At 41.8% G+C, this 117,210-nt stretch overlaps 6 protein-coding genes across 14 annotated transcripts in view; 2 read left to right on the top strand and 4 right to left on the bottom strand.

The window, feature by feature from the left end:
- Positions 1–1,890: 1,890 nt before the first annotated feature.
- Positions 1,891–29,426, bottom strand: LOC119735789 (ubiquitin conjugation factor E4 A-like). Of its 4 annotated transcripts, XM_038209721.1 has the most exons (18): positions 29,356–29,426; positions 23,744–24,133; positions 22,870–22,991; positions 22,031–22,198; positions 19,933–20,077; positions 18,367–18,569; positions 17,979–18,161; positions 17,303–17,420; positions 15,515–15,736; positions 14,547–14,837; positions 13,101–13,527; positions 10,762–10,954; positions 9,910–10,023; positions 8,594–8,768; positions 7,388–7,464; positions 5,824–6,075; positions 4,245–4,402; positions 1,891–2,335 (listed from the first exon to the last, which is right to left on the bottom strand). In XM_038209721.1, exons 2-18 carry the CDS (start codon positions 23,979–23,981, stop codon positions 2,221–2,223), a joined length of 3,201 nt encoding a protein of 1,066 aa, XP_038065649.1. In that variant the 5' UTR covers positions 23,982–24,133; positions 29,356–29,426; the 3' UTR covers positions 1,891–2,220. The 4 variants fall into 4 exon arrangements, with proteins under 4 accessions (XP_038065649.1, XP_038065652.1, XP_038065650.1 ...); XM_038209724.1 differs by lacking the exons at positions 22,031–22,198; positions 22,870–22,991; positions 23,744–24,133; positions 29,356–29,426 and adding an exon at positions 21,448–21,543; XM_038209722.1 differs by lacking the exons at positions 22,031–22,198; positions 22,870–22,991; positions 23,744–24,133; positions 29,356–29,426 and adding an exon at positions 21,321–21,407.
- A 6,688-nt stretch (positions 29,427–36,114) lies between these two features.
- On the bottom strand, positions 36,115–83,246 carry LOC119735788 (ammonium transporter Rh type B-like). Of its 5 annotated transcripts, none has more exons than XM_038209716.1 (13): positions 82,958–83,246; positions 80,695–80,765; positions 77,749–77,948; positions 67,149–67,335; positions 50,577–50,727; positions 49,811–49,955; positions 49,069–49,232; positions 46,523–46,660; positions 44,367–44,500; positions 42,643–42,827; positions 41,717–41,799; positions 39,883–39,894; positions 36,115–36,402 (listed from the first exon to the last, which is right to left on the bottom strand). In XM_038209716.1, the coding sequence occupies exons 1-13, from the start codon at positions 82,964–82,966 to the stop codon at positions 36,328–36,330; spliced, it is 1,554 nt and encodes a 517-aa protein (XP_038065644.1). In that variant the 5' UTR covers positions 82,967–83,246; the 3' UTR covers positions 36,115–36,327. The 5 variants fall into 5 exon arrangements, with proteins under 5 accessions (XP_038065644.1, XP_038065645.1, XP_038065646.1 ...); XM_038209717.1 differs by having other exon boundaries at positions 41,726–41,799; positions 82,958–83,245; XM_038209718.1 differs by lacking the exon at positions 39,883–39,894 and having other exon boundaries at positions 82,958–83,245.
- Positions 83,247–87,375: 4,129 nt separating this feature from the next.
- LOC119736104 lies at positions 87,376–94,837 on the top strand. The gene is made up of 6 exons (XM_038210115.1): positions 87,376–87,514; positions 88,938–89,171; positions 91,518–91,683; positions 92,433–92,551; positions 93,331–93,544; positions 94,358–94,837. The coding sequence occupies exons 1-6, from the start codon at positions 87,506–87,508 to the stop codon at positions 94,477–94,479; spliced, it is 864 nt and encodes a 287-aa protein (XP_038066043.1). The 5' UTR covers positions 87,376–87,505; the 3' UTR covers positions 94,480–94,837.
- A 9,933-nt stretch (positions 94,838–104,770) lies between these two features.
- Positions 104,771–117,210, bottom strand: part of LOC119735554 — a 12,801-nt gene continuing 361 nt past the window's right edge. The window contains exons 1-3 of one of the 2 annotated variants that reach the window (XM_038209289.1): positions 106,757–107,124; positions 105,552–106,298; positions 104,771–105,185 (exon numbers count right to left, since the gene is read on the bottom strand). In XM_038209289.1, the coding sequence (XP_038065217.1) occupies positions 105,552–106,298; positions 106,757–106,813 (804 nt within the window). In that variant the 5' untranslated portion in view covers positions 106,814–107,124 and the 3' untranslated portion in view covers positions 104,771–105,185. Of the gene's footprint in view, positions 105,186–105,551; positions 106,299–106,756; positions 107,125–117,210 lie in introns of those variants that run through there. The other variant, XM_038209290.1, reaches the window with a different exon arrangement.
- Positions 110,308–114,012, bottom strand: LOC119735552. The gene is made up of 2 exons (XM_038209286.1): positions 113,559–114,012; positions 110,308–112,605 (listed from the first exon to the last, which is right to left on the bottom strand). Exons 1-2 carry the CDS (start codon positions 113,680–113,682, stop codon positions 110,480–110,482), a joined length of 2,250 nt encoding a protein of 749 aa, XP_038065214.1. The 5' UTR covers positions 113,683–114,012; the 3' UTR covers positions 110,308–110,479.
- The window catches only part of LOC119735553 (radial spoke head 1 homolog), a 10,760-nt gene continuing 10,271 nt past the window's right edge, over positions 116,722–117,210 (top strand). The window contains exon 1 of the mRNA XM_038209287.1: positions 116,722–116,934. Within this exon, the coding sequence (XP_038065215.1) occupies positions 116,881–116,934 (54 nt within the window). The 5' untranslated portion in view covers positions 116,722–116,880. The remainder of the gene's footprint in view (positions 116,935–117,210) is intronic.

The raw sequence follows: 117,210 nt of genomic DNA, 5'->3' as shown, positions 1-117,210 counted from the left end.
AACATTTTTCTGGATGTCATCTTTGGTGCTTAGGTAGGTCTAGGTCTACTCTATCTACCATGGGGATAACAGTTATTAAACCTTTTCAGTAAGGTAATTACAGCTCAAGGAAACTCAAAAGCACATCAAAAATGTAACGTGAGTAACCGTGGAATTGCCCATATGACTATTTTGTACTTGATTCTAATCCCCTTTATTCCCTTGACCCTACAACTTAGGCCAAGTTCGCGCAAGGACTATAGTTGACCAACGGTTAACTAACGTTTGCCCGAACTCTGTCTAGTCGACGATGGTTGACTACGCTAGTCGACTATTTGGAACCAGCCTACTGGGGTTGGTTGTTTCGCCGTTAACCAATAGCCGCGCGCATTCATAACGCAAGCAGAGAGCCAGGATCCAGAAGTTTTGCGACAACATTTTGACCAGCGTTTGACTAGAGACGTTCGCATGTTGCTATCAGTGCGCAGGCGTAAGGTACGTCATAAATCAACCACTGGTCGACTAATGGTCCTTGCCCGCACTTCGCTTTTATTGTCGATAATAAGAAAAAAGGGAGCTCCCTCTAGCATCCCCCACCCCTCCTTGTGATTGACATGCGATGAATTGTGATAACCTGAGCAACAATGCTCCTTGTGGAAGACGTTACATGAAGTCCCTCTCTTAATCATTTAATTAGTTCAAATTATTTTTAAAATCTTTCCCATATACATCATACAGTATACAACACAATTATAAACCCAAAACATTATATAATAAATAACTTCTGTACATGATCATATACCTTTCAAATATCACATTGTGAGTGCAGGTTTCAAAGAAAAGAGTTTTTACAGTAAAAAAAAAATAGCAGGGGCAATTCACGGTGAGTACATGTACATAGTTGTGGGGCATTGAAATAGCAACAGGGATCATGCAACAGCAGATACCACATAATTGAGGGTTTTTTTCAGTTTTTGAAACCTGAAACTTCAAGTGTAAGTTTTATTCGTTTATTTATAGTCACTAGCAAAACACATCTTTATTGGTAGGCAGTATAACATAAATGAATATCTAACAGCGAAAAATTTCCACTTTGGTAAAAAACTCGTTCAGTGCATTGGTCGTAATGAAGCATGATCACTTCAGAATTTTCAATTGTATTTGCACCATATCGAACTTAAGTGACTTGAGTTGCTCTTTTCATTTTTTTTTTGTATTTTGCCACCAGAGTTATTTGCTCCGAGTGAAGTAAAGCACCCTCATTTTGAGTGGAATGCTGTGGCCTCATGGTTAAGGGCATTGGATTCGTGGTCTGCGGGTAAAGCTTCAGGTTGTGCGTTCAAGTCCAGTCTGGCGTCATGGTGCTTGTGCCCTTGGGCAAGGCACTTTGTCACTCATTGCTTCTCTCCACCCAGGAGTAAATGGGTACCTGTGAGGGCAGAGATGGTTATTGTGATTGATTGTAACTGCTTTGCGCCGAAATGGCAGCATGGAGCTGTATACTCCCCAGGGAGCTGAGATTATCTTTGGAATGTTTCATTGGCCCAATGAGCTGCGTAATAATGATGTAGCGCCTTGAGCACCAGTCCTGGTGGATACGTGCACTTTATAAATACCCACTATTATTATTTTTTGTTTTTATATGTAGAGCACTCAAAAGAGTTCTTCACATCACCAATAGTGCAAAGCACACTAGCAATACAGAGATGTAATCACGTCATCGTTACACATACCAAGTTTCAAGTCCAGTCACAAGCTAATCAATCAAACCATGGCAAATAATAAATTGGGAGGCTAATCATCCTGACTCGCAGCCGGTATGCTGAATTGCAAAGGACGCCGCTACAACGTGGTCGGGCCGCTGGCACGTAAAGGCGCCTATGGCTGCCGGCCACATCGACCCATATATGACCACGGAGCACAGCCTGAGATCGAAAGTGTTTGATTTTTCCGGAGGGAGGAAAACCGGAGGGCCCGGAGAACAACCCTCGTGGCACAGGAGAGAACCAAGGCACAACTCTACTCACATGTGATCCCCGGCCAGGCCAGAATCCGAGGCCAGGATCTGCGGCCAGGATTCGAACCGTGGTCACCTTGGTGAGAGGCGAGCGCTTTACGCACAAGCCATCCATGCTACCCCTAAGGTTTTCCCTTGTCACAGTTCACCCCTAACTCTTGTGACGTACTTGTGACTTGCCTTGAGATCGATGTGATTACAACTCTTCTGCTTCTAGTTTTACTTCATTTCTTTTTGGAGTTTTCCTGCTTCCAGGCTTCTATCTTTTTACGCAGTTCGTCATTGGTCACCACTTCATCCATGGTCAATGGCGACCGGTTGAACGGATCCGTGTGGTCACTGAAATATCAGAAACATATCAAAAATCTCACAATTTGATAAAATTTGAAAAAATTTTACAGGAATATTTCAGAGAGATTTGAGAGAGCTGAACCAATCTTTGCCCTGTCTGCAATGACTTAAGAACTTTGAAATTCTGACTTTGCATGCACATGTCAAGATTTCACAAATGTGACCTGCCATAGCATAATGAGGAATAACCCCCACCTTTGACTTTTCAAGTTATATACATCATGTTAAAGGGCAAATCATTCAGGCATGCAACTGGGAAATCACAAAAATAGAGAAAATTCAAATTTTTCCTAGACTTTGTACAGTGTTTTTCTATTTTCAATGGCACACATGGGAAGTAACAAAAGAAGAAATCAGCTGATCCGAGGAAAAGTTGCATGCCTGATCATTGGCTTCCCAATGAAACCAAATTTATTTCTGTAGCTGAATTTATTCCAAAGATATGTCGCAGGAACTTCGACAGTGTCCCGCCAATCTTCGCCAACCTAATTTTGAGAAAAACAGCTTTGAAAAAAAAAAGATATGCATTGCGCCGCCAATGGCAGTGATAAACGGTTTTCAGTTTTTCCACTTTTGGGGGTACTTTTTCCTTAACAAAAAATGTATAGTGTAAATCTTGGATACCTTGACTACTCAAAAATACAAAACAACCAATATCAATTTCGACATGATTTTTCTGCTATATCCGACTTCAGGCGTCGATTACCCAAAGCAAGGTTTTGGGAGACATTCCTCATTTGGCCACAGTAGATCACAAATGTTTGTGTTCAAGACATAAGATTCTGACCACATATGTCGTCACTGTTTTCACGAAGGTACAATTTTTTTTTCATTTTTATTTCGAATGTCAAAATTTAACTTTTTTAAGTCTCAAGGTGTTTTCTTCTAAAAACCATTCTGCCTTGCTTTGACACAGAATTGCACAGAAGAGTGTAAAAGTAGGTCGCCTGGAATTTCGCTTTTTCACGAAAAGACGGCCATCTTTTGGCCAATTCACCACAGTTTCATAATTTATTATTGGGTTCACTAAACAGGTAAGCTCTTAAAGAATCATGTGGGAATTATCACTTCATGGAGTAGATGGACTGTGGTACATTTGGCAATTTTACAATCAAATAACTTCTCTTGCGTTTATCTCCAAACTTGTTTTTCTTCCGAATTGACACGCCCCACCCTTTTTGAAACCCTCAACAATATGTGCAAAATCATAGCAGGTACTGATGAAAGTACAGTAAACTCCTGCTAAACCGACATCGTACAACTCGTCAAATCGCTCACGTCGGCCGTCTGACTAGAGTCCCGATTTATAAGTCGCCATTTCGCTCAAGTCGTCGTGTTACTCTCGGTCCCCTTTCCGTATAAAGCATTACAAAATCCTTTGTGTAAGTCGGCATTCAACAAATCACGCATTGGCATCGACTTCCTGTACTGCAGTTGGCAAAGTGTCGAGTGAAAAGTGGTTTCGCACGGCCCGTGATCGCTGCATGCATCGGTGACGAAAAAGGGTGTCCTACTGCATACATCGCATATGTATCGTGAACGTATCAATACCAGTGCCCCTCTAGGCTGTACACATGCGCTCTGTCCATTTTGAATGACTAGTGCTGCATTTAATTCGTTACTGTGCACCTACATATGTATCGTGGTCTCCACTATCAATACCCCAAACGTGATGATACAATTCGAGGATTGATTTGCTGGATTCAACTCAAGCATTAAGGAGATAATCCTGGGTAAATCAAAGCCAATTAGTGCAATGAATCATGTGTGCAAAAGACCATTCATGTAAGTCAGCAAAATGACGACTCACAGCAGATATAGGCATTCGCGTAAGTTGTCACAAATTCTCGGGTCCCGAGAGTGCCGACTTAGCCGGAGTTTACTGTATCCTTCTCACCTGAGCAAATGCCTGGCTATGACAGCTCGGTCCATCACCGTCCGGGAGGAGGGCAGGGTCACGGGGTCACTCATGAGGGTAAAGGTCAAAGGGTCAATGAACTCATCAGGGGCATCAGCGAACGTCTCTTCCTCCTCTTCTTGTTTGGCTGCCATGGCCTGCAACAAGAAAAAGAAAGATATTCTGGGTCCTGCATAATAAATCCAATTGTTGTTTTTTGTTTTAGTTTTCTTCAACTGCTGATAATACCAATTATAAAAGATACTTATAATAAGGGAATAAATGTGTGCTCGAGAGGTTTTTATCACTCTGTTTAATACCGCTTAGAGTCTGGGTGCTGATAATTACCAGAGCCGGAGGCGAGGGTAATTATCAGCACCCAGACTCTAAGCGGTATTAAACAGAGTGATAAATACCGACCGAGCACATATTTATTCCCATTCATAAATACCTTATCCGTAAAAAAATATCAAATAATTCGTTCAAAAATCCCGATTTTGTTCAACAAGTTCACTTAATGCTTTTTGAAACATCCCTCTAGCAAAATAATGGAGTGTTCAGCTGGAGAGTAAGATGTAAACAACCCTTTTATGGAGATTGACGCGCGCCTAGCATGTTCTGCGCGATGTCACGCAGAACGCACCTGGGGCGTTGCGTTTTGAATTTAGAGCTATAAAATTCTGACTCGTATGTAGTGTTGCGCATGCCTACGTGAGGATTGTGAACGTTCAACCAATGAAACGGTAAGAGGCACTGGATTTTTAGGAGTCCACATTTTATTGTGACACTGGAAAAGTGTTTAAGACCAGCTAGCCATGTCTTTATCATCCGTTTAAGACCGGCCACGTGACGGGCTCTCGACCAATAGGAATAGCTAAACTGTCTGAGGTATTTATGAATGCACTTTTAACTAAAGTTCAGTACATTATTATTACCCCTGATCATCAGGCCAATGGGGGGAAAGGGAACAATTCGGGTGGTTCACAATGCAGTGTGCCACCAAGAGTTTACTATGGAGAGTTCATTCTCCCAGTGCATTGTGGGAGATGGTCGATAAATTCGCAGCGCATGACATTTCAAATTGTTAGTTTTTCCGGTCGGTAGTTTTGTAAGTGTATGATTCGAGTACATGTTTGTCCATTTCTTTTCTTTTTTTCAACATGGTGGGTTTTTTTGCAGGTCGGCAGAACATTATGCCCCAATCTATAACAAATTAGCTCAACTTGTCTACTGACACTCATTCAAATGGGCCGTGTTTTGTTCGACCATAAACTTGAAAAATGGACTCTCAATGGCAAACTCTTGGTGGCGCATCGCATTGTGAATCGCCCGAATTGTTCCCTTTCCCCCCATTGGCCTGATGATCAGGGGTAATAATAATGTACTGAACTTTAGTTAAAAGTGCATTATGAGTATCTTTTATTATTGGTATTATCAGCAGTTGAAGAAAACTAAGACAAACAAAATAATTTGATTTATTAGGTCAACCACAAATGGTCCTTGACAAAGTTGTCGTTTAAGTCTGTTCTGAGGATTTTTGAATCGCAAAACAAAAATATCTCTCTCCATAAATTCCTACCCTGACTCGATCTTCAAAGGCTGTCATCTCCTCGATCATCTCAATGGGGGCGATGATCTTCTTCAGGACGCGGTCCGCCCGTACAAACAGGGACGAAGAATAGGAGCGTCCGTCCCGCGAAACGGCCGCGCAGAATTCTGCGTTGTCGCCGAGATTCAGGTAGACCTGGCAAATGTGCTTGACCAGGCTGCCCGGCTTGAACTCAAACTCGTCAAAATTCTTGACCTTCAACGCACCCATCTTCGGACCAACCTAGGTTAAAAACATCTTAAATTCGTGAAGTGATCTTTCAAAAACAGACAGTTACAGGCAGAGCTTGAAATGGAGGTTTGACAATAAAATTACGTTGGGTGATTTTTTTTCCCCCTTTATTTTGCACACTTTCATTCTTAATTTCTTACTTTTGCACATTTTCAATTTTGTATTTGTCTGAAGTGTACTGCTAAGTTTCAGGTCGTAATTTTGTCTCCAAAAGGTGATTTGTTTGGAGGATTTGTAGAGGATTTGGCGATCATGTGTATTATGGGCCCGGTTCACTCAGAGAACAAAATCCACTTTTTAATTTATTTGACTGACCAAACTAGTTGGCAACATTAAGAACACGCAGGTATGTCATACCGGTAGATAGAGGAAAGGGTTTTGAAGTTTTGAGGGAAGTTTGGGGTTAAAATGACGATGTCAATAACAATAAGCAACACGAAAATAAAGATGGCGATCACACGGCACCAACCATAAAACCGCGTACAAAAACCGTAATTTCTACCCCAAAAAATCTGTTCAAAATTACAAAAAAACGTGTTATTTGAACTGAGAGAAGTCTGCTTTAGGTTGAAAAGGTAATTTTTTGAATGATAAAAAAAGACCCTTGACTCTAACTTGATCGAAACTAAAGAGGGGCCCAACACTACACGATGGCCGATATAAATAGTCACATTTGTTTTAGCCGCCCTCCTTGCCCCTTCTGCAGATATTATTTGGCCTTTATAGTGCCCTACCTACTGGCCTTGGTGCCCTCTATAATGTTGCTTCGTTCAAGGCCAAAGTGGCCTTGCCCTAAAAATTACCAAATTCAAGGCCTGCCAGCAAGTGTTTCATCAGCGGTTTAAAACCACCAACGTGATATGACGGGCTCTCAACTAATAGGAATGGGTAAACTGTCTTAGGCCACCCAAAAAAAGTCTCCAGTTTCTGGTATGGAGCTTGCCCAAAAAGTGGTGCGGCGACGCGGCTTCTTTTTTTTTTTTACCTGATTTTTTTGCTTCAAATGACGGCTGATGACTGCAAATGGTGCCCGACTAAACTTAGTGCAAATATATGGGAGTCCAGAGAGGCCACATAAAGCTTATTCTCGACCATAACCCAATCTAAAAACACGTTAAAATTGTGCAGCAGCAGGATTCCAGTCAAACCAGTGAGTTTGGCGGTTTTGAGACATCATCTTTCATTGAAAAAAAAACTTTTTTATTTTGCAGACGCGCATGGCTACAGCGACGCGCCCGCATACCAGAAACCAGAGACTTTGTTTTTTGGCCTTAGGTATATACGAATACAATCTTAAACTTACCAACTTGAGTAGAAAGTCATTAAACATGGCTGCCACTCGATCCACCATGACAGGATGCACAAAGATGGTCTTGATCTCTGGAATACAAGAACAGTGGGTCATACAGGAATAATAAACTAGACTCGACCAGGCAAATCATGGACTACATTCACTGCAGTATCCAAGAAAACCAAGTCCGGAATGCACACAAATTTTATTCAATTTAGCCCAATTTAGCCTGTGTTTTTAATCAGACTTATAATAGATGATGCTTTTTAAATCGCGATGTTAACGTGTGTGTTTATACCCCTCGTACATATAAGTTCCAACCCTTTCCCTGTTTCCTTTCTCCCCGCTCATATCCCCCTGGCTTTCTTATATCCCCCCCCCCTCCCCTGGCTTGTCATTGTTCCCTTCCCATTTTTTTGTGCAACAGGCTTTTGTCATTATACATATAGCTCTATCAATCCAGATATTTTATTTATTTAGTTATTTAATTAGGCTAAATTTGTTGTTCTATTTCTGGTTACGTGTACTCGTGTTAGTTTTTTCATATTGTTACGTCTATTTGTACATATATACATGTATATGTTTTTATGTTTTTAATTTGAAGTTTTTTTAATGTGTATACGACTATACGTGTGCAGAACGAGGAGACAAGTTTCATGTTTTTACATGATGAGAATAAATAAATTGAATTGAATTGAATTGAATTACTAGCATTTTGGGTAAACCTATACAATAGCACTGCCCGGCCTTACCTGTTTTACCGTAGAGGGGGTACTTGTGCAAGGAGCCCATAGGCACAACAAGCAGACTAGGCTGGCACCAGCAACCATGCATCAATTCATAATACAGTGAAATTTTCAACTTTTGAGGTGAACTTCCTATCTTTCTGTAGTGAATTGTTGTTCTTCGCTGTTAGCAGCATGTGATATCATACACACACGACTTGGGGCAAAATTACCAGGTTTTTGTGAACAAAAATGAAAATCAAGGGTTCCTCCTCCTTCTCCAAATCACAAATGTATGTTAATTATTTACATAATGGAAAATAAAATCTCATCTCAGTAAAAAATTCCCTGAGTAATGTCATAACTCAATATTGCTCAATAACTCAATACATACAGTTTTGTTTTTTGCCTCTTTCCTCCACCACCACCTCCCCCCCCCCCCAAAAAAAAAAAACAAGAGAAAAAAATAGTTGGATTTCAATAGTCTACTCACCACTGGTGATGAAGTTGAGGATGTTCATGGACTCGTTGGACATGACGTTGAAGAAGCGTGCAATGCTGCCGTTGGTGCGCAGCGTGCTCTCCCGCTGCTGCAGGTCCTGGGGCCGCAGACTGCGCCACTCGCCGCTGTCACGCTGGTGCTGCATCTCCTTGATCTGCTTCAGGTTCTACAAAGGGCAGATCATTGTGGATCAAATATCCGGTCTGTTCACCAGTACCCCCTCACCGGCAAAGAGAGTACAGTTGGGGGTGACCGACCGACGCCATCTTGCCTGACTGCAATTCATTTGCCGCGAAGCGCGGCCACTGCGTGTACATAGTACAAATCCCCTGGTGTACGTGCGTCACACACAAGGAACGGTGCACGTCAACCAGCGAAATGTCCCGCCCATGGGACATCATTGTTAGGTAAAAGGGCGCCCTCTTTCGTCGGCGCATGGAGCCCATAGAGCATGCATGAGTTGCCAGTCCATGTTCACATATTATGTCTTGGTACCAAACACTGACTAGTTTTTCACAGGCTCCCGTGTTTGAATTCACCCAATTGCTATCCGTTGATCGATTGAACGGAAGTTGAGGTCAACATTTTTATTATTATAATAGTATACAAATATTGAGTGGCTCAGCGTGGAATGGGAGGAATATTATCGCAAAGTAAAATCTGGACTTTTCCATTTCACGAGGCGAAGCCAAGTGAACTAGAAAAGTCCAGATTTTACCGAGCGATAATATTCCTCCCCATTTCACAATTTAAAGCCACTCATTATTTGTTTTATATAACTAACATATAGATCCTTGTCATTTGATATATTTGAACTTTTTTTCAATACAAAACTGGAGGAAAATGTATTTCTCTCTTCCAAACCACCCTTTCACGAAAATGTTTGAACCCAACGCTGTAGCACTGGCTCTTTGGAACAATACGCGCTACGCGCAACGCTGAACGCGCACACGCGTACCAGCATGCATTTGCACACAAATACTGCGTCATGATCCTAACTGTTGAATAGTATTTCCCATTCCCCATGGGCGGATAGTACTTTTTGAGCCGCGGCATGAATGGGAGCAATAACAAATGTCACGTGATGTGAGTTCCACCAATCAAATGACAAGGATCTGTATGTCGGTTATATAATCATTAATTCCCAATGTTTTCAAAATGTTGTACAATGGAATGCATTTCTTTTGAAATACCCCAAGTTAAAATCGATCAGGTGACAGGTTTTAACAGTGTTGTAATTTATACGTGGGCATCGGGAATAATTGTCTCGTCTGTGAACCAGACTACAGATCCAAGCGGGTACTCACATCCATCGCCTCGTCCAGCATAAAGATGGCGTCGTTGATGAGAAGATTGATGAAGCGAAGGAACAGGGGCGCAGTGGCAGCCTCCATGGACAGCAAAGCCTCTGCAGCTATTTCCTGGGTTTCAAAAAAGGGCGGGAAAAAGAACATCAATCGTCTTGGGCAACTCCAACCTTTTTTTAATTCGTCACCGACACCACGAAGTAACACTCCACATTTTTTTTTGATTTTCAGTTTTTTACATTTTTAAACATTATTCATCAAGGCCTACCATTGCACGAAGTTTCAAAGCTTCAAGAGCTTTACTTGAATAATTACGCTGATTATCCACGGCAACTTTTGCACAAAAGTGGCAATTTTCGTTTTCACGAAGTAACACTCTAGTTCCATTTACCATTGCAATGCATGGCGCGCACTCTGCTCAAAACGTGTGTGTTCTTTCAGCAAAACGAAAACAATTCACACACATCCTTATGTGATTTATTTTTGTTTTGCTGAAAGAACACGGAACTTTTTTGTGATCCGTGGACAGAACCTTAAAACGGCGGTTGTGTTTAAAATTCCGTAACTTGAAAAGTACAAGAGTGATTTGAATGATTCTTGTACTAAAAGAAAGCTTATGAATTGGGCTTTCAAATCCTAGATTTTGAGAGTGCTACATGCAGAACTTCACTAAAACAATGGTCCCGAAATTTGGGTATCGTTGTTTTTTACTCACCCTGTATTACAGATTCGGAAAAACAATATGAAAACTTGACTGTGTTGGAAAAGGAAATAATGATAATAGGTGCTTAGAGGATGCTAGGCAGGTCCTCTGTAACCACCAAAAGATCAAAAGGAAAGAAATGTTCGAACCTTCATGGACTGTCTGTGTTTCTCCAAGCTCCAGAGGTACTTGAGGATGTGGTACATGGGCCGTCGGTAGTTGAACTTCTGCTCAAAGGCGTGGTCATCGCCCGAGAACTCAATGTCCACGTAGATGCTCAGCAAGGAACGCGAGACCAGAGGGAGGAGGGGATGTTCCTGGAACACTTTCTCCCGATGGAATCTAGGAAGAACATATGACGAGAGAGGGTAGACTTAAAGGTACAGTCCATCATTTGTAATTTGTGCATTTTGTTCGTTTGAAGCAACAAAAGTGCTCAAAATCTAAAGAAGGGTGCTGAACAACTAACCTGATGAAGTTTCAGCTCAGCTTCAGCTGTGTATTTCGAGAAAAACAACATTCTAGGATCTCGATTTCAAATCAAAAGTTGCTGAATCATGTTTTGAATTGGGCCTGAATTCAGCGTCCGAGACACGTTCTCACTGAGCCGATTGCAGCTACGCGATGTCGCGCACTGATCCCACGAATTATAGCAACTGCGCACGCGTGTGCGTCGTGTCAACGCTTGCGCGCGCTTCGCCGAATAAAAAAACGAACTACTTACGGAAATTTCCAACGGTGCTTCTTAAGACGCACCGTTGGAAAGGCCTTCTTTCGTTGATTTCTTCAAAGTGACAGCTTGCCAGAAAGAATAATTTCACAGGGAATTTTGTCCCCTTACTATCTTTCAACCAAGTATGTTTTTCAACAATAATTACGCCAGTTACTTTTGGGATAGCTGCAAATGATGGACTCTGGCTTTAAAGGCATATAGGATCATTTGATGCTTACGCATTATGTTTGTTTACAATAATAACACCACTCTAAATCCAAAGAAGAATGTTCAAAACCTAACCTGTTGAAGTTTCAGCGCAGTGGATATTACAAGTTTGGAGAAAACAGTGACAAACCATGCACACCGTTTTGTTCACGGCCAATGCCATTTCGTCTATGGAACTCTATTTCCAAAAATCAGTCAAGTAACTGATTGTTGGATATCACTTTACATTTCCTGATTTCTTCCAAATGACAGCAAGCCAGACGAAATAATTTCACGAGGTGTTTAGTACCAGTACGATCTGCAAGTAATTTTTTTGGTAATTATTTTGGTAGGTTAGGCCAAAAAAAAAAAATATTCGGTCTCTGGTCAGACCAAAGTTCCGGAATTGACGCGGCCATGCGGCTTTTTTTTTTTTTTTTTTTTTTTTTTTTCTTCAAGCTCGGATTGTACAGACAAGGTAGGTACTATTTTGCTTGTTTGGTGTCCTCAAGTACATTGGTGTCCTCCATAATTTGCCTTGGTGCTTTCGATCATTTGCCTTGGTGCAATTTCCCATTCCTTGGTGCTCTTTCGTAAAAAAAATTGAGGAGGTGCGGAAATAGAGGGCGCTGTTGGAGCTACCGCGGAACATTTTGGAAAAAAAAAGATCGACGCGCATGATTAAAATCGACGCGCGCGCTGACCAGAGACCGACTTATTTTTTTTTTTGGCCTTACTTTGGTATTTTTAAACACATTCATAAAATTATGTTTGCATTTACAAGTTTTCAGGTTGACAATTATAGATTCATAACTTTCAACAGTAAATTCATGTTACTGTACTACTTTCATTAGTCTGGAAATTTACTAATTTTTCATACAATGTACGAACTAGCAGCTTTGTTGAGGGTAAGGATTGTTAAAGAGACTCTCTCACACACAAAAAAACCTGGATGCATTTAAAGAGTATATTTCAAAAATGTGATATATCCAATTGAAAAAGTGAAAGATTTCCACAATTATGAAACTTTCAAGAAAAAGCAATATCACAGCTGTTTCTAATCTTCATTTTTCGCTTTACTGTATTCTTAAATTGAGTTTAACTATGGTCCAAGTTGACTTTGGGCAGCCGGGACAGAGCGGGAGTCTACAAAGGTATTAACAAAATGACCTTTCTTGCATTTTGAAATAAGCTGTGGAGTGCTGTGGCCTCGTGGTTATGGGCATTGAATTCGTGGTCTGCGGGTAACTCTGCAGGTTGTGGGTTTGAGTCCAGCCTGGGGTCATGGTGCGTGTGCCCTTGGGCAAGGCACTTTGTCACTCATTGCTTCTCTCCACCCAGGAGTAAATGGGTACCTATGAGGGCAGAGATGGTTATTGTGATTGAATTAGCTTCCTTGCGCCTAACAGGCAGCATCGAGCTGTATACTCCCCAGGGAGCTGAGATGGTATTTGGAATGTTTAATTAGCCCACTGATCAGGGGTAATAATAATGTAAAGCGCTTTGATCTTAGTTAAAAGCGCTATATAAGTACCCGTTATTATTATTAATAAGCTCTGCATTTCTTACGATGTCACGATAGATTTTGACTGCTCCTTGGGCGGGATGAGACCCTCCAACACCTCGGCCAGCTTGGCTCGCAGATGGGGGTTGTTCATCCGACCTTTGCTCCCCATAAAGGTCACGATAAAGGTCATGAGGTGACCCAGTGACTCGGCCCCGTCCTCGAACTTCTGCTCGGCGAATCGGCGCAGGAACTGCAGAAAGTTGGTCAGATTCTCGGCTAGGAACTCGGGCACGTAGGCCAGGCAGGGGGGAGCCGAGCCCCCGTCCTCCCCCGGGGGTAAGGGGTATGAGGGGGTCCGGAGGGTGGTCCGGTCGTCGGTGGTGGCCAGCTGGATTAGGAGGCGGGCCGTGGCTAGGTGGAGGTTCCAACTGTGCTGGATTAGCTGGGGCTCTAGGAGGGCCGTCTTTAGAGATAGAAACAGGGCCATGGCTAGGGGAAAAGAACATTACTTGTGAACTGGCAGTTAGGATAGAATTTTTACATCATGACAGTAAATGTTGATATGGACACTGTGTATGAATGGTAAAGTAGTATTGTTGATGTACCCTAACGTGGCGCGGCCCCTAACGTGGCGCACTTTGATTTTTCGCCTGTAGTGCCTAGCTAGAGCAAAAGTTTTAACTGAAATTTCACAGAAAGTGAAATTTCATCAAGCTCTAAACACTCCCGTTCATAAATCGCGAGTTTATTTACCAGTTACAAAGTTAAAAGAAAAAATTCTTTTGGCGTGATTTTCCGATTTTATTTTCAAGTGCAAAGTGAACCCTTTGAAAATGCCCCGAAAAATAAGAAAATAATTTTCTGACAAACATCTGGCTGGGTTTGTAAGTAAAGATAGTAATGATTTATCAGAATTTGTCAAGTTTACAGAAATTCTTAAATGTTAATTTGGAATTTTTTGAGATTTATTCAAGTGCACCACGTTAGGGAACACTCCGCCAATTTGTGCCCAATTTCCGGACGCGACCGTTTTTGCATTTCGGATTAAATTTTATGAAACCGAAACTGTTCACAGAGGTTAAATAGCAAGCATTAAAAAGGTAAAAGTACCAGCATTTCACTGCATGAATTTGAGGTTTATCAACAAAGAGGTTTGGCAACACTACACGAGGAAAGTTGGGTAAGCTTCGAAGTGCGCCACGTTAGGGAACACGACTATACTTCATCTATATCTCAATAGCATGTTTTTAAAATATTTGAAAAAAAAGTGAGCCGTTTCTTCCCCCCCCCAAAAAAAAAATTCATTAATGTCCATCTCTTCCCCAAGCCTCTCATTTTATACCGACTTGTTTTCCGCGTTTCCGTCATCGCCCTTCTTAGTCAATCAGCGCCAATTCCACTGAGCACTCACCGATGTCCATCTGTTCCCTTAGCCTCTCATTTTATACCGACTTGTTTTCCGTGTTTCCGTCATTGCCCTATCAGCACTAATTCCACTGAGCACTCACCGATGTCCATCTGTTCCCTTAGCCTCTCCACGGCCGGGTTGCTTCCTCCCGCCGCCCCCAATCGCTGCATCTCCTGATAGACCTCCTGGATGCGGTGCAGCTCCCGGTTGAGGCGGTTGAAGCGCTCCAGCACGCTGTGGTAGCCCAGGTTCAGGCAGCGCTGGGCCAGGAAGAAGACCTCCGTGGTGAACTTGTACGGCGGGTTGGTGGGGAGGGCGGGAGAGGCAGTGGGATTCCTCCCGCCTTCTGTGTCGTCGGCTAACTTGATGAGGCAAGTCTCTTTGGGGAGTCCTTGGGATCAAGAAGACAAGAGAGTGTCGCAATTTGTCTTATTTTTGCTTGTGCCAGGGCGTTACATCTTTAGTAAAGGCCAAGTTTGATCAAGAACGGGTTAACTAGTGGTTGGTTCTTGACGTAACTGGCGCATGCGCACTGAAGGTGAAGTGCGAATGACTCTAGTCAAACTATTGTCATGTCAACGACCGTCAAAAAATGGCAGTCAACACTTGATGTTTCTGTTTATTCACACAAATAATACTGATTGTGTAATTTACTGACACCTTACATAATCGCCATAACTGTTGTGCAATGGTGACAAAAGTGACAAAATTGTAAACTAACAGGGAAAAGCTATGCAATGAAAATGAAATTTAGCACTCACAGTTTAATTTTTCCGCCATTTTTGTTGACAGTTGGTCGCCTCTGCGCTTTGCTATGAAAATAGCTATTGATAGCCAGCTATAAATCGTTGCGTGGCCAGCCGCGGTAGGCTGGTCCTGAATAGTTGACTAGACTAGTCCAACCAATGTCGACTAGCGCGAGTTCGATCAGAGTTAGTCGAACTATGGTAAACTGTAGTCCTTGATCGAACTTGCCCATTGACAAAGGTCATCCTCACGTCATACTTAAGGTCACTCTTGGGTCATATCAGGGTCATTACAAGGTCATTCCTAGGTGCTGTCCATTACCTCTGAGATGCACTCCTTTGTCGTTCATCTCCTCCTCCCCAGCGGTACTGCTCAGCTCCAGCCGGCTGTAGCTGAGGTCCACGCTGAGAATCTTGCTGGAGTCCGGCGCAGTGAACGGGGCGCAGAATCGCACCATGACCGCACCTAGGTTCATAAAGAAAGCGTCGCTTGCGTAGACCTGGCCGAAATTCTGCATCTCCCTTGACCAAAGTTTACCCCGACCTGCAGAAGAGAGATTTGTTCAAAACGGCCGAGAAAACCCAATCATGCTGTGTCGCCTTACCCTTGCACTACTGGACCCTCCGATAAGCTGCAACCTCTGTCTTTGTTCAAATGTGTACATTACCACAAGGATGAGTGGCTACATGCTCCAAGGAATGCAAAGTTAAAGGGAAGATACAACATTTGCAGACATCAAAAAATGAAACGATCGAATTATCACGAAATACCTTACTGAATTGTTAGGGACTGAGAGTCTAATTAAATCATCCTTTAAAATCATGGCTCCTGGTGTGCTGACAGTTTCAAGAAAAACTGTATTTTTCCAACGCTGGTCGGCCGACCAGAGTTGGAGAAAACTGGCTTTTTTCAAAAACTGTTCCTGAGTTGTCATATTTAGTTATTCTGACTTTTCTTTGCAATTGATTACACAACTGTGAACTGAGCTTACAATTCTCTGAGCTTACAATTCCCCAAGTGTATTAATTGCTCTGTTTCATTTTCAGTGGGGTCAGGGAACCAGACTACAAAAACATGATAGGTTTTCTTGGTTTTTTCCAGCATCTACAAGCCCAAAACGTGAAACAAGTCAGTTTAACAATATTTTCTATAACATATTAATCCTCCAGATCCATTTATTTCTGAAAATTACAGCAAAAGCAAATGTACGTTCCCTTTGACATTCCGTCAAGGCAAAGAACCCTCTTATGGGCTCCGTGTGCTATCACGAGAAGGTGCTTTCTTACCACTTTTGAGATCCCCTTGGACAAGACACACTGCGTGCACATATTGGTTCATGCATGTATGGTGCAAACTACCCACCATACGACTTGTTTTATTCCGAATGTGCGCAAAGCCATAGTGTCTTTGCATTAGGGTCAGGTGTCGACGGCAATGTATTTGAATGCCTTTCTTACCCTTGAGGGCGTAATTGTGCACGGAGCCTATAAGGTAAGCAATTGCCCAAACACGGTGCTGGCTTGAGTAATGAATATGCTGATTATCTCGGCGCGAACGCAAGCGAGAATTTGTGATGTCAGGCAGTGTTTCCCCTAGCTAATGAAATGAGCGAGGTGGTAAAAATCCAAATTGATGATTGAAACAAAATTGACGCAGTTTGCAAACTCAAAAAGATGCTGCCCTTACAACTAAATGCGAGATGATTCCATTTACACATCTGAATTGTGAGTTCTTGAAACATAGAGGTCAAGGAAAACGCTCATAAATTACACAAAAGGAAAATTGTTCGACTAGTATTTCCTTTATTGCAAATCTTCACAGCGAGGTGGTGATATTGGCAAAAATTGAGCGAGGTGGTCACTGAAAGTAGCGAGGTGGCCCGCCTCACGTTTAAATGGGCAGGGGAAACACTGATGTCAGGGCAAGTTTTCGCGCTGCAAATTCGCAAAAGTTTAACACATTTCAACTTTGGCGAGTTTCGCAGCGAACGCTTCGTGACGTCAAATTGGCATCGCATTTGCATGATATATGAACCGGCCTTTAGGAGGATTATTAACACCAACCAGGACTCACTAGATCATAACTATGTATGAGGAATAGTGTCCATACCTGCATTTGCATGTAGACAGTTGCCCAGCCAGGACAGTAGTCTGTTCTTATTAGCCGTCGAAGACTTGAAGATCCCTTTGAAAACTTCATACATCCTGTCATTCAGTAGGGCCATTGGCTGCGAAACATGCAAACCATCAAAAGGTATGACAAAAATTGAATGAAATTATCTGAGCAGGACTCGATATCTGAATTTAAATTCTACGCTGTGTTTACAGTGTTTTAAGGTTGAGAATTTTACGTTGTAGTAACATTGCAGTTTGAAAATTCCACATACGCATGTACACACCAGCCATAAGAATTCCGGTCTTACGTTGTAAATATGACCCGTAGGTTGTGTTGCATACACATTGTGTTAAGGTTTCAAACTTAACATTGCACTAACGTTGCAATTTGAAAATCTCACATATAAATGCCCGCCATAAGAATTCCTGTCTTACGTTGTAAATATGACCTGTAGGTTGTGTTCATGCAAACATTAAGATAAAGACGCAAACATTAGGTTGCAGTCACGTCAAATTTTGAACATAAACCCACCTGCCGTAAGAATTCCTGTTTTACATGTACGTTGCATTTTATCTTATCTGATATGACCCGTAGGTTGTGTTGCATACACTTGGTGTTAAGGTTGCAAACTTTAGGTTGCAGTTACGTTGAATTTTGAACACAAACCCACCTGCCATAAAAATTCCTGTGTTGCACTGTGCTCCCTCTGCGTTGCCCTGGATGGTTTGGTGAAGAACTCAGTCGGCTGTTGATGCCTGGGCACGCACGACAGAGACAGTGGGATGCCTAGGACTGTCTGCTCATAACTCTTGGCTTTTTTATGGTCCTTGGGCGTGACGTGATCCATTAGAATCTAAATGAGGGGGGGACAAAATTCACATCTTAGAGGCTGCTTCATACCTTATATGGAAGCAAAATGCAAAGCAGAGTTGACAACACGATACATTTGTTGACACCACAATACATCATGGATACTGCGTTCCATGTAAATGAACCTCATATACACTATACTCCATAGATGTATTCAGGACATTTTTGATGAAAACTGACAGGCTTACGTTTGCTAAGCTTGTCCGTCTCGTGAACAGCTCCAGCACAGCACAGAAGGCGGCATTCCTGGCGTCCGACAGCGACGGATTTTCCGTCATCTGTTTGTACAGGAGGTCTAGCAACGGAACGAACGCGTCGGCCAATTGTAGGTCTTCGTCCAACAAGACTGCATCAACCACTTCCAGCAGAAAGTTGAAGACGTGGTCGATTTCTGAGAGGGAAAAAAAGTCAAGAGTGGTAGGAGCAGCTTCTCAATGACTAGCGAAATGTAATTCTGCATTAGCCAGATATTACATGCTATCCAATAATGGGTTTTGCCCTTCAATGGTATAATTTTGCATTTCAAAAATATCACAAGTTTGCTTTGGAATACACAGGCTCCTGCTTACTAATGCACATATCTTAACCCTACCCATAGTAAATGCAACAGAAAGCAAATAGTGGTAAAAAGTTGTTGCATTCCGTTGCATTCAGCAGTCAACTCAAGTCACTGTGCTTGGTAGCATGTTGTTGCATTAAGCTGGCTAACTGCCCTAAGTTCCAAGGCTAATACAACAGAAACCACTGTTGCATGTTGTTGCATATCAGGCATCAACTCAAGTCCCCATGCTTTGTTGCATCTTGTTGCATTAAGCAGGCTAACTGCCCATAGTGCCAAAGCTAATACAACAGAATCCATTGTTGCATGTTGTTGCATATCAGGCATCAACTCAAGTCCCCATGCTTCGTTGCATCTTGTTGCATTAAGCAGGCTAACTGCCCATAGTGCCAAAGCTAATACAACAGAATCCACTGTTGCATGTTGTTGCATATCAGGCATCAACTCAAGTCCCCATGCTTCGTTGCATCTTGTTGCATTAAGCAGGCTAACTGCCCATAGTGCCAAAGCTAATACAACAGAATCCACTGTTGCATGTTGTTGCATATCAGGAGTCAACTCAAGTCCCCATGCTTCGTCGCATCTTGTTGCATTAAGCAGGGAAACTGCTCATGGTGCCAAGGCTGATAAAGCAGAATTCACTCTTACATTTGGTTGTATTTAGCAGGGTTAACTTTGTAATGCCAGGGCTGGTTTGGACCGAGTTCACTGCACAATGCAACTGAATACACTGTTGCATTTTGTTTCACTTTCTTGCATTTAGCGTGGTTCTCATTTCAACTATGTTGGATTTTGTTGGATTTAGCATGGAACCTGAAGAAAATCTGACGGGGGTTGGGGTTGTTTACATAGCGCAAAATGAAACCTTCATTTACTGACAGTGCACTTTAGATTTGGGCATATTATCAGGTTTGTGTACAAACTTTGAAGCGCCCAGCTGGCTACATTGTGTACGGTGAGTGCCCTCTGGTAAATCTAATATAGGCCAATACGGGAACGATATGACTTCTTTCATGGAGGCCCCCTTCAATGGCAAAAGCATTGTGCTAGCTACTGGTCAGATAATCAGTCACGAGGCAGTTGCTTTGTGTAATAGTGTGCACAATGGTTTTTCTCCATTGAAGGGGGCCTTGTATTAATGCAGAGTGATCATGTGTCAGGATTCCTCCATAGTTGTATGGTCATCACACCATACCTCCACTTGCAAACATCTGCAGGAGTGTAGTCATGGTCTGTGCATGCAGGTCTTGCCCATTAAACAGCTCCGGGGTCAACAAGCTTGTCACTGCATTGGAGATGACGACTCGCCGACAGCACTCTGCATATTCATGGAGGTCACCCTGAGATAAAAGGTCAGAGTTCAATTGGCAATTCAAAACAATTGGTTTGTTAACACTTCACGTGATCCACATGTATCAATTGGCTGTGAAGTCAGAAACCTGGCACAGCAACAAACATTATTATTTGCAACACCACCTGGAGAGGGGTGCAGTACAGTTCGTGTGCTAAACATTTCTAGCGTTGCTTTAATGCTACTTTTGGAGAATAAACATCGGAATTACGTTTTTAAAAGGTAATATTTTGGGGGTACAAAAATATGTGTCCCGCTATTTACAATTCATTAGCGTCAAGTCTGAGTTATGATGGTCGAGTTCGAGTCTGAGTACGAGTCTTTGCCGACGTGACTCAAGTAGAGTCTGAGTTTAATACCGAAATTGCAACTCGAGATGGAGTCCCAAGTCCTGGACAGCTGGACTCAATTCCTACAACACTGCATAGTTGTGCACTATTCTAGTCACCAGTCAATATGTTTGTACGAGTGACCTCACCTTGTTTGCCCTGGATCATTTTACACTCCTCCTGTGGAAAGCTTGCAAGTATTGCATCACCTTAAGGTGCATAGTTGTGCACTAGTGACCTGACAGCCAGTCAATATGTTTGTAACACTGACCTCACCTTGTATGTATGTGTGTCTTGAATTGTTGTATACTCCTCCTGTTAAAAAGGATTGCATCACATAGGGGTGCATAGTCCTGTACTAGTGACCTCACAGCCAGTCAATATGTTTGTATTAGTAACCTTGCCTTGGATTGTTGTACACTCCTCCTGTAGCAAGCCAGCAGGTATTAAATCACCTTGGGGTGCACATTCATGCACTAGTCACCTCACAGCCAGTCAACATGTTTGTGCTTGTGCCCTCACCTTGTCTGCCTTGGATTGTTGTACACTCCTCCTGTAGCAAGCCAGCAGGTATTAAATCACCTTGGGGTGCACATTCATGCACTAGTCACCTCACAGCCAGTCAACATGTTTGTGCTTGTGCCCTCACCTTGTCTGCCTTGGATTGTTGTACACTCCTCCTGTAGCAAGCCAGCAGGTATTAAATCACCTTGGGGTGCATATTCATGCACTAGTCACCTCACAGCCAGTCAATATGTTAGTGCTTGTACCCTCACCTTGTTTGCCTTGGATTGTTGCACACTCCTCCTGTGGCAAGCCAGCAGGTATTCCATCACCTTGGGGTGCATATTCATGCACTAGTCACCTCACAGCCAGTCAATATGTTTGTGCTTGTGCCCTCACCTTGTTTGCCTTGGATTGTTGGACACTCCTCCTGTAGCAAGCCAGCAGGTATTCCATCACCTTGGGGTGCATATTCATGCACTAGTCACCTCACAGCCAGTCAATATGTTAGCGCTTGTGCCCTCACCTTGTTTGCCTTGGATTGTTGTACACTCCTCCTGTAGCAAGCCAGCAGGTATTAAATCACCTTGGGGTGCATATTCATGCACTAGTCACCTCACAGCCAGTCAATATGTTTGTGCTTGTGCCTTCACCTTGTTTGCCTTGGATTGTTGTACACTCCTCCTGTGGCAAGCCAGCAGGTATTAAATCACCTTGGGGTGCATATTTATGCACTAGTCACCTCACAGCCAGTCAATATGTTTGTGCTTGTGCCCTCACCTTGTTTGCCTTGGATTGTTGGACACTCCTCCTGTGGCAAGCCAGCAGGTATTAAATCACCTTGGGGTGCACATTCATGCACTAGTGACCTCAACAGCCAGTCAATATGTACGTGAACTATATACACCCGAGGACAGACAGACAAAGGGAGAACAACAGATTCTTTGTTGTCCTCGAGAGTTCATCTTTTGTTGAAATCGGTCCTCGGTCGTGCGTTTGTGTGCTTAGTCTATGGGAGAGTGTTAAATTACAGGGACAAAGGAAAAGACAAAGCATTGTCCTCGAGAGTATAGTAAAACATGACTGTGTGTTTGTGCTTGTGCCCTCACCTTGTTTGCCTTGGATTGTTGGACACTCCTCCTGTAGCAAGCCAGCAGGTATCGCATCACTTCCTTCTCTCCTGCCTCTTGCTCCTCCACCGTACAGCTCAGGGAGGCAGAGCTCATGTTGATGACATGGAAGGCAGGGTCCTCAAGAAGTATCCTCTCAAAGATGGCCTGAAACAGCGATAAAAACTTTGGTCTTAGGACGGGAATCTAGGTTCCATTAGGTAAACATTTAGCAAAACCAACACTGCATTTTTAGTCAAAAATCAGCCTGTTTTGTGTGTAAACCACACGTTCAGCCAAGAACTGGTCCATTAACATCATCACAACGTTAAATAGCGCCACCTGGGACCTTAGATCTCCGAGTCATTTTTCTTCGTCTCGTCAACTTTCCAATAATATAACCCTTATTGTGATTGGTTGAGGTTTAGGCTCGCGTGTATTCACTTACTAAAGAATTGTACATCTAAACTCCAATAACATTTGCCGTTGCTCATGGCTCAGCGCGCAGGGTCTGTTTATTGTACACGTGCTAGGCCGTGCTAGTGTATACACAGAGCCCGGGAGCTCTTATCTCTATGTCCAAGGTCATCTGGCTGTGCGCTTTTCGCCGGTTTACATGGGGTCCTTTTGACCACAAAGGATTTGATATGAGTTGAAAGATGTACCGTGCCAATTTTCGCAGTGTGTCTTTACATTGTGTAAATGCAGAGGAAGTCTGACTATTTGAAACATGTTTACGGAGCCAGGCAGCAGGTGCTACGTTCAATGCTTTGTACAATGGAATTTTGCATCCGGATTCCGGAAAAGCTGCCAAATCCATCAACCAAAAGAAAACCCACCCGATCAATGACATCCCAGCCCAGCCAGTTCCACGTCCCGCCATTTTCTTCCTTCAGGGCGTCGGCCGTTTCCACCAGGTACACGCAGCGAGGCGGCATACCTCGGTCACTTGTCTCGTTCTCTGAAGAAAAAAAGATGTCAAAGGAAAAATACTTTGAATCATATTTAAAAACAGTTTCGAAATTCCAACGCCAATTTGAGACTTAGACCACATTGAACAAAAAAGTTTCTCGCAAGAGCTTTTAGAAAAAGGGCAGCCCATTTTTTTTTTTCCCAAGATGGCGGATTTTCTAAGATGGCGCACGGATCCTGCCCTTTTCTCCACTCTTTTGTTGATACTTTTGTGTCTAAAAGAGCTGTTACCCTTTTCAACAAAATTTTGAACTTGCATGGCTGCAATTTTTTTTGGAAAACAAGTAAAAAGACCCATTATGGGAGGAATTCAATACATGGACATCACTAATTTTTCCCTGCAGTGACCTATCAGCCATTAGAAAGCAATAACATGACCTAAAAAGTCAAGTTTAACAGGGAAAATATTTAAGCATTTACTGAGAAAACACTTGGAATTTTCAGACCAGTCTCATAGGATTTGTGCACAGGGTCACGGTGTCAAGTGATGTTCCGAAATGATACTGCAAATATATGATAAGCGGAAAAAGAAGTAGCTGGCGGGGATGATAAACTTCTTTTTTTTTTTACTTGGCCTTGCACACATGGTGATTTTAGCCCATACGCTCTGCAAACAACTTTTGGATAAAGAAACATGCGAGACTGTATTAACGACTAGTCCTCCAAGTTGATTATGAGGACCAAAAACGTGTACCTGTAAAGATATTTACAACAACAACAAAAATTAATATTTTATTTTACCGTGATCAACGGTGACCAGAAAAACTGTCTGTATCATCCGGTCCACTGCCTGAACCTTCTGTGCCTCTGACGCCGCACTCTCGTCTTTCACCTCTGACCCTGGATTCTTGTCCTCCTTGCTTTCATCAGCTGCGCTGATTGCCGGCACGACCTCTGAACTTTGACCTTTCATGACCTCTGGGGTCTCTTCTGTGGCGGACTGCAGCAGGGCGAAGGGGTTGACCATATCTGGTTCCATATTGGAACTCGCTGGGATGCTTTTGTGTCAAGTTCTTTTGAAAATTTGAAGTTCTTCTTTCGCAACTGTTTGGGACAGAGATGAAGTTCAGTCCCCTGTTTGATCCAACTTTGGGAACAACATTTACATGGGTGATTGTGTAGTTACAGGCCCTGTTCATATAAGAGAACAAACTTCAAACTGTAGGTTATGGGACTCACCCAAGTAGTCAGCGATGTTTCAAGTCAACAGGGATGTTGTTGATAGAGGGCAGGATTTTGATTACAGTGGAACGTCGCTATACCGAACACCGCCATACCGAACATTCGGCTATACCGAACATCGTCCTTGGCTCCAGATTTTTGTGTACAAAACCAACCGAACATTGTTGTTGAAAACTGATGAATAACAGATGAGCGACAAGTGGCTATTAATTCCCCAAGGCATAGAAGATGTACATGTATGATGTAGGTAGCAACTTAGCAAGTTCAAAACTGTAATTACATAATGCATTAGTCGGCACGTGTTCGAAGTCATCTTTCAGTAACTACCAGGGCATGTATGGTGAAGTTATGAAGGTCGCTATTTATTGAAAAGGGAGTACCGAGCACCGGCAGCTTAAAATCGCTATGCCGAACGATCGCTATTACAAACATTATCTGTGGATCCCGCGACGTTCGTTATAGCGGCGTTCCACTGTATTTTTAAATTAAATATGGCCATGACCTTGAGGCAATGTGAGTGTGCAAAACCGTGTTGATTCACTTCAACTGCAAAATGCATATGAAAGTTACATTTTCTCCCAAGAGATGCTGTTCAAAATTGCAACAACAAAAAACAGAATTAAAAGAAGAGTGCTTTGGGTTGCAGCCACATTTTATGGGGCTAGGCCTAGTTTAGCCCCGGCCATAAATGTCATGATTTTTTAATGTGGCTGAAACTACTGGACCTCTTCCGTATTGTTTGTGCAAGCCACACAGTGGCCAAATGTCAGGAAACCTAGTGGATTTTGAGGAAATTGAAATCAGGACTGCTTGTTTTTTACTTGATATTTACCATGGAAGATTCTTGGTAAAATATGTTGCAAACTGACGCCACTTCAGCGGTTGTGTACAAAGTCTTTGGAGACTCAGGACATTTTTAAAGTATTTCCTAACAAAATTGGAAATGTTTCTCAGTGCCAGATTCATGTCTTATCTTTTTTGCAATGACTGACCTTCATTGAGAAGATATTTGAAGAAAAAAGTGGCGTCAGGTTGTAACATTTTTTCCGATACTTTGAAAGAATGTACATTGTAGTATCCAGACGCCACTTCTTTTTGTACAAAGGCTATGGCGAGTCAAAACTTTCAAAATACCTTCTAACAAAACTGGAAATGTTTCTCAGTCCCAGATTCACGTCTTTTCAACATTTTTGCAATGACTGACCTTCATTGAGATTATGATGATAAAAGTGGCATCTGAATGGATGCAACATTCTTTCCAGATAGGTAGGCCTACTGGTAAATGGCCAGGAAAAGTTGAATTCTGTTTCTGTAGAGTAACTTGCTAGGCGTCTTGTAGCTTGAGTAACTCCAGCTGACATGCTCATTAGGAATTCACATGTAATGCTGGAGACAAAACTACATTGTAAATGTGAGATTGTACGAGACCCTAAAAAAACGGTCTCCACAAAATGGTCATTTTTCCCCTCTATCCTAGCCCCATAAATGTGGCCCATTTACTGGACTACCTCCGTAAATAAAGGTCACACTTCCTCCATGTACAAAAACATGTAGAACTTAGTCAAATTTGGATTTTCACATTTAAGCTTAGTTTGTAGTTTATTTTTGCTTAAGAAGCATACTCACCCTCTTTATAGGCTAATCAAAAAGTGCTGCCTTTTTCAGATGTCTACTTTTCGTGAAATTTCATGTTGAAATTTTGATACGTAAACCTGTGCAAACGAAGTTGGAAATTTCACAGAAAAATCTGAAAAAGGCTGCACTTTCTGATTAGCCTATAAAGAGGGTGAGTATGCTTCTAAAGCAAAAATAAACTACAAACTAAGCCTAAATGTCAAATCAAAATTTGACAAAGTTCGACATGTTTTTGTACATGGTGGAAGTGTGGCCTTTATTTACGGAGGTAGTCCAGTAAATTGGCCACATTTATGGGGCTACCTCTATCCCAACCCAGATTCCATTAAACATAGGCAGTGGATATTTTGCCGGAGACGGCAAACCTTTAGTAAACGTTAGCTTGCGGGATATACACTCTTATAATTCAGCCCTATCATAGAGAGTACAGCGCCCTCTGTTGATATGGATTGCCGACGGCAAACCTTTAGTAAACGTTAGCTTGCCGGCATTACCTCCGGCAATATCCACTATCTTAAACATACCTCATACCATAGTCATTCCTGAAGCTAATGATCGACTTGAATAATCCAGGAATAATCTGATTGGCTGATCGGCACAAGCACACAATAACCACAACAAAGCCATGACAGTGTGGCACTGGACAGTTTTTGTGAAGAAGCCACCGAAATCATCAATATTTTTCATATTTTAGTTAAAAAAAGTAAACTAAAGACAATTAGGCCCCCCAAAAAAGTCTCCGGTTTCTGGTATGCGTGCATCACTGTAGCCATGCGTGTCAACAAAATGAAAATGAAAGTTTTTTTCAATGAAAGATGATGTCTCATTAAATGTCAAAACCCCCAAGCTCACTGGTTTGACTGGAATCCTGCTGCTGCACAATTTACTCGTAGAACTATGAGGCTCCACGTAGTGGAGCCTCATAGATCAAGAAGCCCGCAAAATTGCCTGCAGCACCAAACACTAATAAAGTACAAAAACGTCCATCAAAATGGAGACATTTCACACAGAACCGCTGCACAGTTTGCCCCGTATACTCCGTACTTTATCTCTTGACATACTCGCATATCATGCGCAGAACTAACATAGGTGGATTCTGTCGGTTTTTAGGCCACAATGATGAAAATATGCCCTTTCCGCACTGAGCCAACCTGACACTTGAAACGTGCACGCATATGATCGAGCGAATGATTTTCGGTTCGCTCGGAGCGCGCCGCGGGGGGTACGGTACATGCACTTGTACGCATGCGCATACTATCATTTCGCTTGTACCGTACCCCCCCCCCCCCCCCCCCCCCCCCCGCGCTCCGAGCGAACCGAAAATCATCGTTTTATCAATGACTGTTTCGTGTAATAATACGTGCTCCTTGGGTGTGTTCAAAGCCCATACTGTCGTACGGCGCGGCGCGGATCGGAGCACGTATTATTACACGAAACAGTCGTTGATAAAGCGCGACTTGTTTTTCTTCGCGATCGAGCAAGGACGGTGACGTCACGTCAGACGCCCTCATTCGACAAGTCGATTCAAGAACTGAGCCTCCCTGCAAACACGTTGAGCTGTAAGTTTTCAGACTATTTTGCCGGTGTTTTTTTTTTCAAATTTTTCGCTGTTTGGGAACAATATAATGGAATATCAAGAATATATAGATCAATCCAGGATAACTGTCCCTCTCATTTGTATTCTCTTTACCGTTTTTTGGGGGGTCTTTTTGTCCTCGCGTGGCTTTGTGACTATGCTACTGTGACGGTGTCACCAAAGTATGGCAAATCGGTGGAGCGTTGGTATGGAGGCTGGGGTACCCGTAATTCAACGCTCCACTCAGTAGAGCTACACTACGTGTAGACCCGTGAATGTGGCTTGTAAACTACAACGCCACGTTCACGGGTCTACACTATGAGGAGCCGGAATAATTGCAGAATACCCCACCACTTGGAATTACACCCCTAAAATCTCTGGCTACGCGGTTGGAATCACTGGAAAAGAAACAATTCAAGTCCATGCCAGCTACGCGGATACTGAGTGGGGGTCCATTATTTGAGAACGAAGCAACACAAAATGAATGGGAGTTGCTGAAAAAAATTCTAAGTCCAAACCAACTACCCTGTTGGCGGCTAGGCGGTCACGAAGTGGGAGTGCAATGGAGCATGACGCATAGTACATACAAGTAGCACTGAGAATGTTTATTGAGGTCAATCAACCGTGACCTCATAGCCGGCTACGAGGTGGATAGATCGAGTGGCGGGGTACATGTATTCTGCAATTGTGCCGAGGAGCCTCATAGTTCTAGGACTATGCACAATTTGGGTTACGAATAAATACGATCGAGAATATGCTTTATTTTGGCCTCTCTCTCTTGACTCCCATATAGGCCTATTGGTAATCCTTACTTTTAGGACACCTCTATTTTTAACAAGTTCTGTTCAAAACTGACTTTTTTGAAGATGACTGTCCAGTACCAAAGTGACTTTTGCAGTCTAAAGCAGTCTTTTTTCTTCATATAAACTCATGTAAGTTGTAATTTTGAAAGCACTTTCGAATAAAATGTGACTTTCCTACCTTTTTTCGCAGTCAGACGTGCATGTTGTAGTTCTCACACGCGTGAAAGCCCTACATAATGAAAGCCCGATGCTGATTGGCTGCTAAAAAAATTAATGAGTCTGGTTCCCAGACCAAAAGATTCTGACTACTCCTGAATCTTTTGGTCTGGGAACCAGACTAAAAATAAATAAATCTAAAATTAATGTGGCCTGACGTTGCGAACTTAGCAAGTTCTTCTTCAGAGGCTAAAACAGAAAAATAAATAAGTTAGTCTGGTTCTCAGACCAAAAGATTCTGACTTTTCCTGAATCATTTGGTCTGGGAACCAGACTAAAAATAAATAAGATGTTTATTTTTTATCAGCCAATCAGCATCAAGCTTTCATCGCATCAAGCTTTCAGGTTTGCCATCTTGGTTTTTGAGTCTGTTTTCTGGTTGTCATCGTCGTCTTTTACCCCTGAATTTCCCTCATAAATCAAAGCCCTGCCCTCTTTCCACAAAATTAAACCTGCTGATATTCAAGAAGGTGTCATTGCCAATTGTTCAGATGTGCCAAGAAGTATCAGAATGTCAATTTTGAGTGTCATTCAGTCAACTGTTTTGGTGAGTCTTTCCCTTCCTATATAGGAACGGGGTCCTAAAAGTAAGGATTACCCTAGACCCGTGAACGTGGCTTGTATACAACGCCACGTTCACGGGTCTAGGATTACCCATATATTTGCATTCAGTCGGGCACTATCTCCAGTCATCAGCCGATATTTGAAGAAGAAAAAACGGTAAGAAAAGCCGCTTCGCCGCACCACTTTTTGGGCAAGCTCCATACCAGAAACCGGAGACTTTTTGGGAGGGGCCTTATGCAGTTGATCATCAATGCAGGCATACGTCCGGAAACTGGGCACAATTTATTTAACTTACTGTAGTTCACAACTTCCGAATTATAATACGTACACAATAGGTTAACTCAACACTTGTTTCTATTTCACAGCGTAGAACTTACTCTGAGATCAAATTTAATCCCTTCCGTGCAAAATCAGATGGTTTTACTATGCCACAAATCTCGGACTCGAAGTCAAACATCGACGAGTTATACGTGGACGTATTACGCAACAGCGCCCTCAATTGATCTGCTGTCGACTAGTCCTGCTTGGTCACCGATATGATTTAGCCCCACCCAACACATTGGCTCAATATTCGGTGATTTACTCAAGAAAATATCATTTTATGATACGAGTGTAAGTGGTATTGGGTGCACCTAATTTGACCCAGTATGGCAGATCCCCGTTCAGCCGCTGACTTAAGTTAGCATGTCCCCTGAACCCCATTCCTTCGACGTACCTTTACTCTACCCCCCCCCCCACCCGTTTCCAGAAAGCTATAGATCCGCCCTGCCAACCGACTGAGACAACTTGGCCTCGCTCAAAATGAGGGATATTCGCCGTCTCCATTACCCTGTGAATTACTCCGCCAGAAATGGTTTCGATCGAAAGAAAACAACCATTGAAGGCGGTTTCAAAATAGCTTGGCACTTTTTTTTACGTGAGTAAGCATTGGCATCGAGTGACGAGCCTCACCCCCTAAAAAATTGTGTGTAATATAATATTATGCTTTCTCAGTTTTCACTATAATAGCCACCACTGAGCCAAAACTTCTGCAATTTACTTGTTATGCACCCTATAGTTATACGTTATAAAGGATTTGACTTTTCTTTTTCTCAAAACGAAAGAGAAAAATGTATAAAGAACAAAATAATGATCTTATGTATCCGGGCCTACACCTGCCATTAACTGACCATTTTGGGGGTTTCTTAATACTGAACTTGGGATCGATCATCACCCAATTAAACTCAAAAGAACTAAGTTGGCATAGAACAGTACTCTTCGAAAAAGTCTGTCTAAAATATTCCAAGGCACCCACCCCTCCCCCACCCCCGTTTTCGAATTTCCCGAGCTGCTGGTCCCCTATTTTGACGGGTATGTTTCGATATGTAACATGATAAAAAAAACTTCGCGGACCGACAGGTACCGAGACAAAGATCTTAGGCCCTAACGTTGTTGAGACAATCAAGTCTGAGAAACTAATGCGATTTGAGTTCCGAGACAATCGGAGGACTAAAGAGTTGTTTCAACTGCACGTTTTGGATTCAGGATTTGAGAATGATGATGAGTTAATGCCCAGAGGTACAAGTAGTTTAGTCGGAAAAGGGGGTATCGTGCACCCTCGGAAATCAATTTGTAATCAACGTTTCTAGGTCCGAAAAAAATGCGTAGAATACGATTTGCTATGTTAAAAAATTCAAAAAATGTCCCACGTATTGTTTTTATGCAAATTAGTGCCGCCATTACCGAAAAATCTAGGTGTCTAAACCCATGTTTTCTAGGTCAGAGATCACAATAAAACTATTCTGGAAGTGACCACATGTGTCTGTGGCATAGAAATATGCAAATTAGTGCCGCTAATACCGGAAAATCATGTTTTTGGCATATCTCGGTCAATATAGCACATAACTACACCAGTATGGTGTCTAAACCCATGTTTTGAGGGTCAAGTATCATTAGAAGACCATTCACGAAATAACTATGTGTGTCTTTGGCATGAAAATATGTAAATTATAAAGTGTCAGTTTATCAGATATTTGATTTTTAGCCAAAATCTCGGCCAATATTGCTCTTAACTACACAAGTAAGGTGTCTAAACCCATATTTTGAGGGTCAGGTATCATTAGAAGACCATTCACGAAGTAACTATGTGTGTCTTTGGCATGAAAATATGTAAATTCTAAATTGCCGGTTTATCAAGAAAATGATTTTCAGCCAAATTATATTCAATTTTAGCCAATATTACAGTTTATTTTGAATATGATGGCTTAAAATATACTTTGATAATTATTGCTTATCAGAAACCCTTCTGTCAACATTAGCTGCAATATTGGCCGAGATATTGGCTAAAAATCAAATTTCTGATAAATCGACACTTTAGAATTTACATATTTACCTGCCAAGGACACACATAGTTACTTCGTGAATGGTCTTCTAATGATACCTGACCCTCAAAGCATGGGTTTAGACACCTTACTTGTGTAGTTATGTGCAATATTGGCCGAGATATTGGCTAAAAATCAAATATCTGATAAACCGACACTTTATAATTTACATATTTTCATGCCAAAGACACACATAGTTACTTCGTGAATGGTCTGCTATTGATACTTGACCCTCAAAACATGGGTTTAGACACCATACTGGTGTAGTTATGTGCTATATTGGCCGAGATATGCCAAAAACATGATTTTCCGGTATTAGCGGCACTAATTTGCATATTTCTATGCCACAGACACATGTGGTCACTTCCAGAATAGTTTTATTGTGATCTCTGACCTAGAAAACATGGGTTGAGACACCTAGTTCGTTCAGTTATCTGCAATATTGGCTGAGATATAGTTACAAATAGATTTTTCGGTAATGGCGGCACTAATTTGCATAAAAACAATACGTGGGACATTTTTTGAATTTTTTAACATAGCAAATCGTATTCTACGCATTTTTTCTGACCTAGAAACGTTAATTAGAAATGGATTTCCGAGGGTGCACGATACCCCCCTTTTCCGACTGTACTAAAGTGGCGCAACCAGGATTTGGCTTTGGGGGCTCAACAAATTTTTATTTTATTTTTCAAATTTTGAGTTAAATTTTTGTTCAAAAAAATTTTCTCAAAATGTTTGGCTGCAAAACTTGGGGGGGGGGGGACTATTTTGACGTTGGTGGCGCCACTTACACCCCTATTATACTACTCGAAAATAGGCCACATACATATCACCAAGGTCAAATTGTGGGACTATAAAAAAAAATTTAAAAAGACAACCTCTTGGGGGGGACTGCGCAATAGTCGTAGCCTTGTTGCCATTTTGTGATTGGTCAATCGTTATGATACAGTTGCGCAACCAGGGGGGGGGGGGCTCTGAGGGCTCAAGCCCCCGAGGGCCCCCCCCCCCCCCCCCCCCCCCCCCTCTTTGGTGCGCCACTGCAGCGGTACACTGCAGCGGTACATGGGTCAGGGAACGATCATAGTTGGTATGATGTAGGAGGGAAATCATGTAGGGCCAAGTAACAAAAAAATATACTTGTCCCCGTTCGCCTCCTTTTTTCCAACCGCTTTTTTTTAATTTTTATACGTTTGCAATATGCTTTGCAAATATAGTGTCAATATAGTGTCGTTTTTATTGTTTCCAACAAGATTGTAGCTATGTAGAAAGCGTTATGGCTCCTTTGGACCCAATTTTGTATCAGCAGAATAGTCGAAAAAATGGAAGACTCCATCCGCCATCTTGAAAAATCCGCCTTATGTATTTGTTTCCATGTATAAATAACAGAATACACAAGTGTTAACTAGCGAATTTCATGAAAGAATCCTTAGTATACAAATATTGAATGCATCGAGTGGTGTAGTAAAACTAGCCTCCCGAGGTGATCCATGGACCATTCTATTTTCCCGAGGCGCTCTCTTTGGAATAATACGCGCTACGCACAACGCGCAATGCGCACACCAGCATGCATTTGCACCACTGATCTCTATATAAAGACTGGATAGCGGATATGCATACAACATTCACACAGTAGACTTTGCATATTGACCAATTCGCCCCCGGTCTCACGAAGATGGCCGCGTATAATACGAACGTTCTACGCGTAAATACGCGCGCGTTGTATCAACAGTTGACGCGCATTTTGGTCACGTACACATATTATGATGTTCTAAAAGGGACACATTTCCGTAGTGATAATTATTTCAAAACGCCGAAAAAGTTATATTTGCGGCATTTTAGTAACCACGACGTTAGAAAAATTGTAGTTAACCTTGGTCAGTGGTGGTGGTCAAAATATAAGTCAAGTGAACCGCGACGTTACAAAAGAAATCATGCTGTCTATAAAAACGGCAACTTGTCCTTTGTAGATCACCAGCCGGTCTCACCAATATGGCGTCAAATTCGTACATTGTGCGGCTCTGTATTAGCTATCCAGTCTTTATATAGAGATCAGTGATTTGCACACACATACCGCGCCGTGGAAATAGTACTTTGGTTGCTAATGGTATAGTACTTTGGTTGCATGCCGTGCGCATAGTACTTTTGGCCGTGCACAGAAAGATAGCAAAATTAGAAAGTAACATGTGACTCGCTCTCGGCCAATCAAGACACGGAATCTGTGGGTGAGGTGTTATAAATAAGAATATCATATACGCAGGTAATATTTTGTCCACTTCAAAATCTGGTTAAAATGTAGATATGTAATAATAATAATAGACAGAGAATAAGGTAATGCTGAAAAAGGTACAATAGTACGAGGATAATGGGAATGCATATAAATTCAGTACAATTTTATAATGTTAAGACACCATTTGGTTATATTGTTCAGGTTATATTATTATCATACCTTAATATTTCTGTAACATCAATCCCACAATTGTACATCGAAATCGAATGTATTGAATACTTCAATGATGGAAGTGCAGGTAAACATGTAAATATAGTATCGATCAATACGGCCCCCTTCAATGGCGAAAGCATTGTGCTAGCTATTGTTTAGATAATCCGTCAAGGACAGTTGCTTTGTACGATAGCTAGCACAATGGTTTCTCCATGGAAGAGGGCCTTACGAGTGTATAGTGGTCACATGCCCGGTGGTGGATCCAAAAATAACCCGTATAATATTACAGTGCTCCGCAAGGACACATAATGCCTTTTGCAAAATAATGAATCTTCAATTCGGCACTTTTGGAATTATTAGAGCTTTACAAGTCCCACAGCTGCTAAAGGCCAAGTCAGGCTACCCAAAATTTGTCCATTTATCAACTACCTACCCTTTTTAACAAATTGGTTCCTTCCAAATGTTGGTGTAATTGAACCATAATTTGGGGCGATTTCGTCGGGTAGATAACATTGCCCAACATTTTTCCTACACCTTTTTTTTTAATCGTACATTCACCCATTGTAATAATAGTGTACTTACTGTAAGTCCCGTGAGTTCTCCCGTAAGAGGCACTATTCTACACCTTCAATAAAAGTTGTGCGTTTTAGCGTTCAAACAAACACTCCTCGAACATTCCTCGAAAACTCGCTACTTTACCAAGCATAGCCTTTCGCCAAGGCCATCGTGGTATTAGAGCGGCGGAGCTGCGAAAAAAACGAAGCTACTGGAGCAAAGAATAAGTCAGCACGCACCAGTGGCGAAGCCACGAGGCCTTTACGAACTTGATTTTGCGTTTTTGCGGTGTTGAATGCTGACTCCGTCGTTTCCGATTGCTTGGAATTTTGCTACCCTTTTGGGGTAGCAAAAATCGAGATTATAAAGAAAAACATAAGAAATTCTTGACAAGTTGGAAAAGACCTCGTGGCTTCGCCACTTGCATGTGTGGTCTCCTGCTCCAGTCGCTTTGTCTTATGCTGGCAAGTTAAGCCACGATGGCCTTGGCGAAAGGCTATACCAAGCACTACAAATATAGACAGATTTCGAACTAAATCGCATACAACACTCATGTGGGCTGAGCAAATCTTCCTACTTTCTAACTACCATACTAACTGTCAACTACTGAAGCCTGTATATAGTTGTACACATAATTACATTAACTTGTAACGAACACACTCCAAAGCAGGGAAAGAATTTGTAATTCAGAATCTTTCGTGATAACTGTACTCTCCAAGAGGTGATAGCTGATCCGTGAAAGCAGGGAAATAATCAGCCTTGTCGAGAAAAGGTTGGCACATTATAAACGTCCTCATATGCCGTGAGTTTTACAGTCACATGACCTAAATAACGCATAGGAGTGCGTTATCTGATTTTCGTAAATGTGGGCCGGTATTATGCTTTGTGCGTATCTCACTGACTAATTTAATATAGCCTTATATGGTATTAATACAAAATAATATATTCAAACCAAATACCGCCATCCTATGCAAGCGAAGGACAACTCGCTGGTCACCGTACTCTATTCACCATTTGTGTAATCCACGTTTACCAGCAGCGTGCGTGAGGCAAAATGGCCCTTCTTATCGATTATCTTTCTTAGTCTCACCGTTGAGGGGGTGCTTGAGCACGAAATCCATATTTACGATTAATGTACGTGAAAACATAACAATACATGTATTACTAAACTACCGCCGACTAAATTGTTAAAATGCCGCTGAATCATTCCATTTGAACTACTTTAAAATAAAATCTAAACATGGCTACTTTAAATTAGATACAAAAAAAATCTACAAGTCTGGATTAGTATATTTCCATAAAACAAACACCGAATTCTGACAAATGCTAGCAATATTTCCCAATAGGTTGGACTCATGACAAATGATCAATGAAACTGTTAAAAACAGTAAATACCCTGGATGTTCTTCATTCTTATCTTCATTATAGAACGTCTTCATTGTGTCGTCAGTATTACAAGTCACATGGCCTATCATAATCAGAATCATAATCATAATCATCATATCATCATCGTCATTTCCAAATCAACACAATCACCGGCACCATCATCATCATCATCATCGCTGTCGCCATTAAAATCATTTTAATTACTTTGTTGTCTTTTAATGTTTAAAATTCAGATCATTTTGTTTATTTTCAAAGTACCTCTGTTTACCCCCAAAAAAACATGTTAATAAAAAGGCTTTTCGTTGTTAAAGAATAGAATACAATTTGTACCGGTTTTTTTAATTTAGGGTTGGTCTGAACTCCCACCCCCCCCCACCCACCCCCACCCACCCCACCCCCTGCTACGGCCTGTATTTAAAAAGAGTAAAACATTCGAATTCCTGGATCCGAAATGGTGTTTATATAATTGATTTATGAATCTAAGTAAACAATTCACGTTAAATTACACCCTGCAAGGCACGTGATGTTTGCATATTAATGAAGGCTTTTGCGGTCACATGTCCAAGGCAAGGCGATGTGATTGGTCGTTGGTGCTTCTTAGTTGGTAATCAAACTCCTGATTGCCCAACGGTCTTCATTGGGATCGCGGTGTCTCTGGTTTCCACTTCATGGTATTCAACCTCCTGCAGTGAAACACGTACATGCACTTGGTTTATGAACAAAAAAATCTGACTTCACAGTAACATCATGCAGCCGCCTCATTATAAAGAAATGATTCAGCAAAGCGGGCGCGGAGCCGCGGACATCAGGAATCTTTTAGGCACTGCAGGAGCTTCTACATGTCACCTGATGGTCGGTCGGTCGGTCTGTCATTCCTCCATGGTCTGTCTGTCCCGGAAAATTTACCAAAAAGTATGGTGTTCCATAATTATGTGCCTTCGGTGTAGCATTTTTCGGCGTCGCATTTTTCAGCTCTGGCAGGGATCATTTTGATTGATTTCATGCAAGACTTCTTGCAAGGGAAAAATTCCATACTCGATCGTCAATTTATCTGCTGCCAAACATATTAATTGTCACCTCACATTGTGATTTCAACCAAGAGGAATCCAGGAAGATGTGTTAAGGTGAAAAAAAATTAGGACAAATTTGTTTTTAGAACACATTTTTGGATGCACACGTCGTGCAGAACCAAGTTGAAGCAGCCGGTCAAAACCGTGTCAGGAACAGCGGTACGTTATGCGCATGACATCGATAACCACGACGTCGCATGAGCCGGCAAATGATAGTGCAATACGTCATTATGAATATTTATTTTCTCATGAATATTTAGTTCATTTCAATGGATACTTCAAATACGTCCAAAGATTGATTATTGCAACAGCGATCGTGCGCGGCCTAGCGGTTAAGAGTCTCGTATCAAGCGAGCGTCCGAGGTTCGAATCTCGATGAAGTAAGTGACTGATTGATAAATAGAAATTGAGGAGGGAAAGTGGAGGGAATAACCATAAAAGATGTAACTTTTGGCGCTAGAAAATTAATTGAAAAAAGTGGCGATGGAGTATGGAATTTTTTCCCTATTTTCTTCCAGCAGGGGTTCCTGACAACTATCATTTTGATCGATTTCATGCAAGGCTTTTGCAACACGGCCAGATTATCTTTTGCACTCACACTTGCACTGTACAACATCTTCCTCGAACAAGGTGGACGCCACCTGCGTAGTGGTTGGACGGTACCCAGAAGGAGGAAATGTCCCCAAACTTGACCAAAGGTATGGTGTTCCGTATGTGCCATCGACGTCACATTTTTCGCCAGAGCTTATTGTGCACTCGCACTTGTTTTACATTGCGCTTATCTAGCTCCAAAAACGTATGTACTTAAAAACTCAATGGATCCTTCTAGTGTGGAGTGCTGAATGGTAACACACATCAGCTACCGATGAAAACCACGTGCTAATGAAAAGCTGTTTTCATTACGGCTCGGCTCATTATGACCCATCGGCTGCCCACGCCTATATAGGTGTGCGATCAAGTAGCTCACCCGGGTCGACTCGGGTTCTAAGCCCCGTGCCATTCAATTAGCTCTGACGTCATTCTCGGGGCTCACCCGGGTCAACCACCACAGACCCTGCTCGTGGAGCAGAGTCACTGGTGGAAATACATCACACGCATGCGAACAAGAAACGAACAAAAAATGGCGGCCGGACAGCGGATAAGCACAGCTGGACCCCAAAATCAGCACTAATATTTATTGAGCTCTTTGCGATTTTAGAGGCCAGAATTCCAGCCCGACTTTGTTCCTTTTTGCGACTGACGGGAAAAAGGTAAACCTCAAAGTGAGACTCAATCCGAAACGGACGTTCTGTCAAGGGCTACGGCCACGGCTTACGGACGTCACGTGAGATCATGAAGGTCTACGCTGGGGCGTCGATCAGCCCGGCTCCATCTCCCCTTTATCCCGAGTCAATCCGGTTGAGCTATACTCGAACGCACCCATAGTAAGCGCCAAAGTGAAGTCATTTGGATGTTACACCCCAAACATTCGAGGTGTGCTCTCGTTCCACTTGAGCAATACATACTGTTCAATAACCAGTTTTGTTTGCTTCTATTTATTGTGTGCACATTTTATTCATAATCTGAGCCATCTATGGCTAAGCATGTGCATATACTTACGCGCGGATTTAAGACCATAAAACCTTCTATGTTTACATATATAATATTTCGTGCAAAGTTGTCCTTGCAAATCAAAATCAATCAAGTCTTGTCTGTTGTCTGAGTTCGACCAGTCACAGTGCCTGCTTGAAATATGATCTGACTGTTGGTGACTAGCCATGTAAAAGGCATGGCAGGGGAAGAGGATTGATATTTGGGGGGGGGGGGGGGCTGTCTGTGACTGTTCAGACAGCAGGAGGGTTTTTAAATGTTTTGGCTACAAATAAGAAAGACAACCACAACACGATTGTTGTTAGTTTTTTAAGATGGGAGAAGAAAAGGAAGAGTATAAAAAAATGTTAGTCGAAAAAAAATGTTCTTAACTTTCCAGTCCAGTTTTCCGCACTACCGTTTGCAAATGTTGACGTTGATCACATTTCCACGCAAGCGAATTTCGCTGAAAACGTTTCGTGAATCGATAATGCTCTAAATTCACAATTTGCTTGAAGAATGGGCCGGCGTTCAATCCCATTCGATTTGAACAGTAGCCCATTAGTAGCACGCGTAAATACCTTTACGTGTGCTATAAATGAGCATACCGCTCGGGATTTCTCGGGTCGCGGTGCCAAACTTCCCAAGACTGGATTTGATTCATCTTGTTGACCGGGCCTTCTACCACCGCGGCGGCTCGACCACGCTTGTCAGTAACCGATTGTATTAGGGGAATGGGTGGCATGGGTGGCTAGTGCGTAAAAAGTGCTCGCCTCTCACCAATGTGGCCCTGGTTCGATTCCCGGCTGCGGACCATATAATGAGTAGAGTTGTTCGTAGATTCTCTCCTGTGCCACGAGGGTTTTTCGCCAGGCTCTCCGTTTTATAAACACTGTAACGCGTTTAAGGGGTTCAATTTATCGGTATTATTAGGCTTACATTGATAATGGGTTCCGTGCGCTAATAAAAAAGGGCGCCCTTTTACCTAGCAACGACGTCTCATGGGCGGGACTTTTCGCTGGTTGAGCTATGAGGCGCGCGCACATTTTTGCCGCGCGCTTCGCGGCAAAGTCAGGAAAGACTGCGTCGTTCGGTCACCCCAAACTGTACTTTCTTTGCCATTGAGGGGGTACTTGTGAACGGAGCGGATAGATTCACCTCACCCACAAAATTAGTCTTCACATTTAAGCGTACAAGAAACCCTGTGTTAAATTTCTTCTTAGCCCCTAATTGAAACTTTGTTTACTAATTAACACTTCCGGAACCTTACTCACTTAAAAAAAAAATCTATAGTGATAGTGGTTTTCCGTGATCTATACATCCTTCTTATTATTTGTGATCAATGAGATTATCTACATTTACAATGCAAATTAAATTCCAAGAGACCATGAAGGGTAATATTGAGCATCATCATTTCCGCGTTTCAGAGTATGATTATGCACATGCACCTTTCATTTTAAATGCAATGTTTTTTATTCATATTTTGCACTTCTTGTTCAACTACTTTCATAAACAGATACTTACGGAATTTTCAATCTGTCGTCCGAGAAGAGTTGGGTTTTTTGTTAAAGGAAACAAAAAACACAGAATTATTAGTATTGTTAGTACATACAGGAGACAGATGGAAACAGAATTAGCACCGTTTGTGCACAGCATGGTTGTAGGATTAGAGTCTAGGACACGGACTCGAGTCCGTCTCGAATTGCAATTACCGTGACTCGGACTCGACTCGAGTCACATCAGCAAAAGACTCGGACTCAGACTCGGACTCGACCATCATGACTCGGACTTGAACAAAATGACTCGAGACTCGGGCTCGGACTCGACCCGAGTGACTCGTGACTCTGACTCAGACTTGAACCAAATGACTCGTGACTCGGACTTGAACCAAATGACTCGTGATTTGTGACTTGGACTCGACCCAAGTGACTCGAGGCCCGGGACTCAGACTCAACCCGAGTGACTCGTGACTCGTGACTCGTGACTCAGACTTGAACCAAACGACTCGAGACTCGTGACTTAGACTCGACCCAAGTAGCTCGACTACAATACTGATGCAGAGGTATAGTTCAAACGAAGAAAGAAGTCTTAAATCCGGGGTGTTCTTGCAAGACTTACACTAAGTCTGTCGATTAAATCATGTAGTTTACTACTTGTGTTTTCTTTTCCTCGAGAAACCTCAAAGATTTTTCACAACTTCAGAATTGGCATGGACATGCCGTATTAGTCAGCCTAAATCCAGGTAGTCACCTCGCAACACATCTGGCAGAACTGAGTTACCTAACCAGACCATGCATTTAATCTCGCACAACCTGGTAGCTAACTTGAAAAAAAGGTTGCAGTTAAACGGTTAGCGAAAAAAAATCGCAAACGATTAACCAAGCAGAACCCTATAGTTAGTTGATCTCCCCATAACCAATAAGTAAGCCATGCGGTTAACCCGTAAACACAAAGCTGGCAATTAATAAACGTGCTTTATAAATGCCCGTAGCACTACAGAAGTGGTAAATAAGCACTAGCTGGGATTTAGTTGATTTTTCTTTTAAAACTGAGTACACGTATAGGTTTTCCCGGCCAATTTCCTAAAATGTTCATTCACATCTGAAAATCGGTCATTCATTTTCGTCTGAATTTGAGAGTCGCTCTGAACACGCGTTTCATTTTCGCTACCAGAGCATGCGATTCCATTTCAGTTCAATCAGCAATTAAGTGATTGAGCAGCACCTTTCGTTTATGTTCATTCAGATTCGTTTAAGATTTCTTTTTTTACTTTTAGAGGGCGATTTCAAATATTGACCATTCTGTTTCAGTTTCAGTTTAATGCCATCGGCACCAGATACAACTAGGGGTTTCTTTTTCATTAACCGTCAACAAATTAGCTGTACCTGAAATCAATTTAGAAAAGGTATGCTTGCGCAAATGAATGCGCAGATAATTGGCCGTCTGTTTCTCAAAACCGAATGCACGGACAAAGAAAACGATTGAACTTTCGTTGAAATGAAATGGGATAAAAGACGTGCATTCAAATTCCGGACAAAAAAGAATAACCGAGTTTTAAAAGTGAATGAACATTTCAGGAAATTGGCCGGGAAAACCTTTATTATAGAATATTTCGAGTTGGTTGGCCGAAAAAGCAAAAAAAAAAAATAAAAAAAAAAACCAACAACAACAACAACAACAACAAAAGAGCATTATGTAGTACATTGACTCATTTTTGTGCATTTTTCGACACTACAACTCATAGGCCTATGCGTTGAAGTTTGCTTGTTTGTTACCTGATTATAGAAGCTTGCAAAAAGACAAATAAAAATAAAAAGCAAAGCCACATTACAAAGGATGGGAACAAGAGAATACGGACCGTACTTACATCCCAGAACGGTTTGTCTTCGTACAGCTCATCGTCCTCGGGCTCGTTCCAGATCGGAATCTTCAGAATGAGGCCTGGTGTCATATCGAAAAGAAAAAGAATACCACAGCATGACGTGATTGAAATCTTGTTAATTGTAACACGTCTGCACGCGTTTGTAACACAGTGACCCAAAAACAAGTCCTGCAAGCAGACATCTTTAAATTTCTCAAAAAGTATCCAACATCAGCATTTCATGTCGATGGAGTATGTTGTTTGTACTCGTGTGTATAATCACAGTGAACATTTTAAGTTTCCCATTCAAGGTCAGCAAAGATTGAAGTGATGCTTGACTCCCTGCTGTGATCTCTAGCAACAAATCTGGCAGCTCTATGTTGAATTCTCTTCATCTTGTCCCTGTCTGATTTATGTTGTGGATCCCAGATGGGTGAGCAGAATTCCAGTTTGGGTCCGATCAGTGATTGTAAGCTATTGACTTGGTACGACTGCTGCAATAGTAGATACATGTATCTCTCTTCAACAGCCCTAGCATTTAATTAACTTTAATTGTGTTCTAGCTAATGTGAGTAGGCCTAGACCATCTCAAGTAACTGCTGAGTTCCACACCAAGTAAGGATGATGTATCACCTCTTCCAACATAGAATGGCCCATTTTATACTTTTGGATGACTGGATTTTTCTTGTGGGTAATTCTCATCGTCAAGCATTTTGAAGTGTTGGAAGACATTTACCAATCCCCTTCCTACTTGACTAGGGCGTTTAGGTGCTTGGCCTTGCTATATATAAGCAATGTTTTCTGCTTATAATATTGACTGGGCCTTGTTCCTTGTGATAAAAAAAATGTCATGTTCCGAGCATCTATTTGTGCCTAGCCTAGCGGTGCATGAACATGGACCTTAGCATATAAATCTTACGTACCGGTGATGATGCCACCCCCTATTGCTATCAGGAGGGTCACGCCCAGCGCTGCTAGCTGGTACCCGGCCTGCCCACCGGCTGAGCGAGCCTCCACCATGACGTCACCGCTCATGTCACCGGCGGTCATCTCATTCGCGTCCGTAGACATCTCCACAGGTGCGCGAGCTCCAAAGATATTGTACAGACTAAAGGAACAATATTGAAAGGAAAAAGTGCTCACACCAAACAGTAGCGTGAATCAAGTGATAACCATCACATAAAAAAATTCAACATTTTGTTATACTCTTCATTCCTTGTTTTTGTCATGACCCCAGGGGCGGATCCAGGAATTTTCGCGGGGGGGGGGGGGGTTCATCAGCAAAAAATCTGAAAATGTACACAGGTTTTTTTCTCCGGACACTTGGCCTCCGTAAAATCAAAAACAAAGTATAATTTTACGGGGGTGTCACAGGGGGGGGGGGGGGGGGGTTCTACTTATTTTTTAGGAATTGGTATGGTAATTTTTTTTTTTGGACAGAGCTGGGAGGGGTTGACACCCCCCCCCTCCTCTGGATCCGCGCCTGGACCCGTACCCCACACCACCAATAAGAGTACCGTTGTCTTGTAACATCAAAGTAGACTTTCGCTGTCTTATGGGGAATGGATTTCGTTACTTATTTGTTTTTCCAATACAAAATTTATATTTATTTTCCTTTATTGTACGTGCTATATGAATTGTATTTTGTGCATGGTTGGAAACAAATAAATGTTATATTGAATTGAATTGAGTTGAAGTCTGTCACGAGCCGATAAGTTTATCTCCGGTTTCAATTCAATTCAATTGAATATTACATTCGTTTCCATACTGAACAACAACATAACAGAAAGCAAAACACAATGTTGTGGAGGCACAATCCTAATAAGCCAAGGCTTGTAGCGAAGTGCCTTTAGAAGAGAAAACAAAGACATGAAATACATTAAATAGTTAATTAATTAAGTCAGGGACAAATATAAACATGAGGACAAAATGATCTGACCAGAAATAAATTATTACAAAAAGGACTTGAAAAAAACCCTGTTAAACTGCAAGAGAGGTGGCAACACTGGAGAACAAACCAAAGGGGAAAAGCAAACTATGCTACATATTGGGAAATAAGATACTCTTTGAAAGAGTTCGTAAAAGAGCCAACAGAGCAAGTTTTGGACGTAATTGATTGGTCAATGCTATTCCAAAGACTGGGACCGTAGAAGCGAAGTGTGTTCTCGTACTGAGATGTGCGCGTGGAAGGTATATCAGGAAGGAGATTATTAGTAAACTTGAACATGAAAATGCCAGTCTGAAGCTCATTAGACAGGGCGAGAGTGTGTAATCTGACAAAAAGAGATGTGCAGTATGATCACGTGGTAGGGAGTGAGTACAGACCCGAATGACCCTTTTTTGAATGACAATTAGTGAGTGGAGTTTAGAAGAATAATTATTTCGAATCCCCTTGAATGGGAGGTTATCCCAGCTAATGCCGGTACCCATTTGTACTCCTGGGTGGAGAGAGGCAAGTGGGGTGAAGTGGCTTGCCCAAAGACACAACATATGACCAGCAGCTGGATTCGAACCCCTGACCCTCTGATCATGAGTCACGAATCCTAACCACTCGGCCACAGTCCCCCAATTATGTGACATGTTTGGTTTCATGTTTTAAGTAACAGTTTGACATTCCTCTCTTAATAGAGTTGTTCGCAACACTTACTTGTCTCCGTAGAGGTCTTTGGTGGCCAAGCCTGCCACCACGGCACCGGCGATGGCGGCCAAAATCCCCGGCATGCCGTGCAAGTTGTTCACGCCACAAGTGTCGTGGATTTTCAGCCAGCGTGTAAGGAACGACTGCAAACAAAATGAAGGAAACCGAATTCAAGGTTGAACGACATACTTTTTTTCCCGCTTACAGTCATTCTGGTTCCATATACGAATTCCATGGAATTTCGTTCCCCAAAATCGTCAGGCTAAATGTTTGTTTCAGTTTCAAATTTGCAACAATTGATTTCATTATTAAGTGCTTTTCAAAAAAATGTGATATTCCAATTCGTTCTTGTTTCGGCAAAATCGTCTTGTGTTGAGATTATGTTGATGATATCTATCAGTCAATCGAATTTGAATCATATACCTGTTATTAATCTGGCGAAGGACTCCATCTTATGCCAAAAGAATTGTCAATCTGGAAAGAGCCCCCTCTTCGTTTGAAGAAGAAAAGATCAATTCCCAGATATAATTTAGAATGTATTTTCTTCACATCAGTTTATCCTTGCATTACCCGCATAAATGGGAATTTCATCTCCATATTGATAACGGTTGGCATATAGGGTGAGTAAAAAAAAAAGCGGAACCCAAACCCAAAGTAATATACTTCATATTAAAGAAAAAATATGTAGCACCAACAATAGATAACTGCATGGTAGGCCTAAGCCAATTTAATAAACCATTTTTAGATGAAAAAAAAAGAGTTACTTCAAGTGCTCAATCCGTTCAAATTATATCACCATTTAAACAAAATGACCCTAAAATCTGTTTTGTCCTAAAGTGCGATTTCAAAAATTGCGTTACAATTGTCTTCAAACATATATAATTGTACTTATAGCGCTTTCCATTGTATCGACAATCTCAAAGCGCTGGGGCCACGCGGCAGCCGATATCAGCGCTCAATCGGTCCTCGACCCTGTTACCCATTTATACTCCTGGGCGGAACGAGGCAATTGTAGTGAAGTGTCTTGCCCAAGGGCACAAACACCATGTTCCTGGCAGGGCTCGAACCCACGCACCTTCGTACATGAGTCAAACACCGTAACCACTGGACCATGGCGACCATCACAGCGATAAAACTTCAGTTTAAAGTTAGCAAGGCAGTTCTCGAACCGTGCGTCTCGCCTGCTTCCGCGATTATCTTTAAAGAGTGACTAATCATTAAAAAGATGACCTTAGACCTTGGTGTGAGACGTCATTACCATACCAGGTTGCATCTATGACACACGTTTGGTTGCAATTGGACTTCAACTTTTGATATGAGACCAATTTTACATGTTCAGCCTATTTTACAACTTGATCTCGGATGACCTTGACATTGATATATGACCTTTGACTTCACTATCATATGAAGGTTGCCATGTTGCATCTATGACCCAATTTTGGTTCTAATTGGACTTCAACTTTTGAAATGAGACCATTTTGACGAAACTTTGACCAAAATACCACATACTACATACGTATAGACATAGTGATTGCAAAGTCTCTTTTCTGAACACTTCAGGCGAGATTAAAATATTCAACAAAGTCCTGTTGAAGGCCCGTATTTAAAAAAAAAAGTGGATTTTATAAATCCTATAGTTAGGCAAAGCAGGGTTGTTAATAAAGATATTATGTACTACAGTGGTTGAAAAAATTTTCTTTGTTGTTCCAAAAACTCAGAACACACAATAACTTGGGTTGATTTTTTGTGGGTTTTTTTCGACGAAACTGATTTTGGGTTACTTCGTTTAAATTGTGTTAAAGTTTTAACGTATAGAGCAAGTGAAATAATTTTCTCAGTTAAAAGAAGTTTAATAAATGGGCCTCCAAGTCATATTAATTTTGGTGCTACATGTACATAGTTTTTTTATTTGAAATATTTGTCTATGTTTTGGGGTTTCTTTTTTCTTTTTTTGACTCACCCTGTATTTGTTATTTCGTTTTTCCTCGAAAAAATATGGTAATTGATTGCTGAAAAATGAAGAAATGCATGAAGAGCAAATGATGCTGTGTACCTTTAACATTCTTCTCTGACATCTCATTTTAATATCTAAGTCAATTCGGGTGATGTATCTGTTATCATTTTTAGTTTCTCTGAATATTTAAATCACCTTTTATTGCACAAACCTGAATGTATTTAAATCCGAGGACTGACAACATGGCGGCAATGACGCCAATCAAGATGGCGCCCCACGGCTGGATCATCAGGTCTGCGCTGGTTCCCACAGCAACGCCGCCGGCCAAAGTGGCATTCTGAATGTGCACCTGTCCAAATTAAAACACCCAACTTGTTGCTTATTGCTCACCCGAGAAAACGAATCCGAAGGCATGATAACCTCTTTAAATTTGCCAGGTATACAGGGTGAGTAAAAAAAAACGAAACCCAAATGTTGGGACTATTGTTTTATTGAAGTTCTGCATGTATATAGCACTTTCAAAATCTAGGACATGAGAGCCTAAGTAATGCGTTTTCTTTTAGCACCAGAATCATTGAAATCCCTCACGTACTTTTCAAGTTACGGAATTTTAAACACAACCACCGTTTTAAAGTTCTGTCCACGATCACAAAAAAGTGTGCGTTCTTTCAACAAAACGAACACAATTCACACACATCCCTTTGTGATTTGTTTTCGTTTTGCTGAAAGAACACTGAACTTTTTTTGTGATCCGTGGACAGAACCTTAAAACAGTGGTTGTGTTAAAATTCCATAACTTGAAAAGTACATGAGTGATTTGAATGATTCTTGTACTAAAAGAAAGCTTATGAATTGGGCTTTCATATCTTATATTTTGAAAGTGCTACATGCAGAACGTCACTAAAACAATGGTCTCAACATTTGGTTTTCGTGTTTTTTACTCACCCTGTATTAATATTGAATGGAATTGTACCAACTTTAAGCCCATCAACTACAACATGGGCCAACTTGATCGTTGATCATTGCAGGGGCAACTGTGGAAGGTTTATCGTCATCACTGATCGAACGTATTTTCGTGTCTCTTTTTAGGAGTCTTTTGCTGATAAATTTCTCACACTTGTAAAACTAATTATGAAATATCTTTCTTTCCCCTCTTAATAGAATCAGGCAGATTAGAGGATCAACAAATCGTCAAGTACAATTATTACCATCAACACACATGGGCGACGCCAGGATTTTTTCTAGAGGGGGGCAAAACATATTTTTCCCAAAAAAAATCTTGTATTTCTCTCGATTAATCAGTTTTAGAGGGGGGCAGGGACATTTTGCCCCCCCCCCCAACTTATTAAATTTACACCACTATGACTTCGCACCTCTTTTTCTTTCCTTTTTTTCTCTTTTTTTTTTCTTCCTTTTTTTTTTTTTTTTGCTTTTCCAGGGGGGGGGGGCAAGCGCCCCCCTTGCCCCCCCCCCCTCGCGACGCCCATGTCAACACAACTATATACACTTAAACAGTTGTCCACCAAACTTGATCGTTTCCACTTTACCGTCCATGTACAGGAGTTCACTTTAATTTACGTCAAAGTTGAAGCAGCAGTACTAAGTAATATCGCAATCATTCACGTCAACCATGATACCTTCCACATACTTGTACAGTGTTTTCATCAATTCCAGCTTCGCCACCTTTTTAAATAACGGGGATAGTGAAGTTGATACCGAATGCTCGGTCCACTACTATAACACCAAACACATCCATACCAAACTTTAAGCCATCAACAAAGTCCACAACACGAGTTCGACTTTTGCCGTCTTTGTTACCAAGTATACCACGCAACAGAAATCAACACATTACAATATACATGCAACACCATCCATATCCACACCACGTTTTACTCCGTCAACACAATCCACAACCAACAACTCAATGGTTTGTCCACAAACTGTTGATATTCGACTCTGCCGCTTTTTGAGCAGTGTGGAGATGGCGAGGGTTAACCACGCAGCAGAAACCAACGCAAAATAATACAGGGTGGGTAAACAAAAGGCGGAACCCAAACCCCCAAACATATATTTCATAATATTTAAAAAATATGTAGCACCTATTTCATAAGCTACTTTTAGATGGAAAAAATACTGAAATTGCTCAATCCGTTAAAAGAATATCACCATTTAAACACAATGACCCTAAAACCTCTTTCGTCCAAAAAATGCGATTTCAAGAATCGTCGTCACAATTGTCTTCAAACACCACCAGCGATAAACCTCAGTTTAAAACTTAAAAAGATATTCAACAAAGTCCTTTTGAAGGGCCGTCTTTTAAAAAAAAAGTGGATTTTATAAATCATATGGTTTGCCTAAGCAGGGTTGTTAATAAAGATATTGCGTACTACAGTTGTTGACAATTGGTGAAACAAGTATTCTGTTGTTCCGAAAAGTCAGATTACACAATAAATTGCTTTTTTGGGGGGACGAAACAGGTTTTAGCCTCATTGCATTGAAATGGTGATATTCTTTGAACGGATTGGGCAATTTCAGTATTTTTGTTCATCTAAAAGTAGTTTCTGAAATATCTTTCCAGTCATTATTGTTTTTTGGTGCTACATATTTGTTTAAATATTAAATACAGTTTGGGGGGGCGGGGTTTGGGTTCCGCTTTTTTTTACTCACCATGTATAACACAATCCATATCCACACCAAGGTTTACTCCATCAACACAATCCACAATCAACCACTCAGGAAGAGGTCCACCAACTTTACCATTTCGACTTTGCCGTCCTTGTTGAGCAGCGTTGAGATGGCGAAGGTTACTACGCAGCAGGCAGCCAGCGAGAAGTACGTGTTGATCACGGCCCGATGGCGGGCGTCCTCCAGCGCAAGGGCGCTGTTGAAACTCGGCCAAAACATCCACAGGAAAATGGTTCCTATTCAGATATTCATGTACAAGGGAATTGTTATACTAGCAGGTTTTTGAGAGGTATGAAAAAAAAACACTGATATAAAGGAAATAAGTGTGTTTGGCCGGTTTTAAACACTCTATTTAAGGCCGGTTGGATTCTGCATGCTGGTAATTACCCAAGTGGAGTAAGCAATGAAAACGTATGGAAATCCATTTTTGGGGGGAGGGGGGGGGGTTTGGGTTAAAAAAATCTACTTAACATATCATTATTGATTTTCATTATTATAGCACATCGTAAAGTAAAGTAACCAAATACAGAGAAATAAATACCAACAAAAAGATCCGATCCGTTACGTAATCAAAAACCGACCCAAAACAAAGAAAGTTTTGGTAAAAGGGGCTTAGCCGATGTCACATATAATAAGATCTAATATGAATTTAGAATGGGGCTTCATATAAAGCTGTCGTCGTTTATCGGACCTTGTTATTTTCAAATGGGGAGACGTCATTCATATAGGAACTCGTGATTTGCAAGATTTCTTTTATCACGATAAGAGATTTGCTAAATAAAACAGGTGTTCCAAAAAAACTTCATAAACTGACCAATGAGGGAGAAGATGTCAGAGTGATAGGTGGCGCCCTCTTTCTCGTTGTCCTCTGTCGCATCCCGTTTGAGAATGAAGGCGACGGCAAGACCGAAGTAGGCGCCGAAAACGTGAACAAACATCGAGCCGCCCACATCTACTACCTATATCAGGAAAAAAAGAAACACTAGTTTCTAGTCGAGGAACATTGCGGTTCAAAAGTCACTCGTCTGTCACAATTTAAATCATTAAGTCCCAATTTATTCAAACAATAAATTATAAACTTTAAAGATGGTACGCTTTTGTTAATGTTGCTACTGGACTTCTGATGATTAACTTATGCTTTACTTGTGAACGGACTTCAAACACGTGTCCTTTCTCTATGGATAGATCACGATGCCTTTCAAGTTCCTCATTTCGTCAAATGGTAACAAAAACATCAAAGCAATTGCAATGGCTTGCAATGATGACATGGGCATCTTCACCATGGGCGTCGCCAGGATTTTTTCCAGGGGGACAAATTTTTCAGAGCTTGAGCAGGGGAGCATTTGCCATACCTCCCCCCCCCCCCCCCCCCATCAATTAACAGCAGCTATATGGCTTCGCACCTCTTTTTCCTTTATTTTTTATATTATTTTTTTCTTTTTTCCTTTTTTTTTTTTTTTTTTTTTTTTCGTTTTCGGGGGGGGGGAGCAAGCGCCCCCACCCCCTTGCCCCTCCCCCCCCCCCCTCGCGACGCCCATGGACTTCACATCAACACTGGAAACCGGTCCCAGAACACTTACATGGAGCACTTCGACTCCGATGTGTTCGTTGAGCACGGCGAAGATGACTTCAAAGAAGGCCATCATGATGAGCTGTACCGGCGAGGTCTTACCCAGCACTGCCCCGAAGGAAATCAGGACGACGGCTGCAGTAAAATCCGCTACAATCATGCTGTCAAACAAAAAAAATCACGCAATCAGGAGTTTAGATGTTTGAATTTTTTTCAAAAAATGTCACCCAAAATTTTTGGCCGCAGGAAAATAAATACTTTTTTTGGGGGGGGGAATATTTTGACGCTGGTGGCGATAATTTACACCCTTATTATACTACTCGAAAATAGGCCACACACATAATCAGCACGGTCAAATCGTGGGACTTAAAACAAATTGACCCCAAAAAAAGAAAATAATAATAATTGGCAACCTCTTCATGGGGGGTGTGGGGTGGGGGGCTCAAGCCCCCCGAGGGGCCCCCATTGGGTACGCCACTGGTTGTTAGATATACTATCCGTGCTATTTTGGAGTTCCAATTGCCGATTTTGTTATCAAAGTTGTGATCAAAAAGATTTAGTCATTTTGGAATGAGACATCAAACGAAAAAAACAACGATTGTATTATGTACAGCGCCAGTAATATCCAATGGGGTTCAGCCCCACCCGACCCCCCCCCCCCCCCACCCCACCCCCGCCGAAGTTTTGTTTTAAAATTATTAAAAGTTGTTGCATATTGTTTAGTTATGGAACACTTTTAAAAAGGGTAAAATTCCTGTCAAGATCGACCGCAGAATAGCCGGTTGTCAAAAAAACCAAATGTTCTCTCCAAAGACGAGAAATGTGCCCTCTCCCGACGGATATCACTTTCCCCCCTTCATGTTCAGTAGTGTCATTTTCAGAAACCTCTCGCCCACGGTATGAACCACTCATAAATCACCTCTCTCGAAAGTTATTCCCTAACCACGTATCTGAAAAGAATTTGTTTTATTTGTGGGCAGCCGTCGGAAATCCACCCAATAAAACTAATACCGCCATTAATCACCACACAGAACACGTGAAGGCACTAACATCTATAATGCTTGACATAATAGATATAGCCGCCTTAATGTTATAACACCCCCCTCCTTCGACAGGAGTTTCATGCATTTTACGCCAAATTCGAACATATAATTATGCGTCAGACTTGTCGTGGCGTATGAACTTTCCCTTAACTTAAGTCACCAGAAAGGTCATGAAGAAAATTAACCGTAATGGTTGAAAACGCCGTTGAAAAAGACAAATGAAAAAGGCACTTGTAAGTCAAGATAAATCTTTTGCAAAGCGCTTGAACTTATAATTCTACTAACAAATCCGAAGGACGAGCCGAGCCGCGTAATTTTTTTTCCTAGGAGAGTTAGGGGCAATGTCATGAATAATTCAGTTTTTCCTTTGAATCATTGCAAGACTTAGGTTCTCGTTCTATTTTCCCCTTAATTTAAAATTATCTCAGTGATAAATTTGGAGAAGAAAAATAGCTGATGAAAATGAGCAGCGACAACGTGGATTCGAACCAGGAATCTTTGTATCCATAGCTCATCTCGCTATCCACTAGGCTACTGTGTGGTAGCTCGACGACAACCGTTCTTTAAAAATGCTTTAATGTATTGTAACTATTTGAGTAACTAACAAAAATGCTGTTGATGTCATTGTCCGTTCTCATGGATAAACATGAATTATTCATGACATTGCCCCTAACCCTCCAAGGAATAGAAATTACGCGAGCCGATATAGCCTAGTCAGCCCTCTCGTGACTAGTTTTCAAAATAATTTACTCCAGCATTTCTCACATGCAAATTACATTATTAGGTAATGTAAATGCATAGAAGGGTTCAAGGTTGTCCAATCGCGTTTAAATCCCATAAAACATGCGTCGCTGATTATTTTGTAACATCGAGGAGACGGAATGCCAGGAGCCCATTCATGCTGGGGGCAATGCACCGATATAGTGCATTGCCCCCCCCCCCCCTCCCCCGCATGAATGGGCTCGTAGCAAATACCTGGTACCGCACCTATGCATTTACTTTATACAATGGGTATGCCACGCTGCGCATGCGCAAGGATGTCATTTTTGATCATAATTTTGGTCCGTGTCAATGCATGATAAATGGGTGGATCTACAAACCTTGAAATCCTGCCAATAGCCTGTCAACATCTCCACAAAAAAAAACCTTTTATAAACGGGGGAAAGAAACCTTAGGAGGATGAGGATTTAAGTATAGGACTTAAGCCAAGGCATATGCGCATGGTTTGGTCTGTTCCTTGCTCTATGGTTTCAACAGCAGGTTGTTTTTATCATCACTCATCACCACCCACATGGTGTTCTTCAAACTAATCTATTTAAGGCCAAAAAAAAAAGTCTCCGGTTTCTGGTTTGGAGCTTGCCCAAAAAGTGATGCGGTGACGCGCCTTTTCTTTTTCTTTTTTACCTGAGTTTTTTGCTTCAAATGTGTGCTGATGACTGCAAATGGTGCCCGACTAAACTTAGTGCAAATATATGGGAGTCCAGAGAGGCCACATAAAGCTTATTCTCGACCATAACCCAATCTAAAAACACGTTAAAATTGTGCAGCAGCAGTATTCCGTTCAAACCAGTGAGTTTGGCGGTTTTGGGACATCATCTTTCATTGAAAAAAAAACTTTTGCATTTTGCCGACGCGCATGGCTACGGCGACGCGCACGCATACCAGAAACCGGAGACTTTTTTTTTGGCCTAATGTCAAAAGTTGAAATATGGGCAACAACGAATAGATACACGTTTTGCGGAACGGAAACGCAGTTTCAAAGTTGGCCTCGTTTCGAGCCGTAGGAATATCTACGTACAACTCACCAACACTTAATTTGCGCGCAGCCTCCGCGATAGTACATGTACACGCGCGCGCGAAACACTGGTACGACATGGATTACGTCATATGCCGCTGTTTGTAATGTACGCCAGATATCGTTTATTACTCGCCCTGGTGTCATACAAAGCACAGCATGTACTGCATGCAAAAATATTATCATCATGCAACAAGTGGCTACACCCATAACGCTTCTAGAGTATACTAGCAGAATTCCAGAACAAATCTTGACAGTTGGGTTTTTAGTTCACCACATGCTGCGGTGCGGGTAACACCATGTGGAAAGATATCTGTTCTTGGAAGAAGTGTGGTTCTGCAAAGAAACCGGTAGGTTGAGTGTAGAAATCGACGTTTCGGACAGTGTGCTCTGTCCGTCCTCAGGGGGTTGAGTGAAAAAAAATTTTTAGTTCACTACATGTTGCGGTACACACTTTCTAATGGAAATTATCGACCCATGACCTTATTAGTGCATGGTGGCCACTGAGAGTACAAACTACATTGTAGGTCTACATCTATATCAAACACTCATGCACAACAACAAATCAACAATCAAAGTTGACCTACATAAAGAGTGTTGAAAGTTCCCATAAAAATATTATCTGGGACAGTCCAGTTGGGAATTCGACCGAAAAAAAGTGGATCAGTACAGTATCAAAGAAGTTCGTTGCCCAGTCTGCGGCGCCCCATATTTTTCCATGTTCGTTTGAAGCATATTATACAATGTACATGTAGTTGGAGATTTTAATTCACTCAGACATGTAAGTGTAACAAGGTGTGTCATCAGAATTTCAGCCAGTTTCTTTTCCAGGGCAAGAAAGCGCATGCGCGTACATGCGCAGTAACGAGGCGGTATTGAAAGCGGGTTAACGCAGGCGCAGTAGGTGTCAATAAAGAAAGAGAATCGGGCCGGTTGATAATAGCACATGCGCAATGGGGATGCGTTCGATCATTACGAGGAAAAATAAATTGAGCCCATTGTTGCAGCAGGCCTATGTGGCTTCATTATTCTTTCAATACTAAATCTTCTATGGGAGAAAACTCCTGAATGAAATCCACGTGAAAATCAGTTTAAAAACAGGGTGTTTTTTTATCATATTTGAACAAAGAAATTGACTGGGGAATTGCCGTTCTGGTGCTCTACCGACTGAGCTATCCAGCCCTATGTTAGCGGTTCCCCAATTTGTCAATATTCTTGTTAAATGCGCAATTTTAGACAGCGACAAATGTTTTGCTTTAAGATGTATTATTTTGCTTGCCACACTGTGGTCGAAAAAAAATCACGATTCCTACAGGCCTTTCTTTTGTTCGTAAACATTGGCGCCATTTTGTATAATGGGCTGCCGTAAGCGCTTAATTTGAAGCCGTGGTTGGCAACATATTTTTCCAAAAAAGTCCTCCTAACGCCATCAACACAAATTAAAAAGGCATTTGTTGGAATTATATTTGTAGCTTTGTTGAAAATGTTGTATTTTTTAAGTATCAAGTAATATTTTGGTGATCTGTAATAACTCTTTTTCATTTTTGCAGTGTTGGACCTTCCATAGTTTTGCAGGCCGTGGTTGGCAAAAATGCAGTTTGCCAACCAAGCGCAGAAAGGTCTATACAAGTTTCCGTGTTTCTCCCAACTAGACACTGTCTGGGCAGAGCTTCATTTTCTTTTCAACAGACAAGATGCCTGAATGTTCACCCAGACAATACCTCACCGTACGCACTGTTTTTGCCTGAAAGGGAGTTAGCAGCATTTGTTGGTCTCTTTCAGCGAGCGTATCGAACTACGACATCGCGGCAACATTAAAGCGCACGCACGGGTTTAACTTTCAAGGGCAGAGATATCATTTTATATGGCGTTTTGCATTGAGATGCAAATTTGGAAATCGGGTGTTGCCATCACTCGTTGGTCCACTGGTTATTAAAGACATAATGTAATAGCATGGAGCTATAAACACATGGTACTAGTGAGCAGGAAGTCGAGGGTTCGAGCACAGATCCTACACACAAGGATAAACTACTGTTCTGAGCTCTAGTACAAAATGCACTGATGAGCGGACTTGCCTTGTTGGTACATGGTTAGACGCGTGATAACGGGCATTATTGGCTTGTAATCGCGAATTTTTCAGGTGTGCCATTATGTCGGGGTTTTTGCATGACATCTAAAACGGAAATATTCATAAAACTGCAAGCAAAACTTACACCTTATGTAAGATATAATTGTTCACAAATTGTTCAAAAATAAATACTTCAGGATATAACAGATGATATTGTGCAGTTTTTGTCGTCACAGATGAATTATTTACCCGGGAAATAAACGTCAAATTGCGAGGAGAACACCGTTTACCCAAATTTCGTTTTTAATTAGGCTTTCATAAAAAAGTTTTTGAGAGATGTGGTCCCGAACCGATTAAACAAAATCGACATTTCATAGTTCATTTTAAAGCTAAAGATATTGTGCTCGACGTTAAAATGGTTATGTAGTTATCACTTATCAGAATTCTTTAATAAAGGCCAAAAACGTAGGATCATGAACATTCAAAAATATAATTAGCTGGCTTAAGGGACTTCGACATTAGATCGGGCGCAGGGCCCTGCAAATCTGAAAGTCGCCGCGCGCAGGGGTCTTTGTTGACAAGTGTTCGTGGTATTCCCACCTATGCGGGCCGTTATCACGCGTCTAACCAAGAGTTTGGCAGAGTCGTTAATCCTTGTGTGTAGGATCTGTGGTTCGAGTCCACCCAAGCAAGCTTGCTGGTCCCAGAGTGCCAGCCTATTGTCCATTTTGTACTTATCTCACTGACTGCCTGCTTCACTCACTCACTGAATGACTTACAGGCACTTGTGAGCCCAGGGCAGTAGGCCTGAAGCTGTCAAGCGGCTATTTTAGTTCACCCAGATTCGTGCATGGCGCACCTGTTGTATGCCCCAGGGCTTTTTTTGTGTACCATTGGCATGGCAGACTCGTGGCGTCAGTCACCGAACCCTGACCACCTTCTCTATTAAAAATAAAGCTATTCCACAACAGTTCTGAATATTTTTGGGTGTTTCTAAAAGGAACCCTCAAAATCACAGCAGAAACACATTACACACATTTTTGAGTTTGTACAACTGTGCGATGTATGTGAACCATGGATATAAAAGTGTAAGTTAAACAATATATGATTTATAGGAACCAAAGTCGACGCTTAAGTAAAGCTAGTTCACTGATTACCTTTTCAGAAAACCGCTTCACACATTCTGAGTTGAATAGCGTGTGACCAAACTTGTATTGTAAAGTTACTGCTGATTTAAACTTGTATTTCCAGAAAGGAAAAATGTTGAATTACATCGTACCCACCATTAGTAGTTCAGTACAAAAACCGTTAACTTAATATGCTATATTTGTGCTTGACTATTGTCATACATTGAGTCTTGAAAAATCACACAGTTACTGAAAAGTCACTGAAAGTTACTGAAATGGAACCAGTTTGTGTTGGGTAAGATTTGGAATAGGAATTCCAAAAGCAGGAATATTGTGGGAGATTCACATATTTTAGTCATACTTTAAATGTGTGTATGCATGCAAGAGGATTATATATAAAGAGTAATATGTTGTTACCCTTTTTGACTTATTTAGTACAAAACGACTCCGGGGGAAAAAAGTAATTTTTTTTGACATATGGATCGTTCGAGGGCGACTGATCCTTAAAGCAGGGAAATTGTGGCGATTCATAATAATTTGAAAATCATCAAAACGTATTTTGTCACCCCGTGCTTAGGCACGCCATACTTTTTGGATGCAAATGTATACATTGCGTGGAAAATGTATACATTGGGGCCTATATGACACAGCGCACAAAAGCCAGCGCATGCTGCAGACGCAGGGAGATAACGCTGTTTTCACGTACTATTATTAAAGTACTAGATGATAACTTTTCTTTTGGCTGAGCCTGGCATAGCCAGACATACCTAGTCTGCGACGTGTAGACCAGTTCGAGGGCTTTCTCTCCAAGCTGTGAGCTGTGCTGTTTTGTGTATCCTTAAATAACCGAAGCCAAAGGCACTGGGGTAGGTTTATCTGTATAATTTATTATTTAATAATATTTATAAATCAGACCGATTACTTTGTTAGAAACTTAATTGTCACCTCACTTATTATAATTTTTCAGGGTTTTTACTTCTACTGAAAGAAGTCTTGTCTTCTTCGGGGTAATAAAGCTAGATAAGAGATAGATCCGAAGCTTGTCATTTGTCATGTCATCTGTTGAATAAAACAACAGCGAGGCCTGCCGACGAGGCGACCCTTGATATGTGGCTGGCCAGCTACTACAGAAGTTAAAGGCATATTGCAAACACTATTTGTTAACGCTTTGAAGAATGCACGTACATTGTACCTATAAGCCTAGTTTTCCAATTTTAATGAAAAATACTTAACATATCGAAACGAATTTTAGCACACAGTTGGATCATTATAAAGGAAACAAACTCCAAAAGTGGCATGAAGATACGGTCTTCAAAACGGGAGAAATTGATGTTCAAAGATTTTGCCGACGAACATTAATGTCTGTGTAACGGTAATATCAGCCTGGCCTTACAAATCGGCCTTCGCAACCGTAAGGCTGAAAAGCGGTGGGTTTTTTTTCCGTTTCAACTCTCGATAAATTACTGCTGCACATAAAAACATACTCCAAATCGTTATCTTTCATGTATTTACCATTGTTTCAAAATCCTTCGTAGATTTCTCTTCCTATTTCTATTTCTGCAAACTTTAAATTACACCTGTCAAGATCGTATACTGTACCAATCTACCACTATGTCGCTTTAGAAGATCATCAATGTTGCACTGAAGTTTATTACTGACATTTAATAGTCCCCACTAATTTTGCCACACAGTAAATGTGAAGCCTACAATGCAAATATTGTGTATAACAACAAATTGTATTGAAGTAGTTTTTCTATAGGCCTTTGGTTACAGCGTCAGCCTTTGGTTACTGTTGCTCTCTGTCCCAGCACTATGATCGATCTCTGCCTCGCGCGATAACTACATGTACAAGTGACTGGGGGAGGTCACAGTACTGACACTACGTGTTGAATTTTCCCACTTATTGCTATGTCAAAATTCTGATGGATTGGCTTACCGTGGATTATGTGCCGAGCATAGAAATTCTGCGCTAACCTGGCAAGTACATAACCCTGTGCGATATACTTGCACATGCGCACATGCTTAAAAAAAAACCGCAGTAACCCAGCCGTCCGTCACACAATACACCGACTCTCATTATGAAGAGCACTTTTATAAAGAGGTTCTGCTTATAAAGAGCAAATTCTGAGGTCCCAAATCTCAGGTTCTCTTTGAGTTTCTTTGTTTCGCTGTCCTATAACAACATTCCTGTTATAAAGAGGTAATTTGGCTAGTCCCATCGACCTTGTTATAACGAGAGTCGACTGTAATTAATATCTTGGATAGGATATGAAGGTTTGCATGAAGAAGATAGAAATATGATTAAGTTTACGGTTGCATCATGTAACGCGGTTGCATCATGTAACACATTTGTATCATGTTAACACGCCGGTTGCACCCTGAAACACGGTTGCACCATGTAGTTTTGGTTGCATCATGTGGACACGCCGGTGGCACCCTGCAACACGGTTGCACCCTGCAACACGGCTGCACCCTGCAACACGGCTGCACCCTGCAACACGGTTGCATAATTATGTAACGACGGCTGCATCATGGAACACGGTTGCACCATGTAACAAACCTCATGTTTCCTGACGAAGTGCAGGAGTATACTGTCTGAAACATTGAGTTCCCCCACATCTTGTCAGAACCTCACAAAAGAGGTACAAAGATTTCTGCTATAGACACCGTGCATAATTTGACCACTTTCGAGAGCACATGTGGCAGGGACACACCGCTCTTGTGCGTACATGTACATGACTGTGTGCGCCTACTGCTTCGAGCGCGTATGGCGCGAAAAAGGAAGACTAATTTTCTTCTCAGTGTGCACAAACCCGGAGCGTTCAGCGTGAGCTTCAGGCGTCGTCGGCAATGCGTTCGAACGTCCCTCCACGTGTTCTCCCTAACTCTCCCTTTGTAACCGTTGAGGGGGTATCTGTGCACGGAGTCCATAGGTTGCACAGATTCTTCGCTTATGCGGAAAGCAGAGCAATGACCCTGGTGGTGACTGCTATATGTTCCGACACCCCTATACGTTTCGACACCCCTTCGTTCCGACAACCCGCACATCAGATTGTGTTACTCCCGGTTACGGTGTGGGTTGAGGGTCTATTCTCGAATTTGTTGTCAAAATGAAGCCCGATTTAAATTGGTCTCAGTTGAGACGCCCGTGGTACACCGGTACCATTGATATAATATTGATAACAACAGTTTAGCCCAGAGTAGGCCTAGGCCTACTGGTATAGGAACTCATTGAAAGCTAAGGCTACCTGTACGAATATCTTAATGCAAGGAGAGTTGTCCATAAATATTCTGCAGACGAATTTGGCAGATGAAGACCATGTAAATGTATTCACCTGAGTCACGTACGCATTTGTTGACAAAAACTGTAGACAATTATAAGTGTGAATACAGGACAGGGTAACGAACAAGAAGGGTATTGCTGGTAAAACTTGTTTTAAAAAATGGGCCTCGAAAGGATGGGGAAACCATCCCGCACGCATGCGCACTTCGTCCCAAGGTAAATTGACCACCGTGTGATCCGTGCACGCCACACACGAGCGCCGCAACAAAACCCACAACACAGTCCAATGCTGTGTTTGGAAATCTAAAGAAAATACTTATAGAATCGACGTTTGGATGCCATTCACGCCTTTCATCTCATTTTTAAAATATTTTTATATCAGGTATGCCAATAATGCAACCTCCATCGTCGTAGTGAGCCATTTCAGGTCCATTTCGGGCCATCCATCACGGATTTTTTTATGAGCGAGGTTATGGGATTATAAATCCAGGGGTCGGATTCCAAATCCCCAGGGCAGTGACGCCTCACGCGATACGCGCGCATTCCTGGCTAATAATGGACAAAAAAAGTCTCCAGGTGAAGTAGAGTGCCAAGTAAGCTTCTTTTTGTCCCGCCCGGCAAGCTATAATGCAACAAAGGCTTCGCTAATACGTCAAAACTCTTCTTTTAGTCACGTATGCCTATAAAAGTGCGGTCATTTGTCTCCTGTGCGACTGACACTTGCACAAAGAAGGCAAATGCAAGCCTGCATTATTGACTAAACTATCTGACCTTTCTGACTTTTAAAGGAATGCAATAGATACAAGAGTATGTCAAGTTGACGATTCACAGACAACCAAAAAGTGAATAATTTGGTTGTGTGATGTCCACGTTAAAGGTTGTCATTTGTGCATTTTTGTCGTTTGAAGCAACATTAGTGCTCAAAATTTAAAGACGGGTGAAGTTTCAGCTCACTGAATGCTGTATATTCCGAGAGAAAAATATTCTAGGATTTTGATTTCAATTCCAAAGTTGCTGAGTCATTTTTTGCGCCCGGAAATCAGCGTCTGGGACACGTTCTCATTCAGCCGATCGCAGCTACGCGATGTCAAGCACTGAACTGGCGAATAATAGCAACCGCGCGCGCCTGTGCGTCGTGTCAACGCTTGCGGGCACCAGTCGCGGACTTAAAAACGAATTACTAATAGGAAATTTCCAAAAATGCGTCTTTAGACGCATTTTTGCAAATGACCTTCTTTTATTGTTTTCTTCAAAATGACAGTATGCTAGAAAGAGAGTTTGGTGTCATTACTACACTTAAACCAAGTAAGCTTTTCAACATTAAAGGGAATACACATCATTTGCTTTTGCTGTAATTTTCAGAAATGGGTGGAATTGGGGGGTCGGAAATATAAAGCAAATATAGTTACACTAACTTTTTGGAGGTTTTGGGTTCGAAAATGCTATAAAAACCAAGAAAAACGTTCATTTTCCTGTAGTCTGGTTCCCTGACTCCATATAAGAAGAAACAGAGCAGTTTACATACATTGGGGGAATTGTAAGGTCAGGGAACCAGTCTAGCTGGCTCGTACCCGTTTATAGGTTTGTAATCGATTGCAAACAAGTGCAATGGTCAATTGGGGCCAGTATTTGATAAAAAGCCAGTTGTTTCCAACGCTGATCGGCCGATCAGCGTTGGAAATTGATACAAAAATACCACTTTTCTTGAAAATGACAGTATACCAGGTGCCATAATTTTACAGGATGCTTTAGACTGTCCTTTACCAACATCCTGTTAAGGTATTTCGCAAAAACTTGATAGTTTTATTTTTCGTTGTTTGCAAATGTTGTATATTCCCTTTAATTTTGTCAGTTACTGTTTAGATAGCTGCCATTGATGTACTCTGTACTTTAAAGGTATCGATGCTTGCCGTGGCCAAGAAGCCAGTTCTACATGTACCAAGTGGGCATGTGCATTTCAAGATCTGCCCATTTTGACCACGAGTTAAAAAAAAAAACAGGCAATAAACGCAAACAGGTCTTTGGACTCCGTGCACAAGTACCCCCTCAACGGTTGCACATAGAGAGTTGGGAGAGACCACTTAATACTAGCTCCATGTTAATACATCGCAATGATCGAGAGAGGCACTTTTTAAATACGCCTACCGCTCGTGCGAAGACGGTATTATAGGCTACTGCGTGTATAGTTTCATTACTACTTGTATGATCGTGAACTTTTATGTCGGTATTATTCGTCCTGCTTTTTTGTTCATCAGCCCACCCAGAATATTATACCTGCCTGCATTAAACTGCGCTACCATTATTCGTTCGCTGCCCTATACACATGTTTTGTCACTGGGGTCACCCTACATTTAATATTTAACAAATTCCCAACAGGGATCGGGCACTCAAGGCAAAGCCGGAAGGTTTTGTCAGATATCGACATATGCCTCTGTGGAAAGCGGTAACACAAGGGTTTGGCAAGACGTCACGAAAAAAAGTGTTTTGCAAAAATACTAAAAACAAATGTTTCATTTCCCGCTGAATGGAGAAGAGGTTGCCAGTAGTTAAGTCAAACGTACGTGTGCATGGAAAAACTTATACATGTACATGTAATTGGGCCGTTTCTCAAACTCCAGCGTCGTCTCCGCTCACGAGTTGGAAACAGAGACGAAGCCAAGGTTTGGACACCCCCCCCCCCCCCAGCCCCCAGGTTATACACTCGAGATGAAACACAACAAACTTTGTTTCATACGGCCTCACTCCATGTTTGCTTTAGAAACTACATTAGCATGCATTAGCAACCTAGCATCCTGATCCAGCCTAAATCTCCCGCCTCAACGGTCCACCGAACTTAGCATCCGGGAAAAAAGATTCGCAGCCTGGCCACGTGGATCAAGTTGTGGTGTGAGTTGGCAATTGAACAAATACGAATGCACGATAAACTCTGGCCGTCTTGCATGAAATTATACAATCACTCACTTGGTCGTGATTGTCGAATTGAAATTAGAACTTCCCATTTTGTTGAAATTCACAATGCAAAATAACTGTCACTTTCATAATGCAACTGTTTACTCAGTGCGACGCCATTTTCTTGGCCCTTATTTTAAAAACAAAATAGCATAAACAATGTCACAAATTGTTACCAAATGTTTTTGTCTAGTATTTAATGTATTTTGGTGGTTGTTGTTTTTGTTTTTTTTTTGGGGGGGGGGGCAGTTACAATGTGGTACTCAACAGTTTTATGGGCGAGTTAGGGGGTTCGTTTTTGGTCAATTTTGGACCGACCGACCGACACCCGAGTCGGACTTGTAGAAGCTCTGTTGCCAGAGCTTACCCGCAACTGGTTTGACCCACAACTGGTTTGACCCACTTACTTAATAATCCATCCTGAAACTGCCGTGGGTAAGGAAAAAAAACTAGAATATAATGAAGTTTGCTCAGAGGGGAATTTTTTGTACCTCCTGCCGGGTTTACCAATTTGTAAGCATCACAATCAGGTGTGAATAGGTCAGATTGGCCATATTATTTTACCCGTTCTGACAGTTTTTGCGTAGCCACGGGCGATGGGTTTCGCTTGGTTGACCTACCATTGCATTGGAACGAATACAACAGCTCTGCACTGTACTAGTATAATGCTGATTCCCAATATACGAGTTCAAGTAGGTAGCGCTTTCATTTTAACTACAAAATTTCTGCAAAAAAACTGCAAAATAAGTGATATATGAAATGTTGTAGTTAATTATGAAGGTGTTATGTATACATCTACAATGTGTTAAGCCCGTGCGCTACAGGTAGCAGTCTGCACGGGGATGGTATACCGAGGGAATGTTGGATTCACGCCCCCAGAACAACCCCGAGAAAAAAAATCCATGAAAGAGGCCCCTTTTTTAGCGAATGGTGGGGCGTAACAAGCAACAAGTCAACCTGCGTCATAAACAGGAGGATTTACGCCTTTTTTACCCTCAAAAATGACGTCATTACAGCGCCCTATTTCACTGACTAACTGACTGACTCGCCGACTCCCCAACTGACTGACTGTCACATGTGAACCGGGCAGTTCTGTCGTATAGGATTACCCTGCCCTAATTTCCAAAGAGTGACACTCTAGAGACTAGACGATTGAGAGTGAAAATCACTCTCATTTCAGACTGAAGTACTCTGAAAAAGTAACAATCCAGTAGAAACTCGAGTGAAACCTGGATCTTATTCGAATGAACGAATTTCACTCTAAAACGTCCAGTCCCCATAATCGGCTGGGAGTGAATTTATTGGAATAAGAGAGTGGCCGGTCATGTGACGCCAATGGATGGGCTAAATCTGGACTATTTTGTATAGAAACCAGATGCGTGAAAGGTCTTCCAGTTCAACTGTACATGTATGTCCACTCTGGGTCAATCGAATAGAATTTCCTACGCTCTGGGACCAGTAAAATTGTTTTTGTTTTCAAAGTGAACAGTAAATGGGCTGGGCTGAACTGCTGAATTGCAATCTCTTAATAACTCCTACCACCCAACCACCTGCTTGGGTCTGACAGTATTTTATGGGGGGTTAGGGGCAATAAATTACATCATTATGAATAACAATCTTGGGTGTGTCAGGGCCCACGTTCTTGGCTCTGCTAAACCACAGGATTCCGCGCTTACGACCACAAATGTTGTGCTAACCGCGCTAGCAGAACAATTCTGTGCTAACCCAAAAAAAAACAGAAGCAAAAAGTCCTTGCTAACGCGTGAAATACGCTTACGGTAAGCACGGAATTTTCAGCTATAGTAAGCAGGGATTTTTCGTAAACGGTAAGCAGAGCCAAGAAATTGGGCCATGATCTCATCTGATAGAGCTGCGTGGAAATCGGCAGGAAAACATCAAATAGCTCGCGAGTTAAGCCACCTTTCCATATACGCGCGTCAGTTTTACATATGATCAGTTGTTTTGCGCATTTCGTTTGGTATGAAGTAACACAACTGCTCAAAAATCTTTACGATTGGTACATAAAAACTTTAACCTGTTGATCTTTCAGGTCAGTGGATACTACACATTGTGAGAAAACGGAGAAAACCTGGGCACAGTTTTTGAGTAATTCATGGTGAGCAGAAGTGCGCGGGCACACTTTTTAAACCACCTTTACCGGTTAATGACTAATCTTCCTATACAAACGGTTTTTTTTCCTTTTTAGATTTCCCATTTTTTTTGTCTTGCATAATTAATTGCCAAATCTGCACGCTTTTTAAAGACTGAAAAGGGATTTCTTCTTAATTTTCTCGAAATAAAAGCCGACCTTTAAAAAAAAAAAAAATTGAACTCATCGTAAGTCAGATAGTGCGAGTTCATACCAGTCCTCCACTTTTTCAAAGTTGAATGCCCATGCTCTTTGAACAAATTGTAGTTTTTTTCTCCTAACTTATTGTCAGTTAGAATTTTTGTTTTAACGGACGAAAAAAACTACTTTATTCAAATTTTGGGCGTCTGCAACCCTCCGAAGAGGGGCTTTCATTTTGCGCACAAATGAACTGGCACTGCGCGAGCCGAATTATTGTCTGGCAGCTATAATATAATTCGAATTTTATGAAGATTTTCAATAACTAAACATCGGTGGATTCTTTTTCGTTCAAAGTCTCATTCAAAATCTCATTCAAAAGTACATAACTTTGATATTGCTATGAAAATGGCAATTGAAAAAAAAAAAATCTATTTCTTGAGGTGAAACTAGAAAACAGCACGGTGGCCGCATCGTTAACCTTTCTTGATGGGTCAGTTTCTCCACTTTGCACCAAACAACTGCCAGCGCCGGCGCCCAGGCCTGGCCTGGCCTGTTGCCCTCTCAGTCACGCGTTATTTCAGATCAGCTTTTGATTTATCGGACCAGCCGGACCGAAACAATCTGACCCTCCGGAGTCCAACACTGAAATACCCAGCATTTTTTTGGCCGGTGGACAAGTTGGCCCGAGAGTTGCCTTTATGTTGCATAAAGGTTTGACTAACATTCAGGGTGCAGTGAGTGCAGACATTTAAGTGAGAATTTCTACGCGAGGTCATTAGCATATAAGGCCCCCCCCCCCCCACCACAATATATTTTGAAAACGGAGACCGTTTGGCTTGAAAAACGTTGGAATTGTGTAATTATACCCAAGGATCATCTCCCTGGTTTTGGGGCTTCCATCTGAGGGCAGGCTTGATAAAATTACGGATGAAAAGTGGGTCATATATGCCTGAGAGACTTAGGGTGCAGCTTGTAAATTTCTTTTTGGTGTGAATATCTAACAAATGTAATTGGCTAGTCTACCCAAAATTGAAAAGAATTAAAAAGATGAAGGACAAGACTGTATTTTATTTTTTGTTTGAGAAACCCCAGTGATGTCGGCTTGCATGTTGGCCTTGAACATTATTGATTTTACACTGTTTTCAATGGAACTTGACTTAGTTCAGTGCACCTTTTCGGGGCCAGGTTGGATAATGGAGAGCCCTGGCTATGGTGATTTTACGATGTGGCCCGGATTAAAAAAATTTGTGGGGGATTTCTATGAGATTTTTCTCAGTACATGACGTGGTCGATGAGCCGTGTCTTTGCAGTGAACAATGTTGACTCTGCGAACGGAGCCTTGGTAATACAATTTCGAGGGTATCCAAAAAAGCCGTTTTGTTCCTTTCAAAAGCACTGAATGCAATACCCGCGGCTGTATCAGATTCGGAATGGCAAGTCGATCAATCACACCGAGTGGTTGCGTGGTGAGACGACTCCATTATAAATAAAAGTTAGTGGTCATGACATTCTGTTAAGTCCAACCCATAGCAAATTTTGTTTTATCACCAGTGACAACAACACACAGTCAGAGCTTACAGAATCGAAAAAAGAGGAGGGCAAATGCATGAATCAAAATCGCTTTTATCAGTCAATCAAGATCGATTTCTAGATTATTGACAAATCGATTACACAATCAAAGAATCGATACTTGTGACTGAATGGTGATGTGAATCAGTATCTAGTTATCAGTCACTCGCAGTCGATTTCTTGATTATGAACCATCGATTAGATGACAACTCAGAGAATCGATACTCACAAGTGAATGCTGATATAATCGATTTCTACAAAGGATGTGGCCGCGAGAAAATGTTATTTATCGATAACAATCGATTTCAAGACGATGAAACTATCGAATACACGAAACTGAAAAGAAATCGATACTCACGACCGAACGTTCCTACCCGAAATCTTATTTATCAACCGCAATTGATTATTGCATGTTTATGATATAATCGATTAGACAATTCAAATGAATCGATACTCACGACTTAATGTTGATATGGAACGAGCCCTCTACAATTAGTGCCACAAAGCCGCGCATGAGCATCCCCCATTCCAGCACGAAGGCGGCTATCAGAAAATTGAAACCCGCCGAGCCGTAGCCGTACTTCTTGAGGAAAGTCATGAGGAAGCCGAAGCCAATGAACATCATCACGTGTACATCTTGGAACACTGCAAGATAATCAAGACAGCGTTGATATATTACAGTATTATGGGTGGAATGAAGTGAGCAGTGTAAAACACATCATCACGTGAACAGCTTGGAACATTTACACTGCAAGATAATCAAGGCATATGTTAATATTACAGTAGTAGTGAGCAGTGTATAAAGTGTTAAATATACACTCTGTCCAAGTGGAACATTAACACTGTAAGATAATCAAGGCAATATGTTTATATTACAGTAGAAGTGAGCAGTGTATAAAGTGTAAAATACAATTTGTCTAAGTGGAACATTAACACTGCACGATAATCAAGGCAATTATATGTTAATATTTCAGCAGTAGTGAGCAGTGTAGAATAAAGTGTAAAAAAACACATTGTATAAGTGGAACATTAACACTGCCAGATAATCAAGGCAAATGGTAATACATGTACACGTATACGGTAGTGGTGAGCAGTGTAGAATAAACACTTTGTATACTACTCAGCTGTTCTTCAGGAAGGTCATTAAGAGGCCGAAGCCGATACACATCATTTCGTGTACATCTTGAAATCAAGGAATTACTGCAATCACTATAATCAAGGAATTACACTGATCTTTCAACATGATGTTTAAGTTCAGAATAAACACCATAATCGAAGCGTAAAATAGACACTTAGTTTGTGTAATGCTAAGCCATTGCCGTTTTAAGAGAAAAAGTGACAAAAAGTCAGTGCCAAATAATATCTCGAGTAAATCAAGACAACAAATCAAGGCATTGTAAAGTAAAGCGTCGGGTGAATGTGCGTTATGGAATAAAGATTAAATATTGTGTCAACAGTGTCAAATAAACACAGTATTGAATAATGATATATAGTAGTTTTTTAAATTGAAGAAGCCTAGGTCATTAAGAAGGCAAGGCCAGTAGACGGCAAATGTTATGTATTCATCCTGAAACAGTATAATCACGGCAATTAATATTACAGTGTTTGGTCAACACGGTTCAAATAGGATAAACACGGTATGTAGTGTATACAGTGTACAATAAACAACATTGTAACATATTATAGCAAATAAGCCAATGAACATCGGCTAGTGGTTATTCTACCACATTCAGATAACCGTGTCAAGAAACCCCGCGAGTATGAAACAATGTGTACAGAGCAGGTCACAGAAACACTGAACAAACCAAAACAAACACGACATTACATATTAATGATGTTATATCATAAGTTGAGTGTGGAATGAGCACGATGTCAAGTGTAGAAGAAACACATATATGGCGGGGAACAATCACAGTACAATGTAGATGGCGCAAGTTTAACAGTTTATTATACAATGTATAATAAAAATGTCCAATGTAAAATACCCACGATAAAGTGTTAGTGTAGAAAATAAACACAATTTGTGTTTTCTGCAATACACTGTGTGCACTCTGCACTTCATATTGTAGAATAAACGGAGTAAATTATACAACAAACACACGACTAGTGTAGAATAAACACAGTTTACAGTGAATAAATTGACATATCTTCACTGTTTATTTTACACTTCACGCAGTGCTCACGGAAAAGAAAACTTGTTGTGTAAGGCGGAAATAAGTTACGACTAGTTAAAATGATACATTTCGAATATCTGCTTCTGATATACTCCCAATTGTATACACTGACAAAATGAACAATCCACAGCCTTGACTTATGGGGGAAATGAGTGATCGAAAACTTGGGGATTTTAGAGAGCTATTTTGATTTACTGTCCATGCGAATAAAAGAAATTTAACAATAACTGGAACGCTGAGCTGGGGACATAAAGAATCTCCTGAACGCAGGAAGGCTTACGGAAATCCACAAGTAATCCCTGCTCTTGCGTGATGGGATTTAGAGTTTAATCCTTTCGCAGCGTTGGTATTTTAGGCGCGGGGAAAATAGTACATTGACGCCGACCCATGGGCCATAAGCGATCAAATTGCTTCCATGGTAACCACAGTTGGCTGAAATGATACCGTAAAAAATATCTGCTCATATATTTAAACATAAATGTGTACACTGAATCCCTAGTCGTGGGCGTGGCTCATTGTGGACTCAGGGTCCAGCTCTGTGCACAGCTGCTGCATCATAGAAGAGTATGTCGCGTTCCAACTAAACCATTTTACAAGCCGTATACAGTGGGGGAATACGGCCGTTTCCCAAACCCCGGCGTCGTGAGCAGTTTGGCAATGGAGCTGGAGCCGAAGACGAAGCCGCGGGACAGCGTCATGGGGGGCTTTTTTGGAAGGGAAAATGTGGACTGAATTGTTTGGAATTTCAAGTAGGGCCTACTACCAGCCCATTTTTGCGTGTAACTCAATACCCCCAGTGTAAGTCCCCGCAGCTCAAAAAAAAAAAGAATGAGTGAGATTTTGTTCCCAAGGAAATACATTTTGTACGGAAGGCACATAGGATGATTTGCATTTATCCCAAAAGTTAGGCCAAAAAAAAAAAATATTCGGTCTCTGGTCAGACCAAAGTTCCGGAATTGACGCGGCCACGCGGTTTTTTGGGGGGTTTTTTTTGCCTTTTTTTTCTTTTTCTTCAAGCTTGGATTGTACAAACAAGGTGGGGTACTATTTTGCTTTTTTGGTGTCCTCATGTACATTGGTGTCCTCCATAATTTGCCTTGGTGCTTTCGATCATTTGCCTTGGTGCAATTTCCCATTCCTTGGTGCTCTTTGGTAAAAAAAAATTGAGGAGGTGCGGAAATAGAGGGCGCTGTTGGAGCTACCGCGGAACATTTTGGGAAAAAAAGATCGACGAGCATGATTAAAATCGACGCGCGCGCTGACCAGAGACCGACTTATTTTTTTTTTTGGCCTTGCCTACCGAATTATTATCAAAAGGCTTACTTGAATTAAGGATCGTACTAGTACTAAACATATCCCGTGAAATTGAGGTCTAAAATACACGAAGTGGTGTCGCTCGTGAAATTATTCCGTGAAATTATTCCGTCTGGCTTGCTTTCACTTAGACGAAATCAAGAACTGTGTTTCATGATCAGAACGCTGTGCGTTGTGGGTTTTTTTTCGAAAAGTGTATGAGCTGAAAGTTCAACAGGTTAGGTTTTGAACATTTATTCTAACTTGTGGATTTTGAGTGCTGTTGTTGTAGGAAACAAATAAAATGCAAGACATGCAAACGATCCTTGCCTATCAACATGAGCAGATCGATAATCCCTTTGAATAATTAGCTACAATATTTGGTAGTTGATGGAGAGGCTCTTTTTGAGTTGAAATCTACCGTTTTTGACTCGATTTATGAATGGCCAACACACAAAAGGCTCACTGATGTTTAATTATGTGAAAATAATCATTATTAATGGTAGAGGTTATCTGAGGTCAAAACACGCCATCTTTTGAGCTCTCCAGTCAACAAGTTCAATGTCCAACGAACAGCAGGCGTGGAGATGGTAATATTATCGCACTGAACCTATCAAATTACGACGGCATTATCATAATGCCGATTATATTCAATAGAGAACAAAATGTATACTTTGAAAACGTGACTTCAGACTGCCGCACAGGTGGCCCGTGTGTTAAGCACCGTTAATAATGCCTGTGTGTACATACACGTGTACGCCTACTTCACATACATGTATATCTCGTGTGTAAAAAAAATAGCAGGCATGTACGGTATATGCCACAGCGACATATAGTATGTATTTGTAAAAATTAGTAATAAATGCCGATGTTCGCAGATAATAAGCAAGGGCTTGACAATTACTCAAAGTAACAGTGGTTGTTAATTAGTTAAGTGGCGATTGCTAAAGCTTACGTGAACAATAATCCTGAACAGCCGTGAAATATTTTGTTGCAAAGTTAAATGTGTCGTGAATTTATGAATTTGTAGAAATGGATAACACATGCCGCAGATGGGTGCAGAAAAAAAACAAAGGCTTGTGAATTATATGAAGTAACACGCTGGACTTTGATTTGGCTTCTTGATGCGTCTTCCAAAAAGATAATTAAGGGGCTGTGCCATGCGAGGTGAAGACATTGAAGTGGAGGGTCGGAGGGCGATCTTAAAGTTGATTCTGTTTCTGCACCGAATTTGATTAGCCAGCGAAGTTAAGTAAATAGCTTAGAAGAAAGGCGCACATCCTTGAAGCAAGTGTCTTTTTAAAACGTGCCTCTTGAACGATGCCATGTGGTCTGCTGTTTGAGGATTCAGTTTTCCAGAGTTTTGGTTTAGTGAACGATAAGGCTTTACCGGTGTTTGCTTATCCCAGTTCTGACAGTATAGCGTAACGTAACAATGAGAGCAAAGATTAGGCATACCGGACACTTGGGGTTTCGCCTCCAAGATTTAATCGGCTGTGCATGGCGAGGACACTTTTAAAGATGATGGCCGGAGGCGATCTTAAAGTTGATTCTCTAACGGATGGGCGGAACTTCCAATGAAGTTGAGCAAGACGGTTAACATACAATGTGTATCATGAAAAAAGCTGTTTGTGGATTGGCCTTCATACACAAACGCGTATTGGACACACACACAAATAAATCAGGCTGCTCTTTTGCAATTTAATGGCAGTCACATTAAAGTGAATGAAACTCGATAGTTTTTTTACCTTGTAGACAAACACACCACCACAATAAGCAGGGAAGAAATGTATGAAAACTTACTCAAAACGTAATTATTAAACTGTATTCATAAATACCTAAGTCAGTTTACGCATTCCTATTGGTCGAGAGCCCGTCACGTGGCCGGTCTTAAACGGTCTTAAACACTTTTCATGTGTCACATGAAGTTTGGACTCCCATGAAATCCGGTGCCTTTTAACGTTTCATTGGTTGAACGCTCACATTCCTCACGTATACATGCGCAATGTTCTACCAGTGAATAAGTATTTCATAGTCCGAAATTCACACTACACCATAGATATTCTATATCTATGCACTACACCAGCCCAGCTGCGTTTTGCGCGACATCGCGCAGTACGCGCGACGCGTACGCAATGTCCTTATAAGGTAACAAGTTGTGGAGGGGCATTTCATATTATAGTCAGAGGGGTGTTTCGTAAAACATGAAGTAAAATTGATGAACACAATGGTTGTTAACGTCTAGTTTTTGACTTCTTTTGATTTTTGGAACGAAAAGATTTTTTTTTTGACCGAAAAGGTATTTATGAATGGGAATAAATATGTGTTCAGTCGGTATTAAACACTCTGTTTAAGACCGGTGGGAGTCTGTATGGGTGATAATTACCTACGGCGATCACCCATCCAGGCTCCCACCGGTCTTAAACGGAGTGTTATAATACCTCCTGAACACACATTTATTCCCTTATTCATAAATAAGTGAATCAAGAGGCACGTTTTAAAAAGACACTTGCTTCAAGGATGTGCGCCTTTCTTCTAAGCTATTTACTTAACTTCGCTGGCTAATCAAATTCGGTGCAGAAACAGAATCAACTTTAAGATCGCCCTCCGACCCTCCACTTCAATGTCTTCACCTCGCATCGCACAGCCCCTTAATTATCTTTTTGGAAGACGCATCAAGAAGCCAAATCAAAGTCCAGCGTTCGCTCTCATGGTGACGGTACACTTTACCATCCGAACCGAGTAACCTGCTTACTGTAGCAGAAAATTCCATGCTAAGGCCAAAAAAAAAAATATTCGGTCTCTGGTCAGACCAAAGTTCCGGAATTGACGCGGCCACGCGGCTTTTTTTTTTTTTTCTTCAAGCTTGGATTGTACAGACAAGGTGGGGTACTATTTTGCTTTTTTGGTGTCCTCATGTACATTGGTGTCCTTCATAATTTGCCTTGGTGCTCTCTATCATTTGCCTTGGTGCAATTTCCCATTCCTTGGTGCTCTTTGGTAAAAAAAAAATGAGGAGGTGCGGAAATAGAGGGCACTGTTGGAGCTACCGCGGAACATTTTGGAAAAAAAAAGATCGACGCGCATGATTAAAATCGACGCGCGCGCTGACCAGAGACCGACTTATTTTTTTTTTTGGCCTAATACGGTGAGCGTATTTCACAGGTAGCGAGAAATGTTGGCTTCTGCGCATGCGTACATCCCGTAACTATATGGAGTTTGTGCTCACAGGTTTAGCACAAATTTTCTGCTAGCGCTGTTGGTACAAAATGCTGATTGTAAGTGTGGAATTTTGCGGTTAGCAGAGATATAAAATTGGGCCCATTTACCGTTCACCAGAAAGTTCATATGCTGGTAAATAATAACTGAGCATGTGACGGTAACGTGCTCGATTATCCACTGGGTTTGACCACAGAGATCAGCACACCGGAAAACTGATTGGCCAGCCAGTTTTGCGGCCAATTCGCAAAGGATGGCAGGGGGTGTAGTATTCATTACTCTGAAAGGCACCCCATACTTAATACCATACAGCCCCCAGGCTTAAAATGACATTTCCCCCGGACTTCCGATTTTCAGCCGGCGATTGTTTACTGGTCTGCAACCCTATGTTCCATCAAGAGACGTCAAGTGATCGTCGGGTCAGGAACCAGACTAGTTGAGGCGGTAATTTTTGAATTAGTAAATATCGAGGACATCTTAAGTTGGGAAAAATCCGGACGAAAATGAAGCAATTACCTCGAACAAACGATAGCGCGAACCTTTTTCCAGGAAAATTCAACCAACCCGCATACCAACTCTTGAAAGTTGAAATAGGCCCTAATTGTGGTCGATCGAGGAACTGAACATACTGCAAAAGATAGGTGTGTACTATTATGGATTCACTAAGTATTCAACAGTTCACCGTGTATTATTCCAAGCTTGTTTTTCATTGGAAACTCTTATTGTGTTTTGGAAGACACTATTTGGAACACCCACGCTAATTGGGGGTGTTGGTCCGGTTCTTCAAAGCAATCTTCCAAACAACTGGACTCCTTTCAAGTACATGTACCTGCTAAGAAGAAAATAGTACTCAGCACAATTACGTGCTAAGCAGATATGAGCTGCTAACCAGTCACAGGCAACACACGTAACATGCAGTTTTGGCTGGTAACCGCTTTTGTTCAGCAAATGATTGTTTTCTGTACGTGAACATTGCAAATAGCTGTGCTAGCAGCTCCCGATATCGGCCCCAAGTAAGTGAGCTCGGTTGGTTGGGCGTGTCCGCGCTTTTTGTCCGTGTGCGCAGACGCGCTGACCTCGGGGTCACGGTTGAACGAGATCTCGCCAATGAGAGCTCTAAGGAATCAGCCGTTGTATGCTATAGACTTTATTCACGAGACGGCCATATTAAATTATTAAATTGAAAGCGAGGTAAGGTTCTCGTTTTTTTGGAACTTGCGAGTAGAAATTAAAGCAATGAAATAAAAGTTCATTACCAGTTAGTGCCAGTCTGCTCTGATGAATAATTTTAAATGTGTGATTTAAACACATCCTAATGTTTTAAGCCACATTGTCAAAAAAACAATTAAAGTGAGGCTCGGAACGCTAAATAGTCTGGCACCATCACATTAATCATACACTCAAGGAATTACACGAACACAAATGGATTCTCCTTAATATGGTCCATTGGCCCAACCTCGTCCCCAGGGTGTCGAGCAGTACGCGCCCACCACTACCTGCTCTCTCACCCTGGTATTGGATCATTTGCATGTGCAAGATTTTTGAACACGTATGCAAATTAGGAGTAGTCTGGTGCCTGCCTGTGCGTTACATTTGCGTTTGTTTTTGTATGCGGTGTCTGGGGTAAAAACAGAATCAATTCGTCGCAGCGCGAGCATGGCGTGAGTTACGAAAACATGATTTTATTTTAATTAAACTGTTACGATCTTAACGAGACAACATGCAGTATCACATTTCATATTAATATTAACAAACTGGAAAGGAAATGAATATTTTCGAGAAGGCGTGGACGAATGATCGCGAAAACACGTACTGCACGTTGTGAATAACAACACCAAGTACACGATATAAATCCATTTCTAGCCAATTGCGGTATCGAATCAGGATGCAGGAAGGAAGTTTCCTATCCAGGGTGTACTATTGGAAACAACGTTGGAAATAAAGTAAGCACTGGGGAAGAGGTTGCCATTGGCCCGATGCAGAATTAACAAGTGAGCTCGGTTGGGCGTGTCCGCGCTTTCTGTGCGTGCGCGCAGACGCGTTGACCTTGGGGTCACGCGTTGAACAAAATCTAGCCAATGAGAGCTCCACGAAATCAGCCGTTGCTTTTACCAACGCCAACGCCCTGGATAGGACGTCGCGGAGAGTGAGATCGACAGGACGTTTGGTCCGTGAAAAGCCGGTGTCACATGAAAATCCGACTCCTATGAAAATTGGACCCCTTTTCCCTTTTATTGGTTAATCCCTCTCACGTGACCGGTCATTTTCCTAATTATCATACTTACGCATGCGCAGTATTACCAATGAGTCCGATTTTCATACAAACCTAAATTCACGCTACACCGGCCCCACAGACGTCGATATAGAATATTCACACAGAACAGGAGAGCTTCAAGATATTCCTCACTGTTATTTTTACCCTCATCTTTACAGTGGAAAATGTTGTTGTTTTTTTAAACAATGAACTTGACACGTGATTAAAATATAGGAATTGCCCGGAAACGCACCTGCCCGTTTAATGAGAAAACCATGCACAAAGTGAAGGTAATAGGGATGGTCCATAATACTCTGTGAAGTTATTCCGTCAGAAATGGTTTCGATCGAAAGAACACACTCATTGAAAATTGTTAATAAAAAGTGGACCCTTATGCGCGTTAGCAACGGAATCCAATACGAGACCTCGAAATGTACATGTTTTCTGTCTTCTCAAAATGTATACATGTATACACTAATTACCCGTCTCACTTTAATGTGTTTTACATTTAGAAAAGTTTTGAACGGAAAAGCACTGTACCGGTGTAGCATGAATTTAGGTTTTATGAAATGCGGACTCATTGGTGGTGTTGCGCATGCTCATGCATAGGTAATTAGGAGAGGGACCGGTCACGTGAGAGGGTTTAACCAATAAAAGGGAAAAGAGTCCGATTTTCATACGAGTCCGATTTTCATATGACACCGGTACCATTTCAAGAAAACACATGCATTGCATCCACATTACATGTAGTTTGTGGACACGATCGCGGGGAAAATGGCTCTCCGCAAAAGACAAGCTTCCGGATAATACGAGGAAGTTTAATAACTAAGTCCGGAGAACCTCGTAATAACGAGAGTCGACTCTGCACACAGCAGCCACTGAGCTAACATTTCATCGTACTGAAGATTTTCAGCAATTTTGTGGTTTAAAATTTTAAAAAAAAGGCAAACTGAGCATATGGTCCTATGTAAGTTGGCTAGAACTACCTTTGGTGCAGAGTATTCACGACATAATACGATTATCAGCGGAAGAAGTTGAAGAGGGAAAAGTACAAAGTTCAAGTCTTTCTGACAAAAATACCCGACTGATACAAAAAGTAATAAACACGATGTATTTTTAATTATTCTTTTTTTATCTTTTTTGGGGGGATTAACTATATAAATGTGTATGAATGTCTCAATTAGGCCTTTGGCCGCGATGACGTTTTATTTTAATAAACCATAATAATAATAATAATAATAATAACACGATTTATAGCGCGCATTTTCGCAAGTAACAATGCGCGACTAAGGACAACTCCAGAAGACAAGTTACAGATTATGTGGAGAAAACAGATCAGTTTTCAGTCTGCCCTTAAAGTTGTCAAGAGAACTGATGTTGCGGATGTTGTGTGACAAGGAATTCCAGCATCGGGGACTAGACACTGAGAAGGCCCTGTCCCCTGCCTTTTTGAATGTGCGTGGAACTCTAAGGTTGTTACTGGAGCGGAGGCCACTACAGCTGGGTGCATTAAGGTTGAATGATCCCATTATGTACTGCGGCATTGTGTTATGAAGTGCTTTGTGCATGAAAACCATTTCAAATAAAAAAAAAATATCCAAAAAAACGATGGTAGTTTTGTAAGATTTCTCAAGCACGAGATTATTTCCCATTGGGCTGGTCACCAAAACGCATTGCAAAAAAAATGAGCCTTTTCGCTGAAATTAATACATCACAACAAACACGAGCGTACAATTAATTTGTGACGTAATGCGCAAGTATCTGTGATGAACTTGTGATGGACTTGCGTTGGACTTGTGATGGACTTGTGATGGACTTGTGATGGACTTGCGATGGACTTGCGATGGACTTGTGATGGACTTGTGATGGACTTGTGATGGATTTGTGATGGACTTGTGACGCACTTGTGATGGCCTTGTGATGGCCTTGTGATGGACTTGTGATGGACTTGTAATGGACTTGTGATGGACTTGTGATGGACTTTGGATGACTTGTGATCCATCACGAGTGCATCGAATACAACACTGGAAAAAACCTATACCTACACACACACAAACTCGTTCGTTCGTGCGTGTGGTTGCCTACAAACTGCAGAAAGGAGAGAAAACACAAACTTACTTGGGTAGTACAGGTCCACTTGGTTAGCGAAGCCCGCCAGGTCCCCGTCCCCATGCTCTTCGGTTGTATTGTCATGACTTTTTTTAGGGTTGGCGTCCGCTGACGGATCGTACTCCGCTAGCACCCCGAATAACACGAGAAACACCAACTGGAACGCCAGCAACAGCACGGTCAACTTGCCTCGGGTCCAGGCCATTTTCCTGATGACGAGAAATGTTTACACAGATTTCCAATCGATACAGAAAATAATTGTGTTTTCTTGTTTTAGTGGATTTTTCCTCCAGGAGTTCGACTGACTTGTAGTATTGAGTACGATTACACCGGAGCGTAGCCTGCACTTGTTGCCACCGAGGTCGAAACAACTTGACGACGGTTAGAATTGTCCTGTTCTCGCGCACGGCGACCGGGGTCACACCACTCAGCACCAGATTACAAGTGCGAAACTGTGACAGACCAGTTTTTCAGCTCTGTACTTTCAAGGTCCCGATAAAAAAAATCGTGATCACACCCACAAGCGCAGCCAATGAAACCGACTGTGCAAATCACATGACACGGCTGATAATTTATTCTCTTTTTTTTCTGAATGAACAAATTTTGTCACCTGATTTCAACTTTGTACTCTCTAACTAAGGCGGAGATTCCGATCACGTGACCGCACTGATCGGCATAGGAGTTAACCTTGTCCGAAGGTTTACCTCTTGGCTCCTTTTCAATTTCAGGTCAAAAGCCTTTTGTCATGGTCAGACGGTCGATTTATCAAATGACAATATGCATGTACATATTACATGTACTCGTATTTTTATACATGCATACTACCGTTTCCCGCTTATACAAGCACAACTCCGCACGGATGATCTGGAGTTCTTGTTCACAAAAGCAAATCATCGCACAGGTGTCGCGTGCTCGTGTGGGCGGGGCTACAAGTAAATCTTTCGTTATCACAAGAGGGCGCCAGAGCGCCAAAATTTCTTCACTTGATTGAACGAAAATTAGACTACTCTAGTCAACTTTTTGTAAGCGGACTTAGCGGAGCGAGTGGCGCGGGGATCGTTAAGTTAAGTCACAAATTCATTTCTACTATAGGTTTTCCCGGCTATTTTTAAATTTTTAAAACGTTTCTAATATTCAAATTCGTGCATCAACAGCGATTTAGTGCACTTCCAATGTTTAATTTCGTCTTTTGTCAGACAATTTTTTTTAAGCAAAACCTCGTAATTCAGAAATCAAATTTGTCTAATTGATTTATATCAGACGAATGTCAAACAGGGCGCTGGGAAGGGCTGATGAGCTTCACAGTCCCAATTCAAGTCACATACATGATGTACTTCTTGTATGAGCTTTGACAATGGAATTGCTTGGCTCTTCGCTCGTACCCCCGCCCTGCAAACAGGGCGCTGGGAAGGGCAGATGAGCTTCACAGAATCTTGTGCCAAAGTGGGGCTGGCATTCTGGGTAAAATATCATGGCCTATGTATAAATCATCTGGCTGCAGCTGTAGACCGCGGTTAGCCAATGCGCGCAAATGCTATCCGAAAAGTTTGCCATAGAAATACATACACACCATACCGGATGTGATTTCTTTTTCATGTGGACCATGTGGACAGATTTTGAGCGTTGACTGATATGCATTTCGACCCTTCGTGAATACGGGCGATTCACAATAGTGCGCCTCCAAGAGTTTGCAACGCGTTGGCCAATCACACTGCGCAAAATCTGTCGACCCAATGTGCGTTTGGAAAAGGTCGACTGATTTCGCGCATTGTGATTGGCCAACGCGTTGCAAACTCTTGGAGGCGCACTATTGTGAATCGCCCGTATTCCAAACGGAGCCTGAGCAATTGACGGGAGTTGAAAATTTACAAAACAGATTTTCCTTCATAATTATGTTTTTCAACCAAAAAGGGCACCGCATTTATGAATGGGAATAAAAGAGTGATGAATCAGTCTTAACGGCCGTTTCAAACCTTATAGGCAGGGTCGTGGTCGTCATGACTTGCAGGTCACAGGTCTCGCAAAATCTATCCAATCAGAGCGTTAATTCGTCATCAGCCCTACCCAGCGTCCTGTTTGCAGAGCGGGGGTGCGAGCGAAAATGGGCTCGTGAATGGGAGACTTTTGAGAAGTTGGTGGCAGCAAACACACCGGCTCGTACCCCCGCCCTGCAAACAGGACGCTGGGATACTCTGATGAATTCACGCTCCGATTGGATAGATTTTGCGTGACTTGTGACCGCAAGTCATGACGACCACGACCCTGCAAGGTTTGAAACGGCCGTTAAGACCGAGTCATCACTGTTTTATGCCCATTCATGAATGGTTTTTTTTTCGTTGAAAGGCGTAATCATTTAGGAAAATCTGTAATTTTTTAATTCCCGTCAGTCGATCGCTCAGGCTCCGTTTTGAATTCACCAAGGGTCAACTTGCATATCATACGACGCTCAATTTTTGTCCACATGGTCCGCAATGAAAAAGAAATCACATCCGGTATGGAATGTGTGCATTTCTAAGAGAGTTTATAGGAAGTTTGTAGGAAGTAAATAGGCAAAATGTAACTTTTGTGTTTCTCCAGGACTTTTCGAAACACAAACTTCATTGGCTACCAATCCAGTACCGCATCCATTACAAAGTTCTCCTTCTTACTTTCAAAGCTCTTCATGGCTTAGCCCCACTGTATCTGAAGGAAATGGTTCAACATCGTCAACTGAGACCAGGTCTCTTCACACGCCAACTAAAGACCTACCTCTTCAATCAGTTTCTTTCTCACACATAATGACCTCTACCCTCACACACACTGACTTTTCACTGACCGGCGCCTTTGAATGACTATTTTTGTCAGATACTGTGCGCCTTACAAATGCTTTGTTATTATTATTATTATTTATACTAAACTCCAAAAATTAACATAAACAACAAAAGGCGTTGATATTACACTGCGTGACGTACATACCTGTTGGGTGCGGGTGATGCTGCGCCGTTCCGGAGTTGCTGAAATGCACACGACTGCTCGCTTACTGCACGCTGTAACGATGTACCAGCAACAAAAATATGATGGGGCCAGTATCATTAATAATCTAATGGCATATCGGAAGTACATGTTTACACAACAATCAGTTAATCCAGAAGGCATTAGCTGTAGTATCAATCAGATACAATTGCTTGTTTGCCATATATAAGGAAACAGAGAACTTGCGAAGATTAAGGAAAATCCACGGGCTTCGAAGTAAACAGCAAAGAAAAGGTCGGAGAATAAAAGTTATTCGAATTTGAGAGGTTTCACAATCCGGGAACAAGGGTAAATGTATAAAGGTCCCATAGCCATTACTGGCCATAGGGGCAGTGGGATGTTAGAGGTCCACTGTGTCTTGGGCGCGGCATATGAGTGGCGGTGACCTGTCCTCTCCTCTCGCCGTTTTACCTTCCCTGAACGAATCAGGTACCCATTTTACTGTTGGGTCGTCAGAGAGCGTATTCCAGTTTTTGGTCTTTGATTCGAACCGCCAACCTTCCCCTCCTAAACGGCTCGGCTATACGAGTCCCCTTTGCGTTATCTTTGAAAAAAATCATCCGTTAGGCCAAAAAAAAAGGTCTCCGGTTTCTGGTATGCGCGCGCGTCGCCGTAGCCATGCGCGTCGGCAAAATGAAAATCCTGCTGCTGCACAATTTTTACGTGTTTTTAGATTGGGTTATGGTCGAGAATAAGCTTTATGTGGCCTCTCTGGACTCCCATATATTTGCGCTAAGTTTAGTCGTGCACCATTTGCAGTCATCAGCCGACATTTGAAGCAAAAAATCAGGTACAAAAAAAAAAAAAGCCGCGTCGCCACACCACTTTTTGGGCAAGCTCCATACCAGAAACCGGAGACTTTTTTTTGTTTGGCCTTACCGTATCATTACCTATAACTCCCCCAATTAACGATCTATCTAGCTTTGGAAACGTAACCTCGCTTAGTCATTGCAAATTCGGCAATTTAGTGCTGTAAATCTTGGCATATCATTACATTTGTTCCGTGTCCTTCCAATTACATAGCCGGGGGGTTTAGTGGACACTTGGCTCCGCATAATCAATAGGTGGGGGCTCGTACCATTAATTTTTATTATACACATGTAGACTGGCAATGAGGTCACTAGTGCAAGACTGTGAGCCGAGGGGAATAGGACCCTCTTATGGTCACTCACAGGCCCGAAGATGAAAGTTTTTGTAGCATTGGTAGTGTAAGACCGGGAAAATCTATGGATCCATGCTGAATGTCGTTACACAGGGCGTCCTAAAAAATATGGTGCATGTAAACCCCTCCATTTTTGCTAATTTACAACCAAAAACTTTCTGCGGATGTTTACACCATCTTCAAGGTAATAGATTTAGCTTGAGAATACCCTTTGTTTCATTGAGATTGCTTTTGTAACCCCTCCATTTTTGCTAATTTACAACCAAAAACTTTCTGCGGATGTTTACACCATCTTCAAGGTAATAGATTTAGCTTGAGAATACCCTTTGTTTCATTGAGATTGCTTTTGTAAATCCAAAGATATATTTAGCAAAAGAGCCATACTGGTATTGTCTGATCTTTGAAACACTCGCTTCCTAAAAGTGGCACAGAATGGGTTTTTTTTTGGCTTTGCGATTATTCAAACATATATCTCTGGATTTACAAAAGCAATCTTAATTAAACAAACGGTATTCTCAAGCTGAATCTGTAACCCTTGAAGCCCGTGTAAACATTTGCAGTAAATTCCGGTTGTTAATTGGCGAAAATGGCGGGGTTTATATGCGCCATTATTTTCAGGACACTGTGTATATGGGGGGAAAGGGACACTCCCGATTTCCCCACGCTCTAGTCGAATTTCCAATGAGCGTTACAGCTGGGGTTCGCAAGCTTGATCTGGCCATGGATGTATACAAATGGAAAGATATAATCTGGCCACCATTGTCACCCTGTGCACAAACCGTGAGACTGGTCTGAAAATTTCTACGTGTTTTCTCAGTAAATACTTGAATATTTTCCCTGCTAAATTTGATATGGGAATCTTTCAATAAAAATACGTTCCTCCATGATCTAGCCTACATTTGCGCACGGTGCCGTGGCGGACAGTAGGCCTACAGCGCGGTAATCGCATTAGGCCTATAGTTCAACAACCGTTTGTTGAAGTCGGCAGGTGAGTTACTCGCAAATGCTTGATTTGAACAATGAAATATCCAGTTAAAAACTTACCTCTGCCATCGCGGATCGGGTCCTAAGAATTGCACGCAGCTGATTCTTTTAAACAATGAGCACAATGCCCTTCACCTTAAGTTGTAACGAGCTTCTGTACACAAAAATGTATCACCAACACCAAGTAATAATACGGCATGTACATGTACACTCATTGTACACATAACGTTGTACGCGTGTTTGCGCCTCTTTTTTTGTTTACATATATATGACTGTGAACAAACGATTTTGGAGCTATAAAACGCATGGTGAAAATCCCCCCACCCCACGTGCAACGGTACAGTGCACCTGTTAAAGCTAAAGATATTGTGCTCGGCATTACCACGGTTATGTAGTTATCACTTATCAGAATTCAATATTCATAAATACCTCAGACAGTTTAGCTATTCCTATTGGTCGAGAGCCCGTCATGTGGCCGGTATTAAACGGATGATAAAGACATGGCTAGCTGGTCTTAAACACTTTTCCAGTGTCACAATAAAATGTGGACTCCTAAAAAGCCAGTGCCTCTTACCGTTTCATTGGTTGAACGTTCACAATCCTCACGTAGGCATGCGCAACACTACAAGCGAGACAGAATTTTATAGTTCTAAATTCAAAACGCAACGCCCCAGGTGCGTTCTGCGTGACATCGCGCAGAACATGCTACGCGCGCTTCAATCTCCATAAAAGGGTTGTTTACATCTTACTCGCCAGCTGAACACTCCATTATTTTGCTAGAGGGATGTTTCAAAAAGCATGAAGTGAACTTGTTGAACAAAATCGGGATTTTTTGAACGAATTATTTGATATTTTTTTACGGATAAGGTATTTATGAATGGGAATAAATATGTGCTCGGTCGGTATTTATCACTCTGTTTAATACCGCTTTAAGCGGTATTAGATCGGCTCTATTACACGCCGCGGGCGTTGATTACCAATCGCTATAAAAACTGGACCATTCAACCCCTGGTGTCCAAGACTATCGCAGCCTGCGCTCGCTATACTGCATGCATCATGCATGCGTGAACGTACAACGACGAGTGCGGCATTTCCACGACTCGACTGTAAACAACATGGCTACCACCATGGATGTCACAACATGTGCCGTCACACTCACAACATGCGAAATACCTGCCGATCTTTGCAGTTTCTGGAAACAGCAAAAGCTAATAATGAAAAACCCAAGTTCACCGTACGAAAGGTTTGTTTGTGCCTCATGTTTGCTGTCGAAAAGCTGCAAAGAGACAGCTTTCGCCTCCGCCCAGCAGCAATGGATTTTGTTCCGCAAGGACACGCAACCCGCACAGGCCCGCCAGTGGGATGTAATGATGAAGGTTGAATTCTTCAAAGACAAACTACAAAAACGCGGATACAACCAAGAAGATTTAGCCCTTCTTCCCCCAAAAGGCGAAACTCGCGTGAACTCTAAAAAGCGTGCAAAAACCGAAAAGAATATCCCGCTGGTCTTTGTTTTACCCTACAACCCACAAATTAAACACCCAGCTCTTAAGCAGGCCCTTCTGAAACACTGGAATCTGATCAGCGATAATGATTTTCTCAGTGCACTCTTTGCGACCCAACCCATCCTGGCATACAAACGACAAAAAAACATAAAAGATGGCCTGGTCCGATAAAGGATTAACCCATCTCCACCATCCAACCAAGAAAAAAACTTGGATGAGGAGAACGTTCAAATCCTTTTGGAATTTCTTGAAGAACAGAACTAACATAATGGTCATTTGGGCATGGATTTCGAAATAAAAATAAAAAATAAGGAATCCACTTTGATCATTACAAGAAAAGCTAACGCGTAAAATATTCTTTACCATCATTAGCAATAAAGTAAATACGTACAAAAGAATTAAACAAAGGGTGACTGATGAAGTGCGTAAAAAGGGCACAGAAAATATGCACTGTTTCCCCCGACACACAAAAAAGAAAAAACAGGTGGGACGGCATATTATCACCGGTATAAATCAAAACATTAAGTGAACTAGAAACAAAAACCACATGTACACAAACCAGTCCCTGCGTCACCTAAACACCGGATGGTTTTTTTTTAAACTCCCGCTCTCCGGTTATCACCTAAATCTAATGGGCCCGCTGGCGAGGTATGTGTTGACAAGTTATAACCCACCCATCACCGCAACCCAGCAGTGGAACTGATTTTACTCCCTATATGCGTATTGAATTTCCAAAAAAGGAAAAATAACCTTAACAAATACGCTCTAGGCAGTTTAGTCATATAACTACACAGGTATCCATACCAGTGCTTGTAAGTCTTAAATAAACGAAAATCTTCCCTAGCTGGTTGCAAACACAATGTTTAAAAAAAAAAAGATTCATCAGCTCGCAGAGCCCCTCGTACTCCAATGTTATCATACATCCCATAAAAAGAAAAGAATGAGGAACGGCCCTGCTGATGCTGATAGCAAATCCCATCCCCCTCCCATGTTTTAAACCCTAATTCACAGCGGCAACTTTCTTGGAATGACCATGGAACTTTCCAACAAGTTATTAATATCAACTGATTATTCCCTGAATTTTGCTTGCACAAAACCGGTTCTTCCTTGCTATTTTCCTAGCCAGAAAACCACTTCTTTTTAAGAAAACACAAGTCTGATAAAAACTTAAATGCATGGTGGCGGCCAAACTCCATTCCATTTAACTTAAAACTGTAGTGGCGACATGTATGATTACGCCCCTTCCTACTAAACACATCTTTGCGGCTTCCAATTAAGACTGCAACCTGTCATTCCCAACGGCATATCAGCTGGCAAAACACAAGAAAACTGAAGGCCACCAGTGCAAGCGAGGAAGACGGACAACATCACGCCGTCACTGAAAAGTTTTCTGGATGACATGTGACATACATGGGTATACATGTACATGTTCAAGTATAATGTACATGCAAGTGCATGTACATGTTTTGGTTTTTAACTTCTGCATATTAACAAATCAGTTTTTTATTAATCGAAATTAGGGGTGGGTGGGTGGGTCAAAATAATTTGGAAAAAAAGTGATAACAACACAAAAAACAACACAAAAAAGTGATAACAACACAAAAAAGTGATAATTTGGAAAAAAAGCTGATAATTACCCTCGCCTCCGGCTCGGGTAATTATCAGCACCCAGACTCTAAGCGGTATTAAACGAGTGATAAAAACCTCCGGAGCACACATTTATTCCCTTAATAAAGACCAAAAACGTAGACTCATGAATATTCAAAAATATAATTCGCTGGCTTGACAGACTTCGAGGCCAGATCGGGCGCAGAGCCTTACAAATCTGAAAGCCACCGCGCGCAGTGGTCTTTGTTGAAAAAGTATTCATGGTATTTGCCACCAGTACAGGCCGTTATCACGCGTCTATTAACCACAGGAGTTGGGCCGAGTCGTTAATCCTTGTGTGTAGGATCCGTGATTGTATGGGACCCCTCAAGCTTTTCACTTCTTACAGCGCTGATGTCCTTCCAAAATTACTTCGGTCTATTCACGAATAAACATTACTGGCCCGATCAACCTGGCTATAGAATAGCCCGACTGCGTCTGGCCGTACAGTACGCGGCCAGACGCAGTCGGGCTAGCTATAGTCGTGTTCCCTAACGTGGCGCACTTCGAAGCTTACCCGACTTTCCTCGTGTAGTGTTGCCAAACCTCTTTGTTGACAAACCTCAAATTCATGCAATGAAATACTAGAACTTTTAACTTATCAATGCTTGCTATTTTACCTCTGTGAACATTTTCAGTTTCATAAAATTTAATATGAAATTCAAAAACGGTGGTGTCCGGAAATTGGGCACAAATTGGCGGAGTGTTCTCTAACGTGGCGCACTTGAATAAATCTTGGAAAATTCCAAATTAACACTTACGAATTCCTGTAAACTTGATAAATTAATATCTTTACTTACATGCCCAGCCAAATGTTTGTCAGAAAATTATTTTCTTATTTTTCAGGGCATTGTCAAAGGGTTTACTTTGCACTTGAAAACAAAATCGGAAAATCACGCCAAAATAGCTTTTCCTTCTAACTTTGTTACGGGTATATAAACTCGCGATTTATGAACAGGACCGTTTAGAACTTGATGAAATTTCACTTTCTGTGAAATTTCAGTTTAAAATTTTGCTCTAGGTAGGCGCTACCGGCGAAAAATCCAAGTGCGCCACGTTCGGGGCCGCGCCACGTTAGGGTACATCAACAATAGAAGTGCTCATGACTGGAGCATGCAACCCACCTATACAAAAAATTCACGTCCCGGCCTAAAAAGCCTCTGGAACTTCATTTAATCAGTGGTTGTTTTTTTTTAACTGTGACGTTTCATCCCTTTCTGTATGCTGATTAGCTTGGATCACAATTAAATCATCATAATCACGTGTCGAAAAATCTTTTGTTTACAAGTACGTTTCTTGTTTACTTTTAGCCCGCAAACTCTTGAGGGCGCTCTCCATGTGTTTTACGAGCCTTTGTTTATGCCGATGTGGATATGTTGACTTTTTAACAATTTTGAGAAACGCTTTTCCGGATGTAAATCTTTGATGTGGATCAAGAATAGCCAGTAACATAACAATGAGTTCTGTAAGATTTTGTAAATGTTTTGGTTGTTTTTGATGTTGCAAGAAAAATCGCAAAAGGACCCTCTCATTTTGTTTTTGTGAAATGGAACATAGGTTGCCTAGTTTCCGGACAGTCAATACATGATGTAAATTGTGTTGCTGAAGGCGACTGTGTAGTTACGGGCCCCTCCTCTTTTTAGCCCCAAACAATGTTTTAAAATTATGAATTGACTTCTGCCACCATAAGCAGTCTTCTTTCACTGTTTTAATTCGAAGAATCAGTGCTTGTTTGGCAGTGGATATTTGACGGTGAACTGGTCTCCAATTATTTTTTTGCTCTCTTTACCGGCACGGCACTGCCACTGATTTGCGCAGTGAGTGTTTTCAGGACTTAGAATTTTTTACCGTGATGAATCTTGGTCTGGTCCCATGTTTTCATTGTTCTTGTGAGTTTGTAATTTGTATTAACAAGATGGGAATCAGACCTAATGCAATTTCGGACTTTATTTCCCTTTAAAACAAGTTAAGTTTTAAAACGACGTTTTAAAACAAAGAAGTAGATGGGTTTCAAAGATGTGAGATTGGAAAAAATGTGAGACTGGTTCACGGTTAAATAAACAATTCATAAGCTTTTTGGGGAAAAGTTCCATACTCGGACGTCAATTTATCTGCTGCCAAACATATTAATTGTCACCTCACCTTGTCATTTGAACCAAGAGAAATCCAGGAAGCTGTGTTAAGGTGAAAAAAATTTACTCAAAATGTGTTTTTAGAGCACATTTTGGATGCATACGTCGTGCAGAACTAACTTGAAGCAGCCGGTCAAAACTGATTGTAGTGGCTGAAAGACAGCGGTACGTTATACACGTGACATCAACAACCATGACGTCGCATGAGCCTGCCAATGATAGTGCAATACGTCATTATGAATATTTATTTTCTCATGAATATTTAGTTTATTTCAATGGATACTTCAAATACGTCCAAAGATTGATCATTGCAACAGCGATCGTGCGCGGCCTAGCGGTTAAGAGTCTCGTGTATCAAGCAAGTGTCCGAGGTTCAAATCTCGATGAAGTAATTAAGTGACTGATTGATAAATAGAAATTAAGGAAAGGAGAGGGTGAGAGTAGAGGAGGGAAAGTGGAGGAATAACCATAAAAGATGTAACTTTTGGCGCTAGAAAATTAATTGAAAAAAGTGACGTCCGAGTACGGAATTTTTTCCGCTTTTTGTTTTTGTCTTACCTTTGGGGGGGGTGGGTGGCGTAATTTCAGGCTTATTTTGTGTGAAATTTGGTATGCATATTTACGTTGAGTGTATCGTTGTGCTGGCCATCTTGTTTTTGCATGTTGTCATTTATGCCCCCCCCCCCCCAAAAAAAAAACCACAATAATTGGATCAGTCTCCATTTAGAATCCGTCGGGTTTTTTTTCAATTTGCAGGATGACCTATACACGGTCAAGATTGAGCCCCTGACCAGCGGCCCGGAGGTGGTGGTGGTGGACTCGGAGCCCCCCATGAGACGAGTCTTGGATCATCATCATCTCCAGCAGCAGCAACAGCAGCAGCAGCAGCAGCAGCTGGCAGCGCGTGAGGAAGAGCACAAGCTCAGGACCCACTATCTCCTGGCGGGGGGACAGGACACTACCGCGGGGGTTGCACCTGTACCTGTGCATGTAGGTTTGGCATACCTAAAGCCCAGAAAAATTAATTCTCCGGTTTCTGGTCTGCGCGCACGTGGCCGTAGCCATGTGCGTCGGCAAAATTAACAGTTTTTGTTTTTTCAATGTAAGGTGATGTCTCAAAACCGCCATACTCACTGGTTTGATTGGAATCCTGCTGCTGCACAATTTTAACATGTTTTTTTTTTATGGGGTTACGATCGAGTATAAGCTCTATGTGTCCTCTCTGGGCTCCCATTTATTTTGCACTAAATTTAGTTGGGCACCATTTGCAGACGGTGTTGCAATTTTGTAATTGTGCATCTAGATGCCAGACTGAGGGAGCGATGGTCGTGTATCTGGAACCTGTAAACACTTTTTAGTTAGCACAGTATGTAAGGGAGCAGACTAATGACCAGCCTGGCAGCTCATGCACGCTGTCGATGTCGCTGTATGGTCTGACCACGTTACCATTTTCTCTGATTTTGCCTTGACTATCCAAATTTCCCAAAGAATGTTCGTGTCGATCGAGATCATAAGTGGGTGCAGAATTCTCAAGCCTTATGGCCTTGCTGAGGTCACCTCAAGCTCAAATCTGAAGGATATTTTTGAGAGTTTTAAGGGGATTGAAGCATCATCTGCAACATTAGCCGACATTTGAAGAAAAAACAGTAAGGGAAAAAAATCAAAAATACCCGCATCTCCACACCGCTTTTTGGGCTAGCTTCATACCAGAAACCGCAGACTTTTTGGGGGCCTTTAAGGCCAGTTCATTCTCAGCTCGAATGCCAATTTGTGACGTCGCAACTATTTTTTCGTGCTGCAATTTTGTAAATGTTTAGCACATTTCAACTACAGTGAAGTTTACAGCAAATGCTTCATGATGTCAAATTTGTTATGCATTCACATTTGCATGAAGTATGAACCAGCCTTTATGCTACTGAAATTCCAAGTCGTTTGGAGAACAGTCTTTTTCCCCCCCTAATTTTATTAAAAGTGTAAGGTTAACTCCTTGCCCTAATCACTGCACTGCCTATAACTGTCCTGCCTGTCACTCCTTATAGCGATCAAAACTACCCAAGCACAAGTTGTGATGGATTCATCATTCAATAAATACAATGTACAGGGTGTCTAAACAAAAAGTAGCCGTCAATCCATAAATATTAAAGAAACTAGCACTCTCTTTTTGCAAAACTTATCTATAGAGTCTGAAGGTGTAGTAAATACTCTACACAATGGTCTTTATCCCATCTCATTTGGACAACCCAGTCTAGAGATACAGCTAATTAAATTAAATGACTTGAATTCCAAGTTTGGCCACTTGGTATCTAATGAAAGGCATTCACATACCAAGAAGGTAAAGAATGTTGCCCAAACAGATTTTGACAGTCTTTACAATCTTTACCGTAACTTTTAAACAAAAGGTCCATATCACACAGAACAAAAATCCTGTCAAGGGTAAAAAAACACGATTAAGTTTCCTCAGAAAAAAAATATTGTTGACTGCTATGGTTTTTTTTTCTGAGACGCCCTGTACAAGGTAAAACTGGTGCACCGTGCATCAAGTGTAAAAGTCTGTGGGACCTTGCTGCATTGGGCCATCAAAACAGTGCATAAACAGCCAATTCTGAGACAATGAGAGCTATCCATTGAACAATGCCACAGTTGTATCCTACTGCAGTTGGTGACCACAGACTCTGGGGCAGTTTGGCCATGCGACTTTTGACCTGATGGAGATTACTACACAAAGCAGGCTTGTCATTTTGACAAGTGTTGCATGTTGCTGCGTTCAGCAGGGTGTCTCGCCAGAACACCCAAGGAGGTTAAGGCTAATACATTAATTTGAGCCTAGCCCCATCCACAAATGTGGCCTATTTACTGGACTGCCTCCGTAAACATAGGCCACACATCCACATGTGCAAAAACGTGTCGCACTTTGCCAAATTTTGATTTTCACATTTAGGCTTAGTTTGTAGGATTGTTTTGCTTTAGAAGCATACTTACCCTCTTTATAGGCTAGTCAGATAGTGCTGCCTTTTTCAGATGTCTAATTTTTGTGAAATTTCATGTTGAAATTTTGATACGCAAACGTGTAAAAATGAATCTGGAAATTTCACGAAAAATATACATCTGAAAAAGGCAGCACTTTCTGATTAGCCTATAAAGAGGGTGAGTATGCTTCTAAAGCAAAAAAAACCTACAAACTAAGCCTAAATGCGAAAATCTAAATTTGGCAAATGCGACACGTTTTTGTACATGTGGATGTGTGGCCTATGTTTACGGAGGCAGTCCAGTAAATAGGCCACATTTATGGGGCTAATTTAAGCCCTGACTTTGCAATGATGTTTCTCACCTCTACAGTTAAGAAATACCGCCGTCCCGATGCAAGTGGTGGACAACCCTTACGCCAACGGGATGCAGGCCCAGAACCAGCTGATGGAACAGGTACGAAACCTGGAGACAGAGTTAGCACGGACCAAACAGGAAATCAACCAACTGAAGGAGCTCAACACACGACTCCAACAAGGTATCACATGGAAATGTACTTTCCGGTTTTGGAAAGAATTCCATACTGGGCCACCTCTCATATTCCCTCATATGACCTGAAGAGTATCAAAAGTTGTAAATCTGATGAAGAAACAGGCAAGATTACCATATGCGAAGTTCACTAATTTTCCTCTGTATTGACTAACAAGCCCCCAGATAGCAATTTCATGTCATCAAAGTCAATTTGAGCAGTGAGAAAATACAAGCATTTTCTTAGAAAACACTTAGAATTTTTCAGTCCACTCTCAAAGGGTTTGTACACAGAGTGTTGAGTGAACTTCGTATATGGAAATCTTTCCAAGAAACACCATGTAAAGAGTGCAAAATTTCTTAGTTCATACTCTTCCTTTTCCTGTCATGGCCCGTAGACTTTGTGCAGGGAGTCTGAGTGGAGGCCCAGTATGAAGTTCTTTCCCCGGTTTTTTTTTTATTTCTTTCTTCAAGTTTCTTCCAAAAATGAAGTTCTTGTTTGTTAAATTGATAATCTCCCAGTTATGCAAAATTTGCTCACTTTTGAATGCGGCAGGGGAGTCAAGTTGGTGCAGTGGTTCTTTCCTCGCCTTCCACTACCGTGGCCTGGGTTCGATTCCTGCCTTGGTCCACACGCGGGTTTTGTTTTCAGTCCCTACCAGATTCTATGGGTTTACCCCAAATCATATCCTACTTTATCAGGGTCTTGATGAGTACTAACCTTTTTTTCTGTGTTTTTCTACTTTGTTTGATTGTAAGGTATTCCTGATGTAATACGCAAGACGCTTCGTGATGAGTTGCGCAAACCCCGCTGGTCAGCCTTGAATCCACAGGACCAAGCAGTCCAAGGCAGCGCTGCCTCCAACAAGCCCAGAACGGTACGTCACCTTCTCTAGTCACCCTAACCTTCCCAACTCCATCAAAATCCATCCCCCCATTTTGGAGGATATTGGCAGATAAGCCACGTGTACCAAGTCCATCAAAATCCACCAGCGGGAGTAGACATATTCTCATTTGTTTCATGCTACTGAAACCGGAGATAAACGCCGGCCTGATGGGCCACATTGGCTCGGGACAGACTTAAAGATATAGTCCATCATTTGTAATTTGTGCATTTTGTTCGTTTGAAGCAACGTAAGGGCTCAAAATGTAAAGCAGGGTGCTGAATAACTAACCCGATGAAGTTTCAGCTCAGCTTCAGCTGTATATTCCGAGAAAAACAGCATTATAGGATCTCCATTTTAAATCAAACGTTGCTGAATCATGTTTTGAATTGGGCCTGAATTCAGCGTCCGAGACACGTTCTCACTGAGCCGATTGCAGCTACGCGATGTCGCACACTGATCCGACGAATTATAGCAACCACGCGCCTGTGTGCGTCGTGCCAACGCTTGCACGTGCTTCGCCGAATAAAAATATGAACTACTAAAGAAAATTTCCAACGGTACGTCTTAAGACGCACCATTGGAAAGGCCTTCTTTTGTTGATTTCTTCAAAATTACAGCATGCCAGAAAGAATAATTTCACAGGGAGTTTAGTCCCCTTGTTATCTTCCAACCAAGTTTATTTTTCAACAATAATTACGTCAGTTACTTTTTGGATAGCTGCAAATGATGGACTGTAGCTTTAACATTGTCTTTTTTTTACTTTTACGCAGGCAAGCAGCAATGCCCAGAAGCGTCACAAGCCCAGCCCCATGCAGCGGGCTGTGCTGAAAGCACGCGACTCGCCAGCCAAGATGACCAAGAAACTGCTGACGTCTTTCTTTGACCGGGAGACGTTGGCCACCAGTACGCTGACGGGGAAAGGTGGCAAGTCCAAGACACTGACCAAGGCGCAACTGGATCCCACAGTGGTAAAAAATGTCGTAGGTGAGTGCGAACAAAACATGAACAAAAGCATTGTAGGCATTTCTGGTTCATAATAAGAAACACACCTGATTCATAAAAGAAAATGTGCAATTAAGAAATATGTTTGGAAAACAGGGATTTGTCGAAAAGCACAGACTACCAGTGTTGTAGTACTTGTACTCGGTACTCGTACTCGAGTATTACTTGAGTGCTTTTTTTGGAGTACTCGTACTCGTACTCGAATGTCAAAGTACTCGTACTCCAAATGACGGTACTCATACTCGGGCAGCAAAGTACTCGTACTCAACATGTCAAAATTGTACTCGATCATTAAAGTACTCGTACTCGAATAGCAGTACTTGGGGGGAAAATGTTATAGCTTCACTTACAATGGCCTTATTTTATCGATACTTTCAGTTTGAAATTGTTGATTGGGTTGTGGAGAAACCGAGATTTCCTGAGTTTCCTCTGTGCAAGTCCGGACAAACACATGTAACAGCTAGCCATGAGTGGGTCTGTATATCGATCTGACTGGGCCTGGGCCAATTACGCACAATGAACCATTTGCCGTATGGCCGTATTTGGAAAAATGCGAATACTTGTACTCGTACTCGTACTCTGAAGTACTCGTACTCATACTCGTACTCGGAAGTACAAGTACTCGCAGACTCGTTCTTGTACTCGGGGTTACAAGTACTCGTACTTGTACTCGGCAACCTAAGTACTCGGCAGTACTCGGTACTCGGTACTCGGAAAAAAGTACTCGACTACAACACTGCAGACATCTGTTAAAAAAAATGTTAAACCCTGATTTTTTTTTTTATTCCTCAACAGACAAAGTCACTGCAACCTTCGGCATCAGCGAGTGTTCGGTCCGCAACGTCATCTCGCAGAAGTGCAAGGAAGAGATGATGATCCGACGCAGGCGGCTGGGGCTGGACGCGAAGTCAAAGTGAGAGGCAAGCACGCCGTCACGCCTCTTTAAATAGGGATCTGATCGTAACTTGGATCGTAGGTATCGGCGCCAGTGTGTGTACGTGAGGCTGTGCCATACTCCATGCAAAATGCGAGTTGGTAAAAACAAAAATGTTTGGAGTGCAGGCAATCGCAGAAAATTCGACCTAACGGTGTTACGCACAGAAATGAAAAGGTTCATAAAGTTGAAGTCAAGGGCATTAGAAGAACACATTTTTAAAATGTGTACACTTGGAGATAATTTTTAAACAAGAAAAGAAATTACCTTAGAGATATACCGTCAGTGCTGTTCAATAAAGTTGATTCTTTTTCTCCTAACAATTAGGAGTGTTTTATTTATTTAAAAAAAAACACCTTTTTCCCCCTGTATTTGTGGCCTCTGCAACCCTCTGAAAAAACAGGAATTTTATTCTGGCTTAGTTTCGGTTTGCGGTAACACAATGTGGGTAATAAGTACTGTTGTGCATATTTTGGGATTTTTTGTCCTCAATGTCTAGTAGAACAAGGGTTATATGTTATTGCAAAAGAAATCATTGACGTTTGCCTCCACCAAAGATTTGTCATTTGCTTTCCACGTTATTTGCATTTGCGTTTAGTATGGCACGGCCTTATATGTCAGGTTTCTTGTGTTGGTCAGTTTGGTATCTTTGCTCTCATAAGGAGCATCTGCAAGTGTTTAACACTTTGACAGTTTCATTTGGAAAAACCAAGTGTGAACCATAGAGCTATATTGAATAACTAGTGCGCTAACTCTTGTAGGCACCTGGGCGCAGTCATTTTGCATTTTGCGCACGGAGCCCATACATATAGCTCTATGTGTGAACACTTTGGTAGCAATATAGGATGCCAGGTGGTGTTTTTTTTTAAGAGCCAAGTTACCGCTGAGACATGATTGATGCAATATAGCTGTTGTTCTGAGACAAAAATCATGTATTATTTATTGTTGTGTCATAAAAATTGCCAGGCAAAAAAAAAATTAGGAATAATTGTTTTATCCTTGTTAACAATTTATAATTTATTTCATGTAGTTTACAATGTGTTGTATCAATAATATGAAAGAATTAGGTCAGATTATTTTAGAAAAAAAATACAAGTAATTTAGAAAGCATTCCGCAATATGTAGATTTCAAGTTATAATGAAATGAAAAAATCCCATTGAGACAGTGTTGTAGGACTCGAGTCCAGGACTTGGACTCGAGTCGGACTCGAGTCACATTTTTTGTGACTCGGACTCGACTCGAGTCGAGTCACATTGGAAAATGACTCGGACTCGACCATAATGAATCGGACTTGAGCTTGGTGACTCGTGACTTGAGTCACGTAATTTCATCAAAAAAAAATAACGTTACGTATTTGTGCGACGAACGTAGTATTCTTTTTTTACTCCATAGACTCCATATACAGTCTAGTCTCGTTACAACAAACTCATTCAGACCTAGCCAAATTGTTTGTTATGTCAGAATTGTGTATTAAGAGGAACATCGGTCCCATTCATTGTGCATATAAATGCACAGTCGGGACTAAGGCTTTATGTTTGTTATAACCAGAATTTTGTATTAACAGAGTCTGTACTCCATATACTCCATAGACATTACTGTGTTCTCCATTGGTCAAGCATTTTGAGGACTTTGGTTGTGCTTAAAATGCGCCGCCTCGTGGGACGAAAACAAAAAAATGAGTGTTAGCAACTTATCTCGGAATGATACGGTTCATTATTTTACATTTGGAGGATCACGATTTCCAACGGTGACATCATGAAAAAAATTTAACAGAATAAGTTAGCCGTGTCTGAATTACTTGGCTACGACTTGCAATTATGGAAGCCTATGGAAGCAGCTGCAGCCACTTTCCATAGACACCATACTATCGCCAGCCACAGCCAGTTAATTCGGACACGGCTTTATACAAACTATTTTTGATCACCTAAAGTATTGTATTCATTTTAATTATTTGAGCCATGTAAATTTATGGGTTTTTAAAATCTCAGTCTGTCGTTTTTAACATTTTTTGATTAGTGAATTTTTATCTGGTTTCTGTGTTGAAATTGATGGTTAAAAATTTTATTGCTTTTTTTTTCATATTCTCTTCTTTTTTATTTTTTATTTTTTTTCCTTTGTGGATCAGTTACCATTGAGCATCAAGTCAACACATCATTAGTATTATTAGGCTTGGGTGACTCTACAACAGGATTGAAAATAATCGATTCCAAACTTGAAATCACAATAGTGGGAGACTTTTGAGACGTTGGTGGCAGCAAACGCACCAGTCCTTTTTCCATTGTTTGCGTCACATTGAGCATGCACACTTTAGCTTAAACATGAAGTAAACAACTGAAAAGGACCGGTGTGTTTGCTGCCACCAAAGTCTCAAACGTCTCCCATTATGACTTCACATTTTGAGGAATGAACTCGTTGCAGCCAGTGGAAGAGGCAAAGCTAATGAAGCTAGTACCAGCGTCCACAAAATTTGAAACAATTGATTCAGAATGACCAATCACCGGAAGTCTTTTCATGATTCTGTATGTTCACATTATCGTTTTGGTTTGCGGTAACACCATGTGGTAATAACTACTGTCGATCAGTAGTTCTTCTAGAACTCAAAGCAAGACTGTTCTTATCAGAACTAAAACTACTTTACAGACTTAGCGAAAGTTGATAATAAGCAGGAAAAGTTCTTATCAGAAAGTTCTACTGAGTGACAGTTATTTTCACATGGTGTTACCAAAAACCGAAACAATTCTGATACTCCACCATGTGTACACATTGGTCTGGCTTAGCCTGTTCAATTGGCGTTATGAGGTAATCCTATACAAGAGCACTGCCCGGCTGGCAAGTGACAGTGAGGTACTAAGATAACTATAGGCTGGCCCTCTGGGACCAGCAAAAAGTTACGGAAAAATCGAAACCACCACCGACTGTGAGCAGAATGTACAAATATTTTAGCGAAGTTTTCTAAACTTTGATTGTATGTTGGGTTTTTGTGTTGTTTCACATGTAGATGTTTCACATGTATTTTTATCTCATTCAAATTTATACTCAATAGTTGGCGGCCAATTTTCAGTTAAAGGGAATGTACAACATTTGCTTTTGCTACAATTTTCAGAAATAAATGGATTTGGAGGATTAGTATGACTATTTTATAGCAAATATTGTTGAAATGACTTGTTTCACGTTTTGGGCTTGCTTGAAAGACCAAGAAAACCAATCATGTTCTTGTAGTCGCGGAATAACTAATCATACAATATTAGGAGCAGTTTGTTAAAAAAGCCAGTTTTCTCCAACGCTGGTCGGCCGACCAGCGCGTTGGTCGGCCGACCAGCGTTGGAAAAATACCATTTTTCTTGAAAATGACAGCACACCAGTAGCCACAATTTTACAGGATGCTTTAGACTGTCGTTCCCTAACAATCTAGTAAGGTATTTTGTGATTATTTGATCATTTTGTTTTGTGATGTTTGCAAATGTTGCATCTTCCCTTTAAATTATCATCTTTTAATAGCCGCACTCTCAACGTTTATTGTTGTTCAAGATTTCCATCTAACTCTCTGTTTGAAAGCCTTGAGGAACTTAAGCAGTGAACCAAGATTTACAATTGTACATTATTTCCTGAAAATAATTTTTTTGTCAGTATTTCAAGTGTTCAAAATGACTAACCCAGGAAGAGTGTGGCCTATAGGTTAGGGTTCATGACTCTTGATCAGAGGGTCAGGGGTTCAAATCCAGCTGCTGGCCATATGTTGTATCCTTGGGCAAGCCACTTCACCCCACTTGCCTCTCTCCACCCGGGAGTATAAGTGGGTACCGGCATTAGCTGGGGAGTAACCTGCGATGGACTAGCATCCCATCCAGGGGGAATAGAAATATTCTCTGTTGTTTCATGCCAAGGAAACTGGAGATAAATGCCAGTCTAATGAGCTATATTGGCTCGTGACAGCCTTTACTTTTACTAAATGACTACCCCCCACCCAAAAAAAAAACCCAACCCCCTTGGCATTTTTGCGACACAGACATCAAAGTTCAAAATAAATAAAGAGCTGTCAATACAAGTTTCTTTTTTTAATTTCTAATTTATTAAAAACTTTCCAACTCTGTACATACATCTAGTACATGTGCATAGTTATTAAAACTTTACTCAATTCAAGTTTTTGAACATTCTGTTTGAAAAGCTGGTATTTTTATTGTGATCTTTGATCTGTCATTTTGTGTATTACAGAAAACGAATCTGTACTGTAAAGAGATTATTGTGGTTTTGTTTCAAAAGTGGGATTTTTTTCTTTTCATTGTATTTTTCCCTTTCAAATCTTTGTACTGTATGTAGTTCATACATGTAGGTATACATCTATTTGTAGTCAGTATACAACTTTATGGAGTTTAAGCCCCCAAAAGTGTATCTTGGAAGAAATGTTCTAGTTTTCATCAGAGTTGGAATTAAGTCAATTAATAGTCATCCAGTCTCAAAGTGAAGTGCCGTGGCCTAGTGGTCTGGAGCATTGAATTCGCGGTCTGCGGGTAATTCTGCAGTTGTGGGTTCGAGTCCTGCCTGGGGTTATGGTGTGTGTGCCCTTGGGCAAGGTACACAGTCACTCATTGCTTCTCCCTTCACAGGAGTGAATGGGTACCTGTGAGGGCAGAGACGGTTTAATACTGTGATGATTTTAGCTGCTTTGCACCGAAATGGCAGCACCGAAATAGCAGCATCGAGTTGTATTTTATACTCCTCACTCCTCGGGGAGCTGAGACTGCCTTTGGAATGTTTCATTTAGTCAGGCAGATCGGTGCACAATATGATGGAATTGTTCATTTGATGATGAAAGTATGAAATTCCACACAAAGTCAGTGTATGTCATGGGAAAGATATTTAGTTAAAGGGCCATCGCAGATTTGTCCTTTGAAAAAAATATCATAGAATAACATGCAATGGCCGCCATTTTGAAAATTTCGAAAATTGATTGCTATTCTATGTTTTTTTTTTTCAAGGACAAATCTGCGATGGCCCTATAGCCAAATATCTTTCCCATGACAAACTCTGTGTGCCAAATTTCATGCTTTCATCATCAAACTGAACAATCTTGTCACCATGCAATCTGCTGTACTAATTGACCCAATGAGCAGGGTAATGATGATGTAGCGCATTGAGCACCAATAATGGTTGACATGTGCACTTCACATCTTCATTATTATCATTATTAAATCAAGTGAGCAATTGTGACAATTCGGGCGATTCACAATGCAGTGCGCCACCAAGAGTTTGCCACAGAGAGTTCATTTTTCCCAGTGCATTGTGGGAGATGGTCGACAAATTTGCAGCGCGGGACATTTGACATTGTTCGTTTTTCCGGTCAGTAGTTTCATAAGCGTATGATTCGAGTATATGTTTGCCCTTTTCTTTTCTTTTTATCAATATGGTGTTTTTTGTAAGGCGGCACAATGCCATGCCCCAATCTATAGCAAATTAGCTCAAGTTGTCTACTGATACTCGTTCAAATGCGCCATGTTATGTCGACCATAAACTTGAAAAGTGGACTCTCCATGGCAAACTCTTGGTGGCGCACTGCATTGTGAATTGCCCGAATTGAATTCCTTTTTCACCCTGACAAGTTTGTGAGTTGACTTTTGATTGAGTTTGTTTCCCATATGTTCAGTGTTCTTAGTGTCTCTCGTCGGACTTCATTTCAGCTCAATCAGTTAATTGAAATAAACGAGACTTTGAAACTTAGTGACGGTGTATACTCTTGTTATAAATTTGTATTTATTTGTTTATCTTTTAATGTTTGTTTGTTTTTTTTTGTCCTAATCACATTAATTTTACACAACTGAATAAATCCCCGTCATCTGGAGCAGTGTGGTAAAGCGGTTACGGTGTTCGACTCATGTGCTGTGGTACGTGGGTTCGAACCCTGATGGAGAACATGGTGCTAGTGTTCTTGGGCAAGACACTTTACTACAATTGCCTCTCTCCACCCAGGAGCATGAATTGGTACCTGTGAAGGTAGAGACCAGAATGCGCTGATCTCGAGCTGCTGCGGAAAAATGGTCTCATTCCTGATGAACAGGGGTAATAATTGTAAAGCGCTTTGAAACCTTAGGTATAAGTCCTATATAAGCACTTGAAACCTTAGGTATAAAGTGCTAGGTATAAGTGCTAGGTATGAAGTGCTATATAAGAAACCTTAGGTATAAAGTCCTATATAAGCACTTGAAACCTTAGGTATAAAGTGCTAGGTATGAAGTGCTATATAAGAAACCTTAAGTATAAGTCCTATATAAGCAATTGAAACCTTAGGTATAAAGTGCTAGGTATAAAGTGCTATATAAGAAACCTTAGGTACAAAGTGCTATATAAGCACCACATTAGTATTACTATGTCATTGAATTATTCTTCCCATTGCAAAAATAAAAGTTCCATTCCATGGTCAAAGGAAGTTCCATTGCACGGTCACACTTTTGGAAGGGCTCTGACCAATCAGATGACAAGGATTTATTCAAGTTGTTGTATAAAACAAATGTTTCACATTCGTGCAAAAGGAAAGAATCAAAGCCGAGCTGGAATGGAACAATCCATCTGTCACCTCATGAAATTATTCTTACCATTGCACTCACAAATATTCAATATTTGTGTAATATTCATGTTTTATACAGGTAGAACCGAGCAGTAAATATTTATTACATACAATCAAACTTTCACTTGGGGGGAGTGTGACCTACATGTAGTGAATATGGTTCGTGAGGCTTGATCAGAGGGTCAGGGGTTCGAATCCAGCTGCTGGCCTTGTGTTTCACTTAATTTAATTCATAAAAAAAATTCAGTCCCGCATAGTACAGTAGTGGTCAACAGAAGGGACCAAGGATGTACATGTATCCTCAATGTACAGGTTTTCGAAGGTGTAAGGATTTATTTCAAGCAAGAGAAAAACACCGACATAACCTTCGGTTTCCATTTTTTGGGCTGGCGGTGGAACACGTACCGCACACACAACAAATCAACTGGTTGTGTGGTGCGAATCTGTGCGTGTGCTTCGCTACAAGGTCAAGCCTCAAAAACTTGATGCCTTGAAAACAGGTACACGGACGATACATGTGAGTGAACTCTGAAATTTTTGCCTAAAAATTTGAAGTAAAGAGGAAAAGTACATACATACATGTACAGGGTGAGTAAAAAAAAACGAAACCCAAATGTTGCGACCATTGTTTTAGTGAAGTTCTACACGTAGCACTTTCAAAATATAGGATAAAAGCCCAATTCATAAGCTTTCTTTTAGTACAAGAATCATTCAAATCACTTACGTACTTTTCAAGTTACAGAATTTTTAATACAACCACCATTTTAAGGTTCTGTCCACGGATCACAAAAAAAGTTCAGCATTCTTTCAGCAAAACGAAAACAGATCACATAGGGATGTGTGTGAATTGTTTTCGTTTTGCTAAAAGAACACACACCTTTTTTGTGATCCGTGGACGGAACTTTAAAACGATAGTTGTGTTTAAAATTCCGTAACTTGAAAAGTACATGAGTGATTTGAAAGATTCTTGTACTAAAAGAAAGCTTATGAATTGGGCTTTCATGTCCTAGATGTTGAAAGCGCTACATGCAGAACTTCAATAAAACAATGGTCCCAACATTTGGGTTTCGTTTTTTTTTGACTCACCATGTATATGGTGCCAATATATGTAATTAAGAATTTGAAAATAGCCTGAAATTAGGCAATGTAAATCAGTCACAAAATATGTGTAAAATTGTAGAGAAATGTTTTTAAGAGTCTGTACAGTAATATACCGGTACAAATCAAACACAATTTCTTTAATTCCCTAGGCATTTTACCTAGAATGCAAGCTCCATCATGCAAAAATCCTCCAACTGTCTCCATGTATTAAAAAAAATTGCATACAGCCTCAATCCTCATGAGTTATTTCTTGAATGTGGTCCTTGGAGGGGTGACCACTGCCTCAATCCTGCAAAATCCTCTGGCAATCACTGTCAATATGTTGAGGCAGAGCCAGTGACATCCTGGAGCAGTGCAGAGGATTTCAAGTATACATGTACATGTAGGCCTAAGATTATGCACATCTGAGCATAAACAACACAAGGTCCGGCCCAAGACCTTGACACAGTGCATCCTGTTATGACCAGTAATGTAATAATGGACCAATAATGTCATACCGACCAGCAATGTAATAAAAATTTACCAGTAATGTAATTATCGTCCTCCAAAATTTGCCACACATTTTTGCCATATAAATGTAGCCTCAATCACTCAAATCCTACATTTTGCAAAGAGGATTTTGGAGGATTTGGGAAGGTTAGGGTTAAAGAGGTTGTGGAATGCTCGAAGACATTTCCGTCATTTTTCGGGCATATGTAGCCTAAGGTGTGATGAAATAAAAACAACTATTGTTTCTGTCATAAAATGAGTACAAAAGGTACTTTTGAAAGCTGTTTTTCAAGTCCTGCCATGCCTGTTTCGACCCGAACGTGCAATTTGTGTAAAAGTCGTCGTTGTGGGCAGCAAACAAAACACAGTAAATCGTGACGTAATAAACAGAACTCCCAATGCAGAGTAGCATAAACGAGTCCTGTTTATTACGTCACGATTTACTGTGTTTTGTTTGCTGCCCGCAACGACGACTTTTACACAAATTGCACGTTCGGGTCGAAACAGGACCTGAAAAATAGCTCTCAAAAGTACCCTTTGTACTCATTTCATGACAGAAACAAAAGTCGTTTTTATTTCATCACACCTTAGGCTACATATACCCAAAAAATGTGACGGAAATGTCTTCGAGCATTCCACAACCTCTTTAAATAATGGCTCCATATTATACACAACTACATGTACATCTACACATTTTTCTGAGGGACCTGGAAAAAATATTTGACCCACCCCTCCCCGTCAAATATCTTGAGAAATGAGCAACATTTTTCATGTATGCAAGGCTTTTGCAGTCCAGATAGTTCTAGACCATGTTATGATCGAGTAAGCCCAGGGGTGTGAGTGACCACGGATAAAAAATAGCTGAAAACAGCTTAAAAAGGTGTAAAAAAAGCTGATATTTGGAAATCTACCATACTTTTGTACACAGCAAGTGAGAAAAAAGCTGAAATCCAAAACAAAACAAGTCAGGTGTGTTTACAAACACAAATGCCCCGCAACCGTGACTGTTTCCATGACATAACACCACTCTAACATCAAATTACATGTACCTTGGTCAAATGGAACGTTCATTGACAGCATTAGTGTCTTCTGTAGGTTTTATATGAATTAATCCCTAATCCCTATGATCTCAGAATAAATACAAGATTTCTATTGTTTTAGCCACTGTGACCTTGACCCTTGACCTTTCGACCCCCAATGCGATAGGCTCCTTAGGATTGCCAAGGACAATCCACAAACCAAATTTGAAGTTCATATGTAAAGTATATCTCAAGTTATCGCGCTGACAAAATTTCTTTTGTTTTTGCCACTGTGACCTTGACCCTTGACCTTTTGGCCCCAAATGCAAAAGGCTTCTTAGGATTGCCAAGGACAATCCACAAACCAAATTTGAAGTTCAAATGTAAAGTATATCTCAAGTTATCGCGCTGACAATATTTCTATTGTTTCAGCCACTGTGACCTTGACCCTTGACCTTTTGGCCCCAAATGCAATAGGCTTCTTAGGATTACCAAGAACAATACACAAACCAAATTTGAAGTTCATATGTAAAGTATTTCTCAAGTTATCGCGCTGACAAAATTTCTTTTGTTTTAGTCACTGTGACCTTGACCCTTGACCTTTTGGCCCGTAATGTAAAAGGCTTCTTAGAATTGCCAAGGACAATCCACAAACCAAATTTGAAGTTCATATGTAAAGTATTTCTCAAGTTATTGCGCTGACAAAATTTCTATTGTTTCAGCCACTGTGACCTTGACCCTTGACCTTTCGGCCCCAAATGCAAAAGGCTTCTAAGGATTACCAAGGACAATCCACAAACCAAATTTGAAGTTCATATGTTAAGTATTTCTCAAGTTATCGCGCTGACAAAATTTCTATTGTTTCAGCCACTGTGACCTTGACCCTTGACCTTTCGGCCGCAAATGCAAAAGGCTTCTTAGGATTACCAAGGACAATCCACAAACCAAATTTGAAGTTCATATGTTAAGTATTTCTCAAGTTATCGCGCTGACAAGATTTGTCCGGACACACACACCCACACACCCACCCACCCACACACCCACCCACCCACGGAAGGACAAGGCGGAAACAGTATGCCCCTTCGGCTTCGCCGCGGGGCATAAAAAGCTGAAATCAGCTTTAAAGCCGAGATTTCACACCCCTGTGTAAGCCACTCACAAAATTCTGAGTGTCACTCGTGTTCCGAGTTCAAGAAATACTCCCAATTGATGGTCTCTCACCGAGTGACCTGCCCTCCCATCAAATGTTGCCATCACTCAGCGAAATTCAATCAGGCAAGGTCTTAGTCCAGACATTACGTAGTTCAAGGCTGGATTATGATCGAGTATAAAGTCATTCACAAATTCTCTAGCATCGCTCAGGTGCCGAATTCAAGGAATGTTCCTGCTCAATGGTCTTTTCCCAAGTGACTCGCTCCTCCTGGACAACATGTGTTGATTTCTGAGCAGAATTCCACCACGCAAGGGTTTCAGTTCAGATAGTTGTTGGATGTGTTGGAATAAGTCACTCATAAGCTTTAGCTAAGTCCCTAACTCCTTAGGCCATTTTGCTAGGATGTAGCCTCAATCCTGCAAATTCCTCCGTTATTTCTTGAATATGGTCCATGGAGAGATGACCACTGCCTGAATCCTGCAAAATCCTCCAGCTATGTCTGTCAATAGGCCGAGGCAGAGGCAGTGACATCCTGGAGCAGTGCGGAGGATGTCAAGTATAATCAAGGACTAAGTTTATGCACGGCTGAGCATAAACAACACAAGGTCCGGCCCAAGACCTTGACACAGTGCGTACTCCGAAATCAGCAACGCACTTTTGCCATGTAACCTCAATCCTGCAAATTCCTCCAGTTTGCAAAAAGGATTTTGGAGGATTCAGGGCGGTTAGGGTTCTAATGTGCGTTCAAGAAATATTCCCGCTCAATGGTCTCTCGGCGAGTGACTTGCCCCTCCCTATCCAACGTCTCAATCACCGAGCGCTCCGTGATCCGTTCGACTCGCTCCGCGATGACCCTCTCTAAGCGGAACTGGGAGACAGGGTCCAAGGCAATGATGACTCTCTGCGGCTCCGAGATATCTTCCTGCGGCACCAAGCACGCCTCCGCCGGGAGGGAAGCCTGAAGTGGGGGCGACGAGTCCACTACCTGTGCCTCACTCTCGGCCTGGAGATCTTCCCTTAAGTTACTCAGCTGAGTGTTCAGCTCCTTGGCCATCACCCGTGCAGATCTCTTACGCGGGGCTGCTTGCGACTTCTCCGTTTTGACCCTGCAGACCTGTTGGCGGCGCCTGCGGTACGACGGCCTTCCCAGCGGCATCACTTTCCCCTCCGGCGTCACCTTGCAGACTTCCTTGATCATTTCCGCCTCTTGCACCTTGTCCGGGTGGAAGCTGTGGTAGTGCTTCATTAGGTCCTCCCGACGGTTACTCTCGGCTTCGCAACAGGCGCAGGGGAACCGGAACCCCAGGTGGTGGTTTTTGACGTGGCGTCGCAGGTTTGAATAAAGGGTGTACTTAATGTTGCAGTAGGCGCACTGCAGGTCCGGCCTAGACGGCAGGAGCGCGGACAACATCGACTCTGAGATAGGCTCCTGGGTCTTGCCAAACTGCAACATGGTCCGCTCCAATGCCTCACGATCCAACTGCAATCAAAACACAAGGGCAAAATGAAACAATGTTTCCGTATTTTCAACACTGTTTGGCAATGCTCATTTGAATAGCTTCAGAGTTTGTCAAAAATGATATTTCAAATGTGCTCAACCCAATTGTTGCTATTTTTTATGATGAGAATATTCAGTTAAAAAAAAAAATTCTGTATAAAATAAATTTACGTGTCCTGACCCATAGCCGGTTTTAAACATGGAAAGATTTTCATACACATCACTTTTTCAATCAATTTTTAAGCGTCAATAAGTTACTTTCTACGGTTCTTTCATCTATTTCCCCTCCTCGACTCTCACTCTCTACCCTCCTCCAATCCTCTTTAGGCCCAAAATATAGTTCTGCTTTTGGTTACCCTACCTACCCTATTCTGACACCCCCTACCCTAATTTGTATGGGGAAAATGAGAAAAAAAACACCCAAAACCATCCATTTCTACCTTTTTCCCTTGACTACACGCAGATGCCTCCATATGATCGTACACCAAAATATTCATGACAAATTAAATATTCACGATAACGTAATGCACTATCATTGGGTAGGTGTAGATCGCTGTTGAAGTCACGCCAATAACCAATGTCAAAAATGGCTGCCTAGACCGTCTGCTGCCGAGCTGATGTTCGCATCAAGAGTGTGCTCTAAACAGACATATTTCCTGAAAATGAAACGTCTTCACATTGCCAGAGCTTCCGGGATTCGTCTCAGGTGAAATCTCTCCATGGTGAGGTGAACATTGATGTGTTTAGTGGCAGATAACTGATGTACGAATGTGGAGTTCTTCCCTTTATTCCCTTTCATAAATACCTTTCCGTCAAACAGTCAATACCAGTCAAAAATTCACAAATGTTGAAAAAATGTTGCAACCTGACGCCACATTTTTCTTCACATATCATCTCAATGAAGATCATTTATTGCAAAAATGATTACAGGAATCTGGGACTGAGAAACATTTCCAATTTTGTTAGGAAATTCTTAGAAAATGTTCTCCATAGACTTTGTACACAACCGCGGAAGTGGTGTCACTGCCTGGTTGCAACATTTTTGCCTAAATGTTTAACCCCCACCCCAATGCCACGCTCCTGATGCTGGCCCCCTGCTGCACGTTTATCTGTGACCCTCCATAAGCTGCGCAGGTAACGCGTTGCAAGCGTTACCTACTCCTAGAACTATGAGTATGACTGAGGCTCTACGTGGAGCCTCATACTCATAGTTCTAGGAGTAGGTAACGCTTGCAACGCGCTTGCGTTGTCACACCTGCACATAGCCCCACTAGTGTGGCCGTCGGTATGCTGCGCTGAACCTAAGGCCACACACCGTGGTCCGCGCACTACTGAGGACGTTTTCATACAATTTGCAGGGAATTTCTTACATATGGTTGTATTCTACGATGTCCCATCTATCACTTCTGGGATGCTTAGGTGTAATGATGTTCAATTTTCTGAGATATTCTTGAATCTTTCTGGAGCCCATATGCACTCGTGAAACATCCGGTGATGGCAGCCATTTTGAATGTGACAAGAGATGACCTCAAGCTGTGATGTCGCATTTATGCAAATTGCTTGTCAAGCGAGGGCGCGAGTTGCAAATGCGACGACTATTTCCTGTACCATGCATTTATCGTCTGGGGGCCACGTGCACTGATCTCTATTCAGGATCTACGGCACAGGAAACAGCCGTCGCATTTGCAACTCGCGCCCTCGCTCGACAAGCAATTTGCATAAACGCGACGTCACAGCTTGAGGTCATCTCTTGTCACATTCAAAATCGCTGCCATCACCGGACGTTTCACGAGTGCATATGGGCTCCAAAAAGATTCAAGAATATCTCGGAAAATTGAACATCATTACACCTAAGCATCCCAGAAGTGATAGATGGGACATCGTAGAATACAACCATATGTAAGAAATTCCCTGCAAATTGTATGAAAACGTCCTCAGTAGTGCGCGGACCACGGTGTGTGGCCTTACGGCCACACTAGTGGGGCTAACCTGCACACACAAATTGAATGCGACTTGCGAATCATGCGAGTGCGTAGAAATAGGACCGCGTAGCTTTCCTTTGCTTTTAACGGGTCTGACGGGGATACCCTAAATAATTAACTGATCTGTTCATTTGCGTAGAATTTAAAGGAACAACAACAAGCACTGTGCTGTATTCTGTTTCGTTTTCTTATAGAATTAGAAACTCACCATTTTGTTTAGTATTTTCAACGTCCACTGGCAGTGGCAGTGAAGCTGTATGTAAAATTCCAGGCTCTGGTAGTTTCCTGTTTCACACTACGCCCTCTGTCGGCAAGAGTATGCCAGAGTCAGGATTCGCTCCTGTTTGCAGGGCGGGGGTACGAGCGAAGAGTCAGGACTCAGATAGTAGTATGCGGCTTGTATCATATCAACTCCTTATTTTTTCTTTATTAAATAAAAAAAAATTAATGGCAACCTTCCAGTAGTATTTCTGAGATATGGCGGGTATGGTACAATATAATATGGATGGATGAAAAAAATGAAGAAGAAAAAAGAAGTAAATAGATGGAAGTTATTTTTTCCAAAAACAATCATCCCGCCTAGATTTTTGTATATAAGCCACTTTGGATGTTTTTAACCATGCAGCACGGCATGTAGGCTTGCCCAGTTTCTGATTAAGAACCGGTTTTTATAGGTTCGATGTCCATCCATTATCGCTCTCAACTAGTGGCGTAGCAAGGTAATTTTGATTGGGGGTAAAAATATTTTGAAAAGTACCATCAATCGATGGGGGCGCTGCTCAAAACCGACGATTATGCACACTACAACAGACAACTTGATGCTTTCAGGGATATGCGCGAAATTCAGATAGGCACACCTAATGGCCGCTGGCATAAGAAAAGTGGGCACAATTTTTTTGTAAAGGGTACTTGTTCAGAAAAAGGGGACACCTTTTGTAACAAAAGAAGGGCAGTCTTTACAAATATTGGGGGGATGGAAAAGGGCAGACTGTACAATTTTTGGGGGGGGGGGGCTGGCTACGCCTATAGACTGGCGGGAACCAGAATGCACAGTGCGCTTTCCTAAGGGGAGTTCTTCGTAATTCAATTGGAAATACGAACCATCTACTCGCGCGAACAGTGACATAACTGGGGTGCCGGGGCGGGGTGACTTAAGATAAGGGGGTCTAAAACACGGGACGGGGAGGTGGGGCATCCAATGGGGTTTTTAACAATAAAGGGCTCATTTTTGTCTTTCCCAACTTCTGGGTGAGGGGACACAACATGGGCACAGGCCTCAAGCGAAGAGGGCACATCACCCTCCCCTGTCCCCGACACACAGGCGTTGGTTGGCAATGTGCGGGCAGGTCGCTTAATTTTCGGACGTGAATCGAGTCTCTTCCAGTGGAATCCTGATTATTATAACTTCGCGCGCGCATTATACCCCAAGTACCAATTACAGAGCTAGCTTCTTCACAATACCCCATTTACGGGCCATCAGACCAGTTTTCTTAATTCAGCACCTCGAGATCAGCACAACGCCTGTAGGCCCTTACAGATACCTATGATCTTGCCGAAGATCACAAACTCTAAGAAGCCTTGGAGTTAAAATTTTGTTCGCGGGAAGTTGTCGGAATGTGGCACCATATCAATAGGTTTTGAGGGTGTGGTTTGTTAAAAGTCATTGTTGAATACTCAAGAGGGCGCCTTTATGTTTAGGCCCTCAGCCTCGGTCCAAAATTTTGGACACCGGTATCAAAATGAGGGGAATAATCGTCATAGCGAATTTTTGGCAAGGTATATACCTCCAGAGTTGGAAAATATAGCATTAGATTGCAACTGTGGCAGCTTTTTGGGTGTTATTACTTTTTTCCCCAGAAATATCCATCAAAATGCTTGTAACCACTCTAGGGGCAGTATACTTTGCGCATGCGCACTATAATCATTTATGCCCTGATTTGATACTCACCAAACCCCCAGGCTGATGTTCTAATTGTTGAAACTAAAGTAAACTGGCATGACAGTCAAAATGGTATGACCGAAACAATCAGATTTATTAACTTTGAGCAAAGACGTGAAACAAATACACTCTCAAAATAAAGAACGTCTAGCCCATAATTTTCACGCCAAAATGGGCAAGGCAGTTTTCAGAGTTTACGAATAAATGACCTCCGGGGCTACAATGAAAAAATGACGTCACCATCACGCGAAGAAATGATACCATATTCTCTCCAAGTAATGGCCTTCTTCCCCGTTGGAAGATCTGCTGACGAAGCCCAACGCCTTCTTGTAGAACTCTACGGGATGCTTCCTGATCATCTCTTTGGTTGCTCCGAAGCAGCCGTTCCGGCAGTTCTCGATGCCCTTAGCCGGTGGCAGGACGCCGTAGAGATGGTAGTAGAACTCACCGAAGGTCACATTGGCCCTGTCGATCGGGCGGTTCTTCACAGTCTCCAGGTATTCCTTTTGGAAGGGGATTCGTCCCCAGTCCGTATGCAGCTCCAGGAGTCCCAGGCAAGGCACGCCCTTCTTGGCTGAGGTTACGAACTGAAGGATGTCCTTGTAACAGCGACCCTTGAGATGATCTGCCTGCGTGAAGACGGTAACGTTCGCAAGTTGGTGGTAGTTGGTTACGATGTGGTGTAGGAATGAGTGCGACTCGCGCCCAACGTTCTCCAACCGTTCCCAGGCGTACAATTGAAAGGGCGGGCCCGTGTCGTGGCCCTTGTGGTACACGAGGGTGTGGTGGGCGTAGGGCCTCAGCCACTCAATATCCTCGTTGTAGTGAGCGATAACCAACTCGTAGTCCAATGGGATAACCCGGCCCGTGTTCTTCTTAGAGTTGACAACATTTGGACTCGTGTACGTTTCCTCGGGGACGCCCTGCAGTATTTTGTCCACAACCTCGACCCCTTGCATGAATAAGTGATCTGGATTTGCAACCTCGTATCTCCATCCTCCGAACCTCCCACGGGAATAGATGTCTTTGCTCTGCAACCATGGTTGTATCGTGTCCAGTATCGTATCCCTTTTGAGTGAAGGAACGGGATGTCCGTAATCCAATCGACGATAGTGCTTGGAGACAGCCATATCAGCTGTAATAAACCCGTAAGAGACTAAGGCGTCAATTGTTGTTTTTACCAACTCATTTTCTTTCCATCGCCACGGAGGCCGGCTAGTCATCGGTTCTGCGATTTCACACATAAGCGACCAATAAGCTCCCGCTTTGGGTACAAGGTCATCTGAATAATTGGAGAACATTGTCATGCGGTAGAAGGGAGAATCAGAATCCGGGAAATACACCCAAGATTTATCAGCAAGGGTCTTTGGTAGTTGACCGGTGAGGCCAAGGCCTACGATGTGAGTGTGCGTGTACACCAGCTGAGATGCTAGCTCTTGCATCTTTGACAAAGACGAGTCACTGCTCTTGAGAAAGCCAGTAACAATATCCAGAGGCGCTGTAGAAAACAACACATCGTATTCAAGACTGTACTGAGATTTCATATCCTGGCCTGCTTCCACTGTGACTACTTTCTCGTCGATGTTAATTCCGGTAACTTTTTCGTTGAATTTAAACCACTCTCTGGGAAGCCGTCTTGCAATTGCCTCCCAAATTCCTCCTGTTCCATTATATTTGGGGAAACGGAAGAAGCGGTTCGGCCCCCACTCTGTATCCTTGGCCTCGATCCCGTTATCCACCTCTTTAATATTGCTCTTAATCTCTTCAATGTCTGGTACGGAAACCTGCTCCCCAATCCAGGCTGAGTTCATCTCTGTGGCGTTAACAGTCCAGCATTTCTTGTAGTATTTCCTCATGAAGACGTCCGCGAGGCCCGATCCGAATTTCTGCAGCAGCCACTCGTCGAAATTCTCCGGTTTAAGAGTGATCGTATTTCTGGAAATCTCCTCCAATCCCGACAGGCTTTTCTGCTGATCCCCTTCATCCATGATGTGGATGTTGTTTTGCACGGGGTAAGGGATGAACCTTCTCGTTCCATCTGATCCTTTCATGAAGGCAAACGTCGCCATCGGCCGGTAGTTCCACTCGGGCACTGCTCGGTCAAGGATCCGATCGAAGTAGGTGTAATGGGAGAAGTCCGCATTGACTCTGTTGTCCCACAGAAACCCTTGATCGTCTCTCTCAGACGAGTCCAGGCCGCCTGGTTTGCCTTTCTCCTCAAGGACGGTGATCACGGTGTTTTTAGTTTCCCGCCGGAGATCGTGGAGTCTCTGGGCGGCTCCAAGAGCGGTGGGTCCAGAGCCGATGATGACGATTCTGTACCTCTCCGAGTCCCCAATGACATCAGGGGTTGGGGGTGTATTATTTCCTAAAAGAAAGAAAACACTTTTTTTAGCGGTTTTACCAACATTTATCGAGGACAATATGACATTTTGAACAGCTCCGAAACGCTACCACTGTACTGGGGCCAATTACACGGCGCTGCTAAGCACAAAAATTTGCTTTAATAGCACAAACAAGTGTGGCTTATAAAAGCAGGTTACCAGCCAAAACTCCACGTGATGTACATTGCTCGTGATTAGTATTCAACTGTTGTTTGCTGAGCATGAAAATCACAAGGAGTTTTGGCTGATAACCTGCTTTTATAAGCAAGACTTTTTTGTGCTAAGCAATTTTTTTTTGCTTAGCAGCGCCGTGAAATTGGGCCCAGCTGATCAGTATGCGAAGGCTTGTCTTAATGAGGGTGAATTTGGTACCTAAACTAATTTCATTCCCCGTCCTGGAAAGAGTTCCATACCTGGACATCACTTGACACCCTGTGCACAAACCCTATGACTGGTCTGAACAATTCCAAGTGTTTTCTCAGTAAAGGCTTCAATATTTTCCATGCTTAATGTGACTTTTTAGGACATGTTATCGCTTTCTGATGGCCGATAGGTCACTGCGGGGAAAAATTAGCGATGTCCATTATGAAATTCTTCCCGATGTGCATTAAAATTGTTGCCAAAGTCGTTAACGCAAGGAGTGATTCAAAATTTTCATAATACTTTTCAAAGAATGTTTTCTTCATTTGTTTTTATTAAGTTTTAATGATTGCATTTGAAAACCAGGACTAATAAAATATCACTATTATTTACTGAAAGTAACTTCGGTTGACGAATTCCAGTTTGGGAGCAAAATCGCAAAAACCATTTTCCCCCACTCCCCCCCCCAAAAAAAAATTAAGCTAAAGCGTCTCTCGTGGTGGCTTAAATTATGTTGTAATGGATGATCACATATACAAAATAAACAATAGTAATATCTTTCCCCTGCTTTACGTACCTTTATCATCGAAGAACCGCCGAGGAAGAATGCTCGCGTCCCAAGAGCCAAACTCGATCATCAGCGAAATCGCCAGCGATAGCATCAGAGCTGCCAAGAAGACATTTTTCAGACACGATGCCATGGTCTCAAGCTCACAACGTTATAAAGTCAAAACATTTGCAGGAAATTCCCCTCATGCTTTGGATGTCTTTGGATGCTTTTGGATTGTCGCCTCATGTTAAAAAACTCGAATTTCAAGAACCGTTACTTCCAGGCACCTTCAACTTACGGAGGGACCCAGTGAAATTTAGACAAACCCGAACACAGGCAAAGAAACAGGTTGTTCAAAGATCTATAAGCGACTGGGTCAAGAAATCATCCTCCATGTCATGCAAGGAAGAAATCCTCAAAATTTACAGTCATCGACTGGTGTTTCTAAACTGACGTGTACGTTCCACATGAGATGCACAACTACAGTCTGTTGTTTTGATGTTTGCATTGCCAGTTGATGGCATACTGATAATTGACTTCTTGCAATAAGGCGCAAGTAGACATTTTGTGTGTAGCATTGGCGAGCAGTGTGCATACAGTAGGCCTAGGTTTGGACGTTGGTGATCTGAAGAGAACATCATAACATTTTGTCTTTGGACAAAGCATCCAGCCGGGAGCGACTTGGCGACGAGGTCATTTGGACAATTGGCGAATCGATTGGCGCAAAAGTTAAGCGCATAGTCGCAGATGGTGCTTCAGCAAAGTGGTACATTATGTGCCGGTGTAGTGTAAAATTTGGAATTCAATACGGACTCTTTAGTAATTGTAATGTGCATGCCTAATTGAAGACAATCGGGCGGGACAGTGACAGGTAACGTGTGAGGATAATAGACCAGATTTCATAGGAGTCCAAATTTCATATGACACTGGTACTAGCGAGTAGCGGCCTATTCTGAATGATGCTGTTGACCCTATCATTGACACCGTCTCAGGGGCGGCAGAACTTGCCCCCCCCCCCCCATTTTCCCATGCCAACAAAAGTGCCCCTCTCGCGGTTATAAATGTGCCTCCCCGAGATGAAAACAAAACTGCCCCTCAAACGCACACGTACGAAAGCACATGATTGAGCTACAGATGAAATTGTCTCCTCTCTTGTAATGCAAAACTGCCCCACAAAAACCACAAGTACCCCTCTCGCATGCATTAACAAGATTGTGCACTTTCTCGAGATGTAAAACTACCCCTCGACTGAATACCCCTCTCGCAAAAAAATAATATTGTGCCCCTCTCCAGATGAAAAATTTGCCATCAAAAATAATAGTCCTCCTTTCGCGATAACTTCTAGAGATTGAAAACTGCCCCTCCAAAGCACAATTAGTGCCCCGCTCGCGACAAAGTTGTGCCCCCTCTCAAGATGAAAAACTGGCCCCTATAAAAAATAATAGTGCTCTTAACGGGAAAAAAAGATGGTCACTGAACTGGCCAGCGAAAGCAACAGTGCCCCTCTCGCGATAAAAAAAAAGTTCTCTCTACACAACTAGGTAAAAGAAACACACAGAGAAAGATGGACAACGTATTCATAATTTGTTCCTAATCATAATTTTTTGAAGCGAAATGAACGGGACCATATTTATTTATTTATTTATTTATATCGGGCAAACAAGATAAAAATATTAAAAACAAACAGGCCCGAGGATTTCCCAAAAGCGAAAGCAAAATTCTTTTCCTCCACTTTCATAGTGCCCCTTGCCCCCCCCCCCCCCCCCCCCCCCCCCCCCCGTTTGAAAAGCATTCCGCCGCCTCTGCACCGTCTTGTAAATTTTGTATATAGGCCTAATTATAGCTCCGAAACACTTTTACAGGGGGTCAATATGGTAAATTCCGTGGGATGTCCATGGTTACCGTGGCAACCGATCTAAAAGACTAAGTGATTTTGTATTAAAACATTGAAACATTCCTTTTTGTGAATCAAAAAGCAAAGTATGTTTTCTTTCCTCGGGTCGAACTTATCAAGAGCAGGTTTAATAAGAAGAAATTCGTGGCCACGCAACCAATAATGCAATGTAGTTGCCATTTTAAATTTGTTTATTCCTCGGTGTTTTTTTTTTTTTTTTTTTTTTTTTTTTAGAGGGGAAGGGTTTAACTGGTGGTGTTCAGAGAAATTCCATTGTTTCTTTCAATTGATCCGATGGGGCCGGCCCAGGCTACAGGATTTTATATGCAAAGTTTTTATACAAAGTTTTTTATACTTGAAAATAACATGAAATAAAATTGGTGGGCAACCGTGTTAGTCAGGCAGAATCAACTGGAAAAAGTAAGGTAGTATTTTAAATGACTAACTATATAGAGTGAAAGTGTGCATACGTTTTCGAAGCTACATTTACTTGATCAGATGCAATGAAGAGGGGGACTTGTAATTACGGCGAGGGGTTCTGGGCCCGCTTAAAGGCCCCGAATTTAATTTTTTTTTTTTTTGATTCTAGATTCTCTGTGGTGCGATCTGAGGCCATTTTTGACCACTTTAACCATTTTTTAAGGAAAAGATGGTGGTGTACGCAGTGCCTGCCTTGATTGCGACCTCACTTTAAAACGAAATTGGTTGTTGTTGTTTTCGTTTTTTTTTGGGGGGGGGGGGGTGCATGGCCCCCGTTGCCCCCCCCCCCCCCCCCCCCGGATCCGCCCTTGGTCAGGGGCATCATCATAAAAATAACATGGTGAGACCACGGAGGAAAGCAATAGACTATTCATTCCTCCATGGTGAGACAACTTTGATAGGCCTATATGAGAGGGTTACAGAAATTCACTTTATGTTTGTGAATTGACAACTCCCAGAGAGCTGAGGCTGGTGTCTGGTACTGAGAAGTTTCGACGGCCGCTCTTGCCAGGTTTCTTTTTATCCAAACGAAAAGCTCGGGACTACTTCACAATCCCCCTGTCACTGATGACGGAGCCGAATTTTTGGGAAAAAATATATTTGGATATCTTTATAATCGTACATCACTATTTTTATTGGAAGAGCGAACCGATCCAGCAGCTTTTGGATATCAGTCCGTATTGTAGAAATAGCGCCACCATGCGACGTTGGTTTTGGACGGACACGCAAGGCCTTGTAAACAATTTTTCTTGCTACCGTTGCTAAGTAATAAGTAAATAGCCCAACTGGGCGCTTTCTTCGTCGAGGACCCATTCATCACTACACTGAATTGGGCTCCCTTTGGGCGATTTCAATCAATTTTGTCGTGTGCACAGAAAAATTAAGATCACATCAACTGCAGCTGCAACAAGGGCTGAAAAAAAAGAGAAAAAAAAAACAATCTTTCCGAAAGTGTAATTCTGAAAATCTACAAGAATGTCGGATCTTGGCTCAGACTACGACGAAGAGGAACAAGGACCGTATTTAGGGGTGAGAAATTTTGAAGGAAATCAAATAGGGCCTTTAAATAAATAAAAAAGTTAAAATAGTATGAAAAATAGTGCCCAGTTTCCGGACAAAATGTGTAAAAATCTGCACAATTTAAAGGGGGATTTCGGCCTGAATTCCCGAATGTTTTATGTTTTTGATTGTTTACTTATCCTATTTCAAGGTCTGTTTTGAAAGCAAACTAACCTAATGACCCGTACCGTTCCCGAGAAAAGAAAGAAAAAAACAGTTGTTTTCACATAAAAAAATGCTCGTACG

Source organism: Patiria miniata, unplaced genomic scaffold (genome assembly GCF_015706575.1).
Source record: "Patiria miniata isolate m_02_andy unplaced genomic scaffold, ASM1570657v1 HiC_scaffold_29, whole genome shotgun sequence".
In the NCBI taxonomy this organism is placed as follows: domain Eukaryota; kingdom Metazoa; phylum Echinodermata; class Asteroidea; order Valvatida; family Asterinidae; genus Patiria; species Patiria miniata.
This window is presented reverse-complemented; position numbering and strand designations above follow the sequence as displayed.

Bases quoted from the DNA above. Each gene is read 5' to 3' on its own strand.
- LOC119735789 (XM_038209721.1), bottom strand. From the start codon at position 23,981: ATGGAACCAGATATGGTCAACCCCTTCGCCCTGCTGCAGTCCGCCACA. The intron at 7,465-8,593 runs GTGAGTAGACTA...CTTGTATTCCAG, and splicing joins CCTCAACTTCATCACCAGTG to AGATCAAGACCATCTTTGTG. The intron at 4,403-5,823 runs GTAGGAATTTAT...TTCTTGTTGCAG, and splicing joins CCTTTGAAGATCGAGTCAGG to GCCATGGCAGCCAAACAAGA.
- LOC119735788 (XM_038209716.1), bottom strand. The intron at 50,728-67,148 runs GTGAGTATCGAT...TTTGTTTGACAG, and splicing joins TTCCATATCAACATTAAGTC to CATGATTGTAGCGGATTTTA. The intron at 46,661-49,068 runs GTAAAGTTGGTG...TAATTTGGACAG, and splicing joins AGGACGGCAAAGTCGAAATG to GTGCACATTCAGAATGCCAC.
- LOC119736104 (XM_038210115.1), top strand. The intron at 91,684-92,432 runs GTATCACATGGA...TTTGATTGTAAG, and splicing joins CAACACACGACTCCAACAAG to GTATTCCTGATGTAATACGC. The intron at 92,552-93,330 runs GTACGTCACCTT...ACTTTTACGCAG, and splicing joins CCTCCAACAAGCCCAGAACG to GCAAGCAGCAATGCCCAGAA.
- LOC119735552 (XM_038209286.1), bottom strand. From the start codon at position 113,682: ATGGCATCGTGTCTGAAAAATGTCTTCTTGGCAGCTCTGATGCTATCG. The intron at 112,606-113,558 runs GTACGTAAAGCA...TCTTTCTTTTAG, and splicing joins GCGGTTCTTCGATGATAAAG to GAAATAATACACCCCCAACC.